Source organism: Ceratotherium simum, chromosome 34 (genome assembly GCF_057802395.1).
Source record: "Ceratotherium simum simum isolate JZ-2026a chromosome 34, ASM5780239v1, whole genome shotgun sequence".
Taxonomy (NCBI): domain Eukaryota; kingdom Metazoa; phylum Chordata; class Mammalia; order Perissodactyla; family Rhinocerotidae; genus Ceratotherium; species Ceratotherium simum.
The window spans coordinates 22444756-22587535 of NC_141933.1; the positions used below are offsets into that span (position 1 = coordinate 22444756).

The following is a 142780-nucleotide window of genomic DNA, read 5'->3' on the forward strand; positions in this document are numbered from 1 at the left end:
TGTTTTCTTTTGTTTGTTTGCTATTAGAGGAAATGCTGCTGTGAACATTGAATGTGCATGTCTGCTTGTGTACATGTGCAAGTTTCTCAGAGATATCTACCGAGGAGTGAGTAGAATTGCAAGATCACACAGTGCTGTGCGTGTGCCTGTGTGCGTGTGTGCACATGCCTTGATGGCCTTACTTGAGCACTGAGTCAAAGGGGCTTCATACAACTAGGGATGCAAGCATTGGGCAAGGCCTCTTGGGGCCTTGACATCATTCTTGAGAAGAAAAATGAGGTGTAAACTGGAGACTCTTCTTTCTCTAACATCCCCCCTAAAAATACTCCCACCACTGGAAGAGTCAGTGCAGCAGCCAGTGGTACCCCTGTGCTCCAGATGGTGGGCAGGGACAAGGTGACTTCTGGGGTCCTGTCACCTTAGGTCCTCCTGGTGGCCACTGCAGCCCTGGCCTCAGGAGGAAGAGGCCCTGGCATTAAGCCAGGGGCAGGGCCTGAATTTTAAAGTCAGTAGGAAATTAGCCAGGTCACGTGAAATTAAAAACAAAGGTTCTTAAAAAGGATAAATGATGCATAAAGAAAGCCATAAGATGTTTTCACTTTCCTAGTCTGTGCATATAATTCCTTATGTTATGTCATATGTCTATTATATTTTAATGACAGCCAGGATTTTTATTTTCATGACAAAATAGGAGAAGTGGGTCTTATCCACATAGCCAAATATTATGTAGACTGTTTCACAGATAACTAGGAAGAGGGTGCCCCAGAGCTCCAAACTGATCTTCGAGAGTGTGGATTTCTAGAACAGAGAAACGGGAGAGGGAGGAAGAGTTCATGAGTCACTTTATACTGGACTTTCCACTGATCGGCCTTAAATAACAAACTCTGCTCCTGCAGATCAACGTGACTCCAGTCCGGGCACTGCATGGGGGAGCGGAGAACCTGAAACCCAGCTGGGCAAGTCACCGGCCTCTGGGCCTCAGTTTCCACATCCATAAAATGAATTGGGACCAAATGATCACGGAGGCCCCCTTCTAACATTTTGTCATTCTGTGATCCAGACTGGCAACAATGTACTTTTCACACACATCTTTGACTTCCAATCTCACGTGTAAAAGAGACTAACGCCACAGAGGTGTACCTGCCCTCCCTGCCCCATGCCTGGCCATGCCCCCTGGCATCTTCTGACAGTCCCTCCTGACAGCCACCCACTCCTGCAGACAATCTGCATTGTCACCTGGGGCTCTGAGTCAGCCTCTTCTCATTTGCTTAATTGCTACCGGAGCCGGTGGTAATTTTCCATCCAAGGTTGCTCTTTTTTTAGAGCCGATTGGAAGCACCATCATTTCAGGAGCCTGGAACCCTAGCATCTGTTCTGTTTCCCTCCCCAGGGCAGACGCCTGGCAAGGAGACAGCCCTGGGATGTGGCTGCGGATGGATTTAGAGGGTTGGGCATTTTCTTGCTGCCAGTGTTGGAGAACTGCCCCGTGTTCTCCTCCTTCGTCCCCTGCAGGTGAGCCAGCACAGATGGTCCCTGGCGGGGACCTCAGCATCTTCCACACCAGAGATGGAGGCAAGCGCCTACCTGGGAGGAGGTGGGAGGAAGCCAGTCTTGGGGCTGACATAGCCGTGGTCACTGTGGCCACTGTGTGATCAGAGCCCTGTGGTGCCTCGTCCTTGCCCGGGTATGGCCTCTCTCAAACAGCCCAGGCTGGAGCATGGCTTCCCATCCGAATTTCCCAATGCTCTTTCTTAGTGATTCAGGGCAGCCTGTTGGCAAGTGGGTGATGGCAGAAACCCTGTTTCAGAAACCCAGGGATTCAAATGAGGGACAAGCAAAGAGAAACCTGTTTTTCCAGCCCCAAACAAACAAAACCTCTATGGAGTCCCTTTTCCCTCGAGAGCCAGGTGAGATGATCTGTTGAGGCAGAAGGTGCCTGAGGATCTCTGGGCTGAGAAGGAAAAGGGGCTCCCATCCAGGCAGAGGCGTCCATGCCACCTGTCAGTGTAGGCGTTGGTGACTCTGAAATAAAAGTCACAGACATCCCCTCACCCAGGGTAGCCCCAGGAATTCCAGGTGAAAGAAGGGAACCCCAGCACTTCCTAGCATCTGCTTTGTCCTGATCTAAGAGGTAACAATACAATAATGATGATGAGCAGTCAGCGTGTGGTAAACCATTCCTCTGCGTGAAGCACAGAAGACACGGACTCAGATAAGTGACTTGTCAAGATCTCACAGCCTGTAAGAGGTCGGGGGGGATTTGCATCTGGTACAGCTCTGACTCTGAGGTCCAGGCTCTAACATACAACCAGTGGCCAAGGGTCTTTATTGGAAAGGTAACAGATGTGTAGGCAGTGGCTTCAAAATGCTTCCTGGAACCATGGAACGGCCAAGCTGGAAGGAGCTGGAACATCTCTCTTCCCCGGGGGATTTAGGGGGCACCTGACTGCACGGAGTGGACATTATCCAAGTGACAAGAGCCAGTTGAAGTGGAGGAGAGCTCCAGCAAGCACCTCAGGGGCGACCTCCAGCTCTCCTGGGTCAAGGCCAGATGTAGCCAGAGGTCAGGTGCAGGGTCATCCTGATCAATGAGGAAACCGAGACAGAGACAGGAGAAGTGGAAGAATCTAGGCTTGCTGCCACCAATACAGCATTGCTGGGACTGCAATTTATCAGATGCCGCTTAAAGTCATTCATTCATTCATCCCTTCAATAAACACTGATTAAGTGCCTACTGTGTGATAGGAACTGCACTGTGGTAGTAAAAAGTCTCCACTTGTGGGCATTACAATCTAGAAGGGGAAGACCGGACACACAACAATCACACACAGACACACACGTACACGCATACACATACGATAACTATACAATTGCACACGGAGATAAGTGTCATGAAGGAAAAGATCAAGGGGAACAATGAACAGTGCCTGGAAGGTGGCTATTTAGAGAGGGTGGTTAGGAAAGACCTCCCTGAGAAGGTGGCATCTTAGCTGACACCTGAGAGGTGAGAAGAGCTCGGCCACCCTGGGAAAAACCATCCCAGACAGAGGGCACGGGGTGCTGGGAGGTCCCGAGGAGGAAAAGGGCTTGGTGAGCCTGAGGAACAGCGAGGAGGCAGTGTGGCTGGAGCACGGTGCAGAGGACACGAGAGGGGCCAGGAGGTGGGCTGCGGCTGGATGGCTCCCAGCTGACGGGTCATGATCAAGACTTTGGACTGAACCCTAAGGGCAGTGGGGAACCACTAGAGGGTTAAGCAGAGAGGATGCCATGACTGGATCAGTGTCTTCAAAAGATCATTCTAGAAATCATCACATAGCAGCCGTTCAGGCAGCTAGCCAGTCTCCTGAGTCTTCTCTCTGAGGTGAACTCAACTTGTCCTTTGAACCTTGGAGAGGGAAGCTAGGGAGCAGCTGGGGGGAAGAGAGGGGGATGGGAATGGACTAGACCTCCCCCCTTACCACATCCTCCCACCCCCACTTTGGGGAGACCAAACTCACGGCCCAGTGCAGACGGAGGATCTTTCTTTTCCTTGCTTCCTGGTGAAGCAATCATTAGCACGTTCCACATAGGGCTGCAAATGTGGGTCAAATCTGGGTGGCCAGCCGTGGGGCTGGGGCCGACCCTGGGGGCTGCTCAGCTATGCCCTTTGCTCCTTCCTCCCCCATTCCCCTGCCTCTGGGAAAAGAAGAGAGCCAGAACATTCCATGGGGACTTGGAGTGGCTTTCACAACAGGAAGCCTCTGCGTGGCCAACGGAGTGGGCCTCCCGGGGCTGAGAGGGACACAGGCTGGGAGAGAATCGGTGGGCACTCAGAAGGCAGAGGCCAAGAAAAGGTAAGAGGGGAGGCCCTGGAAGGAAGCTAGACTGGGAGGAGCTGGGAGTAAGAGGGCTTACCATCTTGGGAGGAAAAAGTAAAAACACTTACTTATGTCTTGTTACGCCCAGCTTCTTTCTAAAACAATTTGGGCAAGTTATCACTTATCACCCACCCCCATACCAGCCATACCAGCCCCATTAGCAAACTATCAGGGAAAGCCCCCTCCCCTGGGACAGGGCCTGGAAGTGGAGAATCCTGCAAGGCAGCTGGAGGGAAAATCAGAACTACCATTTATCTCCAATAGCTCTGTGCACTTCCTTGGAGACTCTTGTGGGATAAATGCACTTGGGGGCAGACAGCTTTATTTTAAATGGTTTCCGTTACACCTCCTTCCCGCCTGACGGGTGGTTGGGGCATGTAGATTACCTGCTGGAAGTGGACTTGATCGAATGCGGGAATACTGAGCACAGCAGGAAGGGACTTAGACGGCCTCTTCTAGATTCTTCCACTCTGGCAGCAGGCAGGCTCCTAACCTGACTCTGGAGCCCCTGTGAGGGGACCCATTCTGAGAGGCCCTGAGCCCAGGCCTGGGGGAGAGGCAAGGAGGTAGACATTCCACCTTGGTGAGTAAATTTAAATGCTTTTATTAACAATCTTCTTACATTACAAGGATAATATGACAAAAGGAAAGTTTCTGCGTACATATTATGATAAACCAACATAGCTCTATTTGTATCCAGTGTCCTAGGTCCCGTCACACAGGTACTATAAAGCGTAGTCTGCAAAATAATAACATCGAGTTTTTTCTTTTTAAGAAAGAAAGTATTAACATATTAATATGCGTGTGATAATAGACTCCTAGGTATTGCCCCCCACCCCCACTTTATTTTTCCTTTGTGATTGAAATGAAACGGTTCAGCAGCGTGGGGGTGGAGAGGAGAGAGACAGGGGCTGAAAAAACCCAATCAGACTGCTGGCTCTTCCCGAGAGACAAAAGTGGAGACTGAGGGGCGCCCGAGGGCAGCCCGGCCCTTGTCTTTTTGTGAGCAGTATTGTGACCGGCTGTTCTCCTCTGGACGGAGGGCCGGTGTCCTGGATGCCCCATGGCATATGCTCTCTCTCTGAGGTACAGTGCATTGTGGGATTGCTACCCGGGGATGCCCATCTCCTGGCCACCGCAGCGGGAGGAAGGCTCGGGCCGGGCCTGGTCTCCCTGGAGCCGGGCACTGGAGGGTGCTCCGAGACCCGGTTGGCAGCTAGCTGTGGCTCAAGGAGACCCAGGCGGACGTGGAGGAGAGAGGAGGTGGGCGTTGGCAGAACAGACCCGGCCCGGACCGTAGTATAGGGTGGGTCTTCTGGAGACTGAGGTACGTTGGTAGGATGGTGGGGGAGAGTAGGACCGGAGGTCAGAGGAGGCTCGGGGATGGGTGATAAGTGCCTTCAGAGAGCCAAAAGGCAGAGGCTGGTCTGGAGAGCAGAGGGTGCGGCTGCCCGCTGTCGCCCACCCTCTGCAGCCCCACCAGCCCCTCCTCCCCTGCCTCCGGGGGAAGGAAACTACAGAGAGAAACCTGGAAGCCGAACGGGCTTCTGATTCCGTCAGGGCTGCACAAGCCCTCCGTCATGCTGCCAGCTGCACCAGTGCCCCCTCGGGCCCCAGACATCCCGCCCGGCTGGCGGGGGGAGCAGGGACACGCCGAGGCAGGCACCCTCCCCAGCGGAAGTGGGTAAGCTTGGGCATCGGGCTCGGCCTCTGCCTCGAGTCACAGAATCAGAACAGTGTACGTGAACTAAACCTGCCTGTGAGGGTGGCGGTGGGGTGAGGGGTCACTGGGCCCCCGTGCGGGAGAGGGAGGAGCGTTGTCCTGAGTGCAGCCAGCAGCAGCAGCTGTGCAAAGTGGGCTGGGCCAGTGCCCTGCTTCTGAACTGGAGTTGCCACTGAATTTGAGTGTGCGGATATGTCCCTTCCACCCTTCCCTGTTAGCTGATGCCCCCCGCCCACTGCACTTCTGTGCCCTGGCAGGCAGTGGTGGAGCGGGCGAGGGAGGCCAGGACGGCTGTACTTCAGAGGTTTGGCCTTTAGGGGGCAGCAGACGCATCGAAGGGGGGAGGGGCGGCATCTTTCCTGGACCGCTCTCGGTCCAGTTTGCACCTTTCCTATTGCCACGGATGCTGCTCATTCCTGGCGGGGGAGGGTATTTGGAGAAATTGTGCAGTGGTCCCTCCACCAGGGGTCAGAGACTATGTCCCACTGCCAAGCAGCAGTGGCCACCTAAGGGTAGGCTTGCGGTGGGGGGCGGGGGGGACGTCGGGGGGGCCTTCAGCTGGAGCTCAGGGGGTGAGTATATCTCCTTCCACCCTCAGACCAAGCCTGCGGTAGAGGAGAGAAAGTGCACGGAGAGGGCCGGGACCCAGTTACTCTCCTCTCCATCACTCCGGGTGGGAGGCCCCGTTCCCAGCAAACCCCGCCTGCTTAGCCCCCATCTCCCCGTGAAAAGGCTCTGCCTCCTCCCTCTTCGCACGACACAGCGACAGGCTTTCCCGTTGCTCTCCCAGCTCTCTATAGACTCTATTTTTATATCTATTTAAAACATAGAAATGTATAAATATATAGGATATTATTTATAGATATATAGACGTGATTTCTCTCTTACTCTGTGTGTATACGTACTGTATATGTCCATATATACAATATATATGCTGTAGCGTTTGTGTTATACACTGCACATACCCCTGCTGCCATGCACTCTCCTAGGGAGATGGGATTGCATAGGTTAGTTCCAGGGCGATACCACTTGGAGGGATGGGGAGGGGGGAGCCAGATGGAAGAGGAGGGTCGTACCATTTTCCTCCCAAAAGGGCACTTTTTCTCCCTCTGGCTAACACACAAAGATCACCTCAAAGGCTCCTTAAAACATCACAGCTCCATCCACCCAGCTAAAGCACCCTGTCAACAGAGACCAAGTGAGTGAAAATTAGGAGAAAGACCCTGTGTGTCTTTTGACACAATCTTTCCTCCTCAAGGTGAGAGGAAACCAGACTAGAAGCCATGACCCAGCACCGGCTCCCCCAGGAGGCCAGTGTCTGGAATGGGACTGTCCCAAACTCACCCTCTTGACTATGGAGGACTGGCCCTGGTTTCGGCCATCCCAGGCTGGCCTGGCTGGGCCTGCCGCGTGAAGGGGCCAGGTCCAGTGGGACTGGAGCCTTCTGCCCAAACGGGCTGTAGGGACCAAGAAAAAGCAAAATTCTGCTTGGAAATCAACCCAGACCGTGAGCCCAAAGCTGCTCTAGATGAGGAAGTCCTGTTCCTCGAGGGGGTGGGAGGAAAAATGACAGGGGAGGAATCTAGAAGAGAACTTCTATTTCAACCCTAGGCCACCTTCTGGACCCCAGGAGGCTCCAGGTAAACAGCTAGAAGGATGCCAGCCTCACAGCCCAGGCCGGGCCCAGTCTGTAGCCCGTTTCAGGCTCTCCACGACCATGTTCGGCATTCAACACGCTTTCCCCTTTCTCTTCTTGGTATCACTTCCAAACAAATGGAAAATATTTCAACATTACCTTAAATAATGACAAGGTCCTTTCTCCGAATTAAAGGGTTGATATAAGCAAGTCAAGAACAGGGAGTTCAGCAAGACAACTCAACATGAAAACACACAGCAGGGGCTGGGGCCACGTCCCCCACCTGCCCCTGATTCAGGGCCCAGCACTGACCCCGGCCATGGAGGGATCCTGGAACCGCAGATTGCGCTCATTCTCAAGCGAGGATGAGGAAAGGAGGATCTGCCCAGCATGACAGGATGTTGCAGGCAGTCATCAAAAAAAGAAAGCTGGTGTTCCGGATGCCTGGACCCGGGCATTCAACCAGGCCAGCCAAACTGGGGGATTCTGACATGGTAAGAGTCGCAGACGGGGCTGGGCTGTCCTTGGGTTTCACAGATACTAGATGGCAATGGGTCTTTTTCTCCTCCATCGAGGAGAAGCAGACCATTTTAATCACAGGGGCTGCTGGCTCCCAGGGTCTGCGGTGTATCTGCTTGGCACAATTGGCCACTAATCTGATCTCACTTCCCACCTCCTCCAGGAACCGAAGAAAGTCACTAATCAGCCAGCCCGATTAGGATAACTCTCAACCCCAGAGATGCAAACATTTCATTCTAAGCCAGTGGTTGTCACTCCCAAGCCAGGGGCTGAGTCACGCCTGAAGCGACCACATTTAGGATGCAAGGACCGCCCACCCACAGCTTTCTATACCCATCAAAGGGAGGTTAGGCCAGCCAAGCATGTGGTTCCCTGGGCTGGACCCCCAGGGTCCCATCAACCCAAGAGTCCTTCTCAAGAGGGCAGAAGAGTGGAAACGCCTATGATAGAAACCACGGGTAATCACATGCAGCATTCACAGGATAGAAGCATGGAGCCTCCTGGGAGCATCCAGGCTGAGAAAAGACCCTGTGTAAATTGCAGTGGTGTGTCACCCAAATTGTCCCCTGGTTACTCCCTGTCCCAAGGCAAAGTGGCCTTCAGCGTGTGTGACACGGCCCAAGCCTGGCTGAATTCAGCAGAAGTCACGAGCACCCCGAGTTTCGGAGGCGCTTTGCCAAACTTCTAGACCCGCCAGAGAGCTCATCCTCCCGGAGGTCTGGAGCCTGGCTCAGCAGGTGACCACGTGCAGCAACACGCTGCCGGCAGCTGCTCGTGCTTCTAGCCCAGAGGCAGGTCACCAGCTCCCAGCTCTCTCAGGAGATACAGGGTACACGCTGGCATTGGCCCGAAAGATTATTTTCCTGCTCTGCATAAAAATTTGAGCTAATTTTGGCCATACCCTCTTGCGAGGAAACCATTGCAGCCCCGACTAGGTGCTCAGGCAGACATCAATGATTCTCCCTTCCTGGTTTTCAAACGAGTGGTCCAGGGGATGACTCCCAATGTAGTGGGTGGGGAGGAGCAGAGGGAGGAACGAGAAGGAGTAAGGCAACTGGTGGCTAGAAGAAAGGATCCCAACCCACTGTTTCTGGCCCCCACCAAGGCCCACCTTACCAGCCCTCTCTGCCCTCAGCCCATCTTAGTCTGTGTGATGTTCCAAGAAAGCGCCCACAGACAGTGGTCTGTGTGTGTGGTGGAGAGGAAGCTGGGGACGGAAAGGTGGAACCTCGTGCTGGCAACAGCCTCTCACTTGACCACAGTTACCGTCCCGGATGGGAGGAGCCGGAGGGAGAGGGACATCGCCTTAAAGTGGGGAAATGGAACGAGGCTGGGAATTTCAAAGCATCAGAAAGGGCTTCGGGTCTTTCCTTGCTAGTTCCGGCAAACTCTCTCCTTGTTCAGAGGAGGGCGGGGAGTATGTGCGACTGGGGAGGGGGGAGAGGGGTGAGTGTCACCAGGCAGGGGTGCATTGATTTGTTGAAGAAGGCAGCATATGAGGCCTGGCAGTGGGAAAGTCAGAGAAAACCAGTTTTTTTTTGTTTTGTAACATGCTACATCACTGTTGAAAACAAACAAAAAAGTTTCAAAAATAATATATAATATATATAATATATTTATATAATGAAAAGCTATTGACTAGCAGCAATGATTCTAAAGTTATCTTAGCACCAAGACCATGGGGGTGGGGGAAGGAATCTGTGGGGGGTGAAGGGACTGGCAGGACAGGAAGGGGGGGTGACATGTTCAGTGTTGATGACATTTCCACTACGGTTCTCAACGGTGGCGTGAGGCCTCAGAGACAAGATAAACCAAGAAGGAAGGAAGCCACCACAGTTTTATAATGTCTGAGCCAAGCAGGTTGGGGACACTGGGGCCTTGCCTGTGGCCAGATCACATCAACCATCCTTTGCCCACCCTCTGCCAACTGAGAGGGGTGGCTCCCAACAGCACGGACCACGGACAGTACAGATCTTCCTCCCCCCCCCCAAAATGACCTGCACCCACGATACAGGATCTCTGCATATCAAATATGCATAAGTCAGACGTGGAAATATGAACAGAAGTTTTTAACAGCGCACGCACATTTTTTTTTAAAACTCCCTTGCGAGGTATACTGGTAGTTAAATGAATGAAAGAGTATTGATCAGACTCCTCTAGCTTAAACCACTCCTTGCCCCAGGGAGTAGGCAAGTGGCTATTTCTAAAGCTTATATCGTGGTTCTGTGTGTGTGTGTGTGTGTGTGTGTGTGTGTGTGTGTAGGCTGATGCCTTGAGAGTCCTGTCTTACCTCTTGTTTCTGCCTTTTCTTTAGGACATCTCTACCCTGTTCAAAAAAGGAAGTGTTCACAGGCATAGGTGAATTACTCGGTCTCCCCCTGCCTTCCTGCCAGGCTGTGCTTCTTACCAGCCTGTTGCAAAAGAAAGACCCAATCTCTAGAGACTCTCATTGGAGTCACGCGTGACCCAGGGCATGACTTGCATTGACATCTCCTGCCACTGAACTATAGCAGGCATCTCTCGATTATTAAAGGAAAACAAAAATACCCCCAACACATTATATGATTATAAAGACAGAGTATAAATAATTCATGTAAATTGAATATAGACTTTTCATTTTACTTGTTTTTAGCCAAAAATCGCTGCCCTCTTGGGGTCTGGACTTCTTGGCTCTTCATTTCCCCCCCCAGCCCTGGATCTGAATGGAATTATACTATTTTATCCCACACCATGTGAAAACAGGAATGCAAAAAGCTTACCCCCTCTCCCATCTCTAGGATTTCAAGCTCAGTTATAAGGCAATTTTGCCTTCAGTATAACAGGTGAGATCTTTAGGATCCAGGGGCTGGAAGGAGGGAATCAATAACCCAGGGACGGGAGAGGTGACAGAGGAGGGGAGAGGTGGGCGTCACAGTTTGACTGACACTTTGTTTCTGAGACAGTGAAGGAACACTCGTCAGGAAATGAATAAAAATCTCTCAAGCTGAAGTCAGATGGGAGAGGAAGAAAGTCAAACACCCCAATCCAGATACACCACCCACCCTATCCAAAATCAGAGATCTGACTCAGCTGGACCAGCATGGCAACGAAGAGCCCAAGAAACCCCCATCAGAAAACCAAACAAGCAAAGAAAAGGCAAGAACATACACCTAAACCCGAACCCCTCAACCCCCAAATGAAAATATCAACAAAAACGAGCTACCTAGAGGTGATGACAGAGACCCGTCATTTTAGCTTATGCTGTTGGTTGACTGTTGGGTGGGAACACGTGTGGCCCCAGCACATGCTTCTGTGAGTGAAAATGAGTTGCCACATATGTTGCAGCTGCCAAATTTTGTAGACAAGAGTCAGTTTCCGACATTATTCCTTTCTGAAAGCTCCCAGTAGCTTCTGGTGGACGTGTCACCTTGGTTTTTAAAAATTTTCAGTGTGGGTTTATATATATATATATATAATATAATATATATATTTATATAATATATCAAAGCTTATGAGTATAGATTAAAAAAATATTCAACAGCTTGGTGAACTCTGTGACGCCGGCCCCCTAAATATCCGGGTAAAACTCCGCTCCGTGGTCCACCGTCTGCAGGACTGGCTTCTGTTCCAGCGCAGACACTCTGCTGAGGACCTCGGCGGAGAGTGTGTAACTGTTGCCAGACTTCTCCTCAAACCAGCTGTCCAGGGCTCGCTTGGCATCGAAGTTGGCAATGGGCGGGCCGTTGACAGCGATTGTCAACAGGTCGCTGAGCTGCTCCAGGGTCAGGCGGGAGCGGTGGTTTTTGCGGACTCGCTGTAGGGCATTTCGGCCTTTCTCGCAGCACGCGGTGGAAGTGGGGAGGACTTTGAGGACCTGGATGATCTTGTTCAAGAGCGGAAACCTCTGTTTGTACTTGCAAATGTGGCCGATGAGGTCTTTGAAGCCATTTTTGGTATAGTAATCAGCCTTGAGTTCCCGCCACTCCATCAACAGACTCCCCCGGGGGTCCAGCCCTTCCCTACAGACATCCCGGGAAAAGGTCGGGATGGCCTCCAGGTGATCAAATATCTGAACCATATCCTCCTTGCCGTAGCTCATGAGCTCCTCGCTGTTCCTGGGCCAGGAGGCCAGGTCGAACACCTGGCAGGCCTTCACGAAGATCCGGCTGCGGGAGTCGAACCTCTGAGCCAGGATCACTTGGGTCTTCTGGCAGATCTTCTCCCTGATGGACTGGAACTTGGCTTCAGCCACCCTGAGGTTCTTCATCGCGATCCCGTTGAAGCTCTCTCGGAAGTTCTCCTCGAACTCCTGCAGGTACTCCCCCGGGGAATCGGCCAGCCGGCTGATCTCCTGGATGGCCTCCTCGATCTTGTCGTCCACCTGGGACACCAGGAGGTACTCGCCCTGGAAGACGTAGGCCAGGCGTGAGAGCACGGCGGTCACGTCCAGAAGGAAGTAGATGAGCTTGATGGACTGGTAGTCCATGAGGAACTGCAGCAGGGCCAGCGCGATGGCCGAGGCGTCCGCCCGCTGGGTCTGGCTGCTGACGTCCTTGAGGTGGGCCACCACCTCCAGGTAGTCCTTGATGAGCGCATTGAGGACGTTCTGCTCTCCGATGATCCACCTCACGGCCCGGATGTCCCCCAGGAACTCCGTCTCCTCGCAGAGGGTGGAGGCCGTGGAGCGCAGCTCGCACATGAGGCGCGGCGAATAGCGGTAGAAACTCAGCAGCTGTTTCAGATTGTTCTCCAGCTCCTCCAGGCAGGGGAGCTCCTTCCCGCTGATGGCATCCAGGACCTCCAGGTGGGGCCGGTGCACCATGAAGGGCAGGCAGAGCAGCCAGGGCAGCGTCTTGCGGATCGTCATGAACATGCTGGCGCGCAGGCTGGCGGTGATGTTGGCCCCGTCTACGCCCAAGCCAACGGTCGGCTTCTCATCCTGCAACCGGATGCCCAAGGCAGAAAAGGCCCGGTCAAGGGCCTGGAGATAGCTCTCTGTGCTGGAGAAGCCCAGCTCCTGCAGGGACAGGAACTCCGTGGCCGGGGGCCCGTCGCTGCTGGTGTACTGGACGTAGACGGCTACCGTGTCGGCCAGCAGGTCGTCGCTCTGCCCATCGAGGATGATGCTGAGGCAGGGTGACTGGCGGATGCGCTCCACCAGGTCTTCCCGCAGGGCCCGGGCGATGTGATGGATGAGGATCTGGCAGTCTCCCTCGTTCATGTACTGGTCCACCACCTTGAGCTCGCACTTCCGCAGCAGCTCGGCCAGCGGCCGGAAGTGCAGGTAGGGCCTGCCCTCGAGGGCCAGGTGGTAGGCGGTGTTGAAGAGCAGGGTCATGTTGCGGCACATCTCCTCCGTCTTCTCGGGGTGCATGCGGAGCTTGTAGAGCTGCAGGCACTTCTTGTGAAGGTTGCTCTGGCTGTGGAGCTTGATGGTGTGGATCTTGAACTGCTTGGAGCCGATGATGAAGGCTGAGGTGCGGGAGGACTGCACCGTGTACTGGCGGCAGACGTGGCACCACATCTCGTTGAGGGTCGGGGAGTACCGCAGGAACCAGAACTTCTTCAGCCACTCCTGCTTAAAGCGCCGGATGCGGCGGCCCGTGGCGGACGACAGCTTGGAGGGCTCATCGGTGGCGGTCGTCATATCGTTGGAGACAGATTCGTCTGCCGAATCGACCTCCTGGTCATCATCCTCCATGATGGCGGGGCCAGAGACCATGCTCTCTGAGGCTGCAAGACAAATGGGAAAGAAACATTTACACCTGGTGGAAAAAAACAGACTTTTCCAAAAGGAACAGGAAATACTGCCCGAAAGGTAGGTCATGTGAAACAGAAGCCAATTCCTACAACACACTGAATCCCAGCCCAGAACTAGTCACACACTCAACAAGAGTGTGTGACTTTTCCTCTTTGTGGATGACCCATGGTGACCGCCATGCTCCAGGCTACCTGCCCCCACCCTCCACTAGTGGGTGCTCGAGGAACTTGTATGTTCCATGTCAACTGAACACAACCAGGAGAGCAGATCTGATGGAGGAACAAAGCACATCCAACATTGCAAAATCACAGAGCAAGGATGTGGGTGGGACGCGTTTGTCCCACCATGAATGCGGTCAGAGGAGGCGGGCTGCCCTGGAACGGATGCAGCTTCGACACGGCCCCAGGTTATTTCAGAATCAGAATGCAGATAGTTAAAATGCGTGCCTTGAACATCTGAAACACCTCCTTCTGAGCTCAGGGATGTGGTTAAAATAGGAAGTGCTATGTAAATACTCTAACTCATCTGCTGATGTGCACTGAAAAAGCTTCCTCGTTGTCAACCAACTCCAGAAGATCCAGGCAGCCACAGAAAAGGGCAAAGGAATGCAGCTAAAGGCCCCGTACCCCATCCTAAAACTCCAGGCAGGGGAGCTAGGACCACGTGTGGCAGAACAGCAATTTGGGGACAGAAGAATGAGGCTGTGTTCGCGGACTGAGTTCGGGAAGGCAGGGAGCTCTCCCCCACAGGACACCTACTGGAGACTGGGGGAAGAGAAAAGATTGGGTTTAGAAGTTGGGCTTTGGGGTAAGACACCATCAGGACCACCAGAGAAAGGCAACGGGTCAAGAACACAGCGCACACCCCTCCTGCAGCGGAATTTCCTTTATTGACGAGGAGGATACAAGAGCAAGTCGTAAGCACCCCACCGGAGCTGCAACCGCCTGTCAGAGGCGCCGGAGGGCGTGGGCTGTGGCCGGAGCCCACCTCCGCCTTACACGCCTCAGGTCTCCCCGCAGGAGGCTCCCACCGAGAGTGCTTGGCCACCCTCCATTCTGCCCACCGACAGCAATCTCGTGCTCGTCCCTCTGACAGCAATCCCATCCACACCAACTTACCTGCAGGGTCTGAGAACTCTGGGAGCTCCAATACCTGCGCTGGCAAAACGGGGGGCTCAGGCAGCTTCCCAGACTTAAGCATGTCTAGCTCTGCCTGGAGTTCTCGGACCTTCTTCTTTAGGCGAATACAGTTAGGGCAGAAGGAGGTGGTGGGAAGCTCATGAGGGTCGGAGGCAAGGGAGGCCTCGGCGGGACTGTCGGCCTTGAATGACGAAGGCTCCTCTTCTTCATCCTCCAGTGGGCCTGGCTCCTTGGAAGCCCCCTGGGGGGCCTTCCAGTCCCCCTCCCCCTGGGTCCGGCTGACATTCGGCACGCCATGCGACACGGTCATTGCACACCGACTGTAGGCGTCATCCGGGTACTTGGGGACTTTCCTGATGACCAGCGAGGTGCTCAGAGCCAGCTGGTGGGCTTCTACCTTCGCAGATTCCAGTGAGGCCTCCAGCACATCCTTGAAAATGAGGTCAATTTTCTTCTTCTTGGCCTGGGGGTGCACGTCCCCCTCGTCGAAGCCACGCTTATAGGGACTTTTGCCCTGTCTCAACACAGGGAGCTGAATGGGACCCCTCAGGTCTTCTGGGTTATCCAGAGCCTGCTCAGACTTCTCCCTCTGCAACCTCTTCTCTCCTAGGAAGGAAAACCAGGTGTGAGGAAGTGGGGAAAAGCCCCGAGGCGGAGAAACCAACAGAAAACAAGCCAGGCCTCCCGTTAGGAAGTCGCTTGACACATCCCTCTGGGGCTGGCTTTGTGGGGCAGGTGTGATGAAAAGGGAGAGACATCACTCAGTGGCTCATGGGGTCTAGAGTCAGAGGCCCCCAAAAAGTGGGAAGAACTCTTTTTAAAGAGACCATTTCAATGGAGCTTTATGTATACAAGCTCTACAATCATAAGTTGAGAGAATGCTACAGGGGAGGGGTGTTGGAAGTTCTTTCACAGGTACGTGCCATCTGATCATCCTAGAAGATGACACCCCACCAGATCAAACTGATCAAATCAGAGCTAAGTGATATGGATTCCCCAACCCTCCAGGCTTCTCCTCTAGTCCCAGCAATTACAAGGTGGCTGCTTCGACTTGGTAAAAGGTACACACAAACCACGAGTCCCACTCCTTCGTCTCCAGAGAGCCCGCATTACAGCAACCGTCCTTTCGAGTTCTCCCCATAATCAGAAGATGAGGACTACGTGGGAAAGCATGACCTGAATCTCTCTGGTTCTCACTGATGACCAAGGCAGGGGTACCTACAGTTGCTACGGGCATCAAGATGGCAGCCTCCAACAAGATACAGAACAGCATGACCACACTTACCCAAAGCATTCTCAAAATATAGCTGTGTTTCCTCACCTGAAAATGCAAAGGGCCTTCCCTTTTCTATTTCTTTCTATCTTGTGAATGACTTCAAAGACCTTGGTGAGCTCCCCAACAATAAATTATTTCAGCCTGATTCTTTAAAATGGCTGACACAGTTTCATAAATTGCTACGGAAGTGCAGATGCTGCCTAAGAGGACAGTGCTTAGGGGGACCCTCAGAAGGTCCTGACGGCAGCCTGAGGAGCTCAGAAATCTCAAAGGCTTCCCAGCTCAGGGGTAGGGTCCTGGGAGATGTGACTCTGAGCAACGAGTTGACCTGAGTGTATGTCGTAATTAGGCTCCTGATAGCTGCGTTTGCTAAAGGCCTCCGAGTGAAGGCCACGGGATCTCCATGTGCAATCCAGATGTTCCAGAGTGACCGAGCTTCGCTTCCCACAGCTGGCATGGGGTGCTGTGCCCTGGCCTGTGTGTGACTCCAGGTTTCCTCCAGGTGACAGCACAAAAGGGAGTAACCTATTCAGGATGCCCCTTTTCTGTGCTCACATGAATGCTTAAGAATCGACCTCATCTCCAAGGCTCCTGAAACTCAGGCAGCTCCTGGAGATGAAGAGAACTTCTAAAAAAATGCAATATGTTTGTATTATAGACCAGATATGACACTTGCCCATTTAGAATCTCCAAACATCAAGGGCCACCCTTTCACTTTCTGGACCAATCAGGCAGCAAACAGCTGAGGATGTTGGGAGTTCAAGGCTACAAAGCACCAGGGATTCCTCATGCCTCTCTGCTCAAAGACAAGGTCATTCAAATTTCCTAGGATGAGCGAGAGACCTCTTTGAACTCAAAGGCTTCCAGAAAAATCTATGGACCAAAAACAACATTTAAGCATTATGAAATTGATTCCAAAGCCTCCATAAACCACAAGGGAAAACACCACAAAGTAAATCAATGACTCAAAGGCGATCAAATAACATAAATTCTCTGAATACAGCATTAGAGGCAACCTATTCTTAAAAGATAACCACGAAGGAGTAATTTACACTCTCTTCAGGAAGCAGCTCTCAGCTCCAACTCATGTCTCTACTTAATGACTAATAATTCACACTCTGGCCTTTATCAAGGCTCCAGCCTTCAATTACAACAAACTCCTTCCACGTAAGACTTTCAGTGATTGAGGGATCCCCCTTCCAGAGCAGGATGGGCATGCCCATCTAGGATACCACTAACCCTATCCAGAGTCCGCCAAAGCTACAGGCTACAGAGACACACGTCTAAAGGCCACTGAGCTCCACGACTGCTCCCAAGGGCTTTACAACCAAGGCCACCCACTGCTCTGGCCTTGCGCCGCAGTGGTTTTCAGCTTCCTTTCTGTTTCCTACTGCTCAGCCTGGCTGGGAATAGACACGCCTTCCTCCTGCATCTTCACATGTCTCCATGTAGCCCGTTTCACGTCTCTCTGCCACGCCTCCTTCGAACCACTCCTGAAAGCTCACTCCCTTCTCTGAGCATTCCCCTTGGGTCTCAGGGCTCTCTGAGGATGACGCAGCTTGAGTGCTTTGGAGAAGACACTGGGAAAAAAGGACATTACAAATCCAGAAGAATTCAAGATCATGGCCAAGGGATGGAACCTGTATCCTCAGCCATGACTTCTCTTGGTTTCCTTTTCTTCTGGTGGTATGACTCTTTTGCAGACTTCTTGGCTGTCTTCATTTATTTCTTCTTTTATCCATTCAACAGAGATTTATTCAGCACCTGCTATGTATCAGACAATTTTACACGAGGCATCTCCAGAGGTCAAATGGAAACCATTGCAATCTCATCATGGAAACATGCCTTCCCAAGTGAAATCAGCATGGGCCCAAACCCCATCCGAAGAAGACAGGAGATGAGTTTGTCTATCGGGCCTCCTCTCACTGCCCATCCAATCTCCAGATACCTTTTACCAAGTCAGGCAGCAGCTGTGTACCCAGTGTCGACCACCTGCTTTGTTCTGTTTTGTTTTTACAGATACCTTGATTTCAATGGGTCACTCCCACCCCCTTTCATCTTCTCCACTCATATTCCAGATGAAGCTTTATTTCCAATAAGTAGGTCAGCCAGGAACATGATATGGTGGGGCTTGGGTATAGCCTGGGTTCTTGGGACCAGATGGACTCTGGGTCTTTGGATGCTGGTTTTAGTGCAGGAAGGTCCCACTGAAAGAAAGACCTGGACTCACCAGTTTGCCCTGGCCAGACTGAGGATGGAGTGAAGAGGCAAAGGGCTGGGGGTTGGGGAGTATTTTAAACCACTTGCAAATGTCTCATTTAAATGGAGCCTGGATGGACACCCACCCACCAGGCCACCACCCAAACCTAAGGTAACCTTCCCACCTCCCTCCAACCTTCTCCTAATACACATTGCTTTGTCACAACATGTCATTAGGACTGCCAGTAATGAGACCAGGAGGAAGCAGGGAAGAGACTAGTTTTGTCTGTCTGTCTGCGTAACACTGTAGGTTAGAGCTTAGACCCTGGACTCAAACAATGTGGGTCAGAAACCCAGCTCTGCCCTTCCCAGCCATGTGACCCTGAGTGGTTTATCTGATGCTCAGTTTCCACATTTGTAAGATGGGGGTAATAATCCACATGGGATCATTAGTATTAAAAGTTTACACTGAGGGCTCACAATGATCAAGGCAGACATTGTTCTAAATGTGGTACGTATGTCACCCCACCCAATTCTCACAGCACACTTATGGGGTAGGCTCTACCGTTGTGATGATCACATGGGACACTGTAGAAAACCTGCTTAGCACAAATTAAGTACTTAATGAGTGTTACCTATGATTGCCATTATTATTGAGGTGGAGACAGTTTATAACATCTTCCCATCAATTTGAGTTGGGGAATCAGGATCCATTTTGATTAAACTTACGTGCGTGGCTTTGGGGACTTGTCTTCCTCCCTCAGACTGTGAAATGTCCGTAACGGGGTTTCTGAGACCATTTCTGAGGGATGAGAACTTACTGGGTTGGCCATGGCCCATCCCAGAGCTGCTGCTCAGACCTAGAGCATCCTTCCCCGAGTCCCTCTGGGTCTCCCCCTTGCTGGCGTGCTGTATTTCCCATCGGTTGTCTTAGGAACTCTAGAGAAGCATTTCGAGTGTGGGCACTCACCTCTGGCCAGATTGCGGTGGATGGTTTCCTGGGACATGCTGTGCAGGCGCTTCATATAGTCCTCGCTGTACCAGACCCGCAGCCGCTCCCCGGGCCGGATGTCCCTGCAGGCCCGGAAGTAGATGCGCTCGCTGTGCTGGAACGCCAGCAGGTTCTGCTCCCTCTCCTCCCGGGAGATGACCACGTACCTGGGGGCGAGGGGGAAAGGTGAGAACGCGGGGGCCACTCCTGGGTGAGTGTCTGCCGGTGCCAGGCAGGTGCGGGTGGCTAGGAGTCCTTGGCGCGTGGACACGTGCAGAAGTCTACAGGGCAGCTACCTTGTCGAGGAAAGGGACACCAGCGAGAGCCAGTCTCTTGTCTCAATGTCACTGTTTTGTGTGACCTTGAGCAAACCTCTGAACCTCTGAGAATCTCTGTTTTCTGAGACTGGAAAGACACCTGCCCTGCATACCTTCCAGGTTCTGGTAAATATAAAATTCAACACCTGATATAAAGGCGATTGGAAAACTGAAGGATCATCTCGTCTCCTCTTGCCTAACTTTTAACTGCAGGGGTCCCCAGACACCTACAGGCCTCGGATGGTGGTAAGGGTGGGGTCTTTGAACTGTTTTCAGTATTTCACAAAGCCTAGCAGAAACAACCCATGTGAAAAGGGTGCCCAAGAAATCGATTAATAAATGCTAAAGATCAAAATCTTTAAAAATAGGGGGTCTAATAGTGACAGCAGAGGAAGGTAAATAAGAGGCCATGAAAGGTTGGCAACCGCTGGTTAATCTAAGTCATTTTAAGGTGAGGAAACTGAGGCTCAGAGAGGCTAAGTGACTTGCCCAAGGTCACACAGCTAATAAACAGGAGACGGAGCTTTGAGGTCTGTGCTTTTCCCAGTAGAACTCATGGCTCCTATGTGGGCATGTAAAGTACCAACGCAGCAAGGCACAGATAACTTTAAAGTTCTTTCAAACCCTCAGAATCACCCATTCTCCTTCTAACGACATTTCCAACATCCAACCTGGCCCCTCACTCACCTCCAAAAGGTGAGATGACCCATCATCTGCAGAGAAGTGGAGGGGTACAGATCAAAAGGGCAAGAGGAAATTATTGGGAGTTTTAGGGTTTGGTGCTACACGAGTGTCTAGGAAATGTATAGTCAAAAATAAACTTCTTTTCCTTATGCTATGATTTGTCTCAAAGGCCAGGGAAGAAATCAGTCTGTCCAACTGACGTAGCCCAGAAAATTGCATTTGGAGCAGTCTGGGGGAACAATAATTCACAGAAAATTCCAGATGAGGAATAAACAACTGAGAAGTATTCAGCATCACTAACAGGAAACGCAAAGTAGCACATTTTGTGTCTCATTGGCACAGATTTTTTTTTTAATGACAATATCTGTATTGGTAAAGGTAGTGAGAAAAAGGTGTCATGCTAATGATGGAAAATAAACTAGCACAAACTTTTGAAAAACAAACTGGCAATACACACTTGAACTAGTCTTTGCACACCCACGTTCATAGCAGTATTATTCACAATAGTCAAAGGTAGAAGCAACCCAAGTGTCCATGGATGGATGAATGGATAAACACACTGTGGTATATCCATCCAACGGAGTATTACTGAGCCTTAAAAAGGAAGGAAATTCTGACACATGCTACCACATGGATAAACCTTGAAAACATTATGCTAAGTGAAATAAGCCAGTCACAAAACGACAAATACTGTATGATTCCACTTGCATGAGGCCCTTCTATGAGTAGTCAGATTTATAGAGACAGAAGGTAGAATGGTCGTTGCCTGGGGCTGGGGGGAGGAGGAAATGGGGAGTTAGTGTTTAATGGATACAAAGTTTCAGTTGGGGAAGATGAAAAAGAGTTCTAGAGAAGAATGGTGGTGATGGTTGCACAACAATGTGAATGTACTTAATGCCACTGAAGTGTACACTTAAAAATGGTTAAAATGGTAAATTTTGTTGTGTATTTTGCCACAATTTTTTAAAAACTAAAAAAAAGAACAATAAGATGCGAACCAAGTATGCAAACTCTGCATACCACCATGCTGCCTGTAACACTGTTTATAATAGTGCACAAGGAAACACATCTACACGTCTAACACTAGAGAAATGATTTTGTAAACCGTAGAGTATTCGTACAATGGAATGTTACTCATCTATAGAAAAGTGTTTTCAGAGAATCTTTCATGACAGAAAATGGTCCTGAGATAGTGCAGAGTGAGGACAATAGGATTGAAAGCGCTTTATACTAGGGTTCCAATCATGCTTTCACAACAAGCCTCGGTAAACTGCTTGCAGGAAATATACTAATGTTTTCACAGTGATTACCATATTGGTGGAGCTACTTTGTAATTTTCTGTACTTTCCAAGTTTTCCTTAATAAGCAATTATTACTGCTATCCCCACTCTCACCCCCTAAAAAAAAAAAAAGACACACAAATGCCAATTCCAGTACGAAATGGCAGTGGTGGCAGTCACGGTGGCCAGCAGCATTGCAAATCTACATGCGTGGCGCCCCAGGCATAATACCTCGTGCATACATCCCGCCCCTCTGCACAGGCCCCTGTGCACTCTGTTCTACTCGGCCTTGGAGGAGGCGGGACCTTACAAGGGGGACCGCTCGAGTCCAGGAAATAATCCATTGTGGCCACAAGATGTAGCACAGACCCCAGTGGGGGTAAGAACAAGGAGGAGGGGAATGCAAACACTAGCTCTGGCTGCTTCCCGCAGTTCAGAGAAGCGAGTCAAAAGCTCCACCCTGAGGGTGTGGGACTTCCATGATTTAGGGCGCTCAGGTCCCAGAACTTTTGTCCAGGATCTTAGCCCCAACGCATCTGTGTACTTGGCAGCATCCAGCGTGAGTGCTGGTCTCCCTGAGCTGTGAGGACACTCTGTGATCTCCATGAGCCCAGCCATGATGTTACTAACAAACAACTCAGAGGAATGAAGAAGAGGACCCCAGCCCAGAGAAGTCTTTCCAAATTAACACTCCCCAGTCTCAACTCTCCAATTGTACAAGTCTGCCTTTTCTCCATAGCTGGGATTTCTTCTAAACGTGCGAAACATTTCCCAGTCCCCCATTTAGCGAGAGTCTGGGATTTGACATCCAAAATTAATCAACCTTGTGGTCAGCACAGAACAGAACTGAGGTCGATGCAAACCTTCCTACTTCCAGATACGGAAGGCAAACCATTCATTCATCTTTTTCCTCCCAAGAATCACCTCAATCACAGAACACAAGGAAAGAGTACAGTCTTCGCTTTCTTCAGTTTCTAAACAGCCGTCAAGCTCTAAAGGCTGGAATTATCTTCTCTGGCACTCAACTTCAAGAGAAAAAGAGATGAGGAAGATTTATTCAAAAGAGCAACTTCTAGAGTATGTTGGAGGTTTAGAAAGATTCAAGTCAATTTCCCTTCCCACCTCCTGGTGTTTTCCTACCCAACTAGAATCAACATTTAGGAAGAGAACCCCAAATCTTTGGATTGATCACAAAGTATCTTCAAAGACAGATCAAAATTTGTTCAGCATCTGGTTGCATTTGGTTGTTTGGAAACTTGGCATTTGAAATGTGATATATATGGCAACTCAGTGAATCATAACAACGCATTCCCCTGAGAAGATGTTCACGCTATGTGATTTTTGAGATGAAGCAAAGTGGAACCAGCTAAGTCCCAGCACCAATTACCTCGAGTCAGGTCTCCTCCTTTTAAGTACTTTGCAGTCCCACCCAATGGCTTGATCCACTCCCAGAATCCTTCTGTCCCCCACACAACCATCCCTTTATGAAGAACCATGGCGGTCCCATTACATGGCTATAGGTGAGCAAGAGCCCTCCCCAGAACAGAAGGCTTCCAGGGAGTGAAATCTTTTTATTGGTTGAGTTTCCAGTCGCTACCTCATTGGAGAGAAGGTACAGAGTATGTCAGTGTGGGGGTGGGGGTGGGGGTGGGGAATGCTAGTGTTCATTTGATAGCATTTGAAACCAAACCCACAGAGTTGGTGACCTTTGAAGCACTCGAGAGTGTGGGGAGTAGAGGTGGGGGTGTGTGTTCTGGACTGAACCTTTCATGATGATAATGGATGGACTCAGCTGACTTTGGGTCCTGGATAGATAAGCACTAAGACCACACTTCTCAGGCCTCACCCACTATGTCTATCAAGTGCAACATATTTTCTAGCTGGGTCAGGAAATGGCTATCAGTTCCAACTCAAGAGAGAAAGTAACCCACAGGGCATCTATTTTGTTGGAGGAAACAGACAAGGGCCAGGCTCAGATACTCCTACTTGGTGGGCATGTCTGCAATGGAAGGAAGCTGTCCCAGTCAGAAATGGGAAAAGACTGACCAAGAAGAGGCTGGGTTCTGAGTTTTTACATGCATTTAGGTCTCCAGGCTGGGAGGGTCTTTGGGTCAGGCACCCATCCACCAGGTGGTCATTCAGCCTCCAGTAGAACAATACCCAGCCAGCCCTTGGCATGGCTGGAGGCCTTGGACTCTTAGGAGGGGCTTCCCTATCTTAAGCTGAAATTGGCTACCCATTCATTTCCATCCACTGGCCCTAGTTTTGCCTTCCTGTGTTGACATGCTAGCCCTTGTACCCCCGCTGAAGCCAAGAAAAAGAAACAAATCTTTTCCATCCAAAGTTGATAAGTCTCTTCATCTCTCTGTCCCCTTTGCTTCCAATTTGACCCTCTCCCTCCCCAGGACCAGAGGGAGCGGCCAGCCAGTCCTCGCTTGGTATCTTGAACTTGGCGGGGAAGACTCAGGGCCTGATTTCACGGCATCTTTGCACCTCCTGGAAATCGGCTAATACTGATTTCCATGACCATGCTTCTTGGCCAACAACGGCAGAGGATGACTTGGACTCCAAGAGGTCAAAGGCAGTCTAGAACCCTGCAGAAAGGGGATGGATCCCTGGTCAGGCTTTGGGGATTTCCTGCCTGGGAGAACGTCTCCCCGTCACTGTCAATAAGCCAGGGCAATGCACAGGTTGGGAGGCCACTCCCTGCTGAGGAGACTCCCAGTGGGAGCCCAAGGAAGCCGCATCGGTAACTTTGAGAAGGCTCCGATTGAGGCGGGCAGGGCCTTGCCTGTGACAGATATCAGGATCACTGGGGAGGTGTCCAAGAAAAGTTCATGCCTCAGGGGTCCCTGAGGTACACTGGCCAATGGACAGCCCTTGACATTCTGGTGTCTCCTGCCAGTGATGTTTTTTCCAGGATCCCTAACTTCTTTCAGGGAACAAAAGGTAAAATTCATTTAGCAACATCTCACTTTTGACGTGTAGAGAATTTACGTATAGCTGAACGGTTTCATACAAGGATGCTTCGTCTCCCACAGCCCCTCAGTTCCTCTCGTCTCCTCTAAGGGCTGGCACGGGCTGAATACGGGGCATCTGAGAGCTTATGAGATCCGGGAAATGCCAGCCCTTGAGCCCCTGTCGCCAGCACACTTTCCCTCCATCATCTAACCCCTGCTCGGGGGGCCCTGAGGTTTTCACAGGAAGCGAAGAAAGAGAATACACACCAAAGAAAGATCCTGGAGACTGGGTGTGTTCCAAGTGAGAGATCAATTTCTTTTTATTGCCATCTTAACAAAAATACTTGGGAAGGCAATCTCTGATTCCAGCATCGGGGGGCAGGGCAATGCCAGGCAACAATCAAGCCGTCGGGCTGCTGGGCAGGGGAGTGTTCAGTCTGGGGTAGCAGGGACCCCCAAAGAACCACAGAATGGGGAGATGGAGCCAAGGACACAGGGACAATGCAGTTGCCCTCCATTCTCCCTACATGGGACAAAGCTTGGTCTGGGTTTAGAAGCAGCTCTCCAGGAATAACCACAGCAAGCACTGGGTATTGCGGTCGTCCCAGCCCCCACCAAGGCTCTAGGGGGCAGGCGTGGGAGGGTAGAGGGCTGGGGCATGTGAGTTTCTCCTAGGGTCAGCCTCGGGCCAGGGAGCAAAGAGGACACAGAGCTGAGCTGCGCCCAAGTCAGAGCGAAGCTTGCGTCGGCCACCCCCACCTCCCTCCCTCATTTGAAGAACCGGACTCTCCACACGCCAAAATGAAACGTGAAGCTAGAGATGTGTGTAGCTAATGCGCACGCAGCCCAAGCAAGCAGAGGCGAGGCATGCTGGAACTTGGGACGGGAGAGGAGCCCTCCTGGGCTCCGGGTTCTTTCAGAAGCCACAGAGGGGTCGCCTTCAGGACCCCAAGACACGGGCCCTGCCTCTCCCCAGCCACTGGCTGTCAGCCTTAGCACCAGGGCGGGGTGGGCAGACTCACCTCCTAAATGCTGCTGTTGCCGCCCGCTGGCACCAGGATTGCTGAGGCAGGGGCAGGCAAGGAGCAACACCCCTCCCAACTCCAGATCTGGCCCCTGACAGGGGAGCTGGAAAAATCCCCAGACCTGGCTTCCAGTCCTGGCCCCCCTACTAACTGCAGTGTCATTTGTCATCTGTGAAATGCAGATGATGATGGCAATAATGATGAGGATGATACCGGATTTGGCTGCCTCTCCAGCTGTCCTGAGAACCCCACTGAGGCCACACATCTGCAAAAGCAGGGAAGAGCATACAGTGCCCTCTAAGAACGCCAGATCGTCTTCTTCCTCCGATGCCATCCCATTCTTCTTCCCACTGCACAGAGGGCAAGCACAGCGGCTGAGCGCACGCACGCGCGGGGCAAGCGGAGGGCCAAGGCTGAGGCGCCACCCAGCGGGGCTCGGAGCCCTGGCGCGGGAGTGGACAGACCCTCCTGGAAGGGCTGAGCTCCACCTGCCCGTCCTGAGGCCTCGCCCCCTTCAGAAGCAGCAGAATCGGGGCCTGGGAGGCTGGTGCAGCAGCCCTGAGGTTGGCAAGCAGGATTCCATTCGGAGGCTCCCCCCTTCCCCATAAGGCCTGGTGCCATGGGGTGCAGACCAAGAGGAGGCTGACCCTCCAGGCCAAGCAAGCATCAAGCAGGTACCTTTTCCTGCATCTCGAACATCTGCCAAAAGTGAGGGAGTGGGGCTGAATACACGCTCTGTTAGCGCACAGAGCAGCCGCCCTGCACTTGGTGGGATGACAGCCCCCCAGTATCCCCCAAGTGTCCTGGACACGAGAGACTGGCCTGTCTCAGGGCCAGACACCCCTCCTGCATCTCTCTTCCTCCTCGTGCAGACTGGCTGTGTTAGAAATTGTGCTTTCTCTTCCGAGACCTGGTAGTCCGTGCGGGGGCTGGTGCCGGGGGAGCCTGCGGGGGCTCTGCCGGTGGGGACTCGGTTGGAGGAGTAGACCCCACGGGGGCCGCCCCATCTGGTCCCCGTCGAGATGCCTGGACCCCATCCCGGATCTCTGTCAGCGTCTGGCACATCTGACCGACGCGGCTGGCCAGCTCGGCCGTGGCCTGGCTGATGGCGTGCATGCTGTTGGCCATGTCGCGGTGCACGGTCACCAGCTCCTGGCAGAACTGCCGGAACACCTCAGTCTGCTGGGCATGGGCGTGGAGGAGCTGCCAGTCAAGGCCCGTGCTGGGCGGGCTGGGGTGCGGCCGAGGGGTCCTGCAGGCCGCCTGGGCCTGGGGCGAGGGCCGGGGCGGGGCCTCTGGCTTGGGGCCCACTGTTTCGGACTGGTCTGAGGAGGAGGATGAGCGGAGCAGGGTGGGCCTGGCCAGACAGGCCTCTTCCTCGGGTGACCGCTGCAGGGGCACCCGCAGAGGCTGCCGGGAGGGCCCAGGTGCCTCCTCGTCTTCATCATCTTGGGGGACAGAAACAAAGAAGGGCGAACAATTACAACAGGGAGTAAGGAGGCAGCCCAGGGCTTGGACCCACCCCCAGAATCACCCTAGCATTCCCCCACCCTGCCACCCCTCAGCCTAGTTCGGCACACGCCCGCTCCCCACCCACCCACGGAGAAACACCTGCTCCCCATACCCCTCAGATACAGGCCAGGCGCCCCTGGGGAGAAGGGTGAGCCTGAGCAGTGCCCAGGTCCCCTTCCTTTCACAGGGGCTGCGACATTCTAGTGAGAGAGCGCCCAGGTCGGGGGACCTGGGGACCCCAGTCCCCATGGTGCCATATCTCAGTGACGGCATGTCAATCCAGTCACTCACTTCATCTCTCTATGACTCAGTTTCTGCAAAGCCAAGCCAACGACTGCTCTATCTACTCACCAGCCACCTGCCCACTGAGCAGGGCTGTTAGGGAGACTACACAGGAGAACAAGAAGGCACTTTGCAAAGCTAGAAGAGCGACACCCACCAAAAGATGCTGCTCTGAGTTCCAGCCTCCAGGAGGCCATTCCCGAGTGGCTGGGGGCCACCTTGTGGCCTTGCTGGAACCTGCAACTTCAAGTCACTGCAGGGGGATGCCTACAGGCTGGAGGAGGGAGGCAAGGGATAGCACCAGAACGGAAAGGAACGGACAAGATGGTGCAAAGCAGGTGAGCCCCCTCTGACGCCTCCCTCGGTCCCCAAGGAGGTCAGCCCAGGCAGACATATTGCTCCCACCCAGGAGGGCCTGGCGGCATGCTGGGACCATCAGACAGACTGCTACTCGCAGCCGGACCCAGGGAGGGGCCCAGCCCCTGCACACACGGTCTCGGTTGTCTCGTGATCAAGGTTATGAGCTGATTCCCGTGGCAGGAATAAAAAACACACAGGCTGACTCTGCTCACAGGCACACCCTCCCTGCCTGTACCTGAGGGGCTGATTCAGAACCACCCCCAGGGAAGGTGACAGGGAGGACAGACAGATCTTCTTATCCCTAGCCGCATGCCTCCTGCAAGGGTCCTGGGGCCTCATCTGGGCCAGCACAGTAAGAGAGCCTAGTGCCTGGTGACCCCACTTCGTGGGACAGCAGCCACCCCTTGGGTCCGGACACTGGTTCTGGCATGGCAGGGTTGGAAGGAGCGGGGCGGGCTGAGGTGAAGCTGTTCCCTCCCTTCCAGGGCCTCACTCCACCGAGCCCCTGGCCAAGTGCTAGAACAGCTGGTCATCTGGCCGGGAGAGGGAGGGCTGGTCGAGCCTGCAGTGGAGGGGTCCCGGGCCCCCTGCCCAGCCCAGGTCACATTTGGTAACCTCATTACCTTCGGTCTCAGGGAGACAGAGGGTGAGCAGGGCAGGATTTAGGGAACAGACTTCACTGGGGACCACGCCCCTTCTTTTACTCATAATTGGGTAGAATCATCCTGAAAGTTAGCAAAACACTGATTCACAGGGAGCTGTCAGACCCGGGTTCAAGTCCTGGTTCTGAATTGAGCTCTGGGGCCATCTCTGTTTCTGGAGCTTACTGCTTGATCTGGGAAACGAGCAAGTCGGACTAGATGGTCTTCACGTCCCTGTCCCTCCCCGTCCTGAAAATCTGACTCTGAATGGCCACCTGTCAGGAGCCCCAGCCAAACAGGAAATTAGCAGGATCCCAACGGCAATGGGCCTGCAACGGGAAGGCCAGGTCTTTGTGAACCACCTTCCCCAGGGCTGGCCAGTGGCTGGCTTCCCTGGAGCCCTCCTGCCCTGCTCCATCTCTCCGAGGCCCCCCAGTTGGGACTGCGGGCTGAGGGTGGGGGGCGGGTGTGTGCAGAAGCAGAGCTGAAGAGGGTGCAACCCCAGCACTGAAGGGCCTCAATTGCTCCCCATTCTGGGGAGCCCCAGCTAAAACCACAGCCCCCACAGGATGCTTGTCTCAGCCAGCCAGGCCAGAAGATTCCACACCCCAGCCCCTGGCGTCAAAGTCTGTCCTGAGACACAGGACGCAGAGGGGAAAGACGGAGACAGTGCTGAGGGAGAAGAGGGGTGCAGGGGGACGTGGGGGCAGTAGGGACAGGGAGGGGCCCAAGTGAGCACAGAGAGAGGGATCTTGGAGCCTCAGGGCGGGCAGAAAGAGGCAGAGTGCGGAGAGAAGTGGGAGAAGGCAGCATGGCACAGAAATGCAGAAGATAACAGAAATACAGACATTAGGAATGGAGAGAGAGAGGACTGAGCATTCCACGGCCCAGGCCCTGAAGACTTGGCTGCCTTCCTCTCACGCCCCCTCCCCCTCGCCTCTGCACTGGGCTTCCCTGGCTCCTCTCCGTTCCTGGAACGTGCCAAGCGCCTTCCTGATGCGGGGCCTTGTACATGCTGTTCTCAGCCTGCGAGGCTCTCCTCTTCCCTCCCCTCTGCTGCGCCCCACGCCGCCACCGGCCGGGTTAACTCTTACTCACCCTCCCATCTCAGCTCCACTGTCCCTCCTGGGAGTCTTCCCCAGACCCCAGGGAGAGCCAGCTCCACCCCTCCTGGCTCTCAGAATGGCTGCTACTTAATTCGCAGGGCCAAAGGCAAAATGAAAATGCAGGGCGCCCTGTTCAAAAACTATTCTGAGTTTCAGGAAGGCAACAGCAGAGCATTAAAGCCAGCACGGAGCCCTTGTGACACGGGGCCCCAAATGACGGTACAGGTCACACGCCCACGAGGTCAGCCCTGCTCTCAGGACTTCCTGTATTCATCCTTCGTTACAAATTTCCTGGTGCGATTATTTAAAGTTGGTCTATTCCCACGAGTCTAAGAACTCCCCAAGAGCAGGGCCGGTGTAGGTTTTATATACAACTCTGTCTTTCCGGCTCCCAGCACAGCTCCTGGCACAGTGCTCAGGAAATATTCTAGAATAAATGAACGGAAAGGGGTGAAGAAGACAAAAGAGGAAGAAGGAGGGAAGAATGGAAAGACTGGACAAGACAGAGAGGGACAGAAGAGGGAAGAAGGCAGGTGCACGGGAAATTGCCGCCAAGGAGCAGCCTGGGGAGCAGGGGAGGGGACACAGATGGTACTCACTGCTGCTCGAAGGGCTGTCGGTACCATCCAGTTCTGCCCTCGGGAAGCTGTGCCCGGAGCGGGCCGTGAGCAGCGCTGACTCGATGGCCCTCTCGTGGGCAGTGAGCACGATGGCGGGGGCCCGGCCCCCAGCCCCGGGGCCCGACAGGGACTGCTGCATGAAGGCCAACTTGTCCTTGGTCCTCCGTTTCATGTCATCCCATCTGTGCTTAATGTCCTTGACGGAGCGGGGGACCTGGCTGACGGAGGTGATTTTCCGAGCTATGCCTTCCCAAATCTTGTCCCTGTCGGCATGGGACAGCCGCATGGTCTCCCTCCCAAAGAGAACCGCTTCGTGGTGGGTCACCTCTGTGACCAGAATGTCCAGCTCCTCCTTGGAGAACTTGGGCTTCCTCTTACGCTCGGCCAGGGGCGCCACATTCCTTGGGTTGAATATCCCACAAAGCACAATTGGGTAAATGACCGTCAACGCGCGTGGTCCTCCTCCTTCCTAATTGCCGGCCCCCAGCTGGGGAGACAGGAGGCACCTGGGCGCCCTCGCCCGCTCACCACCACCACACCCTCCCTGCCACTACTGCTCGGAGGACGGGAAGAGACGCGGCGCACGCGGGTGGGAGCGCTGGACTGAGTCGCACGCCTTCGGATTGAGGCCCTGCCTCACCTCTGACTAGCAGGGACAGCCAGGGCACTTCACCCAGCCTCTCCCAGCCCCGCTCTCCCCATCTGGACTGGCAATAACAACCACACCAATCTCGGAAAAGCATAGTGATGTAAAAGAGCTTTAAAGCCCTAAAGAGGAACAAAGGATCCTTATTGGGGTTAGGATCCTGCCACTGCCTCTACAAATGGCTTGGAGGAAGAATATTTAAACAGGGAGACTATTTACAGTGGGCTTCTGTGGTGTGTGGCCTCACTGGTGACGCCCATAATTAGAATGTATTCACAGAAAGCTTATTCTGTCCCGTGGCTCTCTTCTCCTTCCCCGTGCCCAAGTTCCCCACCAAGTCCCCACCTATGGGTGTGTGCAGGCTCCCCTCCACTGGAGCGCTGGCTGGCAGCAGCTCCTTCTGGGGGTGGGCTGCTGCGGATTTTTGGCAGCTCACGGGCAGAACGAGAGGAGCTCGCAAGCTCCCTCCGGGAGACAAGTTCCACTGGGATGGAGGCCAGGAGTGACCCTGGCTTCCATCTGCACGGAGCAGCCAGGGGCCCTGGGCAAGGGGACAGGGTGGCCCTTCCCGCATCTGACCTGGCACCTGCTCGGGCTTTGGAACTCAATTTCTCCACAGTGTGGTTCTGTCCACCCTTTAACTAGTGCCAGAATGTCCCCAAGACCCACACAAGAGAGGAACCCAGGTAGGGACGGAAACCTGGAGCCCGATTCACTCTTCTGGCTGCTGCCAAAACCACAAGGAGAGACCAGGGGCACAAGGATCCTTCAGCCCTCACCTCCCCACCCCACCCACCCGGAACACCATGGCCCAGGAGACGGGAGAGGAAGGCCAGGGCTTCGGTTCCCTGCCAGACAGTGCAGGGGCCCGGGCCTTGCACTCACAGACCTGGGACTAGAAGCTGAGTCTCCTGTGCAAATCCCACTTCCCCCTCTGTAAAACGAGGGTGGTAATTCTAGTGCCACCTCCCCGGGCTGCCAGGAGGAGTACACGGGGGATTCTCAATCTCGCCAATATTGGTGTCTAGGGCTGGAGAGAAGGTCATCCTGGGCAAAGTAGGATGTTGACCAGCATCCGTGGCTTCTGCCTGATAGAAACCAGTAGCATTCACTCACAGAGTTGCAACAGCCAAAAACGTCTTCAGGCATGGCCAAATGCCCCCAGCCAGCAAAACAGCCCCTGGTCTCCGACCGCCCATTTCATGAACGCAGAGCACCTAGCATGGGGACGCCACAAAGTCAACACTCATTATGTGGGGGCCCACTCTCTTCCTAGCCCATCACTTGATCTGGAAGAAACTGACTACCATTCGGTCATCCACAAGACACTAGGCTGGGACAGTACAGTTGAGGGGGTCTGCAAATTAGACTGAGCTGTACAAATGGAAGCTGTCTATTCAGGGAGAAGGAGCGTTCCCAGCATGAACTGGCTTTCCCCTCCAACTACCACCAGAGGGGCATCTCCATGGCAACAGACCACATACCCAACCCCAACCTACTCCTTGAGTCTTTAATGAGATGAGGGCCCATCAGCTGTGACTGTCCTGGCACCATCTTGGATCAGAATGGGGCTGGGAGCAGGACTAGGACAGATCCCATGCCAGCGAGGTAGTGGCAGCAGAACCCACCCCACACAAGCCCAGGAAGCCAGGCTCCGCCTGTTCCTTTGTGCACAGGCAGAAAGAACACTGGCCCAGAAGTCCAGAGATGGGTTCAGGTCCTGGTTCTACACTGACTGTGTGATCTTGAGTAAGACCTTGCCCTGCTCTAGGTCTCAGTTTTACCACCATCACATGAAGATGGGGACAGAGCAGTGGTTCTCAACACCAGCGGCACAGCAGGATCATTCTGGAGAGCTTTACGAAATACCAATGCCCTGGGCTCATCCCAGCCCCATTAAGTCAGAACCTTAGCTCAGATGATGAACGTCTTTCTTTGGGGTTGTGGTAAAGCCTTGTCCCCAAGCTGAGAGATCAGAGATGGGTAGAAGGGTAAAATAGAATCAGCTCCACCAGCCAAAGCTTCTGGAGCCTAGAAAGCAACAGCGCACCAGGCCGCACTCAGACACACCCTCGTCTGCTTGCCTAGAGCCAGATGGGAGCAACAGGGGTTGGGAGCACAGGCCGGTCCCCACTTCTGTGTCTTTGCTTACGGTGTCCTCAAATGTCATCCTGGCCCCTTTGAAGGCCCAGCTCAAAGGCCCCCTCCTCTTTCCGCTGGGCCCTTGTAGCACATTGTCGTGCCTTCATTCAACAACCGTATTAGAAAAAGCATCTTCCACGGTGGAAGGTGTGAGTCCTGGGAGGGCCAGGCCAGCCGATCCACCCGGGACAGGGGCTGCTCTGTGAACGGGTGGTGGATTGTATGTGCTGAGCTGACCTGCACCCAGCAGTCAGGAGAAGAGGAAGGCGGTGAGGAGTGTCGATTGCCTTCTTGAAGCCACTTTCAGGGCATGGCTGATCGGATTACTTGAAAGGGGGTTGGGGTGCCACGGGTGCCTCTGCTTCTGCACTTTTCAATGGCAATGAGAACAGCTGCCCGACACATAAAAGGATGCATCTTAAGGTGCTCTGGAGAGTGCCAACTGAGGCCCGCCCATCAGCAGATCTGAGCTGGGAACACAGGTGGACAGGGAGGCCACGGGGAAGGGGACAGGACACCTCGTCATGGACGCCCCACCTCAAACCAACTTCTCCTCCTTCACTTAGAAAGTCTCAGAGTTTAAATACAGCAAACTCGCTCTGAGAAAGTCCCTAACTGCCCTCCCTCAAGCAGCATCTCTCCTGCACCTCCAGCCCCCAGACCCCATGGGTCACGGAACTGCACAGACGCCGACAGAGGGCCCGATTCACGGTGTGGTTGTGCGCCTGGGTCCAGCCATCCATGGCCTCCTGTCCCTCCCAACCAGATCCAACCCCCACCACATCACTCCTGGGTCCCAGAGAGAGGCCACCAAGGAGGCAACAAGGCAAGTCCAACCTCCCACATGGCCCCCAGACTCCTCCGGGCAGGGCCCCGGCACACGGCACAGGCCAGCAGCACAGAACCAAAAGGAGAGCCCTGCACTGGGCCCTCAGTTCCAGGCTCAGCTCAGCTGCCTCTGGGCGACCCTGGGCCAGTCTACTGCTCCCTCTGGCTGGCCACGAAGGATCCTTCTAGTGCAAACTTCTGTCCCAAACACTGGACCACGGTAAAACCACTCTTGAAAGTACTCATGCCTGAGCAGCAAGCACCATCGAAAACTGAGCTACAGAATGTGCCAGAAGCCTCTTTTCCCATGGGTGCCATTTAAACGATGCTGGTGATGAGTCCTGCACCACTCCAGCAGGAGTCTGCCCTGAGGGGTGTCACATCCTGGGTGGAGGGACACCCCTCCTCACAGGGGTGCTGTCAGGAGCCAGGGGCCTAGGTACTTGAGACACTCTGACAAGTGCCCAGTCTCTAGGGGTCCCTGTAACCCACCAGCCAGGCCACAGGCCTCCTCCAGGGCCCCTGATGGAAGGCTGGGGGAGCAAGAGGGTCCTCCAGAGCTAGACATGTCCCAAACCCTGCAGACGGCAGTCCCAGGGCCTCTATGGGCCTCCACCACTGGAGACCCCACAGCCCAGCACTCTCCCTTGGCCTCCTCTCCAGAGTTCAGACAGGGCTCCCGGGAAATCGGCAGAGCAGGACTCACCTCATCCAGTTGGCCTTAGTCTCGTCTGACCCGTCTATGGACTTGTAGCGGTTGTTCTTATCCACAATCTGGAAGACAGAGACAGAGTCTAGAACGGGCCATCCTAGGAGGGCTCTCCTTGGGCTCCGCCCCAAACCAGGGCCCAGGGCCTGGCCCCATCTGCCACCACTCAGAACCTTCCCCTCGCCCTCCCGCTACAACGCCCCCACCGCAGCGGGACTGAGACCCGAGCTGGGGCCGGGAATCCCATCTCCCTCCTCTGTCGTGATGGAATACCAGCAACACAGCCAAGGAGCAGCATCCCCAACAGCCTCACGCTGCAACAGCAGTTAAATCCAGCCCTTCCTCTCTCTCCAGTTTCTGTGGGAGACAGAGGCCGGCCCTGGGTGATGAGGCATATGTGACGGAGGGGGGTCCTCCTCTCCCCATCTCTAAATGTTCAAGAGCCTCACGGTTTGGGCTGAGTCCTTTCATCTTCCGTAAAACGGCCTTTATTTCATCACCACTCTTGAATCAGAGTTCAGCTGGGTATGGAATTCTAGGCAGATGAAGTTTTATTTGCTTTCAGCATTTTGAAGATTGCCAAAAAGGCTGCCTAGGGTCTTAAGCAACCTCCTGTTAGCCTAATGTTCTTTTGTGGATAATCTGTCTACGGTAGATTTTAAGACTTTCCCTTTATTCCTGATTTTCTGCAATTTCTCTCTGTGGTTTAAAGTGGAGATTTACTTTTTAAGAATTCTCCTCATTACTTGATGAGCACATGACTTGATGAGGACTTCTATTTCTTTTTCAACTCTGGAAAATTCTCAGCTTTTATGCTTTTGCGTATGGCTTCTCAGTCGTCTTCTCCAGGCTCTTCTTGCAGAATTTCTATTAAACATATATGAGAGCAGCCCACTCTATTCTCCATGTCTTTTAACTACTCTTTCATATTTTTCTCTTTATCTCTGTGGGTGACACTCTGAGAAAATTTCTCAGGAGTCTCTTCCAAATCACTAATTCTCTCTGTGACTGTGTCCAGTCCAGAGTTTATCCATCTACTGAGATTCTTCCTTTCCTTTTTTAGTGAGTACTTTCAATGCAATGAATTATTTTCATTCCCAGAACTTTTAATTGGTTCTTTTTCATATCCATCTTTTTTTTTATCATTCTGTCTCTTTGTTTCATAATGACATGGTCTTTCTTTTTCCTTTTCTAACAGTTTTATTGAAGTACAATTGACATATAACGTACCATTTGATAAATTCTGACAAACGTGTACACCCATCATCACAATCAAGATAACAAATGTATCCATCACCCCCAAGAGCTTCTCCATGCCCCCTGTAATCTCTCCCTCCCTGCCTCCCATCTCTAGTCCCTGGAGGCACTGGACAGGCAACCAGTGAGCTACCTTCTGTCACTATAAATTACTTTCCATTTTCTAGAATTTTATATAAATGGAATCAAATGAAGCCATGTCTGGCTTCTTTCACTTAGCACAATATTCTGAGATTTGTCCATATCGATGTGTGTATCAGAGTTCATTCCTTGGTATTAGTGAGTAGTATTCCATTGTTTGGGTGTGCCACAATTTGTTTTTCTAGCTACTTATTGACGGACATTTGGATTGTGTCTAGTTTTTGGCTATTACAAATAAAGCTGCAAAGAAAATTCACTTACACATCTTTGTATAGACACACATGCTTTCATTTCCCTTGGGCAAACACCTAGTAGTGGAATGGCTGGGTCACATGTATATGGTAACTTTTAAGAAACAGCTAAACTGTTTGTCAGAAGAGCTGCAGCATTTCACATTCCCACCAGCAGTGAATGGACCCACCAGTTGGTCCACATCTTTGCCAATACTTGGCATAGACAGTCTTTTTTATTTTAGCCATTCTAATAGGTATGAAGCAGTATCTCACTATGGTTTTAATTTGTATTTCTCTGATGACTCATAAGGTTGAGCTTCTTTTTGTGGGCTTATTTGTCAGCTGCATATGTTCTTTGGTGAAGTGTCTCTTCATATCTTTTGCCCATTTTTAAAAATTATTTTATTGAGGTCACACGGGTTTATAACATTGTGTAAATTTCAGGCGTACATCATTATATTTTGGTTTCTGTACAGACTGCCTTGTGTTCATCACCAAAAGTCTAGTTTCCATCCATCACCGTACATATGTGCCCCTTTACCCCTTTTGGCCTCCCCCATCCCCACCCATTTTTTAAATTGGGTTTTTTAAAAATTATTGTTGAGTTTTGAGAGTTTTTAAAAAATATATTTTGGATACAAGTCCTTTATCAGACATGCGATTTGCAAATATTTTCTCCTAGTCTGTGGCTTGTTTATTCATTCTCTTAATGGCGTCTTTCTAAGAGCAGAGGTTTTAAATTCATACAAACAAACAAAAACCCACTGTCTTGTTCTTTTTAATGGATGTTATCCTTCCTTTATTTCTGTGAGGGTCCTAAGGCTTTGATCGCTAATTAGCCCTCATTATATATTATCCCCTTCATCCATAGCAACAGAACCCTTGGATTATAACTGGGCACCTTGCTACCCATAATAACAGAATACATTTCTTGGCTTCTCCAGCTAAGTTCTGGCCAATAGGATGTAGGTGGAAGTGTCATGTGTCAGCTTCCTGAAAAATTCTTCAAAAGACAGCTGATACAAGCCCTTCCACTATCTTGCTGTCTGGAATGGAGATGTGATGGCTGGAGCTCTAGCTACCAAATTGGACTATGAGGATAATCTAAGCATTGAGATAGTGAAGTGATGAGCTGGATCAAGCTTGGTTTCCTGGGGACTTAGTGGAGCAGAGCCACCTCACCAGGCCTAGAATGTATTCATAAAAGAAAACAAAACTCCTATGTTGCTTTAGCCACTGTTATTTCAAATCTCAATTACTCACAGTCAAACCTACTCCTGATACAGACCCTAAACAGTTATTTTAAATTCATTTTCAGAATATGCTACAATTTTTATTTTAATTAGAATGAATTCATTTGTCATAGATTTTTGGAAGCTGTCTTTTTAACATCAATTTTCTTCATTAGTTTTGGAGATTTGGTGTGGAGGCTCATCTTGAGTGGGAGTCTGTCTGTCTGTCTGTCTGACTGTCTCTTTCTCTCTCCTGCTTTTTCCCGTTTCAAGCAGTCAACCTGGCTCCACTCTCCACCTCACATGGGATACTTTTATTTCATATTGCCCTCAGCAGCTGAAACTGATGGTCACCTCTGCCTGCTCCGGATGGAGCCCCATGGGGCTTTGTTTTCAGCTCCACGACCACTTTCTCCTCCGTCCCTCCCTTCCTCCCTCCCTCCCTTCCTTCCTCCCTCCCTCCCTCCCTTCCTTCCTCCCTCCCTCCCTTCCTTCCTCCCTCCCTCTCCTCCTTCCTCCCTCCCTCCCTTCCTTCCTTCCTCCTCCCTCCCTTCCTTCTTTCTTCCTTTCCTTCCTTTCTTCCTTCTCTCTCTCTCCCCCTTCCTTTCCTTCCCTCACACACCTTCCTGACCTGTACTCCGTGGAGATTCACATCCATTGTCACACTCTCAATTTGTTCCTTCCTCACAAACTTTCATCTCCAGCCCCTGCGTGAATACCTAACTGCCACCTGACACCCCCCTTGCACGTCTCACGTCTCACGAGCATCTCAAACTTACCTCAGGCCCCACCCCTGAGCCCGTTCCTCCTCCACTTATCCCATCACGGTATCTGAAACCACCATCCACTCAGATTTCAAAAACAAGTCATCCCTACCAAAAGCCAGTGAATTGTGCACTAGAAATGAGTGAACTGTGTGGTATGTGAGTTATAGCTCCATAAAGCTGTTTTCAAAAGACAAAACAAAAAGAGAAAGTCATCCTTCATTCCTCCCTCTCTCAATCCCCCGTATCTAATCCCTCAGCAAGGCCTCCAAGTCAGATTTTGAAACCGCTCCTCTCTCCACTGCTCCCTGTTTCGCCCCAGTCTGAGCCACCTCAGCTCTCTTCTTGACAATCAGAGATGCTGACGAACCTCCCTGGGGCCGTTCCTAACTCTCCATCGATTCTCCCCGTGCAGCCGGAGGAGGCTTTCATCAACATAAATCAGATCATGTCCCTCTCCAGCTCAAAGCGGCATCCCCCACACTTACAATAACAACATTTGTACTTGTGGTCACAGCCCTCAAGGCCGTAGGACCTGGTCCCTGCCTGGTACCCATACGACCTGGTGCCTCCCAACTTCCTCGGGCCTCTATCTCCCCCTTCACGTTCCTGCAGCAGCGAGGATCTGAGATGAGCCTTTACACTGATCGGGTCTGCTGCCTACAACCTCTTTTCCCCATTCTTAAAAAAATAATAATCACAAAATATTTCAAGTATTCAGAAGCTACAAAGAATAACACAGCTGACAACCCTGTGCCTATCAATCAGAGCCAACAAAAATTACACCAGCCATATTGGTTCTAGACTTCTCTCTCCTCTTGCTTCGAGAAAAGACCTAGATGCAGTTGAAGACCATCTCTGCCTCTAACTCGTTCTCCATCCCTCCCTCCCTCCCAAGGTGCCCACTATGCTGAAGCTTAGGGGGGCTTCTCATTTCTACTGGAAAGGATTTCTCTCAAAACCATGCACAGAACTGTTTTGCATGTTTGTAAAGTTTACAGAAATGGCACCCAAGTGAACACGGCCTTTTGTACCTTTTTCCCACTAAGTTTTGCATGGCTGGTCCCTTCTTGTCTTTTGGGTCTTATTTCGGTCACCTCCTCAGAAGAAGCTTTCCCTGACCTGAACCTAAAGTGAGTTCCCTCCGCCACCCCCCGACCTCCACACGCCTGTCCCCCCACGGCGTTATCTCTACGACACCATCCCGTTACATATTTTAAAGACCTAGTGATGGGATGCATTTTTGTTGTTGACGGTGTTTATCTATTTGTCGATTTGGTAATTGACTGTCCCCCTCACTAGACCATAAGCTAATGAGGACAAGGGACACGGCTATCCTCGTCATGATGGCGGGCTGGCCCCCGTCCCTTCCCTAACACTGCACTCGGCACACGTGGTGGCCGAATGAATGAATTATTAAATGAAGAACCTTTTAAGTAAAAAGTGAGTTAATGAAAAAAATTTATATAGTGTTAATATTTTAGTAGAAAGGGAACGAGTGGTATGCTGGCTTGCACTGGCTAACGAGAGCTGACTGTTAAATTTTCTGGAATTTCGTGAACCAGTTCTTAAACACAATCATTATTAAAAGTTAAATTATATAAACTTACAATTCGAAAAGTTATAGTTTTTAAAAAGGTAATAAATATTCAAAGCTTTCCACTTCTTGATTATTTTACTATTATCTCTGTTCTTGAGGGTATGGGCATCTTCTGTATTTGTACAGTAGAAAAACTAAATAATGGTTGTTACTGCATGCCACGTGCCACCTCCTCGTGCTGCAGCATCATGGTGGTAGCTTGAAATCAGCCAGGGTGGGAGCATTTACACCATGGAAATCGACACATGCCCCCCCCCAACATCAGCAGCACGCCTCTATGCATATCTTTAGACGTGCACAGAGCCTGAGAGCTACATTTCAAACTCTCAACTCTGGTCACCTCTAGAGGGGAGGGGATGAGACTCTCGCTTCATTTGTGTATTTAGGAGACTAGACTGCCTTTGTGGTTTCAAACTCTCCGACAGACGAAAAGAGAAAACATATAGCTCAGGCTTCACCTCCCCCGACAGTCTCCCCAGACGATGCTCCATCTTTCTCTATGAGATTCCTCCCTTGGAATCTCATAGAACCCTGCACTTTATCATAGTACTAATCCCCCAACATTATCCTTTTCCGACTGCTCCTCTCCCTCCTGGGGGAAGAGAGAAGCATCTGTAGGCCCCGCGGCCTGTCGTGGGAGCAGCTAGTGGGTAGGAAGAGCAATGGGGCCAGAGGAATCAGCTAGCATCTCAGGTGCACCACTCACAAATGAGTGGCCTTGGGCAGGTGACGTTACTGGCCATGCCTCAGTTTCCTCATCTGTGAAATGGGGTAAAAACCAACCTTGAGCACTGCCGTAATGACTGATGAGGAAGGCACTCAATAAACGGTCGCTACTAGCACTGTGATCATGACTGTGGTTATTAACGCAGGGACCAAATGTTACTTATGATTAATTCTGGGTGGCGGGGGTCTGTGGGTCAACGTTGAGTTGTAATCAGCCCTTTTGTGGCTTCGACTGGGCAGAGAGGCCTGGGAGGGAGCTGTGAGGGACAGGGAGCTGCCTAAGACCTCTGCTGCTGGGTCCAGATCCGGAGATCAGCTGAGGGATGTTTCTTGGCTTATCTTTCCCACCAATCAGGATTTTCTCAAATCAAGCATTCATTCATTCAACAATGTCACCGAGGGAGCGGCTACAGTGACAGGCTCTGGGGATAAAATGGCGATCCAGTAGACAGCGTCTTTGCTCTCACAAAACTCACGGTCCAGGGGGAGACAGAAGAGAGGCCACTGGGACACCCCGCGGTCAGGACTATCGTGGGGAATTCTCTGCAATATGGGGACTCGGAGCTGGAGCCTGGTACCTGCAAGTCAGTCGAGGACGTTCTTGGGGATGTGGAATCTGAGCTGAGGTCTTGGAGAAGAGGAGGGCAAAGGAATTCTAGGTGGAGGGCGCACGACAGGCGGGACCACACAGGGCATGCAGATCACGTCACAGGTCACAGATGCGCCCAGGCTACCCTAAGCAGAGAGCGGGATATGGGCCTCCAGTCCTGGGACTGAGATGGTCCAGGAATGGCCAGATGCTCGGGACCAAGACCCCAGAAGGCTGGCCTCCCTCGCCTTATCCCTTGAGGTCAACTCCTTGGCCCCTCTGAACCCGGCATGTCTGGGACCAGCCCAGGTTCTGAGCACCGTGATGCGAGAAGGACTTTGATAACCTGGACCTGACCAGAGAAGGGCGACCAGCACAGTAAGGAGGTTCCTTAACCTGGAGAAGAAGAGGCAAAAGAAAGCAAAGCCGTCATCAAATGTGGGACGGACCACCATGCGGGGGAGGCAGGACCAGGACCAGCGTGCACTTAAAGGGCCACAGGGCTGAACTCAGCACAAGGACGAGCAGCCCTGTGAGGTGCTGAGCTTCTTGTCACTGGGAGTATGTAAGCAGTAGCCGGATGACCCGCTATCCGGGAGGCTGAAGAAAGGATTTCCCCACTGAGTGGCAATCTGTCCTAAATGACCTCTAAAATTCTGTCTAAAACTAAGATGTAAGATTCTATGTGGACAGATCCTCAGGAAATAATATGAAAGCATGAGTTTTGGCCCCGCCGGCTCAAGCATGGTCCATGTGGACCAGAATGCTATTTCTGACCATGGTAATAATTAATAAAGACATCGATAATAAAGCATCGACAGCTGTCATTCATGGAGCAATTTCACTGTGCCAAGGACCCCGATACACTGTCCCATGAATTCTGACAACTCCGTGGAGTAGCTACTACTATTAGCCCCATTTTATAGATTAGGAAACTGAGGTTCAGGGCTTAACCTACCTGAGGGCACAAAGGAAATGCGTGGGGAAGCCGGAGTTCAAACTCGGGTCTCTGCTGGCACAGCCCATTTTCTTAAGAACGCTCCAGAGTGACAGACGTTACCCCCAAGCTCCCTCTAACGACTTCGTCAGAATCAACCAGGAATGTCCTGGAACTTCCAGCTTTGCTCCTGGTTTGAGCACATTTGCTACGTGAAGACCAGCATGTTAATAGGGAGGAACATTCTGCTTTGCGGCAGAACATCTGCCACAATCGAGGATTCACCATTGGGCTCCTCTAAACGGTGCCATAACCAGAGGCTGCAGAAATTGGATTTTCAAAAATCTGATTTGCTTGCAACTTTCCAGGAACCCATCGAATCCATAAAGCATTCTGATTTTCAGCCCTGTACCTCCTCTCAGAGCAAAGCGGTTACAAAAATGATTTGTGAAGCCATTCATGGTTGACAAAGCGCCTTTGCACGTCTCAGATGCTCCTCCCAGAACCCCAGGAGGCAGACAGCATCTCTCCTGTTCTCCGGCCACTTCCCAGACCAGCAAACTGCACTGGCAGAAATAAACAGGGCGTCCCGACCTTGAACTTGAACTCTGACCTCTGCTACACTCAGAAACATGGAATGAAGAACGCTTAAGCTGGCAGGGGACCTCTAAGATTATTCAGGCCCTGGGTTCCTGACCTGGCCTCCATGGATGGACTTTAGCAAGGGGAAGGAGGGGTCCCTTAAAATATGACAGCATTTTGTGAATACTGGTATAAAAGTATAACTTCTTAGATGGCTCAAAAATGCCCAAGAAACATGATCTAACCCATCCCCAGCCCCCGAACCCCCACCGCCATTTAACTGATAATGGAATTAGTACTTCCTTTGATTGTTCTAGAATTATCTTTTATCAAATTTCAGAAAAGCCCTGGAGACCCGGAAAATGAAGCTTGTTTAGAGACAATCCCAAATTCCACATCCGGGTTTTACAGACTGTAATTTCACTCACCGCCCCCAGCCCGTCCTGAACCCCTTGTGAAGACAGTCAAGCCAGCTGCCAGCTGCCCATCACCTGCTGTGCGCCAGGCATAGAGGAGCATTAACACTCACAACAACTCGTAGGCGCATATTCCAATAGATTGTGCATCCGCATTTCACGGATGAGAAAACTAGAGCTCGGAGACAAGTGACTAGCTCAGATACTTCCCACAAGTGGTAGGGAGGTCTGAGCCCTGTAACCATCTCGGACAGCTCTTTCCTTCCCAGGGCCCTCTGCTCTGCCTGTAAAAGGCACTCGGCTTTGGAACCAGCCTCAGGACCAACCACCATCTACTCACTCTGAACACACTCCGCCTCACTCTTCTTAGTATTGAGTCTAAGTAATTAGACTTCTTAGTAATGAGGCTGCCCGTGAAGCGGGTGGAATGGGCCCTCGGCCAAGAACCTGAGGATCCTGTCTCTATGCCTGAAATGAAAGCTCTTGGGGCAAGAGTGGGAGAGACACCCAGGAGAATCCGCCCCTCAGAGAGGCAGCAAAAATGCAAACGCAAATAGACCTGTGGCTGGAGAGAGATTAGATAGAAACAAACTTTCAATGCCATGCTACAGATCTGAAGGGTCTTCCAGGTTAACATGGCAGAGGGAAGCAGCTGACAGAGATGGTGTGAAAAAGCACTCCACGGAGTTGTTCAGTACACAGCCTGCACATCCATCATGGGCAGCTCTCCCCCAATAACCAGTGAAAAGAACAAGAGATAGTCAGAAAAAAGCAGAGAGAAAACTCAAACCTCCACAGTGAGATACCACTGGGACGGCTACAATTGAAAAGTCAGATCACAACACGTGCGGACAAGGATGTGAAGAAATCAGAGCCCCGAAGTACTGCTGGTGAGAATGTAAAATCGTCTAGCTGCTCTGGAAAACAGTTCAGCTGTTCCTCAAACGATGGAACATAGAGTTACCTTGTGACCCAGCAATTCCCCTCCTAGGTACATAGCCAAGAGAAATGAAAACAGAGGTCCACACAGAAACTTGTACACAACGTTTATAGCAGCATCACTCATGACCGCCAAAAGGTGGAGACAACCCAACCGTCCATCAACAGACAAACAGATAAGCTAACTGTGGTCTATCCATACAATGGAATATTATTCAGCCATAAAAGGAACACCACCACAATTATTACACGCCACAACATGGAAGCACCTTGAAAACATTAAGTTAAGTGCAAGAAGCCAGTCACAGTCACTATACGATCTCATTCCTACTGAAGTCCAGAAGAGGAAATTCTATACAGATACAAGGTAGATTAGTAGCTGCCTAGGGCTGGGAGGAGGAGAGGAGAGGGGAAGAGGTGGGGTGACAGCTGAAGGATATAGTTTCTTCCTGAGGTGATGAAAAGGTTCTAAAGTTGACTCTGGTGATGCTCACATGTATCTGTGAATATGCTAAAGACCATTGAGAGGTCAGCCTGGTGGCATAGTGGTTAAGTTCGCACGATCTGCTTTGGCGGCCCGGGGTTCACGGGTTCAGATCCCCGGTGCAGACCTACACGTCACTCATCAAGCCATGCTGTGGTGGTGTCCCACATACAAAATAGAGGAAGACTGGCACAGATGTTAGCTCAGGGCCAACCTTCCTCACCAAAAAAAAAAAAAAAAAAAAAAGACCACTGAATTACACACTTTAAGTGGGTGAATTGTATGGTATGTGACTTACATCTCAAGAAAGCTGTTACAAAAATAAAATCTGCCAAACGTTCCTCAGCAGCAGTCAGACAAGGAAAAGGAAACAATCTTATACCATATGCTGGGAAGTGTTCCCCAAAGAAACAGGAGGTTGCCGTGTGAGTGGGGAAGACCAAGGGGACATCACATGGGCATCTAGATATTCACATCTGGGGCTTAGAGATTAGGAGCTCGAATTTTGGGTTGAAGTCCTGGCCCTGTGCTTAGCTGTGTAGCCTTGGACAAGTAACCTGGCCCTTTAAACCTCAGCTTCCTAATCTGTAAAAGGGAATGATAATACTTGCCCTATAGGGCAGTTGTGAGGATACAAAGAGTCCAGACACACAAATCCTTTAGTGCCCAATAAACAGCAGCTATTGTTGAGGCTATTATTATTATTGTTATTGTTGCCCACCAACCCTCACTAGCAATTGCTGAGGACCCACTGGGGTTTAGGGGTGCTGAATTAGGTGCCGGGGGTGTAAATCAGACAGGACCTCTCCTGAAGGAATCTTCAAACACCAGGAAACCCCAAATCCCTGATTAGTAAAGCCAGGAAGTTTATTAGAAATTAGTGTTTCTCAAACTAGGCTTTTTAGATATATTCTCAAGATCTGAAAGTTCTCTCTAAGAATTTTTAATTTTATTTTGCAGGGAAGGATTCGCCCTGAGCTAACATCTGTTGCCAATCTTCCTTTTTGTTTCTCCCCAAAGCCCCAGTGCATGGTTGTATAATCTAGTTGTAAGTCCTTCTAGTTGTTCTATGTGAGCCGCCGCCACAGCATGGCAACTGACAGACAGGTGGTGTGAGTCTGCGACCGGGAAGCGAACCCAGGCTGCCAAAGTGGTGCGAGTGCCAAACTTGAACCCCTAGGCCATCAGGGCTGGCTCTAAGAGTTTTTAATTCAATGTTTTCTTTTAAAAAATCAATATATGTGAATCAGCACCAGATTTCTGCCCCCACAAGAGGACTGTCTGTGACTCAGTTGGCACCTGTGGTGGACTGAATTCTTGGCCCCAGCTCTCGCCCCTCCCTATCACCCTGGGCCAGGTAACTCTGCACTAGACTCTGTGTTACAGGTGGCCTGTACTTCTTCCCTCCTTGACCTGGGGGTCAGCCACGTGACCCCCACGTGGGGGTCAGCCATTGTTTGGCCCAATGAGATGCTAATACACACAATGCAACAGAGGCTTGAAATGCGCTTGGGAGTGTGGGCTTGCCTCTGAGGCCTCTGCCTTCACTGTGAGAAGATTTCCCCAGGGGCCCCTGCTCCTTCAGTCTGGGCCCAGAACAAACCCACACGGAGCAGACCTGGCTCACAGTGAGGAGCAGTTCACCCTGTAGCTTGGGGCTGAGCAACTCAGCGGAGCCCAACTAAATCAGCCAGGCTGCAGCCAACCAGCAGATACACAAGCAAGAATAAATGACTGTTGCTCTACGCCAGGGGTCAGCAAACTAAGGCCTGCAGGCTAAATCCAGTTCACCACCTGCTTTTGTACGGCCCACCAGCTAAGAATGGTTAGTACATTTTTAAGTAATTCAAAATAAATCAAACGAAGAAGATTTCGTCATGTGAAAATTGCATGGAATTTGAATTTCAGTACCCATAAATAAAGTTTTACTGGAACACGCCACACGTAGGGCTGCTCTAGCACTTCAGAGGCAGAATTGAGTAGATGTGACAGACACAGTATGGTCCACAAAACCTAAAATATTTACCGTCTGGCTTTTTACCCAAGAAGTTCGTCGACCCCTGTTCTTTGCTGCTGAACTTGGAGGTAGCTTGCTACACAGTAACAGCTGATGATACAACACCCACTGTTACTATTTGCCGTGAACTAATGAAAAAGAACAGACGCAAACTTAATATGTAATGACGCATTCTGGCAAAGAAAGGACTAAGAAATATCATGGTAGTTGCACTAACCAAAGATTTCCCAGTGTTTCAAACACAGACAAACAAATAAAGACAATAAAGGACTCGCATGGCACACAAAAGCACAGCGGTGCCAAATGCCAACGAATCTGTCTTAGAAAAGTGACTACCACGTTCCCCCTATAAACAGCAATTTAGTTTCTGGAAAGCATCATCCAACACATTACATTGATTTCATTCATTTGAATTATGTTGGTTTGTGCAGTTCTGTTCATTTTATATTTGTAAGTCTGTCTTCGTTTTATGGTTGTTTAAAAGCTCTAAGAAATGTTGTGTTTATCTAGCTTTATAGCTTTTTAATTCACATCAGAATATAATTAATGTAACATTGGGACCCTGTGAACATTAAAAGTCACCTGACCAACGGCACATGAAAAGGTGCTCGGCATCACCAATCATCAGGGAAATGCAAATCAAAACCACAGTGAGACATCCTCCTACACCTGTTAGAATGGCCATCATCAAAAAGATGAAAGATAACACATGCTGGCCGGGATGTGCAGAAAAGGGAACCCTTGAGCACTGCTTTGGGAATGTAAATTGGTGCAGCCAGTATGGAAAACAGTATGGGGTTCCTCAAAAAATTAAAAATAGAACCACCATATGATCCAGCAATTCCACTTCTGGGTATTTATCAGAAGGAAACGAAAACACTTAACTCGAAAAGATATGTGCACCCCCATGTTCATTGCAGCATTATTTACAACAGCCAAGACATGGAAACAACCTAAGTGTCCACTGATGGATGAATGGATAAAGAAAATGTTGGTATATACATGCAATGGAATATTATTCAGCCATAAAAAAGAAAGAAATTCTGCCATTTGCAACAGCATGGATGGACTTCGAGGGCATTATGCTAAGTGAAATAAGTCAGACAAAGACAAATACTGTATGATCTCACTTATATGCGGAACCTAAAAAAAAAAAGAACAAACTCATAGATACAGAGAACAGATTGGTGATTGCCAGAGGTGGGTGAAATGGGTGAAGTGGCCAAAATAAAATAAATAAGTGCTGGGTATGTAATGTGCAGCACAGTGACTACAGTTATATATAAAAACAAAGCCACCTCACTATAACACAGTGAGCAACACACTGCAGCAGACGTGCTAGGACACAAGGAAGGCTGAAGGTCAAGTGAGGAGCTGGTTTACACTGGAAATCTTGGACCAGTTGAGAATGGTTTTTCATGCTCTCCTTCTGCTCCAATATAATAGATTTTGAGATTTACAGACTCAGTTCCAGCCAAAACTGGTTCACTAGCATCTTATATTTTTTGGGGGGAAATCTTTGGTTTGATTTGGTTTGTGACTCAATAACCAAACTACCAGCATTTATAAAACAGTGATACAGTTTTAATGCTTCTGATATTAAGAGGAATCTTCGGACCGGCCCCAGTGGCCTAGTGGTTAAGTTCGGCGTGCTCAGATTCAGTGGCCTGAGTTTGGGTCCTGGGCAGAACTACACCACTCGTCTGTCAGTGGCCATGCTGTGGTGGCGGCTCACATACAAAAGGGAGGGAGATGGGCACCGCTGTTAGCTCAGGGCAAATCTTCCTCAGCAAAAAGAGGAAGATTGGCAACAGATGTTAGCTCAAGGTGAATGTTCCTCAGCAAAAAAAAAAAAAAAAAAGAGGAATCTTAGGATTAAGGTATATATTTTTATTCCTGGAAAAGCTGATATTGAATCAATAGTGTTTTAAGATCCATAACATCTTAGAGCACAAGAAAAGTGACTTTCTTTTGGTGAGGAAGATTAGCCCTGAGCTAACATCTGTGCCCATCTTCCTCTGCTTTATATGTGGGACATTGCCACAGTGTGGCTTGATAAGCAGTGTGTAGGTCTGTGCCTGGGATCCAAACCAGTGAACCCTGGGCCTCCAAAGTACAGCGCACAAACTTAACTGCTACACCACGGGGCCAGCCTCGAAAAGTGACTTTCTTTAAGCACCTCTTCCCCTTTTCCTTCTAAGCACACTCTGTACTTCTGCTATACCATCCGCCACCTCAACATTACACGTGTGCCCCTGGGCCTTTGTACCTGCTGTGCCCACTGCTTATGACTCATGTTCCCTCAGTTCCTTACCCTGCAGACCACTCACTTCAACTCATCCCTCAAAAGCTAGTTCAGGTCTAGAAGCCAGGACACCCAGTAGTGATGTGCACACCTAGTGCCCGGAGATCTTGGTTTCTAAGCACCATTTTCCCCTAAAACGAATTAGAGCTCCTAGGAGAGATGGCTGGAACATCTTTTTGCACCAGAAAGTGAGGAAGTGCTAAAATAATGACAGGAGCCAGTCCGAACAGTCCCCCGCTGGCCACATCTAGGCCAGTTTAAACATCAAAATGAATAACGACACAAACAGACCAGAACACACTGAAGAAAAAAGAGGGTTCATGAGTCCATGCTGACACTAAAAGTCATTTTTAAACGGGGGATTGGGTGGGGAGAAGTTTGAGCATACTTTTTTTTTACAGAGGAACATCAAGTAATAAATGTAGTAGGAATGGTTAAAAATCATTTTAAACCATGAATAATAATTGACACGGGCAAGAGTCATCAATAGTGGCTAAAATCATAGGGTAAAAGACCAGGTGAACTGACACCATGTGCCTCCCACTATCTACAGTGAGAAGACACAACAGCCTCTGTGCCAAAAATCCACAATCCGAGTCTATCGTGAGGAAACAACCAGACACATCTAAGCTGTGGAACATTCTGGAAACAACTAGCCTGAACTCTCCCAAAGTGTCCATATTGTGAAAGAGAAAAAATAACGTGGGGGAACGTTCTAGAATAAAGGAGACTAATGAGACAGGACAACTAATGCAATGTGTGAGGCTCAAGTGGGTCTTGAACAGGGGGACAGTCTCTAACGGACATTACTCAGGGCAACTGGGAAAATCTGGATACGGATTATAGTTGAGACAGTATCGTATCCACGGTTAAATTTCCTGAGTGTAGTAATTATATTGTGGTTAACAGGGCAGGGGTCAGCAAACTACAGCCTGCAGGTCAAATGCAGCCCCCCATTTGTTTTTTGTTTTGTTTTGTTTTGTTTTGTGAGGAAGATCAGCCCTGAGCTAACATCCATGCTAATCCTCCTCTTTTTGCTGAGGAAGACCGGCTCTGAGCTAACATCCATTGCCAATCCTCCTCCTTTTTCTCCCCAAAGCCCCAGTAGTTACTTGTATGTCGTCGTTGTACATCCTTCTAGTTGCTGTATGTGGGACATGGCCTCAGCATGGCCGGACAAGTGGTGCATCGGTGCGCACCCGGGATCCGAACCTGGGCCGCCAGTAGCGGAGAGCGCGCACTTAACCGCTAAGCCACGGGGCCGGCCCTCCCCCCATCTGTTTTTATACAGCCTGTGAGCTAAGCATGGTTTCTGCATTTTTTTAATGATTGAAAAAACTTTTTTTCATATCATTTCCTTTATACGATTTTCAAATTTACATGAAATTCAAATTTCACTTGAAATTATATGAAATGCACATTTCAGTGTTTATAAACAAAGTTTTATTGGAACACGGCCACGCTCATCCGTTCATGTGCTGTCTATGGCTGCTTTCGCCCTACGAGAGTCGAGTAGGTGTGACAGAGACTGTAGGCCCATAAAGCCTGATGTCTGTAACTATATCTCACACAGTTCAGAAAAAACAAAAAGGAATGCGTTAAAAAAAAAAAAAAAAGAATATGTGTGCACACACGTGACTGTAGGTATATCTATATAGAGATATAAAGCAATTGTTATAAAATGTTGACAACGGGGGAATCTAGATTCAGGATGTGTGGGTGTTCATTACACTGTTCTTACAACTTTTCTAGAGTCTGAAATTCCCAAACCGCAGGGTTAATAGAAATTAACAAACAAACCAGCATGAAAAGTACTTGCCCGTGCGCACGCGCGCACACACACCCAACCTATCTCAAATACATGCCCTCTTTTCTTCCCGGACGAGCCTATTACTTTTCCCTTCTCTGAGCCCCCAAACTTGGTGAGACCCGCCTGTTCCCGCTGACACCTCCTGGCCTTGCCACTGAGGCTCACACCTCCCTCCATCCCGGTGACTCAGGGTTTCTCAGACCCCGTTCTAGAGGGTGTGCCAGGAGCTTTCGCACATCCACGTTCACATTTTAAAATAAATCCCCATTTTACGATGGAAGCTGAAATGGAAAACATTGAAATACCATTTCACGTCTGTTTCCCCCAGAACAGTAGGAGTCTGGCAGGCGGGGAGGCTGGCTGACAGCGGGGGAGCCATCCCATCTTACAGGGTCCTTTATAAGGACCCGGGGCAATCTCCCATCCAGTACGGTACCCAGAAAGACTGACCTCCTCGGGCGCTGCCCGGGACTTGCGCGTTATGGAGAGAACGCACCGGTAGCTGACCAGACGCCTCTTCCCAGTGGCTGCCAGGTTTGGACCCCATGTAGCTAAAGTGCACATACAGATCATCGTGGCATGCATTTTTAGCCTCATTCCTGGCTCCATTTAGGGTCTCCACCCTTATTTCTCTTTCTTCTCTCTCTCCCGGTTTTAATACGCTATCATATTATATTTTATGCATCCTGCCAGGCTGCCTTAAATCCCTTCTGGAACAAGACTGGGTCTGGGCGAAAAACTTAAATAGAAACCCTGGGCTGCCTCCCCCTTCTTCTGCCTCTTTCCCAAACCATATGGCTGCCTGGCACTCCCCAAGGGCCTCGTGCCTGCAGCATCGTCTCCAGCCCGCAGCGTCTGAGGGGAGCCGGGGCACCCTCGGCAACGATTTATGGAGTGGATAATTTCCAAGGAGATGAGACAGCAGAGGAAGGGGCATTTCTCTTCTCAACAGCCAGAAGTAAGTGCAAAACTCCTGCCCAGGAGGCCAGGCCATGAAGGAGAGATGCAAAGTGGACATGGCCATTTGGTCCATCTAAACCCAGGTCCCGTCCCTGCACCACACTGCACGCAGTGGGATCAGCCTTCCTCCGGGTTGGGGGCAAATGGAGAGGGGACTTGTGCTGGGCAGGAAGGATGAGTGGAACAGAGTCAACCAAGGCCAGGGGATAGGAACAGGGCAGATAAGTAATGGAAGCAGAGAGGACTAGGAGGCAGGGTGAGAGGGTGGGCGCCTGAGTCAGACTGCCCCAGCTCAGCTACTCCTTAGCTGCTTAGCTTGTGCAGAATGATGCATCCTCTCTGGGCCTCAGTTTTCTCAGCTGTGCAATGGGTAGAATGATCTCTACTTCACAGGGGCGTCGTTAGGATCAAATGAGATCAGGCTGTAAAGTGCTGATCACAGACCCAGCACACAGTAAGTGCTCAATAAACAGTCACGGCTTTCTTATCGTTAACATCACCATCATTTCTCCTGGCGTCGACTGTACATACTGAGCAGTTGTGGAAGGAAATATATTTTGTTGGATGGGGGCCAGGGCTTTTGAAGGCGGGCAGAAGGTCAAGAAAAGACAACATCAAATGTGGCTGTGGGACAGGATTTGACAAGTGAACGCAGTTTGTTTAGGATGTGGGGCTTCCGGATCCTGGTCCCAAATCAGCGCTGCAGTTCAGCCCACCCGTCCCCCTCTCCCATCATTCAGCCAGCCCACTGTCTGAGCAGGCAGAGCTGCTCCTGATCCCTGCTGTTCCCTAGCTGAGGCCCAAACACACACCCCAGCACAAACACACGCACGCACGCACGCACGCACGCACACATTCACGGACTCTGCTTTCTTGAGCCATTTTGTGCGTCTGGTCTCTCCAGGCCTTCAATGTCTCTCACTTCTCCAGATCACAAAGCTGGAAGCCCCACATGGTGCTGCGACCTCCAGCCACGCCCTCCCTGCTCCCTAGGAAGGAGCCTCCAAGGAGAAACACGGCCCCACCCCTGCACTGTGGGCCACACCCACTCGACCGGTAGAGCTGGTCTAGGACCAGGCTGCAAACTCCAGGACTTCCTGTTCTGCCTTTTCTCTGGACCCCAGGCCCACGCCAGGCCGAAAATCTGGGAGACTGCCTGCCTTAGAGACCCCACGCTTGCCCGGCTGGGTGGTCCCAAGGTGTAGGCTCTGGTGGGGGGAGGAGGGATCCTAATAGCCTTTCCCTGGCCATCGCCCTAGATTTTCTCCCCTGAGATTTTCCCACAGGCTGAGAAGCCAACAGCCTCCTCTGTTGAACTTCTACTCATCCTTCAAGACCCATCTCCAATTTGCCCAGTCGAAACCAATTCCCCTTCTCCCTGCCCCTAAAGCTTCTGCAAGCACTACAGTCACCAGCAACACCCAGCCTCGGGATCGTTTGGTTGGGAATAAGCCTCCTCCCCAAACATACACCGCGGCGCCTGCTCCCCGTCGCCGGACCATAGGCTCCACTAGGAACAGAGAGTAAACTTCATGTACGTCTGTTACCCCCAGAGCTCCCTGCTGGAGGCCTAGTGCTGGGGGGTCGCTCTGTGTCTGTGAGGTTGGGTTGAATCTGGACACATAACCACATCTGATCCGGGGCGGCTATCCACTCCTCCACCCCCTTAGTTGTGTCTCCCACGAAGGAACTCCTCAAAGCCCCCGGCACCGTGGAGGGGGGCTGTCTGTGAAGGAACCGCGGTCTACCACGTGCCAGCTACGGGACTGGGACTGCTCGTTTAACCTCTTCGGTCTTGCATTTCCTCATGCGAACTGCAGGGGCAGCAACCTCCACCTGCGGGACCGCCAAGAGGAAGAATGGGGTATGCACCCGGCGTATAATAATTGCTCCATGAGCAGCCAGACTTTTCAAACAAGCCAGCCACCCTTGCTGGCTCCCTCTCCTCACCTCCCACTCACACCCGCATCCACAGCAACGCGGCTTCTGCCCGTGACACTGCCCCTGCCAAGGACACCAAGACTGTGCGCTGCCCGAGCCAAGCGGGCTCCCTGTCCTCAAGCTTCTCACCCTCCGCCCCATCCCTTCTCACATCTTTATATGCGCCGTTTTCCCAGCTCCAGGCATCTCCCCTGGGCTGCAGATCCACACGCATCAATGATCCACACAGCTCCCCCTGGGCCTCTCATGAGCACCACAAAGTCTACTCGCCCCAACCTGAACTTGCCTTCTCCACCCTCCTCAATCTCATAGGCACCTCTCTCCACCTCTCCGCACATTTTAGCAGATGTCCCCCCAAACACAGAAGCCCCCTGGATTAGTTTCCTAAGGCTGCTGTAACAAACCACCACAAACAAACACAGTGGCTTAAAACAAAACAAATTTATTATCTTACAGTTCTGGGGTCAGAAGTCCTAAAATCAAGGTGTCAGCAGGGCTGAGTTCTTTCTGGAAGCTCTAAGGAATGATCGGTTTCCTTGCCTTTTCTAGTTTCTAGAGGCTGCCTGCATTCCTTGGCTTCTGGCTCCTTCCTCTATCTTCAAGGCCAGTAGGATAGCATCTTCCAATCTTTTCTCTCTGACTCTGACGCTCCTGCCTCCGTCTTATAAAGATGCTTGTAATTACATTGGGCCCACCCCGACATCCAAGATAATTTCTCCATCTCAAAATCCTTAACTTAATCACATCTGCAGAGTCCCTTTTGCCATATAAGATAACCTATTCACAGGTCCCAGGGATTAGGACACAGACATCTTTGAGGGGGCCATTATTCGGCCTCCTATACTTACCTCCCTTCATCTGCTCCAAACCTCTAGGATATCCCTCCAGTGACAGAAAAAATATTGACCCACCTCCTTTCCATCTCCAATGTCTCTGTCTGAACCTTCTCAGGTAATGTAAAAGCTTATCCATCAAGCCTTATCTCTACTCTATCTTCAACCATTTCTTCAGTAGGACTCCTTCTGTTGGGTTTTTTTAAGGATGTTAAAGTCTCTCTCATGTTAATGGGGGTCACACTCCCTTGACCCCATGTCTTCCTCCAGCCATCACCCTTCCCATCTCCTATCTCTTTTCTCCACTTTATCTTATGTCTATCTCATCTCTAATCAAACTTCTGAGAAGTGACTATACTGGTCACCTCCATTCTTTTTCTGTGTGTGTGAGGAAGACTGGCTCTGAGCTAACATCTGATGCCAATCCTCCTCTTGTTGCTGAGGAAGATTGGCCCTGAGCTAACATCTGTGCCAATCTTCTTCCATTTTGTACATGGAACGGTACCAAAGCATGGCTTGACGAGTGGTGCATAGGTCCGTGCCCGGGATCCAAACCCGCGAACGCCAGGCCGCCGAGGCGGAGCATGTGAACATAACCACTATGCCACCAGGCCGGCCCCCTGGTCACCTCCATTCTAACAATGTTTCCATCTCATCATCTTCTGCAGGATTTTTTAACCACAGTTCTGTTGACAATTAAGGCCAGATCATTCGTTGTTGTAGGAGGCTGTCCTGTGCATTATAAAAGGTTTAGCAGCATCCCTGGCCTCTACCTTCTAGACGCCAGCAGCATATCCCCATCCCGAGTTGTGACAGCAACTGTCCCACGGGGTGGGGAAGGGGGAGCAAACCGCCCCAGGGTGACAACCACTATCTATGGGAACAGCTCTTGCTAAAGTCGCCAACGACTTCCTGGCACTAAATCCAGCGGACAGTATGAGCCCTTCTCTTGCTTGGCTTCTCAGCAGAATTTGATACTCTTCGCCATGCTGGCCTGTCTACTTCTCAGGCTGCTCCTTCTCTGCCTCCCTGGCAGGATCAAGCTCCCCTTCTGGACCACGAAGTTCCTCAAAGCTTAGTCCTAGACCCTCTCCACCTCTCGCTCCGCCCGTTCACCCTGGGGGCTGCCCTCCGCACCCCCAGCCCCTCTGACCACCTATGCACAGGTGACTCGTGATGTGACATCTCCAAGCCTCCTTTCCTAGCTGGGAACCCATAAATCTAACGGCCTACTTGACATCTCTACTTGGATAACTTGATGTAACTTCAAACTCAACAAGTCCAAAACCCAAACCAGGAGCTTTCTGTCCACCCAGTCCCCATCCAGCTTTCCACTTCTCTCAGAGAAAGGCATCATCCCTGATCTGTTGGGAGGGGAGACTGCCGGAGTGTTCTTGACATTTCCCTCTCCCTTACTTAGGCCAATTAGTCGATTTCCAAATCAAATCTCTTTCATCTCTGAAATGGTTCACAAACCAGTTCACTTGTCTCCACGTCTCTGCCCCCACCCTAGCCCTAGCCTCCACCACCGGGGACTTAGAGAACAACCACTGCCCCCTAACTGGTGCACGGGGAGTGGCCATCCATTCTGGACCAACGCCCCCTCCCCCCACCAGTTCTCCAGCCTGCAGTCAAAGTCACCCTTTCAAAACATAAATGAAAGCTTCTCATTGTTCTTAAAATAAAGAACACAAGTCCCAGTTTAGCCCAGTGGGCCCTATATAGCCAAGCCTCCGTCTCCTCCAGGCCCCTGTTTGCTGCATTCCAGGCACACCGACCTTCCTCCAGCTGCTCAAACATGCTGTGCTCTCTCCTGTCACAGGGCCTTTGCACATGCTGTCCCATCCATCTGGATGCCCCTCCCGCACTTTCACCTGGTGGGCATTCTCTTCCTTCAATCACAGCTCGACCATCAGGACGCCTTCCCCGACCTCTGGCCACACCAGTCCCCCTGCTTGTTCACTTTGCTCCTGGCTTCACTCTCTCTCCATCACCTTCCAGTCATAATTTTAACTTATTTATCTTATTCTTTGATTCATTCCATGTCCCCCACAGTAAACTCTATGAGGGCAGAACTGATGTCTGATCTGGCCCACCATTGTATCCCCAGGGCCAGCCCAGCGCCTGGTACAAAGGAGACCCTCAAGAAGTGTTTATTCAATGAATAATGAATGATATTCCTACCCGCAGCCTGCCTTTCTCTATTGTCCCACGTCCCCTTCTCTGCTCAAACTTGACGCCTGAGAGTCGTCTTTGATAATCCTTCCTCTTCAGATCTTTGAAAACCCCTCTTCCTCACCTCCGCATCTCATCCATCAACAAACCTTGGAGATTCTCTCCCCTAAATCTCTCTCCAATAGGCCTCTAGCACCTCAGCTTAAGCCATCACCTTTCTCACCTGAACCCGCACCCCAGCCTCCTACCTGGAATCCCAGTTCTCCACTGTGCAACCTAACTGAGTCACACCTCTGCTCGAGGGCTTCACTGGCTTCCCCTGCCCGCTGGACGGGGCACGCACTCACCCTGGCTTATGAAACGCAGCACGATCCGGCCCCTGCCTCCCTCCTCTGCCAATTCCTCGCCACTCTGCCTCTCAGGCCCACTGCTGTTATCCACCGTACTTCTCCGAGTTCCTCTCTCAGCTGCTCTGTCTGCACGGAGCATTTTTCCATCCCCTTCCATGACCGCTACTCATTCTTCAGGTCTCAGGCTAAAGGAAATCTTGCCCACATCCCTCAAGTAGGCTGAGAACCATAATGACAGCTGATAGTCACTGCGCGCTTACCAAGGGCAATTATGATTCTAAGAACTTTACAGGACGGACTCATTTAATCTTCACCATCGGCTGTGATTGTCCTGTTACAGAACAGGCCCAGAGAGGGTAAATGACTCGTCCAAGGTCACATTAGAGAGTAAACAGCAAAGCTAGCTGACATAATGAACTTGGGTTCCAGGCCCCAAATTCCTGAGCACTACGCACACTGCTGTCTCCCGCTGTTCCCAGAGCATCCTCACCGCCCCCTTCAGTAGCAATTATCACACGTGTATGAATTGTTCAATATGTTTCCCCACCAGACTGCCCGCTCCCTGAGAGCAGGGACCATACCTGTCTGGTTGAAAGCTTTACCTCCAGCATCTAGCCCAGCACCTGGCATTACCGCTTTTTGAGCTGAAGGTCATGCTGTGCATCCCCCGGACCCCAGCCCCAAGTCACCCGCTCCAGAGGAGAGCTTGGGTAAACCCTCCGTAAATGCCACTGAATGGCCTGCCAAACACACAAGGATTCATGGGAAAACCGCCCTGAGTTCTGCGATTCTTCCTGGAGCCCCACCACTGATTCAGCCAACTACTGCCAGACGGCTCTTCAGCATGGCCCTCAGCCATCAAGGGTCGCAGCCACTCATCGGGGTAAGGGGATAGCAAGATCCACCACGCACGTGTGCCGGAGTGACGGCAGAAAAGCTCTTGGGCCAGGCTGGGCCGGCGTATGGCTCCCCCTGCTGGTTTCCTTCCAGGCTCCTCGGCACCCTCTCCCATGGAACAGCCCAGGGGACACTCACCAGCCACGAGAAGAAGCCAGCTGATTTGTCCTGGGTGGAGATCTGCCCCTCGTAGGGGCCGAAGATGTGGCCCTTGGGGAGGACCTCATTTATGCACCGCACATCGTTCTCCCCACTGGCTTCCTTCACCACCTCCATGCCCTGCGGGATGGTGAGGGCCGCCCGGTCTGGGATACCCACGGGCACCGGCGTGTCGGGCACAAACACCGGGGGGCCATGGTTCGGGCACTCATCCACAAAGTACTCCTGGCAGGACTCGCAGACTGGAGGGATGGAGAGAGGAGAGAGCCTCAGTTGTTGCGGGTGTTGCGGGGAGGCGGGACCTCCGTGGAGGAGGCTGAGGGGCCGACGAGAAGCCCACCCTGAGGACAGTGCAGGGCAGAGGAAAGCACACTGCACAGGACTCAGGAGTCCCCGCCCTGGCTCCACCCTATCCAGCCACAGGCACCTGAATCTTCAGTAGCAATCACCCGTTACCCTCCCTGGGGGCTCAAAGGACACGGCTGCCACTGCTCAGAAAACCAGTAGCTCCCTTTGTTTCAAGTGTGAAAAAGCAGAAGAAAGAGCACGGCTTTGGAGTCAGATGGGTCTGGGTTTGAATTGCAACTGTGCATCTGCGGGCTGGGTGACCTCACCAAGCCTCAGTGTCCTCATCTGGGAAATGGGATCAATAACAGCCACCTCAATGGCTAGTGGTGAGGCTTAACTGAGCCCCGGACCTGTGTAAGAACCTGACAGGCAGCGCCTGTCATCAGCATTATCGTTGCAGAGTCCCTCAGCAGCGACGGGGTGGGGGTGGGGCTGACCCCAGGCAGTGCCCCAAGCTGCACTTACACCAGAAGTCCACTTGCTGGAAGCTTTTGGGCATGATGAGGTCTCGCTTCCCCTTCAGTTTCTTGGGCTCCACTTCCATGGCTGAGGGGTCTGGTCTCCTAGAGCTGGCCAGGACAGGCGCCAGGAAAGAAAGCAAAGAAGCCATCAGAGAGTGAGAGGCTGGGGGGCAGAGGAGCTGAGGACCTGGCCAGGAGGCCTCGGGGACGTGGGGCAGGTGGAGGAGCCCCAGGCAGCCCGCCAGGTCATGGTGGACGGTAGGGGTCCTGAGACCCGAGCCCAGGCCTTCTCGGGCTACCCACTGCTTGGATTTCTCTAGAGCCTGTGCTCACCTCTGGTCCCAGGAGCTGCTCCGTGCAGGACGAGGAAGGTGGGCAGGAGTGGGAACTCTCCCCGGGGTCTCCACCCAACCCCGCCCAGCGAGTCCCCCTTCTCCCCGTCCTGTTCCCACATAGGGGCCTCACCAGGGCTGGCCATACTCCTGGTCACGGAGTGGTGAGCAGACCTCGGTCTTCACCACGGTCACCATCTCCCCCACGGCCGCCTTGGTCTGCGCCAGGCACTCCTTCATGTTCTCAGTCATTCTGTCCTGGGGACGTGAAGGCGGGACCAGCACACGAAGAGGATCAAAGAGACAGGGGAAGAGGGGTGAGTGGCGGAGAGGGCAAGCAGGGGTCCCGTGGAGTCTGGTTACCCTCCCTGCCATCCCCAGAGGAAGCGCTTGAGAACACAGACAACAAAAACAGCTGTAGCCCGGCCAAGAGGAAATGCCATTTCTATCCTGGGCTGGTCCTGGGGACGATTGGAGCCACCAGCCCCGTGGGGTCAGGGGTCGGGGGCAGCTCAGGCCAGCAGGCAGGGCTGGGTGGCACAGTCTGGACCCCAAGAGCAAAGGGCAAAGGGTATGGGGAACCCACGGGAGCCACGCACAAAACTCTGCAATGGGGCGCAGGGGAGGCATCGACTCAAGCCCAGCTGGGGCCAAGGGGGGCGGGCAGATGAAGTGAGCCCTCAGCGCCCGGCTGCGCAGCCCCTCACCCGGAGGCTGCCAGGGAATGCGGCCAGGCCCGCTTTGCCAGCTCAGAGCAGGTACAGGCGGGGCCTGGGGGTCCCGGCGTGGGCCGTTGGACCAGCCCTGACTCCAAGCCCCACCCCGCTCGCCAGGGGAGTCATCCCAGCCCTCCGCTTACCGCCCTCCTCCACCACCGCGCAGGGCTTCAGCCCCTCCCTCGGCACCCCAAGGTCCTCATGCCAAGCCCGGGGACACTCTTCGGGCCGGGCCAGCGCGCAGCTCGGGCTGGGATCGCGCTCGGCCCCTGGACTGGGCGAGCAGCGTGTGTGACTCACTACCCAGGGCCCCGCTGGCCACACCCCTGCTCCTCGGCTAATCAGCCCCCTGCTCCCCACCGGGGCCCCAAAGCCGGCGGCGGCTGGGAGGGGTGTGGGGAAACAGGACGGCCTGCCCCCTCCTCCGAGCCGGCGGGGACGGGGGCGCGCGGAAGGGGGCGCGGGCCGCTCGGGCGGGCCGAGTCGCCCCGCCCCAGCCCCCGGGGTGCCCCCAGCCCCCGAAGCCCGCGGGTCGTCCCGTCCGGTGTCCGGCGGGGAAAGTGTGAGATCCTGCGATCGGGCCAGGGCGGCGCACCGGCCGGGCGCAGGGGCGGCGCGGGGGCCGGGGAGGGCGCGGGCTCGCTCTTTCCCTCTCACCAACCTTCCCGGCGGGGAGCTCCCTGCCCTGCCCGGCCCGGCCCTGCCCAGCGCCCGCCCCCCGCCCGCCAGGCCCGGCATTCCTTGCGGGGGCATGTGGCTTCTTGCCGGCCCCGGGGGCACGCAGTTGGCTGGCGGCCGGGAGGGGGGCGCGCAGGGAGCGGGAGGAAGCGAGCGCCCGGGAGGGGGCCCCGCCGGGGAGGAATTCCAGCCCCTCCCGCGGGGCTCGGCCCTCACGCGGCCCGGGGGGCGCCGGGCGGGCGTGGGGCGGGGGGAGTGAGAGCTCCGGGGAGGCGGGGGTCGGAGCAGGTCTGCGAAACGCACGAGCGGCCCACCGTGCGCCCTCCCAGCCTCCGCAGCCCACTGGGCGCGGCCTGCGGCGCGACCGGAGCGGACACCCAACGCGCCAGCTCCACACCGCGCGCGCGCCCCCTTCCCCATCTGCACGGCCTGGGGTGGGCACCCCGCGTCTGCAGGTCGCCTGCCTCCTGGCAGCAGTATATGGGGGGGCTCCGCGCTTGGTGCCTGGCCGATCTCATGGCCCATGGGATGGCCCCCAGCCACCCGTGAGGGCGCAGGGCTTGGGGGTCACCGAGGCAGGAACCTGGAAGCTGTCGAGTGACTTGCCCAAGGTCACGCAGCCCATTCCTGGTGAAGTCTGGACTAGAGCCTGGGGCCCCCTCTGAGTCAACTGGAAACAGGAGAACCCCCAACTTCAAGCGTTATGTGTCAGGTCTGGTTTACCTCCATGCCCCACCCTCAGCCCAGTCCTCTTCCAGAAGGATGACCACTGGAATCACGCTGGGGTGAGTTCAGGCCTCAGCCCACATGTCCAGCTGCCAGGTGGGGGCAAGACCCGAGGGATTTGTAAAGGATCACTGAACACGGCTTGTCCTGAGAAGCAGGTCTCACTTGGCTGGGCAACATTCACGCACAACACATCCCGAGGCAGTTAAGTCTAGCTGTTGGGAGCCTGGGCTCTCCAGCTGCGTTAGAATCCCACTGGTTAGCTCTATGACCCTGGGCAAGTGTTAAGGACTGAATGTCTGTGTGCCCCCCACTCCCAATTCATATGTAGATACCCTCACCCCCAAGGTGCCTGCACTTGGAGAAGGGCCTGTGAGAAAGTGATGAAGGTTCAATGAGGTCATAGGGTGGGGCCCTCATCCAATAGGGCTGGTCCCTTTTTAAGAAAGGGAAGAGACACCACAGCTCTCTCTCCACCAGGTAAGGGCAGGGGGAAAGCAAGTCCGCAAGCCAGGAAGAGAGCCCTCACCAGGAACCGAATCAGCCAGCACCTTGATCTTGGACTTCCCAGCCTCCAGAACTGCGAGAAATCAATGTCTGTTGTTTAAGCTACCCTGTCTGTGGCATTTTGTGATGGCAGCCCCGAGCTGACTAAGACAGCAAGTTATATAACTTCTCTGTGCTCCATTTCTTCATCTGGAAAATGTGACAAATGTTAGCTTCTATCACAGACACTGCTGTATGCAACGGACAGAGATGAGTTTGGAGGGAGCTCGACACAGTCTCTGCACATCCCTCTGAAGATAGCTGATCAGGAAGGCGGCTGTGAGTGATCTCATTAAGGAGTGGCTTTGAATTCTCTCTGTTGCAATTTATTTTTTTAAAGTCAGTCATTTGCAAACTCAGGCACTGTGTTAGAAACAGTTTGGGACCATATTGCACTGGGCTCCCTTCTCTGGCCCCTCTGCCCCGCACCAGTCCCACCTGTATGCCATGCTCCACCCTGCCGTGGGGTCTGTGAACTTGCTGTGTCCTCCGCCGGCCGCACACCTGGAAAACTCCTACGCATCCTTCAGCCCTCACTGTCCCCCAGTCCAGAATACTCTCTCCAGCCCCATGTCACATGGGACTTGTCACACTTAAAACCGTCTTTTGTTAGCATAACGATTCGATTAGTATCTGTTTCCTATAATAGATTATAACTCCCAAAGGGCAGGGTGCAGGCTCTTTTGCTCACCATTAAATTGTCGGCACTTGAAACATGCCTGGCACCAGGGCAGAGCGTGCAAAAGACAAGCAAGGTGCTAGGGCATGAACCTTAAGGAGGCACCCGCTCTCAGGGGCATGTGTTTGAAGAAATGGCACCTAGGAGTGAGCGCCTCCTTAAATTTTGCACCCTCAGTGTCTTACTTGCCTTTCCCTGGCCTAAGTCTTGCCTACCACATAGCATGTTCTCAATAAACATTTGCCAAATGAATTAATGACCAAATGGCCCATGTCTTAATTCTCTGCCCCGCTCTGATATGTCCTGCTGGCCCCATTGAGAATCTCCACTCTAAAAGAGACCTCAGAAGGGGAGACAGGGTGGGCGGGTTATTGTTCTGAATCCTCTTCTCCTTGGGGGGCAGTGATCTCTGCCAGGGAAAGTGAGCAGCCAGGTGGGGAGGCTGGCACAAGAGGCAGTGAGATACCGTGGAGAGTGGGGTTGAATTAGACTCATGAGGCCTGGAGCCTGCATCTGATAATAAGCTGTAACATATAAGCTGTGTGACCATGGGCACATCGTTTAAACTCTCTAGGCCTCCGTGTCTTCCTGGGTGAAATGGAAATAATCACAATTGCCAGGTTATCCCCACAAGGAATAAATGAGATAAAGGGATATGAATGTTGAACTGGCTGTCCAGAGGCAAGGGGTTGAGCAGGAAGAGGAGAGAGGGAGGAGGGGATGGAGGGAAGAAAGACCAAAATGCGGGGAAGGAAAGGAGGGAAAAGCACGCAATAGTAACAGAATAAAGGATGGAGGGGAAGGAGAAGAGAAGAGAGGAAAGGGTGCAGAAAAAAACAGGTGGGAAGGAAGAGGGAGACAGAGAGAGAGAGACAGATGGAGGGAAAAGGCACACAGACATTTTTCTAAGTCTTAAATGGTCCCAGGAAAACCAGCCCCTTCTGGAAAAAGCATTCATTTCTATCTCAGAGTAGAGACGTCTATGGGCCACTTCCTTTCACGTCTTATTTTTCATTTACATCCCACCTTCATTACATAAAAGAATGGCGATGATTTATAACACAAACATGTACTCGACAGGACAGTTGAACAACCAGAGACCTCATGGGGAAAGAGTGATGCCAGTTATACCACGAATCTGCGGTAAGATAAGTTAGCAGTCTAGCTTTTCATTCGGTTCTGAGCCTCCTGGCAGCTAAAGCATAAAGGGAAACATGATGGGTTACAGAATTCTCATTATTTGATGCCTATTTATTGACTGCACGGTTAAGGTCTCTCCCTTCTTGGAGGAGTCCAGCTGCCTGGAGAACCAGGATCAAGCCTCACTTGCATGACTGATGGGCATTACAACTCCTTTCTGTGTCTGTAATGAAGGCCATGGGGGCAGGGAGGGAGAAGATGGGATACGGCAGGACCCGATGAACTTCCATTTGGGAAGAGAGAGAGAACACGGGCTTGTGTCCTTCCTGGGGTCCATCTCAGCGGGCATTGTGCGGCCTGAGCCAGGTGAATCTCCAGCAGCTGAGTCTGCAGATGGCTCTGGCCCTGCTTGCCCAGTAAGGGACTTGGGGGAGGGGTGGTCAGCAGGCCTCACAGAGGACTACAAGCTGCTGGCAACGTTCCCTCTCAGCTGGCTCCTCTGAGTCTGCACATGCAGAGATTAGGCATGTTGCAAACCCAGCAATGAGATGCAAACCCAAGAGGAGGGGGCAGAATGCAGCTCAGGAGCCTGCAGCTCTGTTTTCCCCCTTGGCAGGGTGCCAGAGGCCTGGAATGCCCAGCAGCCGGGGTGGCCAAAGGACTGGGACTCTGTACCCACTTGGTTTCCCTAGAGGCTGGCACCGTGAGAATCAGGAAGGTCTGCTCTGGTTCCACCACATCATCCTCTATTGTCCCCTCTGATAACAAAGGTATAAGAAATTAGGGGGCTGGCCCAAGTCACAGACTGACCCGGGCTGGGTATCCTCAGCCCTGGGTCTCAGTCCTGGCTGTGCCATAAACTTTTTAGGTGACTGAGCAAGTTCTTGCCTTGTCCTGAGCCTCAGTTTCCCCTTCCTGAAAAATGAAAGGTCCAGCCTGGTTCTTAACAGTAAACCATGAGGGTGATGAGGAGAGAGCATGGAATCATTACAGAGAGTTGTTGAATTCATACGCCCAGCAAGTGCTGCTTATACAGAGAAGGAATTACATGCCTTGAGATTTCCAAATGTATGTAGATACTTTTGTGATGAACGAAAGATACATTTATTAAAAAGTGTTACTGAATACATAGAATCCCTATGTCACCACGTGTTTTGTTATCAACTGACACCAGCACAGCCATTTACAGGCTATGTAACCTTGAGAAAATTAATTAATCACTGCTACCTCGGTTTCCCCATCTGTCCAATGGGCCTGATATCAGAACCTGTCTCATAGGGCTGTTTTACATAGCATAACGCCTGGCGTATTAGTTATTATCATTCATTTTATTTATTTTAAAAGTATAGGGCCGGCCCTGTAGCTTAGCAGTTAAGTGTGCGCGCTCCGCTACTGGCGGCCCGGGTTCGGATCCTGGGCGCGCACCGACGCACAGCTTCTCCAGCCATGCTGAGGCCGCGTCCCACATACAGCAACTAGAAGGATGTGCAACTATGACATACAACTATCTACTGGGCTTTGGGGAAAAAAAGGAGGAGGATTGGCAATAGATGGTAGCTCAGAGCCGGTCTTCCTCAGCAAAAAGAGGAGGATTAGCATGGATGTTAGCTCAGGGCTGATCTTTCTCACACACACACAAAAAAAGTATAACAGACATCAGGTGGGTAAATTGGTGAAAATTTGTTGACATTAAAAGAGGGCCTTTGCAAGCAGTTAACACCCTTAATAGAGAAACACTTTTAATAAACCTAGACTATAAAGATACTCATCTCAATAGAAAAAAAATGGAAAATAACATGAAAAAGCAATTTGCAAAAGAAGAAAGACAAATGGCCAATATGCTTTATGGAAAACTGCAAAACTTTAATACTCAAATAAATATAAATGAAAACAAATAAATATCATTTTTCCTCTATTAATTTGGCAAAGATTAAAAATTTCGACAATATTCAGAGTCAGCAAGGGTAGAGAGGAAATACCCTCATACCCTATGGTTGGAATATAAGTCGGTAACCTTTCTAGAGGGCAATTTGGAAACATATCAAAAGGCTTGAAATGAGCAAAATGTTTGTAGGAGCAATCCCCAATCTAGGAATTCATGCTAAGGACATCATTAAGTTGTGTGCAAAGATTTACCCAGAAGGCTATCCTCTGCAATGCTATTGAGTAGCAAAAAATAGGAAACAACTTAAACTTCGACAACAGGACAGAAGTTAATATAGAGCACACAATGAAATATTGGACGGCAATTAACAATGCTTTAGAAGAATATTTATTGACATGGAAACACACGTTCAACGTCTTGTTAAGGAAAAATGAAAGTTATTAGTTAGTGAAAGAAGCCAATTTGAAAAAGCTACATGCTAGATGATTCCAACTATATGAACCTTCTGGAAAAGGCTAAACTACAGAGGCAGTAAAAAGATCAGTGGTGCCAAGGGTTAAGGAGAGGGAGGGATGAATAGGCGGAGCACAGAGGATTTTTAGGGCAATGAAACTACTCTGTATGATACTATAACGATGGATACATGTCATCATACATTTGTCCAAACCTATAGAATGTACACCACCAAGAGGGAACCCTCATGGAAACCATGGGCTTCGGGTGATAATGTTGTGTCGATGTAGGTTCATCTATTGTAACAATGTCCCACTCTGGTGCAAGATGTCCATAGTGGGGGAGGTTGTGGGCGGGGGCGGGGCAGGGGGTATATGAGAACATTGTATTTTCGGCTCAATTTTCCTGTGAACCTAAAACTGCTCTAAAAAATAAAGTCTATTTTTTTTTAAAAATGAAAGTTGTGAAAAGATGGATACAAAATAATTCCATTCAAAAATATATACACATATAGCTAGCTATATGGATTTGTACACATAGTCTGGGAGGATACATTTTGGGGTATCACTAGTGGTTAGTTCGGGGGTTATGTTAAAGAGAGTTTCTGTTTTCTTCTTTTTGCTTATGAGAAAAAAAATGTTGCTTAAAAATTCTTTAAAGGAACTCTTCATACTAATTTAGTTTAGAAATTGCTCGAGAAGATAATATCTAAGATCCTTCCGTCTTTACCCACTTGTCATTAGATGCTGAGATCCAACCCATTAGTTGGGAGGAAGGAGGAGTCCAAATTAAAGACTGAAGGGCCGGCCCCGGGGCTTAGCGGTTAAGTGCGTGCGCTCCGCTGCTGGCAGCCCGGGTTTGGATCCCGGGCGCACACCAACGCACCGCTTCTCCGGCCATGCTGAGGCCGCGTCCCACATACAGCAGCTAGAAGGATGTGCAACTATGACACACAACTATCTACTGAGGCTTTGGGGGTGGGGGAAAGGAGGAGGATTGGCAATAGATGTTAGCTCAGAGCTGGTCTTCCTCAGCAAAAAAAGGAGGCTTAGCATGGATGTTAGCTCAGGGCTGATCTTCCTCACAAAAAAAAAAAAAAAAAGACTGAAGACCAGGCACAGAAGTGGCACTTTATGCACATTTGATGAATGAATCAATTACTCAATCAATAGATTGATCAATAAGGGCACCAATAATTCTACCGTGAAGCACCTCTGTGTTTATTTTTCTTTCTGATTCCCATTTGAAAGATTTTGTCTACTAAACATACTGCATGTATTGTGTAATAAGTCACTCATTTTCCTAGTTTCTCCTATGACACAGGTTATATGATAACCAGGGTTAACACATTGATTAGTTGTTATCATTCTGAGCAAAAGCAAAGCAATTTGGCACGCTGATTACAGGGAACTGTACGATATCCATTACACTTCTTTATGTTTAAACAATAGGAGGCCAGCCTGGTGGCGTAGTGGTTAAGTTCTCCCGCTCTGCTTTGGTGGCCCAGGGTTCGCGGGTTTGGATCCCGGGCGCGGACCTACGCACCGCTTATCAAGCCACGCTGGGGCAGGTGTCCCATACATAACGTAGAGGAAGATGAGCACGGATGTTAGCCCAGGGCCAATCTTCCTCAGCAAAAAGAGGAGGATTGGCCACAGATGTTAGCTGAGGGCTAATCTCCCCCACCAAAAAAAAAAAAAAAAAATAGCTCAGTGGATACGATAGTATGCAGAAATGAGAATGAGCAACAACTTCTCGCTGTAGTATGAATGAGTCATAACGCTGAGAAAAGAAACGAGACCCCAAAGAGTATCATTCAATTTACATAAAGTTAAAAAAAATAGGCAAAACTATGGTGTTAGAGGTGTTAGTGCTTATCCTTGGGAATAACTAGAAAGGGGCAGGAAACGGAGTTCTGGGGTGCTGGTCCCATGGGTGTGTTAAGTTTGTAAAAACATAGTGAATCAAGCTTTTATAATATGTGCATTTTTCTATATGTACTTATCTGTTAATAAAAACAAAGAAAAAATTCTACAGAGGCCCTGAAGCCAACGAACTCCCCTGTGGGGACCTCCGACCCCGTCCAGCCCCTGATGCTGCAGCTGGGGAAACTGGGGTCCAGCCAGTAGAGGCTCCTGCCCCGGTCATGGCCGATCGAGTTTCACATCTTCATCTGCACCGCACTTTCCACTAAGCATCAGCCGCGCAGCCAGCCTGGGCCCCGGGAGCACATTCAACCAAGGTGCTTCCTCCTGCAGAGCCTTTGAAAGGTTAACAGGTTGACTCCATTGCTAGGAAGACTTGGATGAGAAGTTGGAAGGAGCGGCGTAAAGGTTCGCGAGTCGAGTGGAGGAGGTGGTGAAGGATGGCACCCTTTGTACGTGTTTGCTTCGCACAGTGGACACTGCTGGTGGCTTGCTGGATCCCACTCCCCCCCCTCCACGAACAGAACCGGACTTTGTTCAGGTGCCATAGCTCCCTCACAGGACCTACTGAGATCCAGGAGGTGCTGAGCCCGCCCTCGGGAGAAAGCACGCAGCCGCTCTTGCCAACGGCAGCCACGTCCAGCAGAGGACCTCGGCAGCAAGCACCCTTAGGATGAAGCTAGGACAGCGGAGCAGAGGGAAGGTGTGGTATCGTGAGAGATATATTTGATCCGGGGCCGGCCCAGTGTTGTGGCAGTTAAGTTTGCACACTCTGCTTCGGTGGCCCGGGGTTCGCAGGTTTGGATCCCGGGTGTGGACCTATACACCACTCATCAAGCCATGCTGTGGCGGCACCCCACATACAAACTGGAGGAAGATTGGCACAGATGTTAGCTCAGGGCCAATCCTCCTCACCGAGAAAAAAAAAAAAGAAATATATTTGGTCTTTGTCCCCAGTTCCTGGCGCAGAGCTCCTAAAATCCTTGGAATTTCCCAAGAAATAGGAGAGTCTTTTATTGTTCATAAGCAGCCCCTGCTATCACAGCTGAATTTATGCTAATGAGCTGACTTAGAATGGGGACCCTAGACAGCGTCAGGATGGGGCTGGTCACCAGAAAGACTAAGAGATTAGAGGGTTGGAACTTGCATCCCCACCCACTGACCTCCGGGGAGGGGGGAGGCCTGGAGACTGAGCTCTGTACAGATTCTTAGCTTCCCAGTTGGTGCACACACAGAGGTGCTGGGAGGGTGGTGCCCTGGAGAGAGCCCGGAAGCTCTGCGCCCCTCTCCTCATACCTTGCCCTATGCACCTCTCCCATATGGCTGTTCCTGGGTTGTATCCTTTATGATAAACCAGTAATAGTAAGTAAAGCATTTCCCTGAGCTCCATGAGTCATTCTAGCGAATTCTAGAACCTGAGGAGGGGGTCATGGAAATTCCTGATTCGTGTTGGTCAGAAGTACGGTGGCCCAGGACTTGTGACTGGCATCTGAGGTGGGGACAGTCTTGTGGGCCTGAGTCCTCAACCTGTGGGATCCGCACTAATTCTGGATAGTTAGTGTCAGTTGGTGTCGGAGAATCAGAGAATGGTTTGGAATCGGAAAACATCCCAGAGACGGGGACATTACCCCAGCTCGCTGAGGACAGGGTTTCTGTTGTGTGCATCCACGGCCATCCTCACTGGTACCTTCCCTACCAAAGGTGCAGGCCCCAGCTACCCATGGGTCCACTCGGCTGGGTCCAGAGCTCTGGCTGTGCCTCTGTAAAGCGTCCACCTCGACAGTGCCTCGCCCTACAAAGGGGCAAATCGGGTGGGCCCACAGCATCTCACCCTCAGCCACCCGTCTCCCGTAAGCCCGAGACCTGACCCGAAACTACAAGCTGAGCACGCTCTCTCATGCATTGCCGGGGGAAGCAGGCACTGGTGCCCTATGGAGAGCAATTTGGCACCGGGAACCATTCACAACCGTTCAAAAATGCACATAACCTCCAAGCCTGCCGTTTCACTTCCAGGACTTTCTCCGAGACACATGTGCAAGAGTGTTCAACTGCAGCGCTGTCCAGAAGAGCAGAAGACTGGAAACAACTAACGTGTCCATCTGGAGGTTGGTTGAATCAGTGACAGCACAGCCACACAACAGGTGGCTGTTTCCAAGAAGGAGGCGAGGAAACAGACTCCACCCGCTCCTCCACGGCCACCACGCTGGACCCAGCCACCTCTCCCTCTGGCCTGAAGCCACAGCCACACGGCCTGCCTCACTCTGCCTGCAACGTGGCACGCTCCCGGCTAGAGCCTTTGCACTGGCTGTTCCTCTGCCTGGAATGCTGTTCCCCAGACACCCACAGGGCTCACTCCCTCACTCCCTGGGCCCTTTCCTCAAGGTCACGTTCTCTGGCGCCCTATATAAAATTGCAACCCCCTTCCACTTTCTGCCCGCCTTCCTTGCTTTATTTTTTCTCCTGAGCACTACTCACCATCAAATGTATGTAGTACTCATTTATATTATTGGCTGGCTGTCTCCCCAGCTAGAATGTAAGCTCCAGGAAGGCAGGGATGTTCATCTGTTTGGTTCATCGCTGGATCCTCTGCCACCAGAACAGTGCCTGGCGCAGAGTAAACACACAATCCACATTTGCTGAATGGATTACGTAATTAGTGGTGAAAACAAAATCAAGGTAAAGAGCAGTATGTTAATTTGAGAGGCGGCAGAAAATGTGGTTGAGAGCTGGATTCCGGTGCGGGGCTGCTTAGGTTCAACTTCCAACTGTATCACTTACCGCTGTGTGATGTTGGGGGAGTTCCCTAACCTCTCTGTGTCTGGGGGATGTTAACAGCACCTCCCTGGTAAGGCTGTTATGAGGATTAGATGAGTTAATATTTGTAATATACTTAGAATGGCGTCTGACACAAAGCAAGTAAGCTATATAAATGTGTTATAGAAAATAAACGTGTCCTTGGGGCTGGCTGGGTGGCGTAGTGGTTAAGTGCGCACACTCCGCTGCGGCGGCCCGGGGTTCATCGGTTCGGATCCCAGGCGCGCACCAACGCATCGCTTGTCAAACCATGCTGTGGTGGCGTCCCATATAAAGTAGAGGAAGATGGGAACGGATGTTAGCCCAGGGCCAGTCTTCCTCAGCAAAAAAGAGGAGGATTGGCAGATGTTAGCACTGGGGTGATCTCCTCACAAAAAAAGAAAATAAACATGTCCCATTTTAAGAAAATAAAAAGGACATACACATTTATCTGTGCTCATGTATGCACAGAACAGCTCTCGGCTGTGACAGCTGCTGCTCCTGGGACTGAGGGCTAAGGGAAGAGAGGGACTTACCTCTCACTGAATTTTACACCAGATGCATGCCTTTCTGATTTTAAAAATATATTAGTAATGCCTAGGATTTATTAATTGTTGAGGCTGGGCGCTAGCTCTGTGGAAGTTTATTATACTCTTCTCTCTACGTGTTTTGCATAATAAAACGTTAAAAAAATACATATTTGAATTAATAGTTGAAAAAATAAGTCCCAGGTTGCTGCCCTGACACCTCCTCCGCCCCCCAGCAAGCCAGGGAGTGGAGCAGGAGGCGAGGAGATGGCATCGGTCCACGGAGGGAGGGGCGGGGGGCTCATCTCAGGCACCTGCTGTCCCCGTGGAAGGGGCCCCTGAGGGCCAACCAAATTCCCCGAGGCCAAGCCGTCTCCAGGGTTCCAAGCACCAAGTGAGCACAGCCAAACAAGGCCTGGGGAGGGGGGCGTGTGCCCGTGGGGGGCAAGGCAGGCTGCCAGCAGTGTAGGCTCTCTGGGCTGAGGCTACCTCGGGCACAGGGCAGCCACACTTGCAGATGACACAGTGGGAGGGTAGGAAGGTCGTGCAGGAAAGAGGCCTGGATATGAAGACTCATTTCAGGATAATCGGCCATTCTGTACTGACTGCAGCCGGGTGCCGGGGGGGACCCGACACATCCTCTGCTCTCACATCTCACTGCCTCCCACAGGCTGTTAGAGCTGAGAGGATGCGCCCAGACTCCTGGTCCAAGGCCCTCCTTTCTAGACCAGGAAACTGAGGCCCAGAGGGGAAGCGACTTGCTCAAGGCCTCCCAGAGGGAGGCGGTGGGAGATACGAACCCACTGCAACCCAGTCGGTGCTCGGCAGCCCCTCACCCAGCCCTCTGGTCTCCCAGCCCCTCTCCAGGATGTTCTGAGCATTCTCACACCTATGATCCTCCTGACCACGGAGCTGGAGCCTCTGTTTAGCAAGGTAGGACCTGGTGAAACACCACATGGTGTTTTAGCTACAAGGAAATGGGTCTCACTGTCTATACCATGAGCGCAGAGGGAGGGGCTGCAGGGCCATAGGGACCCAGGGGGCCCGGGGCCAGCCCACAGCCCCAGCACCAGCCTTTCCTTCTGCAGTCTCCTTCTCGTCCCTCCCTCACTGCTCCATCCCACCCCTGCCATTCCCACTGGCTGTTTATTCACCCAGTCTTGCCCAGAATCTCAGAATTCAAAGAAATCTCAAAAGTCACCTAAATCCTTGCTTCTCAAGGTGTGGGCCATGGACCAGCTGTGTCAGCATCACACAGGGCTTATTAGAAACGCAGAGTCCCGAGCTGCATCCCAGACCTCCCGAACCAGAGCCTCCCTAAGAAAAGGAGATTTCCAGATGATTCGTATGCACAGCAGAGTTTGAGAAGCACTAGTCAAATTGCAAGATGCTCGAAGCCACAGTACGTATCATCACCAAGCCTGCATGAATACCTCTAATAGGGAACTCACTACCAGGCAGCCCGGCCACCATTCCATCTTTGCAGAAGGAAGGTGCGCACACACGCACGCACGCGTGTGCGTGTGTGTGTATGTGATGGGAGAGGCAGTCCACCATGGGTCCTGAGGGTCCCTGCTGAGTATGTCAAACTATAAGGCCTCCCCATCCTCTGCCCCTGAGCCATTTCGGTAGCTACTCACACAGGTAGGTAAGTAGGTCATGGCAACCACAGCGTGAACGTGCAACAAGGGGACTGGTCTACTGCTTGCTACAAAGGGTGCCGAGCCCTTGGCCCTGAGCTCTTCCAGTGCCGTGTAACCCGCCGTCTGCACAGTCACCATCTGGGTCCAGCACATCACCCCTGGGACTTGAGGGCGCAGTAACTGGCGCTCCCAGGCTGTTGGTCCTGCTGTTTGCTGTGCTGTGTGTAATAACTGTGTGAATGATCCATGGAGTCTCGGCCACATCTGACATCTACGCCACGAGACTGGGGCTCTTCCCTAACTGTATGTGTGTCGGTGTGTCTGCGTGTATCAATAGTGGCCATTTATTAAGAATTAATTAATTCTCTTCCCACGTACTCATGGAAAGGCTCCTACACGCGGGCTCGTACTGAGACCTTGATCTCAAGGGATCCCAAGAGAAGCTGGTTCTTGAGCCCTCACTTTGTGCCAGGTGTTCCACTGTGTTATTACTAATTTAATCCTCTCCACAACCCCGCAGGATGCACTATATCCCCTTCTCACATTTGACGGCATCAAACGTCTACCTGCAGCTCAGTCTCAAAAGAGTAACAGACATAAATTCTCGGGACCCAGGACATAACGAAGTCAACAAAGAACGAGATGATTGTGGAGAACAGTACCCGCGCAAGGCGGTGGGATCACTAGTTATTGTAATCTATAAGCCAGCTGGTTGTCAAGCTGCCCCAAACAAATGGGGCTCGGGGGCTTCTCCGGCCAAGCGGACAAGTCCACACTGAGGAGGCACTGCAGAACCGTGACACGCCGCCGGGGAGGTGAACCTGGCGAGGACAGAAGCCCTTCCTCCCGGTCCTCCAGGAAGGAGGCAGGAGGCCCCAGATGTGGCCGATGCCAGTCTCCGTGCCAGGTGCGCTTTGTGCACGTGGAGGATATCCATTCATTCACTCGTGGCGCGTCCGCGTGCTATGGAGGGCCAGGCACCGTCCTAGGTGCTGGGAACCCCAGGGTGAACAGGTCCCCGCCCTCACGAGCTTGCAGCCTGGGTAGAATGTCTGTAGGTTTTCCTGCTAGCATCCATTCCTCCTTCTGGCTCCAAGCCACCTGGTCCTTGGGGAGCCCCCTCCTCCAAATGCTCCACTCGGGGAGAGGAGTGGCACCAAGGACCGACCACGCAGCACACACATCTGCCCGTCGCAGTGAATGGTGCAGGGAAGGGTAAAGGGCCCAGCCAACCAGAAGCGGCAGTTTCGGGGCTCTGGAGAAGTCTGCTGGGAAGAGAGACTGCTGGAGAATAGAACATCAGTATGGATCTGCTGGCAGCCAGCCACTGTGCCACCATGGACGGCAGCCTGCCTATGAATGGAGCCAGTACAGCAGAAAGCAGAGCAAGATGGACAGACTGGTCCCGATCAGACAGTGTGAGCCCCTGGATCCAAGTGTGCCTGAAGCCATAGATGCCCCTGCACTTCTCACTTTGCTGAGCCCATAAATTCCATTTTTGCCCAATCCTGCTTGACTGGAGTTTCTATCTGACTGTACTTAGTCCTTTCAACAACCTAGTGAGTACAATTTTACTTTACTTGTTTTTCAGTTAGGAAATGGAGGCTCAGAGAGGTTAAGAGGCTTGAAAAGGATGCAGAGCAGCTGTCTGGAGTATATTGAAATAAAAGAACATGCCCCTTCCACCACTCCAAGGTGGCAGTCTAGTGTGGGAGGTGACGAACTGCCATCCGGGATGGGGTAGGGTCTTCCCTGGCGAGCAGTGAAGGGACTTTGTTGGAGAGGTGGCCCCTGAGGGATAATTAGAACAAGAACCTGCTCCAATCAGAGGCAGGCCCGTGGAGAGGTGGCAGAAGAAAGGACCCACAGGTTGCAAACTGGCAGCTGTTTTGTTTTTTTTCAATTTTTATTTTTGCTTTAGTTGCCGATTTTGAAGGAACAGAAGATTTTGTGGAAAAACGTGGATTTTTGCCTTTTCTGGAAAATCAGAAGCACTAGCAACACCAGGCAGGCTGTCCCATGTGGCAATAATTTGCCAGAGTTGGGTGGTGGTGGCCCTGCTAGGATGGGCGAGGCACTTACTCTCCAGACCTCCAGCTGGCCTGCGTCACTCAGGGACGTTCCCTGCCTGGGCTGGGCATCTGAGTTTGCAGCCTGCGTGGCAGAGACCAACGTGCTGTGTAGACACGGTCCTCTGAGAACCCAGCCTCAGGGGAGACGGGGGTGCTGGGTTGGGCCCTTCCCGGCCTCCCAGGCTCTGTCCACTCTGCCTGCTCCATGTCTCCAGGGCCCAGAATGTTCCTCAATACACACTTCATGAATGGAAGAAGAAACGAGACGGTGCGAGCTGGAGGCTTCCAGGACGGCCTCACAGCCACCCCGTAAACCCACTCCACGGGGCAGCCTGGTGTGGAAGCCGGGAATGTGGCTTCTGCAGTGAGACTGCGGGGATGCGAAGCGTGGCTCCACTGCTTACAACTGTGCCATCCGGGGAAGTCACCTCACCTTCTGTGCCTTCAGTTACCTCTCCGTAAAATGGGGATAACAATCGTCAAACGGTGTTGCCGTGAGCAAAGTGGCAAGCACTCAGTAAATGACTGTTAGCCGGACCTCTCCCCCTGATTCGCTGACTTTAGATAAATTCCTTCCCCTCTCTAGGCCTCAGTTTACCCAGGGCGGTGGGGTTTGCCTTTCTTTTAGGACCTGCCAGCTCTGGCATTCTGTGACTATGTAAATTCAGCGTTTGTGTAGACTCCCAGAGCTGGGTCACAAAGACGCCCCCCCACAGGTCACAGGGGTCTCCACTAAACAGCTCCACCACTGAGGTCAAAACAGACCCCAATGACCCTCATGGGAAAACCATTTGATTCCAGATTCCTTTAGATTTAGCCCAAGTTCCAGCCTCAGGACCTGCTGTGGCTCATTTACCCCAAATCACAATAACACAAAGGCACAGGGACACGGCTGCAAGGATCCAGCCCCTGGGGGCCTTTCTGGGTCCCTGGGTGCCCTGTTCCGGGGCGCAGCCCTTCTGAGGGCACGTGAGCAGGGCTCGCCATGGGTGTTTCACTGCGGCTGGCGCCCGGGCATCCAGCTGGCAGAGCCGTTTCCATTTCTCTCACACGCCCCCGGATGGGAAATGATTCATGAAAACCAAGGAGGTAAAATTAGCCCAAAGGCTGCCGAGTAATTTATGCAGCCAGCAGCCCTGGGAGGGAGGGAAGGCCCACACTGCCCGCTCAGTGTGGCCTCTCAGGGGCTAGCGGAGGCCAGCCTGGCCATCAGGAGCCTCATCTCTGGGGTCTTCTATTCCTGGCCTCAGCCTCCAGGGCTGTTGGCAAGGCTTCCAGAACTTTCTCTGACCCCCTCCCTACCACACTCAACAGACCCCTGCACGCCATGGGGTACCTGCTAAGTTTCAGTGGGTGGCTGGGGAGTCACACACGTCAACCCATTTCATCCTCACCTCTGCCTTAGGGAGAAGGTCTCACCTCCTCTATTTTACAGGTGAGGAAACAGAGGCTCAGAGAGGTCAGTGGGCAAGTGGCAAGGCCAGAAGTCAAACCCAGATCTCATGAACTCCCAAAGCCGTGCTCTCCCCCAACGCTGGGTGTTCTCTGCTACACCTCCAGCTCTCAGGGCGGGGCGAGGGGACTGGACCCAGCCAGCCCCACCACACCCTGCCACGTGCTTTCCACAGTCCCAGGACCATTCAATGCCAGAACCTGGTCCTCGACTCCAAGCCCAGTTGTCCCAACTGGCAGAGTGGAAGGTCCCCAATATCCTAGTATCTTAAAAAGGGGCTGAGATAAGGCCAGTCTGGGTCCTGTTGCACAAATCATACCCCTTATGCGAGGGACAGAACAGCAGGTGTCAGGTCATACACCAAGGCCCAGAGAGGGGAAGGGACTTACTCAAGGCCACACAGCACATCTGTGGCAGAGCCTAGGATGGAATTGTATCTCCTGAGTCCTGCTGCAGAGAGCCTGCTGTCAGAACTACTTACAAAGAGAGTAAATCTGAGGGGGCGCGGGCAGCTGAGGTAGGAGGCACCCCTGAGACCTCCAGGGGCCCTCCTGATCTGGTTCTGCCCCAGGCATCTGCCCCCACTTTTGGAACCCACAGGGGACATGGGAGCAACTGGAGGGGCCTCCTCAGGAGGCAGTAGATGAGGCAGACTGGAATCCTGCTCCACATCCGTGGGCCTTGGGCAAGTCACCCACCTCCCTAAACGTCGGTGAAAGACGGGCCGGGGAAATTGACGAGAAAATGCGTGTGTGGACCACGCAGCAGGCTGGGGGCGCCTGATAGGAACACGAGGGCCTGGCACACACGCAGTCATGGCACCCTCCCTCGGCCCCTCTCTCCTCTGGCTTTGCCCAGAAGAAGCCCAAAGCCAGCCATAGGTGACACCCGCCAGCCACCCATGCAGACAGGACTTGCCTTTGTCCCCCGGGGCAGGCAGCAGAGCGCCAGTGCGACAGCTCGGAGCAGCACCACCCGCTCCCAGGACATGGTTCAGAGAAGCTCAGTGGCACCGTCTCCCCAGAGTGACCACAGCGACCACGGCCCGAGCCCTGAGCTCGGGGCTTTCAAATATCACCGCGCTGGACCCTTCCATCGCCGCAGGAGGTAGGCAACGCGATCATCACTTTACAGTGAGACAAGTGACATTCGGAGAGGCTGAGCCCCTTGTCAAAGCCTCACATCCATTCATGCAATTATCCATTCAACAAACACATAAGGAGGGGCTGCCGTGCATCAGGCTCGGTGCCAGGAATAGGGCAGGTGTGTCGGGCCCCTGTGGTCCTCCTGGCTGGTTCCCACTTGACCTCTGGAGCCACTCTGCTGGGGTTCAAACCCCAGCTTCCCCCCTCAGGACCTTGGGAAGTCACTTAGCATCTCTGTGCCTCAGTTTCCTCGGCTGTAAGTGGAGAAGAGTCACGCTGTCTACCACACGAGGTTATTCTGAGGATTAAGTAAAATATTACAGGTCAAGACTTCACCGAGCCCCTGGCACACAGGAAGTGCTCAGTGAACATGAAGTTATGATTGAGCCAGGACTCAGGCCCACAACTCTCTGACACCAACCGCCACGCTCTTAACTCAGAGCTAGGCCAGGTCTTTGGCGTGACCCAGCGACATGACTGGTGAGGGGCTGCGTCTAGAATCAAGAGGTGGACTCCAGTTTCCCCTCTGCCGGCCGCAGCTCAGACCAGCCCCTGGGCCTTTCTGAGCCTTGCTTTCTCCAGTCTTAAAGTGGGCCCAACAATGCTGCTCTCTTGCCTCCCTGGGAGAAGCATCCAGAGTCCCCAGGTCACTGCAGCCCCTGCCCACCCCACAGGACCATCTCGGAGGGCCAGCTCTCTCCGCGGCAGGGCAGATGCCTCAGCTGGAGCAGCCATGCTCTGTCCCCTGCCACCTCTGGCTGCCAGGAGGGTTTGTGGCTGGTGCTGGGGAAAGGCTGGGCCCCGGGCCAGCCAAGGTTCTTCTCGCCTCTCAGGAAATAATCCCAACCCTCTGTGCTCACTGACCACACACGCCACTGACCAGAGGGCAAGGGGTCAAGCAGAGCTGCAAGGCTGGGCACCTTCTGCCAAGACTCTTACATTGGGTGGCCTCATGAAAAAGAACTGAACAAGGAGCCACACGGCCTGGGTGGCTTCCCAACCCTGCCAGACGCTCACTGTGTGGCTTTGGGAAAGTCACTTCACCTCTCTGAGCCTCTGCTTACACATCTGTGAAATGGCGTGGGCCAGGCTGCCTGCTTCACAGGGCAGCTGTGAGCTGGTTAGCTGGTGCTGTAAAGGTGATTTAAAACCTGAAACGGGGGGGTGGGGGGGGGGGAGAGGAAGAGAGCCAAAGTGCCATCCTTTCCAGCACTAAAGACACAATCACCTGCAGAGATTCGCCCCAGGGGCGGAAAGGCAAACCCAAGCCTGGACTAGCCAGTGTGGCCCAGAGAGGCCCGGGGCTCCCAGGGGAGGAGCGAGCCCCAAGCTGCCTTCCTCTCCTGCCCACCTTGCAGGCCGAGAGGGATCAAATCCGCGGCCACAACGGGCCCCATTGAGAGCCGGTAAACCTGCCCGAGGTGTGGGGTTACCTTACCAGGCTCCAGGCCACCCCCACCAAGCGAAGGGTCAGGCTGACCTTCCCTCCCCATAGGCCCTGGGCCAGACCCTGCAGGGCCGAGCCGGGCAGAAATCCGATCGCCCGCTGCATTCCCAGGCAGCAGCCTCCTCTGGGAGATCCACGGACAGTGGGATAAAGCCATTGCAGAGGCTGGAGCCATCCCAGGCTGCCCACAGGGAACACAGGCCCTCGGACCACAGAAGTGGGTCTGGAGCTACTAGAGAGGAAACCCCAGGATGACGACATTACTGGATATTAACCAGGTGCCTGGCACAGCGGTTTGCACTTTACACGTGTTGGCTTACTTGGTCCACACGGCAGCTCTGTGACATAGATGTTATTGTCATCTCTAGTTTACAGAGGATGAAACAGGCACAGAGAGGTTAAGCAGATTTCCCAAAACACCAGGATCCGAACCAAGGCATTCCCACTCCGGGGTCCACTCACCACAACGGCCGCCCAAGAGACTGGTCACTTGAATGTGCATTTTGAATAAGGGCAGAAAATCCCGAGTGTAAGGAGGAAGGCTCCAGGGGCCATGGCCACTGTTTCCGGCTCTCTGGGGACGGGCAGGGGAGCAGACCTTCTCTCTGACTCTAAAGAAGAGACCCAGGACTAGAGGGGACCCACAGGGAGACGTTTAGTTCTGCGCAAAATCTCAGTGGACAGATTTTAAATATTACACAATATTTTTGATTAAATGCAGCAGGCTCCCATAACCCAGCAGTAGCTCCTCTGGATAGGCCCAAGGAGGCACAAGAATAAAATCAGAATTAACCTAAATGTCCAGCAGTAGGAGAGAACAGGTAAATAAATGATAATCCTCTCCAAAAACTACTGTGTATCAGTAAACAAAAGAAAAAAGATTAATGGAAGCTCGCTCTGTAAATCATGACCAGATTTCCAAGATCCAATGTTAAATAAGAAAAGCAATTTGCAGAATGATGTACTACATGAAATAATTTGTTAAACACACACACGCACACTATAATGGTATATATTCCTATAGGTCGTGTGTGTCAATGAACAGAAAAAGATCTAGAAGGATACATACTAAAATAATAACAGTGATGATTAACTGCGGAGGAGGCTGGAATGTTATAGTTATCAAGGAAGACTTTAGCTTTTTTGATGATATTCGATTTTTTTACAGCAAAAATGTATTTGTACATTCTTTATATAATTAAAACTTAGTAAAACAACATAAGATAGACACGATGAGCTGCCTTTGGAACCAGTGACTTACTGATCCCTGGAGGTATGTAAGCATCTGAGTTGGGGTGGGGGCCTTAGGGAGAACCCGCACACTGCAAGGAGAGAGGCAGGTTAGCTGGCCCTTCTGAACCTCGGAGCCTCATCAGAGGGGCTGGAGCAAAGCCCTTACTCTCCCCACAGCCAGAGAGGCTTGAAGGAAGCACAGAGCACGCGACCCTGGAGGAGGGAGACCCCTCAATGTGACTTGGTCAGGGAGAGTCCGTCTCCTGCTGCCCAACCTCCCCCTCTCCTCTTCCCACCCCGACTCCTAGCCCCAGCCCCTCTGTCCCAGCAGCCCCCAGCACCCGGCCAGCATGCCTAGCGTCAGCCTCAGACCCCCAGGGGTGGGGGCCGTGTCTCTGGGAGGACCTCACATTGGGGGTGAGCATTCAGGAAGGAAGGAGGAGGGAAAGGTGGACATGAAAAGCTCAAAGCTCTGGCCATCCCTGACTGTGACACTGAGCCCAGGCAGCAGCCCTGGCCACACAAGGAGCCCTAATCGCCAGCAGGCTGAGCCCCAGCCAGACCCTACTCAGGCACTGGGCTCTGAAAATTTAACAAGCAAAGGTCAATGGAGCCCTTGCCTTCAAGACAGCTATGGGGTCAAGAGAAGAGCACAGAGATGTGGGTCTGAGTCCCAGCTCGGCCCCTGACTTCCTACAAGACTTGACAGAGTCACTGAACCCCGTGGAGCCTCAACTCCCTCATCTGTCAAATGGGCTCATGGTATCCACCCTGCCCCCCCCAAGCCTGCTGTGTAGCCTAGCCTCTTGGTGAATCACACGGACCCCTACAAAATGTAAGGCCGCGTCCACACCGCGGACACTGGGCACTGAGAAGAGGAGCGGCCCGACCGCTGCAAGTCTGGGAGCCCGGGGGCAGCTGGACAGGAGCCCGCTGCCACCGCGCAGGGACAGGGGGCCGCAGGCAGAGGGCTTCTCCAGGCGGAGACAGGAGTGAGTCCAAAAGGGCAGTGGAGCCTGTCTTGGCCACTGTCCTGGGCTGAGGGCCAGGTGCTCGGGGAGGGCAGGGAGTCACTGGCAGGTGCCAGGGAGGAATCTGGTTTCTACCTGAAACTGGGGGTGGGGGCCCCCGGGAGCCGGGCCAGCGAGTCCTCGCCTCACCAGTAGCCCCGGGAACTGGGGCAGGGGGGCGACAGAGCCACAGCAGGGCAGCGAGGAGGCAAGAGCAAAGTTCAGTCACTAGGGAAGCAGAGACAGGCGGCCAGGAGCCAGGGGCCGGACCGGGAGGATGCCACCCGGGAGGCCCAGGGCACGGCCACGCAGGGCAGGCACGGGGGTCCCGTGAGGAGAGGGGCCCCCTGGGACGCACGTGAGAAGTGCCAGCGCCGGGAGAGGGTGGGGCATCAGGACGAAGCCTGAGGCGGGTTCAGCTGCCCCAGGGCCACCCAGCCCCACCTCAGGGAGACCCTCGGGCCACGGCACGTCCTGAGTCCACCCAGCCCACGGCAGAGAGCCAGAGAGGTCCCCGGACTCAAGCTACGAGGCTCCCAGCACGACCAAGGCCACTGTCACAGCGGCGCCCCTCCGTGACTCCTGCAAAGGCCTGCACGGCCCCGGCCCGCAGGATCCCAGGCCACTGGAGTCCCCGGAGAGTGGCAGCCAGACAGCCGGCCTGCTGCGGGGCCCAGCTGACAGGGAGGGAGCGGGAGGCTGGGCCACCCCAACAGGGGCCCCAGAGGAGGAGGCTGTGGGTGGGGCCGTGGCAGCGGTGCTCCCCACAGCTGCCTCCCCCAGGCCGGCCCTCTCATGGACTTGTGGCCACACGCAGGCCCAGGGGCACCACGGTCCCTTCCCAGCAGCCCCAGGATGGGGCAGGTCGGCTCCTCCCGCGACAGGAGGCTGTGCCAGGGCCCAGGACCACAGCAGCAACTCCCCGACACTGAGCTGTCTGCTCCCCCGAGCTGGCCCAGGTTGCAACATTAACCATCCCTCGCCACCTCGACCAAGTGTTCTCTCCTCAGGCCACGCAGGCAGGCCTCAGCCCTGGCCCATCAGAGGGCAGGTGCAGGGCGCAACTTCAGGCCGTTGTCCACTGCTCACCTCCTCAACGGACCCCGCACCATCACACACCAGCTTCCTGGTGCCTGGCCAACCCCCCAACCTCAGCCTCAACCTCAGCCCGCCCTCCTCCTGCCCACACTCCCAGCACGGCTCTGGCCTCCTACGGGGTGGCCGGCCCACCCACTTCCACGGCTCACAACACTGGGAGCATCGGGCAGTGGGGACAAGAGGGTTCTGTCACGGCCTGTTGACCACACCAGATGCCAACCCACTGACCAGTCAGCCTGGGAAGGCCTGCCACTCACAGAGGAGGACCGTTTGCCCATCCAGCCACGACTCACCCCCAGGGACAGCCAGGCACCGGCAGAAGGGACGAGAGAGTCCTGCTCGCCAGCAGCTTAGCCCACTGGGCCCCAGAAACACCTTTCTGAAGGCTGAAGACCAAAAGCACACACCACCTACTCAGCCACGATCTTATCTCCCACCTCAGGACCCATGCCTCCGGAACAGTCTTTAAGTTACAACTCCTTAGCCTGGCATTCAAGGCCCTTCCAGTCTGGCCCTAACCCGCCCCTCCAGGGCTGTCTCTGCCACCTCTTCTCCAAACACCCAAGATCGCTCGCCATTCCCTGAACCACCAGATCCTCATGTCGCCTGCCTTTGCACATTCTGTTCCCAGCTCCTAAAATGTCCTTCCCTCCTCCTTCACCCGGCAAACTCCTGCTCCTCCTTCGAGGTCCAGCTCAACGTCACTCCTGGAAGCCGAACCCTGCTCTCCCTCCCCCGCCGCCCCTGGCAGAATGACTTGCTCCCCCCACACCCGGTCCCTGAGCAAGTAGGGCACTTCCTACCTTCGATCACAGTTAGGATCTGGGCCAGAGCTGCTCAAACTATTTGTGGTAAAGAGACTCTTTTTTTTGTAAGTTTTCCAATCTGTTGCCAACGGATGCTTGTGTAAATTACAATAAAAAATGACGCGGTGATGTCAACTTGCAACACGAGTTTCTCAACACTTACTCTGATGTCTGTACCCATCTCACTGCAGACCAGCCACACGCAGGTCACCTCTCCGTGGCACCAGCAGGGCCCGGTACCCGCTGTTCCCCTGTGCACAGGGCCCATCCAATTATGTGTTTATGCCTGGACCTCCAGAGCCCCAGGGGGCGCTCCATGAACATCTGCTGACCCACATACTGGATGGGAAGGTCCCAACCACCTGTAACAGGGGCAGTACCTGTGCTAGGTGTCCCCCTTTCTCAGGTGAGCACGGAGACACACAGAGACAGCCTGATGCCACGGCTGGCCCACACTGTACTTTCTCCGTACTACCTGGCATCACAGGGGTGGACACTTGGAACCTGCGAGTCCTCCAGTCCACTCTCCTTCCCAGCACAGGCTCCCGACAGCACACCCACTGCAGTACCAGTGCTATGCAGCGGTGAAGAGCTGGGACTCCAGAAACAGACAGACCTGGGTTCAAATCCTGGCTCAGTCTTTCAGAGCTGTGTGACCTTCAGTAAGTCACCTCCCTTTTCTGGGCCTCAATTTCTCCTCTGTGAACTGAGGCTAATAACACCCGCCTCAGGGGGCAGCATCCTGCCTCAGGCAGGGCCCATACACACCCAGAAGCCTGTTCAGGTTTGGCTGTTGTCATGTTTATAAAAGGCCCAGGATCACCCAGCCCGAAACTCTGCCCTGTATGCTGCCTTTCTGCTCATCCTCCCCCAAGACTCAAGTCTTCTTTTCAGGGTAAATTCTTCCCCGGCTAAGTTTGCTGATTTCCTATGAAGATGTCACTTCTCTGCCCTCCTTTACCCCAGGCTAAGGGGCTTCTCCTTTCTCACCCTCCCCTCTCTCTGGGACACCTTGAGCCTCTGATCTTCTTCGCCTTTTCTCCAAATACCAGCCCACACTGGCTGGTCTGGCTTTCCCTCTGGAACACAGCCGTCTGAGGAGGGGCCCTAACCGCCCAGGAAAAGGCCACCCTGTTTGGGCTGGGGCAGTGAAGGGCCAGGCTGTGAGGTCAGGCACGGGCCCCAGCCTGCAACCTCCTCCCCACCCACCCAGAGCCCACCCTCCCTGTACCTTGGACAATGCTGAGTCCAGCCCGGCTGGGTCCCAGTCGGCCGTCCCCACGAGAGGTTCCCTCCCTGCTGGGGCCGAGGGCCCGGTGGGCTGCTCCCCATGCCCCTCAGCCAGCCCAGAGCCTCCCAAGCCGGCCTTCTCCATCCCCCGGGCATCGGGCAGCAGGATGCCTTCCTGGCCCTCACCCCTTTCCCTTGGGGAAAGTGCGAGATAGTGGGAGAAGCCACTCTGGGAAAGCTGACATCGTGGGGGCGGTTCCATATTTACTTGCTCGGTGACGTCCATAGCAGCCCAGCCTGGTGCCCGAGTCAAACTCATCTTCCTGCCGGCTGGTCCCACTCTCGCCCCCAGCCCGGCCATGAGCCCGGGAGAAGGAGCCCACTGGTCACACCCTCGTCACCACAACTTCCTTCAGGCACCTTCCCTGGGGTCTGCTGCCTCTGTCCCCTCAGGACGGGTGAGCTCCGTGTCACCGCAGATCTTCAAGCAGTGGCCACACAGCCTCTCCTGTTTTACGAGACTGGGCTGAACTCTCAGAGGTCCTCACTCTGCTCTGATTCCAGGAGGAGGAGGTCTGGGCTGCAGAGGAAGGGGTACTAGATTTGGGGTTAGAATTTTAGCTCAGTCACTCCCTAAATTGTATGACCTCCAGCAAGTCACCTCCCCTCTCTGAACCTCAGCCTTCTCAGCTGTAAAACAGGGGTCATGACAGCTGGCCTGCCTGCCTCCGGGGCTAATGATAAGGGACTGGGGAGAAGGTGAAGTTGGGAAGACAGTCCTGGGGGGCTCGTATGGATCAGGGGGTGGGGCAGAGAGAGGGGTGGAAGGGAAACCTCTAGAAGGCATTTGAAGGCTCCAGAGGCCCAGGTGCGCCTCATTTTGCAAACAGAGCGCCCTCCCTTCAGGACCCACCCCCGATCTGAGGCTGATGCTGGGGAGCAGGACGGCGAGCAGCTGTCGCCTGTCTCCACTTCCCCCACCCAGTGTCATTTCATCGGAGGCTCTAGGTCTGTCCCAATGTGCCTGCGAGTTCTGATCCGTGAGGTTCCTGGGGTCAGGAGAGGGTCCTCGAACCGGCTGAGAAAACCAAAAGCTTATAAATCAAATTCTACTTTAGAGCAGGACTGGTATTGCTGTCTCCACTTACAGAAAGGGACGCTGAGGCCCAGACATGTCTGGCCTTGAACACAAGCCTGTGGTGGGTGAGTGTCTGAAGGTGTGGGCAGGTCACCTTTAAGCAGAGAGACCTCCCTGACGCACTCACTCTCACAGCCAGGCACTGCTGTCCCCAGCAAGATTATTTCTGTGCCCGCCCCCCCTGTGGTCATGACCTCACGCCCGAGGAGGTGGCCCCAGAGCTGGCCCTGTGCCATACACCGGTGCTCGGGGCTTCTTTCTCCGGGGCCTCCATGAGGCTGGCACTCTTGTCACGCCCACTCTGCAGATGAGGAGCCAGACAACCCCCCGGGGGCAGCCTCTTACCCAGGTCTCCCAGCAGCCAAGTGGCAGGGGCAGGACTGAACCCGAGGCCCACAGCCCTCTGCAGGGCCGGGCACTGTGCCCACCCGCCCGCTCCCTGGCCTCCTCTCAGTTCCCTCTCCCCACCAGGAGGCCAGTTTGCAGGCTCTTATCTGGGGGTGCCGTGACTGCTCAGGCACACTCTAGGAAGCCCGTGGCCCCCAGAACTGGGCCCCAACCCACCCACTCTGAGCCTCAGCGTGGAGGGCCACGTCCCTGCCACCCCCGTGCCCCCTGGAATGGCCACCACCAGGCCCTCGCCCTCCTCCTCACCCTCTCCTACCCTGATTCCTGCAACAGCCTCCCCAGCAGCCTGCCTGCCTCCGGCCTCACCCTCATCATCAGCTGCTGGTGATCTCCGGGAGCAAGACATGACCTCCACGTCACTTCCTCCTCATAAAGCCCTCTGCGGCTCCCTGGGGCCCCACAGACAGAGCGTCAACTCCGCAGCACGGCGCTCATGACCTTCTACAGCCTGGCTGGGGTAAAGCATCGGGGTCAGGAGGGAGGCCTCGGGAGCCAGGTGGCCTGGGTCTGAACCCCCGCCGTGCGGCTTCCCAGCTGGGAAACCTCGGGCAGGTCCCTCCACCTGTCTGAGCCCCCGCTTCCTCCTTCTCCTAGAGAGTGGGGAAATAATCGTACCCATGTCGGGCGCCGCTGGGAAGCGCTCATGAAAAAATGCAGTAAAGCACTTTACACACAGTGAGTGCTCAATTCAGTCACTCGTTCCACAAACATCTGAGGCCCTACTGCGTGCCACGCATCATCACAGGGAACGAGATCGACAAAAATCCCAGCTCTCTGAGAAGTGATGTTATAGTGAAGGGAGACAGCTCAAAACAAAAGAAATAAATAAAATATAGGGCATGTTCTATGTGCTACATACTAAGGAGAAAAGACGCAAGTGAGGAGGAGGGTGTAATTTTAAACAGGCAAGTGCCCACAAGAATATTTGATATTTGAGCAAATCCAGATGGAGGTGAGGAAGTCTGCCGTGGAGATAACAGTTACGAGTGTCCTAGAGAGAGGGAACAACCAGTGCAAAGGCCCTGAGGCAGGATCAGGACTGATGTGCTGGTCGTATTATTATTATTACTATTATTCTCTTTCCAGCCTCATCTCCCTCCACCTCCTCCCTCACCCACACTCTCCAGCCAGATGAACGACCCAAGGCTCTCCAAGCCCTTGTGTGTGCCCCGCCTTTGTACGAGCCATACCCCGTGCTGGAATGCCTTGCCCCTCTTTGCTCTCCAAATCCTACTGATCCTTCAAAACCCAGCTGAAAAGCCCCCTCCTCAGGGAGGCTCTCCTTGACTTAGAGTGGATGGCCATTTTGCACCCTTCTGCTATAACCTGTAACTGCCTGGTTAACTGCCCATCTCCCATGCTGGTGTGTGAGTTCTGTGGGGGCAAGGACTGGGTCCCCACTGCACCCCCAAGCCCAGCACCGTGCCTGACCCAGGGCCAGCAGTGTGCACCAGATGAATGAATGAAGGACAGAAGGATGCCCAGCCCACACACCCCGGGCCTCCCCTCTTCCAGAGCCCTAGCCTGGGCCACCACCCGAGTGTGGCTGCACTGTGTGAACGCTGGCCTTCCCAACGCAGATACGAATCTGCAATAGGAAACAGGCTTTTTAAAAATAACAGCACATTTTTCTTTTTTCTTCACTGTTTTTTTTCTTTCTGCATGGCTTATTTTTCCGGTGCAGCCTGTGGGCCAGCTGCGGGGTGGCCCCTCCCAGGCCCCACTCTGAGAACACGGGGCTCTGGGGCCTCCCAGGACTGCCAGGCCCCAGCAGGGGTGGAGATGCACCAGATGGTTCTAGACCAGCCCTGGCACCGAGGCCAGAAACACGCCCTCAAACCCCAATATTAGGTGAGTATTGCCTCCTGGAAACTTGTTCTCCAGCGAGGGCTTTATAACTTCATGTGACATTTCCAAAAGGACTTCTTGGTACCTCTGGTTCTCCACATCTCTATTAGAGGGCATCCCTGAGGAGGTGGCATCAGAGTGCCAGGGTTTCACTCCTGGCCGTGCCATTGTGTAACTCTGGATCCCTCACTTCACCCTTGGGCCCTCAGTTTCCCCATCTGTGAAATGGAAATAATAATACCTGCCTCGTGGAGCTGCTTTCTGCATAGGGTACGTGACATGCTTAGGACCATATCTGGCACACAGTCAGCCCTCAACAAGCATTAGTGGCTTTCATCATCCTCATTATCTTCATCTTCATCAACCCCGGATCTCCCACTCTGCGGCCCCATCACTGAATCAGATACTTTCCGGATCAGCAGAGACCTCAAGAGGCTGTCAGATCTCACACCCTTGCCCTCCTGGAATTTCCTCTCGTGCATCCCAGAACCACGGTGCTTCTGGGGTAGGGACACCTGTAAGGACAGGGAGCTTGCTATCTGTCACTTTGCCTGCCACACCTGACACCTCCTTCCAGCTGCACCCACCTGCCCATACCCCTGGGAAGCAGCGCTCATGAATCCTGTCCTCAGCCCCCAGCACACAGTGGGTCTGCAGTCGATGCTCAGGGTTTCATCAAACGCTATTTATCGAGCAGCTGTGGTGTGCAGACGCTGGAAATGCAGCGGCACATACAAGCCAACCCAGGCCCTGCCCTCGCAGAGCCTATGGTCTGATGGAAGAGGGAGACTGCAATCAATAATTACACCAACAAATGTCAAATTGCTCCTAAGCCGAGTGCTACACAGGAGAGGTACATGGGGCCGTGAGAGGGTGTCATGGGGGGTTCGAGCTAATCAGGGAGGGCTTCCCTGAAGAGGTGATGCTGAAACTGAAAGATGAAGGATGAGTAGGCCTAAGCAGGAAGAAAGGAATGCACGGTCAGAGCAGAGGGACCGCATGAGGAAAGCACCCTGTTAGGTGGAATGTGGCAAATGGAGGGATTCGAGATGGTCTCCACAGGGTCTGGAGGTCAGCTTGAGGATTTCTGTCTTCCTCCTAACAGCAGTGGGAGGCCCTGAAGGCTTTTCAGGCAGGGCTTGATAGACTCAGATTTGTGTATCAGAAAGGGCACCTGGCTGCTGAGGACGAGCCCTCCCGAGTCTGTGTGTGGGTACTTGTCTCTGCTGGGATGCTCCTCTAGTTCCTGTATCAGTCAGGACGGGCTAGGTCAGGTTGCAGTAACAAACGGCCCCACGATCTCAGTGCTTTACAACAACGGTTTAGTTATCACTCACGCGGCATGTCCGTCGTGGGGCATCAAGGGGCTGCACTCATGTCGTGACACAGGGACCCAGGCTAGCAGAAGCAGCCACCATCCTACCCACTGCCACTTGCCACGCCACAGGAACAGGGCACTCGGGAGGGTGGCACACCAGCAACTAAGTGCTTTGGCCCAGAAGTGACACGTATCACTATAGTTCACACCTCACTAGCCAGTCATGTGCCCGCCCCCAAGCACAAGGGGACCTAGATTCGATCCTACCCTGTGCCTGGATGAACTGGAAATACTTAGGGGGTAGCACGAAGGCCACCAGGCACTCTCCCACCCCATCTTGCCCTTCGCCACCATTAACTCATTCATTAGATCACAACCGTTTCAGTATTCCAGAAGGAGGGGCCAGCACGTGCAGTACAGAACAAGGCACGGAGTGCAGAGAGATCTAGGGGAGGGTGTGAGATGAGGCCAAGGAAAGGGCAGGCCCAGAGCACCCAGAGGCTTTTAGGTCACGGTAACAATCGGGTTCTTGATCCTAAAAGCGCTGAGAAGACTGTTGGGTGTTGTAAGCAGGAAATGGGAGGCCCCATGGTATCCTCTATGGAAGAGTCTGCGATGCTGAGACTGGTGTGGAGGGGAGGTCGCAGGTGCACAGTTAAGAGCCTCTTGCTGTTGTCCCGGAAGAAACAGCAGTGGCTTGACGAGGACGCTGGGGAGAAGGAGATGGAGGGAAGGGGATGGATTCAATTTAGAGGCTCAAGTCCTCTGGACCTGGAGATGGAGTGGGCTGGGGTGAGGGAACGCAGACACCGAGGTTTCTGCCTTAAGGACCAGCAGGGTGGTGGCAGCCCTAGCCCAGATCAGAGCCCTGGAGGAGGCTTAGGGAGGAAGATCATGGGCTGCCTTGGACCCCGTGTTGGTCGTGACTATGAGACAGCCAGCGGGCAGGCCAAGCGGGCAGCTAAACAAACAGGTGTGACTCCTGACTCCCAGTCCAGTGCTCCTTGCATCCTTCATACTTGCCAGTAACCTAGAAGGGAGGGAGAAGTAGGGAGACCCCGCCTCCCCATGTAAGTCCTGGAGAGGGAAGATTCAGAGGATAGAGGTCTTTACCAAACTCATCACTCCAGGGGTTCTGGAGGACAGAGCTGTAACTCAGGTCAAAATAGTATATAAGCGTGGAGGCGACAGCTGTGATGGCGGATCAAGGGCTCCTGGGACACGGTGGCGGGGAGCCCCTCATCTCTGAGAACGTCACCAGAAATGGGAACCAGCCTCTGCCCAGCTGCTCCTCGGGGGCCCTGTCAGTTTGGGACTGGATGGACCTGGGTGGGGCCTGTCGGGCAACTCTGATATTCCCAGGATAGTATACTCTGCAATAATTCCGAGAGAGAACAATACTTCCTAAACCATGCATCCCCCCTGGGCTAGGCGTTTTATCTCGGCTATCTCATTTGATCTCACAACCGCCTTGCCAGACAGGCTTGGTTGGCGTGGTTTTAGCGATGGAGAAACAAGGTTCAGAGAGGTCAAAGGTAACCGTGCCAAGTCCAAAGTCAGAGTTACTATGAGGCAGAGGAAGGACTCCAATGGAAAAGCCTCTTTTCGTTAGACTAAAGCAACCAGCCTGGGCTCTCTTCCCAGCAAAGGTTTTCAGATACGTGTCCACACAGAATTCTGCTTGCCCACCTCTCAGAGAGTTGGTGGGCAAAGACCACACTCCACTCACCGGGGAAAGAGACTGCAGCCTGTTACTTCCAGCCCATGGACCCCACACCTCCCACCCTCCTTCTCAAGGGGAAATGTGGCCGAGGCAAGCTTGGGGGCCACAGGCATCACGCTCCATGGAAAATTCTTCTGCCCCAGCACAGACAAAAAGCCCAAAGTTTACAGCATTTCCAGGCCTCCAGAGCAATCTGTCATTATTGCCTCCCGTCCCCGCGCACAAAGAACTGGGTGTGTTTCCTTTCAGCCACTCTAAATTATATACCACAGCCTTTCCCCACATGAAGCAAACGTCTAAGAAAGAAGAGAGGTTTAACAATTTTCTCCCCTGAGTCCCAGCCCATCCTGGGGGTGTAAGCCCCTACCGCCCAACCCGGTTCAAGACCCCAGCAACTTTTGAGTAACCAGCATCGCCCATCGCCCAAGACATTTGGATCCTCCTTCCGGCAACTTGCCTAGGGCGGGCTGGCCTTGACCGGAGAAAGGTCACCGGCAGCTAAGTTCCCGCAGTTCCTGCATCTGAGAGTACCTTGGGGATCGCAAGTGGGGGGTGGCGAGATTTCCCGAAGAGTCCACACCGCCACTAAGATTTAAAATGCATTCAAGAAGCGGCCTCCCGCTCGGCCACGTTGAGCGGGAAACCGTGCACCGTGTTGGAAGAGACCCCCTCCACCCCCGCAGCCCAGATGACCCGGGCCCCCCAGCCCAGCCCCCGGCGCCGAGCCCAAAGCGCCCCCGAAAACTAGGCCAGCGGCCGCGGCCAGCCCTGCAGCCGGCGGCGCCCCGCCCCGCGTGTCACCGCGTCCTCATTGGTCGGCGGCCACGTCCGTCAGCGGGCGGCCCCCGGGCGCCGAGGAAAGGCTACATTGTAACAAGGCGAGCGGGCGGGCGCGAGCGGGGGGAAGGAGGCGGAGGGGCGGCCCCCGATCCCGCGGCGGCGGCGGCTACCTGCCGAGGGTTAACCCACCTCGGGCCCGGGGCGGGCCGCCCCCCGGCCCGCGCCCCGCGCCCCCGATCCGCGCGCCCCGGGCCCCCGCGCGCCGCCCGGGCCCCCGCCGCCGCCCCCGCGCCCGCTGGCCCGCTGCCGAGCGCGCTCCGAAGCCATTTTCAATGGCCACAGTGGCTACCGGGCTGACTCACCTTCCCGGGGACGCTGCGGCGGCCGCGGGCCCGGGCGGCGCGGGCGGCCCGGCGGGCTGCTCGGCGGAGGCGGCGCGGCCCCGGCTGGCGGCCCCCGCGGCGGGAGCGGCGCGCGGCGGGCGCGCGGGTCCCCGAGTCTCAGCGCCAGCCCCGGCGCGGCGGCGGCGGCGACTCGCTGCTGCTCTCGAGCTCCCCGGCTTTGACCACCATCTTATTAGTACAGGAAATGACATGGAAAACGGAAGAAAGCGGCGTTTGGGGCAGACGCGGACCCCCCAATTCAGGGGCCGGAGCCGGGACTCGCCAGCCGCGTCCCCACCCGGCCCCGGAGCCGACGCCCGGGCCCCTCGGCCCCCGCCCGCGCCCTGCGCGCAGGGGCCCGGCTCCTCGAACCCGCACGGCCAGGGCGACCGTCCTCGTCCAGCCCGCCGAGAAATCGAGAGGAAAATAATAAATTAAAAAAGAGAAGGTTAAGGGAACTTTGGAACTGGGACACTTTTTTTGTGGTCGGAATTAAAAGTTCTACAGTTTTAAAAAGCCACCCGTGGGGGGGCTCCCTGGCTCCCCGGGTCCCCTGGCTGCCCATGTGGAACCAAACAGTGGCGGGGGGGGGATAAATGCGTTTATATTTTTAACCCTTTCGGGGCTCCCACGCCCGCAGCGGGCCCCCTCCGGGGCCGGGTTAACCCTTTGCATGCCCAGCAGTTTGAGAATGCAAACCGAAGTTATGAAACGTCGGCGTCCCGCCGAAAGCTGAGGGTAAGGGGTTTGGAGGTGCGTTTAAAATGTTAACTCTTTAGGTAGGACTGTGGGTTTCAAGTCGCGAGCCGCACGTGTTGTTCAAATCGAAATTTGTTCCCGGGATTGAGACTCTTGAGAACCGAACGGGCTGGGCTGGTCCCCGGCTGGCTTGGAAAAGATGTTGAAGCCACGCTCACTTGTTTCGTTCCTCAGTGTCTCCATCTGTGAAATGGATTCAACATCACAGAGAGACTGAAGGTAGCTAGGAAAAGACGGGGCGGAATTTTAATGAAGACAAAGTGCTTAAAAGTCTAAAAGGCTTCCTTCGGCGCCTAGAAAACCGACGGGTGGTGATGGGGCAGAGGACACGGCGGGATGGCGTAACCACGACAACCGTTCCCAAAATAGCCCCTTTCTCCTGGCCTTGTCTGCAAGGCCGTGGCCAAACTGCGAGGTCTCCCCTGCCGGGGAAGGCTGTGCTGCGCTGGCTCTAAAAAGGTGGCGCTAACCCCCAGTCAGAGGTTGCCGGGAGGGATTGGATCCCAGGATGGCGCCTGGGTGGGGCGCTGCCCGGTGAGGGGCCGCCCGCCCCCCAAACGTCCATCGAAGCCCTGCAAGGGTTGGCGCAGGCGGCCTCCAGCTGGTACCACCCTACGGAGGCCTCCTCCCGAGGAGATGGAGTTGCCTGTCAACCTCACTGCTGGCGGGGAGCCTGGCCCCCAGATGAGCGTCCAGGACATGCTGCCTGGCTCTGGGAGTCGGGATGTTGGGAGCGAAGCTCTGTATGTACCACATCATCTGTTTCCCTTGACTCTGACATCACAAACATAGACGTTTGGAATCCCATGTCTGTTACTTGCTGTGTGATCTTGAGTAAGTGACTTCCCCTCTCTGAGCCTTGGTTTCCTTATCTGCAACGCGGGGAACACTGCTAACCCACGTTACCGGCTGTGTGTGAGGAGCCGTGAGAGTGTATTTAAAGGGCCTAGCACCGGGCTGCTCACAGTAGATGCTCTAGTGACAGTAATTAACGCCATCATTATAGGACATTCAACACGAGTATAAAAGTTTTCTGAGTCTGTCTGCGCCATACAGGGCAGAGTATTGGATGCTGCGGAGTTCCCAGATGAGTTAGACGTGGCCCTTCCAGGACGTCTGGGTCTGGCCGGGAGATGGAGGCACTCACAGCTAACTCGAGTTAATTCAGTAACTAATGCACGCCCAGCTGCGCTAAGCGTTATATGGAGGCCAAGTCCTTGGGCTGGAGAAAAGACCCTGAGGAGCCATTTCTTCCTTCTGAGCAGTAGGGTTCAGGAGGAGATGATGTCAGAGGTGGGCCTGAGAGGGGGTCGGGATTTCCACCAGTGGTAGGATGGCATTCTGGGAAGGCAAACAGCACGGAGCAGAGACCTGGAGGTGTCAAAGAGCCCAGGGTGTTTGACAGGTGGTCCGCCGTGACTGGAGTAGAGAGTGGGCGGGGCAGAGGAACCCGAGCCCGAGTGGATGAAGAGACAGTGTGGTCACAGCCTCCAAAAGCGAAAGGTCTTTAAGAGAATGAGCTGGTGAGAGAGGCAAGGAGGGAATTTTCCCTCGTGGTGCTGGTTTTCTGTTTAAGTCTCCCATCCATTGGGCCCCGTCCGGCTTCTCCGCCAGGAGCAGCTGGTCCTGGGGCTGGGTCCTCGGGCACTGCAGGCTGGGGAGGTGGCGCTTCGGGCATCACGCTGGGGGAGCACAGAGTCGCGGCGAGGTGCAGAGACCCAGGTCTGAGCCTCGGTCCGCAGCCGCACGCTGCGTGAGCTGGGGCACACGCCTCTGCCTGTCTGGGCCCGTGTTTCTTCCTGCGTGACACAGAAATTTCAGACCAAGGGTCCTACGTGCTGCCCTCAAGAGGCTGCCCCGTAGCCATGTAATCAAGACCAAGGCACAGGATGAATCTGGAACAAGACTGGGAGAGTTGCTGGAACCATCTCAGGAGGTAGCACAAGGGTTGGCTCGGATGCTCTGGGTCAGGGTGGGCAGGAGGTGGCCCCGGGGCCCGACGGCAATCACCACAGTGGTCTGGACAAGGCAGGTCTTGTGAGGCTGTGCTCAGCTTTCCTCCGTGGGCTGAGTTAAGCCTGAAACACAGAAGGGAGTGGGGACGGAGCTCCACTCAAATTCCCTGGGAGCCAGCAGGGGAGAGGGAAGAGAAGGGGAGTGAGTGAATAGAGCACGCGGCACACACTTTTGGGCCGTGACCCTTTGGTTCTCTCAATAATCCAAGGCAGCAATCATCGTCATTATTTTCACAGGCAGAGAAACCATGCTCAGAGAGGTTAAGACACCTGCCTGAGGCCACACATTTGGTTAGAGGTAGGGTGAGATTCAAACCCAGGTCTGCCTGACTCCATTGCTCAACAGCATCCATTCTTGGGCATTTCTGGTCCATTGTGCTTTCCCATAATGCAGCTTTTCAGCCTAATGGTTGGTAAAATATTTCCCTAATTTCTCCCTTGGGCATATCACACAAAGGAGCTGACCAGAACTTTATGATGCGAGCTCAAGTACTTGGTGACCGCTCCCTGCAGAAAATGTACTAACAATCCCAGTCACCTCCAGGTCCCCATGAAGACATTGAGATCTTCTAAGTGAATGAAGCTCAGCTCTTTGGAAGGAAAGGCCAACCTGAGACCTTTCTCACCTGCTAATAATAGTGATATCCAAGCAAAACATACATCCAATGAGCTGCAAGTTAAATGCCCCCTGGATCACTGGACATGCATGTCCCCATTGGCTATAAAAACGAGGACGTTGTTTATTGCATCAATCAATGACCCCTCCTAAAGCCTCGAGGGAGAAATTTCATTCAGGATTTGTGCCTGGAAAAAACTAAAACTGAAAACCAACTGCACTTCCTCTGAGGAACTGGCCACTATCTCCCTTGCTAATAAGAAGAGCTCCGTAACTGATCAGGTTTCCCTTTTTGCACAGGCTGCCAGGAAGCTCAGAGCCAAATTCCACCCTCACTCCCAACAACTTTGGCAGTTGCTTTCTCCTCATTCCTGCTTTCCCACTTCTAATCCTACTGACTCAGCCTTATTTTCTCTGCCTGTTATTAAAGATATCCCCCTTTTTAATGGCAAGAAATAAATTTAAAATAAATCCACATTTGGAAGAGTTGCTGATGGGTCCTGGATTCCATGCGCCTTGTGTTAAGCCAGGCACGGTTCTCTTCTGGTCTTGTCCACTCGCCCAACAGCTGAGGGATCCCTCTCTTGGAAGGAAGGAGGGGCTGGCTTAAGACCAAGGGATTCCTCGCCCAGCTGTTGACAATGGCTAAGTTCACATGCCCTGGGTCAGGTCCTCATTGCTATTTTTTGCTCTACTGACAAGCAGCTTGCTTCTCTCCTGCCAGCTCCCCAGGAAGCACAAACCATTATCCCCTAGCCATCCTCCCAAAATTATCCCCCATTAGTCCCTCCTGGTGACGCATGGCAGGGAGGGGACTCCTCTTTTCGACAGAAGCCAGTGCCACATACAGAGTGGTTACCATGTGCCTGACAAAGTGAGGTGACTGGGGTGGGGGGGGTAGTGGGGTGGGGGAGAAGGAGCAAGTTCAGATCACGAGGACAGGGGAGGCCACTCTGAGGAGGTGGCATTTCAGCGGGAGTCATGACGGATGAGGGAGCCAACCCCACCAAGCGCTGAGTGAAGAGGTCCTTGGCAGGGGACACAGCCCTTGCAAAGGCCCTGAGGCAGGACCTAGCCGGGCTTGTTCTAAGAGGTGGCAGAAGGCCAGTGTGCCCAGAGTGTAGTGTGGAAGGGACGACAGGGGAGGAGACGTGGATGGACCCGGGCGCTGCTTTTCCTCGGTTTGGTTGATTCGAAGTGCGATGGAAGCCACTGGCAACGTCACGGCTGGGGAGACGCAGGACCTGGCTTACATTTTCACGTCATCTCTTTGGCTGCCGTGTGACTACTTTCACCGAGTACCAGGTGGGTAGGTAGGCATCTTCCTGCTGCATAAACCAGGTACCGACATAAACCATCTCATTTCATTGTCCCCACATGAGAGAGGAGGTTGATGTGGACATGTCTCTTTTTGCTTGCTGCCTGGCATCTGATGTCCCTTCCAGGGACTGGGGAGCTTCTCGCCTCCTGAGCCTTGGGGAGAAGCAGAGTGTGCCCTCCCCCGTGCCCACTAGACAAGCTGAAAACACCACAAACGCCCTTTCCCAGTGCTACAGTCTGAACATTTGTGTCCCCCCAAAATTCATATGTCGAAACCTAACCCCCATCGTGATGGCATTAGGAGGCGGGGCCTATGGGAGGTGCTTAGGTCGTGAGGGTGGGGCCCTTGGGAATGGGATTAGCGCCCTTACAAAAGAGACCCCAGAGAGCTCCTTCCCCCCTTCCACTGCGTGAGGACACAGAGAGAAGACGCCGTCTATGAACCAGGAAGTGGGTTCTCACCAGACACCAAATCTGCCGGCGTCTTGATCTTGGACTTCCAGCCTCCAGAACTGTGAGCAATAATTTTCTGCGGTTTATAAGCCGCCCAGTCTGTGGTATTTTGTTATAGCAGCTCAAACAGACTAAGACACCCAGCCTCCCTGCAGGTAAGCCAGATGCATGATCAAGGCTCAGCCAATCAGATGCATTCCCCCGACCTGGGATTGGGAGCTAGTGGCACACAGAGGCATGGACCATGGACACTCCTTTCTGGTGAGAGTGGGGTGCGGTACAGTCAGTTCTCAGGGGCAGGGTGCCAGGGGCTTTATCCAGCAGAGCTGGGGGGCTGGGGTGGAAGCTACGGTAGCTGTTGGTCAGCGTCGGGCAGTGTCCTCACCACACTGGTTCTGTGGCATGATCCGGCCCTGTGCACCTGGTTCTCCAGCCTTCCAGGGGGTCCTGAGCCCCCTGAACTCCTTTCAATGCATTTGTTTTCTGCTTAAATCAATGTACTAGTTATTTAGTGCTGCATCACAAATAACCCCCAAACTTAGCAGCTGAAGACAGTACACATCTATTATCTCACAGTTTCTGAGAGTCAGCAATTCTGGGAGCAGCTTAGCTGGGTGGTCCTGGCTCAGAATCTCTCGTGAGGTTACAGTCAGGCTGTCAGCCGGGGCTGTGGTCATCTGAAGGCCTGACTGGGGCTGGAGGATCCACTTCTTCACTCCCTCTCATGTGGGGTAACCAGCCTTCCAAGTCTGCCCAGGATGGAGGGGGGATCCTAGGACAGAGGGGGATCCCAGGACATGGGACTTTCAGCTTTAAAACCAGGTTGTCCTGGGCAAACCACCGTGAGCTGGTTGCCCTATTCATGTGGCTGTTGGCAAGAGGCCTCAGATCCTTGATGTGGGCATCCCGATAGGGCTGCTCGTGACAGGGAAGCTGGTGTCCCCCGAAGTGAATGATCGGAGAGAGAGAGACCAAAAGGAAGCTGCTGTCTTTTATGACCTAATGTCACAGTGACATACCAGCCCTTCTGCTATATTCTATTGGTCACACAGGGCCACCCTGGTACAGTGTGGGGGGACCACACAAGACTGTGAATACCAAGAGGAGGGATCATTGGGGGTCATCTTGGAGGCTGGGGACCAAAATCAGCCAGAGCAATTTCTGTTGCTTGCAACAGTATGACCTAAGAAATTATGTAACTGGCAGACAATCCCACAGCTCTTCTCCAGAATTCTTAGCAGTAGATGGAGCCAGGAGAGCAGGCAAACCCCCAGCTCTCAGGTGAGTGCCGGCTGCAGTGCTGGCCTTGCAAACTGCCCAGGTCATAGTCAGGGCATTGGCAGACTGGTCAAGTCAGAGAAGTCGGACATGCTGACTTCAGTGCTAGTTGTGGAGCTGTGCTCCCAAACCTGAGAGTCTTGTCCACATTGAGATTGAGGCACCGGGCAGGCTGGTTTCCAGTACCAGGAAACTCCAGGATCGGACTCCTGAATGCCAGACATTCCTAAACCCGCAGGACCCCATGCAGTTGGGGGCATGGATTCAGGGCTGCTGGCTGGAACCTCATGGAGACAGATTTCAGCTCCAGGCAAAAAACAACTGCCTAAGAAAGGGAGCGCCTCTCACCCCTGCCGACCAAAGGGGCTGCTACTGCAAATGGTGAGTTCCCTGTTACTGGAGGTATGTAAGCCAGGGCGGGGGGGTCTTCCGGAGATGACCTGACCGGAGATCAGGTCAGATGTTAGGTTTGATGAGCTCCAAAGTCCCCACCATAGGGGAATGCTCTTGATTCTAGGAAGAGTGCAGCCACATTGCTAGGTCGCAGGCCCTGTCACGAAGACAGACTCTGGGCCAGGAGTCAGGAGATGCAGGTTCTGGTCCTCCCCCTGCTATTTGGATGCAGGGGGACTACAGTCAGGTCCCACATCTGCTCAGAGCCTCAATCTCAGTCTGTAAAATGAGGGACCAGTTTCTACCTGCCAATCATGGAGCCACCTCTACAGGAAAACTTTCCCCTGGTCCTCGAGAAGATGAAAACCATAAAGCAATGCAGATCGTTTCATAAAGCTAAATCTATTCAACTTAAAGGATTATGTTTTATTCTGAGATTATGTGTTCCCTATTATTTGGGTGTTTAAATGTTCTTTCTTTTATGAACCGGTGTAATAGCATATGTAAAAGATGGAGGTAGTTTGGGGGTGTTTTTCCCCAGTGACCTTACTTGGCAAAATAAAAAGTTGGCAAATATATGGCAGTTTCCTTAATTATTTTGGAATGTGTATTAGTACATGAAATTAAGAAATATGGGAATCACTAGACTAGATGAACCCAAATAACCTCCAACGTTGTTTCCCCCTTTCCCTCCCTTCTTTCGTCAACTCACTCATCCATCCGTCCATCCCTAACACGTTTATTGAAGACTCCCACACACTATATGCCGGGGCCACTTCCCACGTGAAGCTCACAGGGTCCCAGGGAGGACCAACATGAAGACACGTAAACAAATGGATATTATTTACGTTAGTTTATATAGACGGCCTTAGATGTATTGTGTGCTTCTCTTATTATTCCCTTAGAATAATTTCCAGAAGTGGAATTTCAGGGTCAAATCGTATGCCCAGCTTCACGTCCTGAAACATTTTGTCAGGTCGCCTCCAAAAAGATGGGACCCGTGTCAATTCTCATTGACTTTGTATGAGCATCATATGAACATCATCCATCTCCTTAATCTTCAGTAATTTGATGTGCAAGTGATGTATCTCGTTGTTTTAAGTTACATGATACTGTTAGCAAGATGAGCATATTTTCATATGTTTATTAATCTTTCGTGCTTCTTTTGCAAATTGCTTAATCATAACCTTTGTCCATTTTAAATTTCGGACCTTGTGTCTTTTTTATTGATTTATAAATGTAGTTTACACATTAAGGATAACAAAAGCCTTTGTTTGAAATAGACGACACAATTTATTTTCTCAATTCAGAAATTTTTTGTAAATTTATTTATGATGTGTTTTGCTATACGGAAACTTAGATGTTTTCTGTTTTTCCTTAATGGTTTTGTGGGCATAGTTAGAAAGACTTTCTCCTTCAGAAAAATTAGAAAAGCATTCTCCCAGAGAATTTTCTTCTAATTTACTTTTTATTGTTTAAATATTTGATCCAGTTGGAAATTTATTTTGGTGCAGAGTGTAACGTAGGGATCTGATTTATTTTTCTCCTTAATGGATAGCTAGTTGTCCCAACACCAGTTGCAGGATAATTCACCCATTTCTCATTGTTTTGCCATCTGTGTCCTGTGCTAAGTTTCCACACCATACAGATGTTTCTTTCTTGTCTCTCCGTTATGTACCGTTGATCATTTGTCTGTTTGTACAGTACCAAACTGTTTAAATTAGTGTAGCTTTATAGCACATTTTAATATTAGGAAGGACATAGCCCCTGCTTTGCCTTATCTTTTTATTTTAATTAACTTGGTCTACTCCAATTTTAACTCTGGTGATATTTGCCTCCATATTCCTAAACTTTATGCTTCTATTGCCAGCTTTTGATTAATCAATTTCAGACAGTATCAGATTTTCTGACACAGTAGATGAGTCTTTAATTCATTTACACTCTTCTCTGATGTCACCTCTCCCCACTGCCATGGGCTCAGTCTGGTCAGGTCTCAATGTTGGGTTGTGTCCCTACTCAGGGTTTCTGTTAGAATGACCATGTGAATATTGTGAACTGCTGAGCCAAAGACACATGGTAATTAAATTTCCTTTATTTCACAGCTTTATGTTTTTCCTAGAGTTCATAATGGCCTCATCTTTTTTAATTGCCTTTTTTTTCTTTTTTTTTTGTGAGGAAGATCAGCCCTGAGCTAACATCTGTGCTAATGCTCCTCTTTTTTTGCTGAGGGAGACCGGCTCTGAGCCAACATCTATGGCCAATCCTCCTCCTTTTTTTTCCCCCAAAGCCCCAGTAGATAGTTGTATGTCATAGTTGCACATCCTTCTAGTTGCTGTTTGTGGGACGTGGCCTCAGCATGGCCGGAGAAGCGGTGCATCAGTGTGCGCCTGGGATCCAAACCCAGGCTGCCGGTAGCAGAGTGCGTGCACTTAACTGCTAAGCCACGGGGCCGGCCCCCTTTAGTTTTTTTAACGTCTAAGATTTTTACACACCCTCAACACTGTAGAATGCCTTTCACTGCAATTTTCAACATCCTCAAAGCTGTTAGATTATATATCAGAACATTTTGTTTTTTGATAGAGACTTTTTTCCCATATCAGGGATCAGCAGACTTCTGAAAAGAGTCAGATGGTGAGTGCTACAGGCTGTGTGGGCTACCTATGGTCTGTCACATATTCTTGGTTTTTGGTTTTTGGTTTTTTCTACAACCCTTTGCTCGGGGTGTTGTTACTTGAACTAGCAGCTTGTCCATTTTTAGTGCTGTGTAGCTTTCCATTCCATTGACATTCCACAATTGCTGCCTTTTTATTGTACTTTCTGAGATATTTCTCTGACCTTCTCTTTCAACATTTAAACTCTTTTTTAAAAATTTTCATCTCACGTATTTTAAACTTCCATCAAGAAGCAATATTTCTTTTCCTCTGTTTCGTATGGCTTCCTTTATTTTAATGGATGCAATGTTTTCTCTTCTCTAGGAATATCTTTTTCCCTCATTCTCTCTCTTTTTTTTTTTTGTGAGGAAGATCAGCCCTGAGCTAACATCCATGCTAATCCTCCTCTTTTTGCTGAGGAAGACTGGCCTTGAGCTAACATCTATTGCCAATCCTCCTCCTTTTTTCCCCAAAGCCCCAGTAGATAGTTGTATGTCATAGCTGCACATCCTTCTAGTTGCTGTATGTGGGACGCGGCCTCAGCATGGCCGGAGAAGCGGTGCGTCTGTGCGCACCTGGGATCCGAACCCGGGCTGCCAGTAGCGGAGCGCGCACACTTAACCACTAAGCCACGGGGCCGGCCCCCTCATTCTCTGTTTTATCTGCTTCCTTCAAGCTTTTTCTTGTTGTGTTCTCTTTCGTGTTGGGGTTTTCTTCAAAAGTCCAGTGATCCTTGGCTGCCTTTTCTTTTTTTCTTTTCTTCTTCTTTTTTTTTTTTTGGTGAGGAAGATTAGCCCTGAGCTAACATCTGTGGCCAATCCTCCTCTTTTTGCTGAGGAAGACTGGCCCTGGGCTAACATCCGTGCCAGTCTTCCTCCACTTTATATGGGACGCCACCACCGCATGGCTTGACCAGCGGTGCGTCGGTGTGCGCACGGGATCCGAACCCACGAACCCCGCGCCGCCAAAGTGGAGCACGTGCTCTTAGCTACACCACCGGGCCGACCCCTGCCTTTTGATTTTTGAGAGTGAGACACGAATAGGCTGTGTGTGCCTGGGTGGGTGGGATTTGTAGACAGGGCTTTCTGGAGGCTGAAGCAAAGGCCTTCCCTTCTTTTACAAAGAATGACCCTCCACTCTCCTACCAGTGGGTGTGTGTGCGGGGGACAGGGGTGGGAGTTGGGGTAATAAGTCTAGTCTTGGGCTGACATCAAAGTGCTGTCAGATCAGAGGGACCTCTAATTTTGGACCTGAGTAGGGAGCTGGAGGTCTCAGACTTCTCCTTCCTCATCTCTTTTCAGTCCGGCTCTTTCCCACGCCCCTCAGTGCCTGGTGAAACCAAGTTAGAAGACTCTCTGTGTCCAATTCTCTAGAAAAGGACTCTGGTGGTCTTCAGGGACAGGAAAGGGATAGCCCCTTGACTGCCATGGGTGGGGTTGGGATGGACAATCTGGGGGTCTCACTGCTTCTTGTATAAGGTTTTGAAAAAGCTCCCTGTATTTTCAGCCACAGGCTTCACCTCAGCCTTCTAAGGGACCTGGTCCCTGCTATTCCTAAGAAACTGGCTTCTTTCCCCGTGGCCCCCACTGGGCACTCATATTTGACTCCTTATTCTCTGCTAAGGCGTCCCTCCCTCCAGATGCTTTTCATTTGCTTACATTGTGATCTGAGGTTTCCAATGCCCCTTCCTTCCATCCAAGGTGGATTTTGTGTTGTGTTTTCTTCTTCTTCTTCTTGTTTGAGGCTGATTTTCAAGAGGAGAGGTGATGGAAATCTCTTCGCTTCATGAACTTAACTTGGTAGGCACCCATTAATCTTGAAAGGAAAATTTTGTCCTGCTATCATCTGGTTACCATTCCAGGTAAAATTTAGAATAAACTCAAAAGTTTCCCCTTCTTTCCACATTCCTCAAAAATATCCCTTTGGGACTTTTTAAAAAATAGATTTTATTTTTTAAAAACGGTTTTAGGTTTACAGAAATATTGTAAAGATAATCCAGAGTTCCCATATACTCCTCACCCAGTTTGCCCCATTGTTAACATCTTACATTAGTACAGTAGATTGGTTACAATTAATGAACCAATACTGGTATATCATTATTAATTAAAGTCTGTAGATTATTCAGAATTTCTTATTTTTTTTTTTTTGCAGGGGAAGATTCGCCTTAAGCTAACACCTGTTGCCAATCTTCCTCTTTTTGTTTTTTCCTTCCTCCCCGCCCCCGCAAAGCCCCAGTACATAGTTGTATCTTCTAGTTGTAGGTCCTTCTAGTTCTTCTATGTGAGCTGCCACCGCAGCATGGCAACTGACAGATGAGTGGTGTGGTTCCATGACCGGGAACCGAACCCGGGCCACCAAAGCAGAGCGCACAGAACTTTAACCACTAGGCCATCGGGGCTGGCTCCAGATTTTCTTAGTTTTTACCTAAAGTCGTTTTTCTGTTCCAGGACTCCATACAGGAGACCACATTACGTTTACTTCTCATGTCCCCTTGGGCTCGTCTTGGCTATGACAGTTTCTCAGACTTTCCTGCTTTTTGATGACCTCAATTTTGAGGAGTATCAGCCAGGCATTTTGTCGATTGCCTCTCTGTTGTAGTTTCTCTGATGTTTTTCTCCTGGTTAGACGGGGGTGATGGGCTTGGGGGCGGAAACCATTGGGATTTTGATGAAATGCTGTTAAATTTATAGGATAATTTGGGGAGAATTGACATTTGCACAATATTGAGTTTTCCTTCAGGGAAGTGGTACGTTTCTCTGTTGTGTTCAAGTCTTCTTTTACGATCTTCACTGAAGTTTTATAGTTTGCTCCTTATGAACCTAACATATTTCTTGTTAGGTTTATTTCTAGGTTTTTTGTAGCTTTTGTTGCTATTGTGAGTAGGATCTTTTTTGATTACGTTTGTTTTCTAAATCATCCTGCTGTTAGATTGGAAAGCTATTGATTTTTATAAATTTATATCATGACTAGCCATCTTACTAAATTCACATGTTATTTATAATAGTTCTGAGATGATTCTCTTGAACATTTTTGATAGACAAGAATATCTCATGCAAATAATTAGTTTGCCTCTTCCTTTTAAATATTTATGAATCTTAGTTAATTTTCCTCTATTATTGCATTAGTTAGAAGCTCCAAAACAATGGTGATTAGGAGTGGAGACAGAAGGCAAGCAGACAGAAGACTGAGAGAGTCAAGTGTTCAGAAAGAGGGGTTAAACGCAACGGGCATGTCGAATGAGATAAGATCTTAAGGATGTCCTCAGATCTGGTGACAGGAAGTCACTGGTGTCCTTCGCAAGAGAAATTTCAGTGGAATACCGGGGAGGATAGCAGATTGCAGTGAGTTGAGGAGAAAATAGGAGGTGAGGAATTAGAAAAAGGAAGTGTAGATTTTTTTTTTCCTGGGCTATTTAGATGAAAAGCAGTGGAGAGAGAAGGCAGGGTTAAAGGGTTTTGTTTTTTAAAGGATGAGAGAAAATTGGGCATGTTTTCAGCCCATGGGAATGGAGCCAGTGGAGAAGGCAGGGTCAAAGGTACAGCAGAGAGGTGACACTAGAAAGAGAACTTCCGCTTTACTTTGGGGGTGGGGTGGGAGTGAGTGACACATTCCCGGACAGGCTTCGCTCCTCTCTCCCTGGCAAGATGGCTGAGCCCTTAGGGCCCACCTGGCTTCCGCCTAACCTTTGCTGCCCGGGGATGACTTCAGGAACTGGAGAACTGTATTCATCGGGATTTAAGGCACCCATTACTGTCTTTGTGTGCTTCTTTTCAGTTAGCTGATGACATTGGGTAAGTTGGTCTCTCTCTGGGTTTCCTGTAAGAGGTTGACCTCAGTGTTCTTAGAGGCCCGTTCCTTTCCAGCTTCACTTTGAAGTCAGACTGAGTAGCTCAGGGGCCCATGGTGGGAGGATCGCGGAGGAGAACAGAAATAGAGGGCCGGCCCCGTGGCTTAGCGGTTAAGTGCGTGCGCTCCGCTACTGGCGGCCCGGGTTCGGATCCCGGGCGCGCACCGACGCACCGCTTCTCTGGCCCTGCTGAGGCCGCGTCCCACATACAGCAACTAAAAGGATGTGCAGCTATGACATGCAACTATCTACTGGGGCTTTGGGGGGAAAAAGGGGAAAAAAAAAAAAGGAGGAGGATTGGCAATAGATGTTAGCTCAGGGCCAGTCTTCCTCACAGGGAAAAAAAAAAAAAGAAAGAAAAAAGAAAAGAGAACAGAAATAGAAATAGAAAGGAAATGACGGCAGCTTCACAGACAATCACTCTACCTTTAGGAACATGTCTTTCCAATCTGCAAAGTTCTAGGGATGTACTTAACGATTCTCAATGTCACTTTCATTTGTTAATTATTGTTTTAAAAATAACTTTAGGACTTTCTTTTTTAATTACAAAAATAATACATATTCAATGAAGAAAACCAAGAGCAAAACACTAAAATAAAATGACCACAGTCTTACCACCCAGAAGTAAGGTTCATGCCCAAGTTCAGAGTTTGGTTTATGCCATTTGGCACGGAGGCGGTGGGAGGGATGCTGTGGGTGGGTTGCCTCTCCCCTCACTGCCACTCACTCCTTCTCCTTGGCCGGTGAAGCCCTGGTTTTACTGGTGTTCAACCTCCCTGGGGCCACAGGCTCGGGGAAAGCTCCCCCTCCACCGCACACCTACAGGGAATCCAATCATGATTGGTCAAAGATAATGACTGAGGACTCATGTCCCTCTCCTGTGATTGGCTTACGCATGGGCACGTGGTACAATTTTGGCCAATGAGATGCACCGGGACAACTTGGAGGAAATGTTTCTCTTGTTCTAGGAGAGCTACAGGAGGTGATGGTCCTCTTTCTGCCCCTCGACCCGGCTCTATGAAAGGTTGATTCTGGAAGCTGCTGCAACCGTCTAGCAAGCAAAGAGGGACTAGGCTGAGAATAAAAACCAACACGGAGGAAGAAACCCAGGTCCTGGATAACATTATTGAGCAATTTACTTAGCCAACCCTGGAACTGCCTTGTCTTTGGACTCCTGTAATGTAACTGTTATTTGCAGCTGAAAGCATTCTAACTGTTGTAAATAGGATCATATTACATGTATTATTTTAAACATGCTCTTTTCATCTAGCAATATACCATGAACATTTTCACAAGTCAATAACTCTTAGTCTGTAATAGAATTTTTAATAACTGCATTGTATTCAACATGTGGTGAGACATTTAGCGTTGTCAATTTTTTTGCCATTGTAAGTAACGGTGTGATGAGATCCTGGTGCACACATCTTTGCATATTTGCCTGGCACTAGGGATAATTTTCTAGAAATGAAATTACTGGGTAGATAGTATGTATATTATTAACGCTTTCCCTTAATTTTCCCTCTAAAACTTTGCATTGATTTATAATTATACCAGCAAGGTCTGAGTATGCCCATTTTCCCTCCCTTCATCATCAACTTTCCCTGTTAGCATTCTATTTTTTCACTTTTCACTGAAGTATAACATACAGAAAATTGCACAAATCATGTTTAATGCTCACAAATTGTACACTCCCATATAACCAACACCCAAATCAAGAAATAGAACAATTCCAGATGAACAAGGCCCCTTTATGCATCCACCCAGCCAATACCCCCCAGAGGCAATCACTACCCAGATTCTGTCACCCAAGTTAGTTTTGCCAATTTTTGAACTGCGTGAAAATGGAAAAATGGATTTTTATGTCGACTCCTTTTTTTTTTTTTTTTTTTTTTTAAAGATTTTATTTATTTTATTTTTCCCCCCAAAGCCCCAGTAGATAGTTGTATGTCATAGCTGCACATCTTTCTAGTTGCTGTATGTGGGACTCGGCCTCAGGATGGACGGAGAAGTGGTGCCTCGATGCGCACCCGGGATCCGAACCCGGGCCACCAGCATCGCAGCGCGCGCACTTAACCACCAAGCCACAGGGCCGGCCATGTCGACTCCTTTTGATCATCATTATATCTGTGAGATTCACCCACATTGTTAAGCATAGGAAAAGTTTGCCACTTTCATTGCTGCATAGTATTCCATTGTGTGAATATACCAGTGAACCATTTTGCTGTTGACGGACTCGTAAGTTTTGTCCAATTCTTGGCTATTTTGAACAAGGCTGCAGTAAGCAATTTTGTATATTTTCTGATGGACACGTGTATACTAGTATCTCTTGGGTAGTTACCTAGGGTTCCAATTGCTTGGTGATGGGGTAGGTGTATGTTTAACTTCATACAAAATTTCAAACAGTTCTCCAAAGTAATCGTATCAATTTACACTCCCCAAAACAATAGGAGAGAGTTTCAGGACTTCCACGTAATTGACAAGACTTATTATTGTCTGTCTTTTTATTTTCGCTCACTTTAAAGGGTATGGACTAAGTCTCTCTGTGGTTTTAATTAGCTTTTTCCTGGTGAATAATAATGTTGAGCACCTTCTCAAGTGTTTATTGGCCATTTAACATCCTCTCTTGTGAAGTGCTTAAGTTTTTTGCCCAATGTTTAACTGGGTTGTTTGTCTTTGTTTTATCGATTTTTTGGCATATGTGTTGGGAATATCTTCTCCCAGTATGTGGCTTGCCTTTTTACCCTCCTGATGTCTTTTAACAAATAGAAGTTCTTAATTTTAATGAAGTTTACTTTATGGTTTGTGGTTTTGGTGTCCTGTTTAAGATTTTTTTTGTCTTTCTCAAGTTCATAAAGATGTTCCATGTTTTTATCTAAAAGATTTATTGTTTTGTCTTTCACATTTAGATCTATGATCCAATTAAGTTAATTTTGCGTATGCTGTGAGGTAGGGATCTAGGTCCATTTTTACCCGTATGGATGGCCAGTTGATGTAAGAACTTTAGAACATTTATTTAGAAAGCGTCCTTTACCCCCTGAATTGTTGTGGCCCATTGTCAGAAATCAACTGCCATGTAAGTGTGGGTCTGTTGCTGGACTCTATCCTATTTCATGCTTCTATTTGTTTATCCTTGCACCGAAATTGTATAGTCTTCTTAATCATTGTAGCTTTATAATTTAAGTATTAATATCTGGTGGGGTGAGTCCCTAGCTTTGTTCTTCTGCAAGATCATTTTGGCTATTCTGGTTTCTCTGTATTTCTGTGTATGTTTTAGAATCAGCTTTTTAACTTCCTGCTGGGATTTTAATTGAGATGGCACTGAATCTATAAATCAGCTAGGAGAAATATTGATATTTGGAGAGAAACAGTATTGAGTTTTCCAATCAATAAATATGGAATGTCTAGCCATTTCTAGAAGTCTTATTTAATGTCTCTCAACAATGTTTTATAGTCTTCAGTGTGGATATCTTGCAATTATTAAATTATTTTTATTCTTAGGCATTTGATTTTTAAAATCCACTTGTAAATGGTGGTTTTTAAAGTTCTATTTCCAATTTGTTTTAATATTATATAGAAATACAATTGGTTTATGAAAATCCGCTTTGTTTAAAGAATCTTTCGAAATTTGCTTGTTAATTCTAATTGTTCATAGATCCTTTTGAATTATTGACATACACCATCTCATGCCATATGTGAATAAATGGTAGTTTTACTTTTTCCTTTGTAATATTATACCTTTTAATTCTTTTTATTGCCTTATTTCACTGGCTAGGATCTTCAGTACAATGCTTAATAGTGACAGCAGCCTTACTTATTCCCAATCTCAGGGCGAAAGCATTCACTATTTCACCATTAAAAGATGTTAGCCAAGGGGGCTGGCCAGTGGCATAGTGGTTAAGTTTGCGCACTCTGCTTTGGTGGTCCGGGGTTTGCAGGTTTGGATCCCGGGTGCGGACCTACAGACTGCTCATCAAGCCATGCTGTGGCGGCGTCCCACACACAAAACAGAGGAAGATTGGCACAGATATTAGCTCAGATATTAGCTTCTTCATAAAAAAAAAAAAGATGTTGGCCAAGGGTTTTTGTAGCTATTATTTATGAGATTGCGGACGTTCCTTTCTATTTTTAGTTTTCTGGTATTTTATTATGAACAAGTGTTGAATATTATCAAATAATATTTCTGCATCTATGGAGATGATTATGTCATTTTTCTCCTTTATTCTGTTAATGTGGTGAATTGCATTAAAAGAATATTAAAGTAACCTTGCATTCTTAGAATAAAATACCACTTGTTCATGATACCTTACCTTTTTTTATATGCCACCAGATTTGATTTGCTAATATTTAACTTAGGACTTTTACATTTATATTTATGAGAGATATTGGCCTGTAATTTTCCTTTCCTTTCTTGTAATACATAATAATAAAAATGTCAGATTTTGTTATCAGAGAGTTGTGTTGGCCTTATGAAACAAGTTTGGAAGTATTTTCTCTTTCTCTATTTTCTGAAAGAATTTGTATAAGATTGGCATTGTTTCTTCCTTAAATATTTGGAAGAATTCACCAGGGAAGATACCTGGCTCTGGAGGTTTCTTTGTAAGAAGATTTTAGATTACAGATTCAGTTTTTAAAAATGAATATCAGACTACAATATTTTTTAATTCTTCTTGTATGGTAAGTTATGTTTTCAAGGAATTTGTTCATCTGATCTAAGCTGTCAAATTGATTGGCATAAATTTGTTCTTAATATCACTGTATCTTTTTAACATCTGTGGGATCTGTAGTAATCACCTCTTTTCTCAGCTGATATAATTTGTGTTTTCTCTCTTTTTTTTCTTTTTCTCTCTTTTTAGTAACCTTGCATCTGTCTGTCTAGGCGGTTATACATTTTATTTATTTCTTTAAAGGCCTAACTTTTATCTTTGTTTATTTTCTCTATTGTGTTTTTTTCCCCTATATATTTGATTTCTGCCTTCATCTTTGTTATTTCTCTCTTTTTACTTTCTTTGGTTTAATTTGCTGTTGTTTTTCTAGCTTACTGAGATAGAAGCTTAGAATCATTGATTTTTCATGTGCCTTTTTCTCTAATAATTTCATTTAAGGCTATAAATATTTCTGTAACCAATACTTTTAGACATATCTCAAAAGCTTTCATTAACCTTTAGTTAAAAATATTTTCTAATTGCTATTGTGATGTCTTCTCTGACCTATGAACTATTTAGCAGTGTGCTGCTTAATTTCCAAACACTTGGAGATTTTCTAGTTACCTTTTTGTATAGATTTCTAATTTAGTTCCAATCCAGTTAGAGAATATATTCTGTATAATTTCAGTCCTTTAAATATTTTTGTTAATTGCTTTATGGCCCATAATATAGTCTGTTTTGATAAATGTCCCACAAGCACTTAAAAAGAATATTCATTCTGCAGTTAATGAACATGATGTTCTATATGTGTTGACTAGGTCACGTTGGTTAATCATGTTGTTTAAATATTCAATATTTAACTGGTTTTGTTTACTTGCTTGTTCTATAATTTACCAAGTGTGAAAATATATGACTCTGGTTTTGGATTTTTCTATTTCTCTTTAAAAATTCTGTTACTTTTGCTTTGCATATTTGAAGCTTCAAAGCTGGGAACATAGAAATTTTGGAAAGTTACTTCTGCCGTTTTTCATTTAATAATACTTCTTACCTTTAAATCTACTTTATCTGGTAGTAATATAACCACACCAGCTTTTGGTTAATAGTTTCATGCAATATCTCTTTTCATCATTTTACTTTCAGCAGGTGTCTTCATATGTCACGTATGCCTCTCAAAAACAACTGATAGTTGGGTATTGTATTTTTAGTCCAATTTGATAATTTTTATTTTTTAATTGGACTATTTATCCATTTATAATTAATGCAATTGCTGATATAGTTAAGTTTAATACTACCATCTTGCAATTTGATTTTTATTTAGACTGTCTATTCTTTGTTCCTTGATTCCTTCATTCCTGCCTTTTTTTTTTTTTTTTGCTAAGGAAGATTCGCCCTGAGCTAGCCTCTGTTGCCAATCTTTTTCTTCCTTTTTGCTTGAGAAAGATTAGCCCTGAGCCAACATCTGTGCCAATCTGCCTCTATTTTGTATGTGGGACACTTCCACAGCGTGGCTGATGAGTAGATTAGGTCTGTGCCTGGGATCTGAACCACGAACCCAGGCTGCCAAAGTGGAGCATGCAGAACTTCAAGCACTTGGCCATGGGATCAGCCCCCATTCCTCCCTTTCTTGATTTATCAACTATTTTTATATCTTTTCTCTCTAGTTAGTTTCTTAGTTATATATATATATATATTTCTTTTTAGTGCATCTAAACTGCATCCCTGAGTTATCACAGTCTACCTTAAGGTCATACCTTTACTTTTGGAACATAGCAAGAACCTGCAATGCGTGAACCTTACAACAGTTTCTCTCAATTTTATCCCCTCACGTCCTTTGTGCTATTATTGTCATATGTTTGTACTCATGTATGTTATGAGCTGAAGATATATCATCATCATTGCTGGTTTAAGTGATCAATATTCTTTTATACTTACTTACATATTTATCCTTTTTGGTACTATTCATTCCTTCTTCCAGTTCTGTCCATCCCTCTGGGGTATTTCTTTCACCCTAAAGGTCTTTCTTTCTCCTTCTTGTGCTGCTGGTCTGCTGGTGACGATTCTCTGTTTTCATTTGTATGAAAATTTATTTCACCTTTAATTTTATAGGACATTTGGTGGGTATAGAATTCTAAGTTGGCAATTTTCTTTTTCTTTTAGCACTTAAATATGTTATTCCATTGTCTCCTAGCTTCTATAGACTCTGGTGAATGTCAGTTGTCGGCCTTAACTGTTATTTCTTTTAAGGTAATGGCTCCTTTTTTGCTTTTATGGTTTCTCTTTGTCATTGATTTTCAGCAGCTTAATTATTATGAGCCTTCGTGTGGCTTACTTTGTTTTTATCGTGCTTGGGTTTTGCTGCTTTATCTAACTGAATCTGTAGTGTTTGGAAAATTCTCAAGCCTTATTCATTCAAATATTGCTTATGCCCCATTCCTCTCTCCTCTCTTTCTGGCCCTCCGATTACATGAATGTTAGAACTTTTGAATATGCCTCACATGCTTTCATGCTCTGTTCATTTTTTTCCCCTATATTTTTTCTCTGTGTGTTTCATTTTGGATATTTTCCATTTAATCCATTTGCATTTAACATAATTATTGATATAGTTGAATGCAGGTCTATCAACTTTGCTATTTATTTTCCATTTGTCCCATGCATCTTTCGCTCCTGTTTCTCCTGTCCTGTCTTCTTTTGAGTTAATTAAACATTTAAAAAAAATAATCTTTTTAATTTCTCTTTTGACCTTTTAGCTAAACCTCTTTGCCTTATTTTGTAGTGTGTGCTCTTAAGGATTTCAATATGCATCCTGAGCACGTCAGAGATATTGTATCGCTTCACATCACGGGTAAGAACTTTGTAACGATCTCCTGCTTCTTTTTGTTACTTTTACCATTTATATTACAACTATATACAGTATAAACTCCCTAGTATGGTGTTATGATTTTTGCTTCAATTGTATGTCTTAAATAAATTAAGAGAATAAAATACGTTTTTTTCTTCAATAACAACTTAACCATTGTTTACCATTTGGGGAGTTCATTGCTTCCTGTAAATCTGAGTTTGCTTCAGGTGTAATTTCCCTTCAGCCTGACCTTGTTTTAGTATTTCTTATAGAGCAGGTCTGTTGGCAAAGAATTCTCTCAGTTTTCATTTATTTGAAATGTCTTTTTCCCATGTTTGAAGGATATTTTTTTCTAGATATACAATTCTGGATTCATTTTTTTCACTCTTTAGTGCCTTAAAATAGTTTTTAAAATATTTTGTTCAGAGTATGTAATTGTTATCTGATGGAGTGTTTCATTCAATGAAAGCCATTTCACCCTTACTGGACGTGGGACCAAGTCACGCTATTTTAATAGCTGCATTTTTGTAGTGCACTTTAATAACTGCCACACAGATTCCCCTACTTTTCAATATTTTATTGACTATTGATGATTCATTCCTCCAGATAAACTTTAGAGTTATTTTGTTGTGCTTCAAAAAAAAATCCCTGAGGGATATTGAGTGGAATTTCATTACATTTGCAGATTTATTGGGCGATTATGGATATCTGTATAACATTGGTACTTTCTTCCTATAATGGTGTGTGTCTCCATTGGCTCAGGTTACATTTTATGTTCCTCATTAACATTTTGTAGTTTTCTTCATCTAGATCTTACTTACTTCTTGTAAAATTTATTACAAAGTATTTGGTAATTTAAAAATTTTTTATAAGAAGTTGAGCATAATCTTTTCTCTTCTTTTTTTTTTTTTTCAAGTACTAAAAATCGAATTAACCATATTAACCCACTCATGGCTGTATCAGTTGGGATCCAGTCATGAAAATAGAAACCACACTAGTTTGCCACAGAAAGGAAATACAGAGAGAATTGGTTAATCAGGTACTGGGGGACTGAAAGGAGAGAAACTCTGTGGAAACACAGAGATGGTAACTTTGGGAAACATCTACCCTCTCGGGGCTACGGGAGGAGGGGAAGAGATTTTTTGGAGCCCCCAGGGCTGGGATTCAGACCTCTTTGGAGAGGATGTTGCCTGGCCAGTCCTGGCATCTCCAGAGCTCAAAGGAGGGGCTCTCCACAGCTGTCCCTGTGAGAGGAGAGGATGAGGAGAGAGAGGATGCTGAGAAGCGGATGCTGGTTGGCTGCTAATGGCACCTCAGGAGCTCAGAGGAGATTCTCATACAGCTGGGACTCTGACCCCTAAGGAAGGGGCACTGCTCAGCTGGTCTCAACCTCCAAGGGGATGCCACGAGGCTGGTTCTGGGACTGCTGAAACAAGCTGGGACCCGGAGCCAACATCCACCGGAACCAACTGCCACTGCCAAGGGCCAGAGCCATCCAGAAATGGATGTGAACAAGAAGCATCATGTCCCTTCTTCCCTCCTCAGGCCTTCTGCTCTCTTGCTCGTCACCCTCAGATGGCAGAGAGCCAGCTGGCAAATGAGAAATGAAATTTTCAGATTGAGCCCAGCATCACAGAGCAGAGCATAGGAGAGTGGGTGTGGAACTGTCGAGACACGAAGTCCTGGCGTTCATTGTTTCCAGCTCTGGGGCAACAGCCACAGCGTTCATCTGTGGGTGAGGTTAACTACTCCTCAAGGTGAATCACAGTCTCCCTGGCTATTCTGTGACATAAAGACTAAATTGTCAAATTAACCATCATCAGCAATCCTTTAATAATATAATAAGGGGAAAGGAGGAGATAGTGAAAAAGAAATTAGTAATACAGACAAATATAAAGATACACACACACAAAATAAATAAAAAGAAAATATGCATATTTTCAACAGCTCTGGCTTCTGTGACTGCCATAGCTGATTTTTATAATTCCCTTCTTCTGCTACCCAGGCCATATTCCATTTTCCATCAGCCAAAACCTTAGTTGGTTGTGGTGAGCCAAATTTTCCATTCCCCGAGAGTCTGATTTTTCAATGGTCCTGTCTTTTTTTCTGGTTGTAGCTTTACATTCACTTCTATTATTGGACATGGAAGAATTAGGTGCCCCTAGAAAGTCCTCTGGGTTTTAGACATAGTCCATCCGTTAGAGAGTAGCACCTAATTTGATCATCAGGATCCCTCACACCACTCAGTAGAGTAACCTCCTCTTGATGCTGTTGGTTCAAAGGCAGAAGGAACCCAGAGTTTCCAGTCTCATGAGCTAACTGAATGGGCCCGTTGCTGTGTGCATGGCAGAAGCGTTTCTCCCTGGGGAACAGAGACTTCCAAACCACAGAGTTCAAAGCTGTGGGGACAAGAGGCAGACATTCTGTAAGTGCTTATTAGGTAAAAGAGTGAGAGAAGCCACTCCCACTCTGCGTTTTCTGGCCCCGTTATTGTGGGGATGGGAGGGGAAATGCCTTATGTTGGTTGCTGAATGGAAGCATATCTGCATCTTGTAAGACAGAACCTCAACCTCTCAGGGTGTTGTCTCTCAAGTAGTGTCTAACTGAGTCATCTGAAGGCCATTCCACTTTCGAATTAGGCCCCCTGCTTCCGGATGACGGGATATGTGGGAAGACGGTGAGTCCCACGGGCTCAAGTCCATTGTGGCTCTTTTGCTATGAAATGAGAATCTTGGTCAGAAGCAATGTTGGATGGAAAATCACGATGGCGAATAAGGCATTCCATCCGTCCAGAGACGGCAGATACATTGTAGGTAAGAAGGCAAGTAAATATCTAGAATATTGACTTAATCAAAAATAGTGAGATGATGCTGGGAGAGAGAGGCAAGAGAAAGTGTGCCTGTGTGTTTGGGGGAGGGAGGAAATGGGATAAATTATAGAAAAGATAAATCTTCATCTTCCATCACAGTAAGTCAAAGATGATGTCTAAAATGAAGAAATCAAAACTAGTGCTACAAGCAGATTGTTTAGAAACATGGAGATTAAACAACAGAAGAAACACCTACAGCGTTTGCAAGTGGCTGCACGTGGGGAGCGGATGAGAAGAGCAGAAAGGAGACTGCGGGGTTTGGTCATAAGTCTCAGAGCCCATTGGACGTTTTTTAAAAAGTGATGTATTACTCTGATAAAAATTAAAGTTATGTAAATAGAAAAAAGAATCTTACTGTTAGGTTTGCGTCTGGAGAGCAGTCGTTTCCTAGATTCCTGCTGCCTGAGGAGCAGAATGGTTCCTGTGGATTCAGAAAAAGGCACCTCTTCCTCGGAGCACCTGACTGCCCTCTGCTGGAAAGATGAAGTAATACCTCTACCAACCTGCGAGCCACTGGCCGGGAGGGGCGCCCAGCTGGGTCATGCATGCAGTGTCCTGGGTTCTGAAGCCGCTGCCACTGGTCTGGGGCACTCTGACGGGCCCCTTGTCTTCAGGCTGTCTGGTGGGGGTCTTTGTGCCGGGGCGGCCAGGACACTGTGGCCTCTCCTCACTATCTGCCGAAGCAGGCACTGGTGTCTCTGGAAGGATCTGACTCAGAAAGAACTTCCTTCTCGCATCCTTAATCTGCCTCATTCCATCTCCTACAGCTGGGTCTTGATTCTGCCCCATGCTCCCTCCTCCCAATGATGGTTTCAAGTATTTGAGGAGCAGCAGCAGGTCCCCCCGAGGGGTCTTCTCTCTAGGGAAGGTTGATTAATTAGGACTCTTCTAGCTGCAAGGGGTAAAACTCAACTCTTACTGGCTTAGGGAAAACAAGAGGGAGTTAGGGGTGCCCCCCTGGGATAGCCAAGGGGCTGCTACAGTTTGAGAGGGATTGAAATTGGAGGTGGCTCAAGGATGGTGTCTGTGCACAGGTCAGAGGTGAAAGGTCAGAGAGATCCAGGGGTGGGGGCCAACGTTTTCAAATTTCCAGCCTTGAGTGCCCAGAAGTCCATGGCTGTGAGCCGGGGTCTACGAGACCACAGGGTGAGCCTGTCGTCTTCCTGGAGAGTGGAGTTTCTTTTGTGGAAGTAATTTAAGGCATATTTTTAGATTTAAGCAAAAACAGAAACATCATGGAGCAGAATGTAGAATCTATGTGTAATTTTGAGACAAAACCCAAGACTTCAGAGAAATGTCCCACTGTGTCAGCTGCTGTGGGCTGGCTGCCTGGCCTGCCAGAGGGGCTCGTTCCTTCTCACGTCAGCAGGCCTTTTAGGGAGGGTTGAGAAAGCGCTGAGGAGAGGCCTGGGACCCCCAGTGTGAGGGGTGCCGGGCCTGGGTCTCCCAGTCGCTGCAGGGCAGGCCTGCGAGGAGACCGGTCCAGGGCCTTCCAAGACAGCTGCCCCCATGGCCCTGGCTGTGCACGGCCCCGCGCTCCCACCCCGCGTCCCCATCCTCGTGCCCATCTCCTGGGTGCGTGACCCACCAGGGGGACATGACTGCCTCCAGAACGGGCCCCACGGGCAGGAGCCAGAGCCCAGGCTGAGCGAGGGATCCGTGGCCCCAACAGGACACGCCGGCTGAGAAGTGCAGGAGGCAGGTGCCGGCTTCGCCTCTCACTTTGCCCGGAGCAGCGGGCACGTGGGCAGGGGGACCCCTGAAATATTTACCCCCAGAAGCTTATGGGACCAACTAATCAGAACAGACTCCAGCCTAGTTCTTGAGCAGGGTCCAGGGGCCCTACTGGCCCAGGGTCACCCCTCAAGATGCTGGACCATGGGGATCCCAGGCAAAAGGCCAGGGCGGCTGGGGCATGGGGTGCATTCAGGGGGGATTGGGACAGCAGCTCTTTACAACTGCTATGGACGTGTTTTGATGTCTTAACAACTGGGACAGTGTCCTGGCTGAAAACTAGCCTCGTACGTGGATCTGATCAAGCACGATTGACTTTCAAGTCCAGCCCACGTTCATTGAGCATCTCCAATGTGCCAGGAACCGTGCTGGGAATCTTCACGTAGATTATCCAGTTTAATGTTCTCAGGGGCACTAACAAGGATGACGATTATAAAGGATTCACATGAAAACAGGAGAGGGAGAAGCCAGTCAGCAAACCGGACAGGTAGGATCCCACCCGCATCCTCCTGTTCCCCTCGGCTCGGGGCTGGATATTTTCCTAAAGGCAGATGGTGTGAAGCCCACCAACCACTCCTGGTTCCCCTTTGCCCCCCTCTGTTCTAGCTCCTCAGTTCTCCAAATTGAGTCTTTGTAGACTCACTCCTGACGGTTGTCTGCACAAACCATGTGTGTGCATATGGGGGGATCAATTAAGGGGCTTTCAAAGGTGGTTTTGTGTGTATTCAATTTTTGCCTTACCGATTTCAAACTTGCCCTAAAATAGGCCGTGGCTCCATGAACTATAATTATCCCCATTTTGCAGGTGAGAAAATGGAACTCGGAGATGTCATCTGTCCAAGGTCACACGGGGGGTGGAGACTCGCATCAAGCCAGGGGAGTCTGACCCCATGACCTCAGCAGTGCCTGGTCTCTGAGTTCCATCACTGGCTGAGATGTTCATCTGTGTCCTGATGACCTGGGCCTGGCGACCCCGGTGCTGACCTGAGGGAGCACCACAATCGTGATTTGGTGCTTACGTTTATATGTCACACGCTCAGCTAAGGTTCCTGGGCCCCCAAATCCCAGGTGGGTGCCCACTACCTTCAGCCGGCCGGCGCTTACCTAGCTGACCAGCCCGGGGATGGCCAGCCAGCCCCACTCGGCGACTCCGCTTTCCTGCTCTGGGACAGAAACAGCTCTGTCTTTCGGCTTTAACAGGCCTGCTCCATTTCTGCTCCTGGAACCCCATTCCCAGAGCCTGACCCTGTCTGCAGGCTTCCCCGCTCCAGTAAAGCTTTCCCACTCTGGGCTCCATCCTCCGTCTCTCACCGCGGCATCTCCCCTCCGCAGGATCAGTGGTAGCCCAGCTCCGAGCTGCCATGCTTCTGGGAGCTTCGGGTTGCGCGCTGGAGAGCAAATCGGCTTGTTGTTCTCTGAAAGTGCCAGCTCTGGGCGAGGTGGCGTGGCAGGTGGGCTTTCCGAAGCCGGCCACCATGATATCTCCCGTCCACATGTTCTTCTTCCGGTGTGACCCTGACATGCCTGTGTCCCCTCCCTTTGACCTGGGCAGACCTTTGTGACTGCCTCACCCAGTAGAGTATGTGAAAGATGCTGTGTGACTTCCTAGGTCTGAAAGATGCCACACACTTCTGCCTCGCTCTCTGGGGACATTCGCTCTCGGAATCCAGCTGCCACGCTGTGGGGAAGCCCAGACTAACCCACGCAGACAGACCTCAGCGAGAGGACGTCCCGCTGTCCTAGGCAGCAGCCAGTGCCCAAGCAGTGTCCTGGGCGCCCAGGATCAGAGTCCTGTCGGCCACCACATCCGTGAGTGAAGACGCCTCCGATGATTCCCACCTCTGCCGTCAGGTCGCCGCCAGCCTTCAGGCCTTCCAGCCGAGGCCCCAGGCTTTATGGAGCAGAGATAAAGGGTCCCCTGTGCCCCGTCCATGTTTCTAACCCACAGAACCATGATCATAATTAAGTGGCTGTCTTACACACTCAGTTTGGGGTTGGTTAGCAATACTAACTGGAACAGGCGGATAGTGACAAAGTGACAAAGGAAAGAGAAACTTGCCCCAGGCTGCTAAGGGGTGAGGGGCAGCAGGGCCAGAGAGCAGTTGGAGGACAATCCCTGCGTCCCGGGGCACCCCAAGTGATGCCAGGGCCTCCCAGGGGGATGACTGCACGGCATACCCGGGGGGCTGGACCCCAGGCTGGGGCCGCCAACCTGGGCAGAAACTCCTGAGCCCGGACACGCACAGGAGCGTGAGAACTCCTGCTTCCACGGACCAGGCGCCTCGGGCCTGTGACGACCCCCAGGCCCTTCCCCCATCTTTGGGGCTGCGGAAACCTTCTCTGTCCTGTGTGCTCCTAGGTGCGAAACATCCAATCACGGCTAAGCCCAGGAGGAGGAGGAACGCAGAAGAAAATTTGGAAGAAAACTTGGCACGGGTGATTTCTTGCACAGCTGAGTTTGTGGAGTAAGAGCGTGCCCAGTGCCAGGGCTCTGTGTCGTGCAAAGGAGATTATGTTTGAAGTTCTGTCTCGAAATGCAAATCAAAACTACAATGAGATATCACCTCACGCCCGTCAGAATGGCTATAATTAACAAGACAGGAAACAACATGTGTTGGAGAGGATGTGGAGAGAAGGGAACTCTCATACACTGCTGGTGGGAGTGCAAACTGGTGCAGCCACTACAGAAAACAGTATGGAGATTCCTCAAAAAATCAAGGATAGAACTACCATATGATCCAGCTATTCCACTGCTGGGTATTTATCCAAAGAACTTGAAAACACCAATGCATCAAGATACATGCACCCCTGTGTTCATTGCAGCCTTATTCACAATAGCCAAGACTTGGAAGCAACCTAAGTGCCCATCAGGGGACGAATGGATAAAGAAGCTGTGGTATATATACACAATGGAATACTACTCAGCCATAAGAAACAATGAAATCCAGCCCTTTGTGACAACATGGATGGACATTGAGGGCATTATGCAAAGTGAAATAAGTCAGAGGGAGAAGGTCAAATACCGTATGATCTCACTCATAAGTAGAAGATAAAAACAACAACAAACAATCACATAGAGACAGAGATTGGATTGGTGGTTACCAGAGGGGAAGGGGGGAGGGAGGAGGGCCAAAGGGATGATTCGGCACATGTGTGTGGTGATGGATTGTAATGAGTCTTTGGGTGGTGAACATAATGTAATCTATGCAGAAATAGAAATATAATGATGTACACTGAAATTGATATAATGTTATAAACCAAATTTACCACAATAAAGATAAAAAAAAAAAAAAGAATGTTCTGCTCAGAGCCAACCTGACCTCATAGTCTCAGAGATGCCTGACGCTGACCCCAGGAGAGACCTCACTCCTGCTCACGCTGTATCCCTGGCTTAGCGACAGGCACCTTGTAGGGGGCTCAGGGATGCTGCCCACCAGAGGGGCCGCTTCTGGGGAGAGAGGCTGGCACAGCCCTGAGGGAGAGGAAGGCAAGATTTGAGACTGGCGGCTCGTCCTGGCGATTCTTCCTGTGGCCACTAGATGGCGGGCCAGGACCACACTGGGCTGCCAGGACAGGCCATCCTAGAGGTGACCTGGTCCTGGTAAGCCTGGCGTCCTCCAAGGGCTCTGGTGTCACCAGGTCTCAGAGGAGGGGCCTCGGGGTCAGCTGCAGCTGTGGAGGCCAAGGCTCTGTGCCCTGATCTGAATAACCAAAGGGCTGTCAGGTGGTCCAGAGGGCCTCGCCCACCCATCCCTTTGGCCCATACATCACCCCATTTCATCGGCAGCACCGAGGTTTCTGGTCGACCTTAGGACCCCGCACTCCCAGACCTTCGCTCCTCTTTCTTTCCTGCCTGGGCTGTGTTTATGCCACGGCTCGTCTTGGGGCTGAGGTCTAAGATGGGAGCTGGGTAGGAGCTGCAGCTTGTGAGCCTCAGTTTCTTCATCTGTAAGATGGAGACGCTCTTGGCTGCCCTGCAAAGTCAGTGAGAGGACCCCACGTCTTCACCCCACAGTGTCGCTCAGCTCTCAAGACGACCCTGAGCAGCAGGAAGGGTGCATGTCTTCATCCCCGTTTGGCAGACAAGGAAACTGATGCCCAGGGATGAGAAGCAACTTGTCCCCGGTCACCCAGCAGTGCCTGGATTCAGACCCAGATGTGCCCTGATTCTGTCCCCTGTCCCACACTCCTGGCTGCCCTCCTGTGCCTCCCTTCAGGGTCGGCGTGGTCCTTTCTCACCCCCTCTGCTTGAGGGGGACCCCTCTGGTGCCTCGGGACCCCGAACATTCAGGTCTCCCAGGACCCAGGACCAACACCTCGACCGGGCACTTTGCTGCGCACAGTGGCCCCTGGGCTTGCCCAGATGGCTCCGATGACCGGGGCCTGCTCATGCCAGCCTGAGGGTAAGGCCCAGGAGAAAAGTCTAGGATATGGGATCAGACAATCGGGAGCACTTTCTCGCCCAGCTTTGATTCCTCAGCTAGAAAACGTAGGTCAACGTGCAGGATGGTAAAACCGAGAGCAGAGCTGTGCTTGAAAGTGCTCGGTGACGACAGTGGAGACGGTCACCCTCCCTGCATCCTTCCTGTGTGCCAGGCTCTGCGCTAAGCCATTCCCTACGTGATCTCCCCTAGTTCTCACAAAAACCCTGTAAGGTCGGTATCACTATTGTTTCCTGCACAAGCCTTGAGTGTACAGCTCAGGGACTTTACAACTGTGTGTCCCCACCAGGATAGAGATCATTTCCAGCACCCTTGAAGGCCCCCTCAACTGATACCTCACCAAGGGTAAGAGCGTGTTTATTTATACCCATTTTACAGACGAATAAACTGAGGTTCTGGGAGGGCCTGGGCATAGCTGCTAAGGGGGAGGACCAAGATTAGTCTGTCTCTTAGCAAAGCGCATGGTGATCCATAGAGGCTATAAAACAGCTATTTCTTCTTCCTCTTCTCACCTCCTCTCACTTTCCTCCTCTTCCTCCTCCTCCCACTTCTTCATCACTTCCCCCACAGCATCTTCTTAAGGGCCACCTGTTGTCATTTCACAGATTTACCACCAGATGGAGCCAAAGGACCAGCTGCAGAACGGAGGCGGGGCTCTAAGGAGCGGGAGGCGGTGGACCCCGCCAGCGGGCAGCGTTTCTGGGCTTTAGGAGGGGAGGCAGGGGACGTCGCGGGCGGTCGTCCTGCGTCCTGCCCAGCAGATGTGGCAGAGGCGACTCCATCCCAAGCCCTGGTCCATTGACCCCTGGACAGACAAAAGGATAGAAGTGCAGGCTGGGGCTCAGACTGAGACGAATGCTGGGCTGGGAACAAAGAAACCTGGTTCTAGTGTCACCCTGTCCCACGTTCTCTGAGTCACCGACCCTCCCGCCCTCAGTGGGTGGTCTTCTCCATCTACGAGGTAAACTCAGTCCCACCTCTGTCTCTTTCCATTCATTACTGCCTTCACCTGGCATGCTCTCCCCTCCACAGTCTGCCCCTTCAATCAGCCAGCCTAAGAGGCCCCGCTCAATTGCCACCACCTCCAGGAAGCCTTCCCTGACTGCGTAGTCAGAGAATGGATTATCTCACTGTCCCCGTGTGATGGCTCAGAGAGAGGGAGACTCACCCTAAGGCTGTTCGTGGTCTTCTATCCCTCTTCCTGGCAGTGTCTGGATTGTGGAGGGTCGTGGGTGTGCCTGGGCCCCAGCTGGGGTGCGTCACCTTGTGCCAGGCAAGGGGAAGTGCTGAGAGGCTGACTTGTGTCTTCCCTCATCTGTGTCCGGCTGGTGTCTGCCATCTCCAGCCCCTGGAGAGTCAGCCTCACAGAAGGCAGGTCAGGAAGAGCCCTCGGGGCTCATTAGTCACACAGCAGCCCAGGTCACACAGCAGCTTGGCAACAAGGCCTTGGCTCAGCCCTGCCTGGGGCCGCCAGCTCAGGGCTCCCCAGAAGGCCCCAAGGACCTGGCCGCGCCCCCTCCCTGGCTGGAAGTCCATCACCAGTCCCTTCCTCTGATGGAGCAGACACACCCAAGACTCCTCTCAGCCAGCGAGTGTGTGCGGGCAGTGGGGAAGGGGTCTGGAGAAGCTGCCTTCCCAGGCGACAGTCCCGGGGGCCCCCACCCAATGGGGATGCAAATGTCCACTTGGACCCTTGCTGGAAGACACTAGAGCTGTGAAAAGCCCAGCATTTGGAGTCAGGCACTCTTGGGTTTGAATTCCTTCTCTACCACTTATCGTCTGCATGACCTTGGCCAAATCCTTAAACTTCAGAAGTTTCTTAATCTGAGAAATGGGCATAAAAACCATTCCTATCTCAGCCAGTTGTGCACATTCAATGAGAGAACTCGTGCCAAACTCACACTGCAGGCCCGGCCACAGTAAGTGTTCAGTAAAGGCAGCCGTGTCACGGTTGTCAGGAACTCAGGCCGGGGAGAGGGCTTGGCCCACAAAGAGAGTGACTGTGGCTGGAGGGCTGGGTGTTGATTGGCTGATGGGTATGCAGATGAGCTCTGTGATGTCGCCGCACATGGATCCATGGAGGAGAGCGCTGCTGCTCAGGGTGACGTCACCAGCCAGTCAGCAGCAGGTGTGGAGCACCTGTGGGTGGGTGGGGCCTGTCCCGGAAGGGGAGGGAGGAAAGGGGAGGCAGGAGGCGGGGGCAGAGAGCTCTGAGCTGCCAGTCAGGAGACCTGGGCTAAGCCTTACTCGAAGGCCAAGAGCTGTTTGGGCAGGTTGTAAAGAGACAGGCATGAGTTTCTCCCTCTGTGACTTGGGGGTGGCCTTCCTGCCTATTTCCCCGTAGGGTGGGTGTGAGGATAGGGGAGCTGATGGACACCACAGGGTTCTGAAAATGCAGGGCACGACAAGATGTCCGTCCCCTGAATCCCAGGGGCAGTTAGCCAGTTTGTATAGCCGAGGGTTTGCCCTTTCGACTACTCAAACGTTCAAATTTCATTTAGCCTTTGGATGGAAATATTTTTAAACATATGACCTGTTTCCCAACTTTATTAAATAGAGCATCCTTAAACGTAAGTTGCATTGATGCTTTTGAAATCTACCAAATGATGCCACATTATTGTGCTTTTAAAATAAGTTTTAGTCTCTTCAGGTCAGCTGTCATTCCTCCGTGACCTGTCTCTTAACAGTTCTTCTCCCAACCTGTGACACTTTCCGCTTCTAATCGGCTGTGGATTCGGGAATCAGGCCCTCCGCTCTGTCAGAACTGCGTGTAAGTAACAGTAGCAGGGTTCTGAGCAAGAGGGCTCGTGAGTAAAGTCGACGGCAGCTGCTTCCTCACTCCTGGTCTTGGCCGTGAACCCAGGAGATGTGCGGCCGCAGCCGTGGTCTTAACCACAAGGTCGTGCCTTCTGCAAGGGCTCTTGTCCCCCCAGCCTCCCCTTGCTCTCCCGCACCTGGCATTCTGCAGCAGCCCCCTGGCTGGACATGCCACTCACCGATGGTCCCCGGCCAGTCCAGCCCCCAATGCACTGTTAGCCATTTTCCAGAAGACAAATCTGATCACCTTCCTTCAATGCTTGAAACTCTTTGCTGTCTTTGCAGAGCTTCAGCATAAAGCCCAGCCCCCTAGCTTAGTACAACACTCCCCAAGGTCCCACCCTGGGGACCCCTCTAAGCCCTCCTTCCACCATCCCTCTGCGCCCACACCTTTTGCTGTGGCTGCAAGGAGCCAGTGCAGGATGCTACACTCCCTGGCTTCACACGAGTCGTCCTCTCTGCCCTTTCCCCACTCCCTCACCTGGGAAGGTTCAGCCCAGGTGTCACCTCCATTCTCCACTAAGAATGTGAATTCTCCATTGCCCCCTTCTAGGCTTATTCAAATGCTTCCCCCACCACTACCTCATAGGCTGTGGTAGAGTTTAAATCACAGATCCTGGAGCCTAACCACCCGGGGTGCAAAGCCCAGCTCTGCCTCTTCGTCGCCATGTGACCTCGGGCAAGTCACTCTGCCTGGTTTCCTCATCTGTAAAATGGAGCAAAAGAAGGTAGCTAGCTCATTACATCACGTGTCAAGCTCCTAGTGCCATGCCTGGCACATGGTAAGCGCCCAATTAGTGCGAGCTGTTTTGCTTATCTGTCTTGTAATTATTGGTTTCCTGTTTCCCCACTAACCCCAAGCTTTTCAAGGGCATGCACGGTCTTCATTCATCTGTATTCTTCCTCCCTGGTGTCTGGTGCAGAACCAGGCACACAGCTGCTGCAGAGTAACAGCCAAATGCACGAATGCAAGTCAAGTGCAACGTTGGCTGGGAGGGTCCTTCCGCGGCGGGAGCGAACACCCGGCACTGTGTGAGCGAGTTTTCCTTGCACGCCAGTCTTCTCCCTTGAACCAGATGGTAAGTTCCCGGGGATGAGGGGAGCAAGGCTGTCCCTCCCCTTGGCCCTGCTGCGGGACGCTGCCTGGCACCCCGAAGCCGGGGCGAGTACCCGGATGGCGCACCCGGGTGCTGTCCGTGGTGCTGAAGAGGACGGCCAAGCGACCGATTCCTCGGATTGAGGCTGGGAGGTGGGGGGATTTGCTCCAGGGAAGCAGGAATGTGTTCTCCATCTCCAGATCTCAGCCAGCACGTTTTGTTCTGACATCTCCCTGGCACCTTTGCCAATGACGTGATATTGCCTGTGCAGCTCCCTCTCTGCTTTCAGAGTCCCTTGGAGAACTGTCACATCCCCCCGTCCCCTCCCACCACGGCAGGCACCCCCAGACTTGGATGTGAGACCTGGATTAGGGACTGGAACATGAGCTGTGGCCCCACTTGCCAGCCAGCCAGCTCCACACTTTCCGCAACCTGCTTGTCCCATCGACAGGTGGTCCCCAGCCCAGGCAACCTCTTGAGAGCCCTGTCCTCAAAGGCAAGCAAAGCGGGATATACTGGTCACAAAATGGGGGTGAAGATAAATTCAGATGCTGTGCACATAGTGGAGCTAAATGGTCCAAGCTTTCGGACAGACACCCGAGTTCGAATCCCACCACCCTGTGTGACCTTGGGTGGTTTCTTTCATCCCTGAACCTCAGTCTCCTCATCTGTTAAATGGGAATAATATTGTCCTCTAGTGTTATGGTGAGGACAAAATTAGACAATATATGTAAAAGTGCTGACAATTGTGCTTGGCACATAATAAATGATCATTAAATAGTAGCTATTATGCCTCAAATGTTCCTTGATAAAGAAACCTTAGAATTTCAGAGTGGAAGAGAATCTAGTCCAACTCCTTCAGTTTACACACGAGGAAACTGAGGCTCAGCCAGATGAAGGGACTTGTTTAACGTCACATGGCCGGGAAGGGAGAGGACTCAGGATAAAGGGGATCTTCAAATTGGTTGTGACACCAGGACGTCATAGTCAGGGTATGGGGGTCACCCACAGGATAGGGGTCAAGGTGTTTTCTTTTTTTTTTTTTGGTGAGGAAGATTGGCCCTGAGCTAACATCTGCCAATCCTCCTCTTTTTTTGCTGAGGAAGACTGGCCCTGGGCTAACATCCGTGCCCATCTTCCTCCACTTTATAGGGGGCGCCGCCACAGCATGGCTTGCCAAGCAGTGTGTGGGTGCGCGCCCGGGATCCGAACCGACGAACCCTGGGCCACTGCAGCGGAGCGCGCGCACTCAACCGCTTGCACCACCGGGCCTGCCCCAAGGTGTTTTCTATTTAACTGCAGCAAATGTCCCTGTTTTAAACCTTAAAACCAAATCCCTCACCCCACCTTCACCCCATTTGCCTCTCAACCACACTGCCAGGCCGGTATCGTCATTATCCCCATTTTCCAGATGAGAAAAATGAGCCTCAGAGGGCGGAGAGACCAGCCACATAGCTGCCTCCCTGATGGGGTTGGCGTGAAGATCGTGTGAGGTCAGCAGACAGGAGCTCCTGGCAGAGGACGTGCTTAGAAATGACAGCGCCCTCTTTTCCCTCCTGAAGGAGCCGGTCCTCACATTTCTGAAACATCTCCGTTCACGCCCCTCAGTGCCTCTGTGATTCCGCAGGCTTTGGGCACAATCTCCTTAGCAGCCTTCGAGCACAACCTCCTCAGAAGATGATGGGAAAGACACTGAAAATCAAAGCCAGCAGAGCGGCTGCCTGGGAGGCGATGAGGAGCTACTTAGCAGGCGGATGAGAGGACGGCTGGACCAGAGGCATTAGAGACATCTGAGGATGCTTTTTATCTCCCAGAGCACGTGGCCGGGCCTGGCCAGAACAATGAAAATCCGCTGGGTTTGATCCAGGGCACCTGGGCTCGAATCCCAGCCCTGGGCTTAGTGCTCTGGGATCTGAGAGTGAGTTGCCTGTGATCTCAGAACCTCCGTTCCCAGATTTAAAAAATGGGAATCACAACTCCTACCTAAGAGCGTGAGGAGGGTGAGGGAGACGATGCACATACAGCATCCGGCACGGTGCCTGCACATCGTAGGGCTCGGAACACGTCAGTGCCCTCCCTGTGCTTCTGTCCTTACCTGTATGTATCCATCAAGCATTTGTTGAGCACTTCCTACGTGCCAGGTGCTATCCAAGTCCTGGTGAGCCGGCAGTTAACATGGCAGGTGCCTGCTCTCGTGGGGTTTACATTTTATAGGTGAAAGTCAGAAAAAAAGAAGCAAGTAATAAACAAGAAAATATCAGCTATCAGCGAGTGCTTTAAAGAATGTTTATTTTGGGGCCGGCCCAGTGGCGCAAGCTGTTAAGTGCACGCGCTCCGCTGCGGCGGCCTGGGGTTCGCCGGTTCAGATCCCGGGCGCGCACCGACGCACCGCTTGGCAAGCCATGCTGTGGCAGCGTCCCATATAAAGTAGATGAAGATGGGCACGGATGTTAGCCCAGGGCCAGTCTTCCTCAGCAAAAAAAGAGGAGGATTGGCAGATGTTAGCTCAGGGGCGATCTTCCTCCCACACACAAAAAAGAATGTTTATTTTAGGTATTGTGATCAGGAGTGGAGGATGGCAGTGGTAGATAGGAGAGTGGAGTGGGCCTTTCTGAGGAGATGTCAATGAGCAGGGGTCTGTATAAAGATCTGGAGGGAAAAGCATTCCGGGCAGAGGGAACAGCAAGTGCAAAGGTCCTGAGGTAAGCACAAGCTTGGTGCCCGGGAAAGGAGGCCAGCGTGGCTGGAGTGTGGGCAGTAAAGGGTGAGGGGGTCATAGGAGATGAGGTGGGAGACATGGGCAGGGCCCTGATCAGGTAGGGCCTTGTGGACCCTGGTGAGACACTAATTTGTATTACCTTCTCCAGCTCTTGGTGACTTCTCCATTTTCCAGTGCCTCTTGTTAGTCTGTAAAGTCGGTTCACTAGGCGGGGCCTTTAACCCCAGCAATGAACCTCTGCCCTGGGTTCTGACCTTAAAATGTCAGAACAGGAAGGGTCCTTGGAGATGCTCTGCGAGTCCAAGACTCTCATCATTCAAATGGATCAACCAAAGGCCCAGCGACTTGCCCAAGAAAGTGACTTGCCCAAGGTCGTACTACGAGTTAGAGGCTCCACCAATTAAGGTTATATACCTCTGCAAGCGACAGAAAACCCCCAAATCAGTGGATTAAACAGGTTCGTTTCTCTCTCCAGTAAACAAAGAGAGGTAAGCTTCTCAGGCTGGTACAGCAGCTCCATGATCTTCAGGGACCCAGGCTGCTCCTAATTTACTCTGCCATCCTCAACATGTGACTTTCACCTCATGACCCAAGGTGGCTGCCCCAGTTGCAGCCATCATGTCTGCATTCTAGAGCAGAAAAGCAGAAGGGTTGGAAAAGAACATGTCCTTCTCAGAAAGGACACACCCCAGGTGTTGCAGTTATATTGCGTTGGCTAGAACTTAGTCATGTGACCCCATCTAATTGCAAAGGAGGCTGGGAAATGTAGTCTTTACTCAGGACAGGCATGTGCCCAGCCCAAAATTAGGGGTGCCATTCATCAGGAAGAAGGGGAGAACAGATAATGAGGGACAGCTGGCCATCTCTGCCACAATGACAAGGTCAAGACTGAAAGCCACATGTCCTGACTCCCCAGTGCTCTCTGTGCTGCCCTTTCCCCCGGCCTGCCCCCCACGATGATGAGCAAAGAGCAGCCAAATGCAGGGTCCCCCCCGGGAGAGTGGCCTGGAGGATGTAGTGGGAGGAGGAGGGGCACCAAGGGGGAGGAGCCCTGACAGAGGGAGACCCAGCTGCGGGGCCCTCCCCCATTGCTTTCACTGGGCTGGCAGCTGGCCCTGAGGCCCAGGGCAGGGAGACATTGCTGTCACCTCCTTTCGGGGAGACAGCTGGTGACACAGCTCCCGACAGCTCCCCATTGTCCCCAGTGGACAGAGGGCAGGTTGGTGGGATCCCACTGTGGCGGCAGTGGTGGGGGGCAGTTGTTAAGCAGCCAGCAGGTCCAGCCTGCCCAGTCACCACCCCAGTCCGCCTCCCCTCCCCCATGGCTATGTTGGTGGCGGGCATGGCTGCCCTGTGGTCCTTGCTGAAGGGGGGGGACTCTCTCTCCTTCTGTCTGACTCCGAGCCCCAAGTGCCTCCTGCTCGCTTTCCTTCCTCCCTCCTCCCTCCCTCTACGCCCTCCTCTCTCCCTGCCGCCTCTTCTCTCTCTGACATTTACTCCTTCCTGCCCCCCCACCTGTATCTTTCCTCTCCTCCTCCCTCCCCTTCACTCCTCTTTCCCTCTCTTCTACCCGCATTTTCTTTCTTCCTGCCTTTTTTCCTTCTTCCGCGGTCAGAACTCCTCCCCTCTCCTGCCCTCTTAGCACCCCCAGCCCTTTACTGCCCATGGCCCGCTCTCTGGGGGCTCTCCTTGTAGCTGGGGACAGGGCCAGGCCAGAGGACGTGCAGGAGCAGCCTAGGTGGAAGGTCACATCTGCCCTGGACCTTACCAGAAGCCTCCTGCTCCCTGTCCAGCATCAGGGGTCAGGAGAGGGTGTGGCTGCCTGCTGACTTGTGGCTCCAGCCCTCCGCCAGGTGGGAACAAAGGACTCATGTTCATTGAGCTCCAGCTACATGCTACCCACTCGCACAGCTCTTGATCCTCGCCACAGTCCATTGAGGCTGGTTACTATTGTTCCCATTTTATAGGTGAGGAAACTGAGGCTCACAGAGGCAGAGTTGTTAGAAGCCACACCTTAAACTGCTGGTAGCCAGGATAAGGTGAGTCAGAGCCTCACCGTCGAGCCCCTGCCAGTCCCAGCCCTGGTTTGACGCTCAGTCCCCATGCTCGTTTGGCAGCCCGGGCCCTCAGCCTTCATAGAGAGAGGGACCAGGGGAGGAGGACAGTAAGTGCTTAATGAGGAGGGCTCTGATCTTTGCAGCCAATGTCTTGGCTCCTCAGGGCTGCTCAGCCTCAAATTTCAAATAGCCTCCCCCCCACCCCGAACAGTCACGTGCCATACACATAGATACACACCCACACACATGAAACGTCCACGTGTGACCTCCCACTCAGGCTGCCTGTGTAGGAGGCACAGGGAGGGTGTATACATAATGGTAAAGATGGTGGTCTGATGGTGATGGTGATGGTGGTGGAATTATTAGAGTGGAGGTGGTGATGGTGGTGGTGATGGAGGTGGAGGTGGTGGTGGTGGTGGTGATGGTGGTGGGGTTATTAGAGTGGAAGTGATGATGGTGGAGGTGGTGATGGTGGAGGTGAGGATGGAGGTAGTGGTGGTGGTGGTGATGGTGGTGGTGGGGTTATTAGAGTGGAAGTGATGATGATGGAGGTGGTGATGGTGGAGGTGAGGATGGAGGTGATGATGGAGGTAGTGATGGTGGTGGTGATGGTGGTGGTGGGGTTATTAGAGTGGAGGTGGTGATGATGGAGGTGGTGATGGTGGTGGTGGTGATGGTGGTGGTGATGGAGGTGGAGGTGGTGATGGAGGTGGTGATAATGGACGTGGTGATGGCGGTGGTGATGATGGTTGTGGTGATGGTGGTGATGGAGGTGGTGGTGATGGTGGTGATGGAGGTGGTGGTGATGGTGGTGATGGAGGTGGTGATGGTGATGGAGGTGATGGTGGTGGTGATGGAGGTGGAGTTGGTGATGGAGGTGGTGATAATGGAGGTGATGATGGTGGTGGTGATGGTGGTGGTGGGGTTATTAGAGTGGAGGTGGTGATGGTGGTGATGGAGGTGGTGATGATGGTGGTGGTGATGGTGGTGATGGAGGTGGTGATGGTGATGGTGGTGAGGATAGCGGTGATGATGGTGGTGATGGTGATGGTGGTGGTGATAGTGGTGATGGCGGTGGTGATGGTGGTGATGGTGGTGGTGGTGGTGGTGGTGGTGATGGTGGTGATGGTGATGGTGATGGTGGTGGTGATAGTGGTGATGGTGATGGTGGTGGTGATAAACGACCTCTTGTTCAGTCATACATGAATACGTAATATACCTACTATCCATGCTATAAGAAAAAGCTAGAGCATGATTAACACTGAGTAATGGGAGTCTGTTGCTGACAAATAGACGTTTCCAAAAAACCACGAACTGCATCCAGAATACGACATAGACCCCCACAAATGACATGGCTCCCCTCCTCTACGCTGCCTTTCTGAGTGAGTGCGGCTCCCTGACCAGCGACAACTCCAGCCCTACCTTCACCCTCTGGCCTCCTGGATCAAGATGTGTGTGCCCAGTCCAGACTGGACTGCTTCCCTAGTCCTCCTTGGCATCGCCCAGCACAAGCCCAGACCCAAGGCGCTTTTTCAGGTCCCCCTCACCAAGACACACCCGAGGTTTCCCGGGGCTGCGCTCTCCCTCGCAGCCACAGGCTTAAGAAACCTAACATTTTCTTACTACGAGTGTGTTCCCGGGTCTTTGGTGGGTGGGCTTCCCCAGCACAACCTTCAGCCGGTGGTTAACCTGGGTGGGGGGGGTGTGCACGGGGCAGGGCACACAGGGGCTCAGAAGGCACTGGCAATGTGGTTTCTTGAGCTGGTGGTGAGGATCAGGACTTAATTTGTTTGTTCATTTTTTTTTATAAATAAACATATTAGGCTTTAAAACGTGCTTATGTTATATACATTCTTATACGTATATAACATGTTTCACAATAAAAAGTACAAATGGAAAAGTTAATATAAGAAAGAAAACAGAAGCTAAGTCCCCGAAGGCCCAGGGAATGACTCGGAACTTATTCTTGGCACCAACTGGCCCGAGACGAGCGGAAGAGCCCCCGGGCCCTGAGCAGACACAAGGCTGGTTCTCAGGGCTGGGGGCAAGACCTCCTGGAGGCCAGGGGTCTGGACAAGCAAACTGCCCTCCCTCCCATTCAGGGGCCTCCCCTTCCCCCGGAATCCCTGACCCTGGCCCGGCAGGCGCTACCTCCCTTGGGGAGGAGAGGAGAGCCTTTGAGTGTTTATTCTGAGACGTGATGTCCTTATATGGCTGGGCTTTCAAAAAATGTCTGTGCCCACAGCTAACTTCATCTCCCCAACAGAGATGAAGGGCATCAGCAGCCAAGGGCAGGCTGCAGAGGAGGTGGCGGAGGACCCGTGGGCCAAAGAACCAGGAAGCAGGTCCTGAACAGCCTTGGGACCCCTCTCCCTCACTTCAGGAACGAACAGACAAGGCACAGACAGGGGACACGGGGAGCACGTGAGGAGTACGTGGGGAGCAGGCGTTCCCCCAGCATGTCAGTGACATCGTGGGAATTCCAGCCTGCTTGTCTGCTTTATCTCCACTAAGTCTTTTCCTGCCCCCGGGCCTTGGCACCTGCCCTTCCTCCTCCTGGACCACACTTTCGTTGGCTCTTTTAATGACGAGCACCTCATTCTTCAGGTCTGAAAATGACCTGAGACAAAAGCTTTCCCTACCCATGGCCGCCTACAGGAGGCACCCACGTGTCCCATGCACATGGTTATTTACCACACTCTCCTGCTGACCGCAGGATAGATGGGTGTAGGTTTCCTTCTGCCGGGCACCTGCTATATCTTTAAACAGCTATTTCTTTTCTGTTTGCTGTTTACTTTTGCAACCACATCAGAAAATCAAATGGTGCTTTAAAAATTGTATTTACCTAAGCTATTCGAAGCAATCACTTATTATGTGAACTATGCTCCCTTTGATAGGTTAATCACAGCTATTGTGAACACTTGAGAACAATTTCTGAAATGTATCCAAGCTAGAAAATGTATTATTTCACCAAAAGAATAAGCTTTGGCATTCTGGTTATTTTATTTTTCTTCAATAAAGCTTAGCATTCATTTAACAGGCAAAACTTTGATTTCTGAACTTTTAACCTTTTGGGCTAGAAATATAAAATGAAATCATTTTTAGATAAAATTAAAATAGAACAGTTTCAGCTCGGTCAATGAGACACTTGAAATTTGGGGGTAGGGAGTTAATTCTGCTTTCATTTTCTTAGTTTTTCCTCGCCAAGAAAAGCAAGACAAGATTTCCTGCTTTTTAATTTCCCAGATGATTTGTAGATTTAGCACAATGTTATTTGGGGGAAAACATCAGAAGAAAATAATCTTTCTGCACTAACAGAAGGAATTTCGAAAGACATTATTTGATTATAGTCTTCCAGCGTCCGTGGTCAGGTCTCTGCCTGCTTGGAAGGTTTCAAGGGATGCCTCGCCCTTAGGACAGAGCCTGAACTGCTGAGGAGCCCACAGGCCCTAAAGATCCAGCTCCTGTCTTCCGTCTTTGCTCATCTGCTGCCCCCAGCACTCTATGCTGCAGTCTGATTGACCTTCCCTAGTTCCCCAAACAAAATGTGCCCTGTGCTCTCTCCCTCCTTGCCCTTTGCACACATTATTTCCTCTGCGAGGCTCGCTCACCCTCCCTAGCCCCTGCTCATCAGTCTCCTTAACAGCTTAGATGTTGCTTCTTCCAGGAAGCCTTCCCTGACACTCCTGAATGAGTGAGTGATGTACACAGCTTGTCTTTGCTCAGACAGCTTTCCACATGTTCTCTATCATAACGCTTACCTTGCTATATTATTTTGGCAATCCCTCCATTTCTTGTCTGTCTCCTTCACCAGACTATAAGCTCCGTGAGGGCTGCACCATGTTTGTTTGCTCACTGCTGGATCCCTAGGGTCTACCATGATGTTTGACACATGGTAGGCGCTCAGTTAGTGCAGGTGAGTGAATGAATACACAGCCAGAGTTTGATTGTTAGCTACCACATGCTGGCATCACATTACTTACAGTTTATCATTAATAGTTCTTAGGTGGTTTCCTCTTAGTCAATAATTTGATCATTCACTCCATCCATCCACTCAATTATCTATCCAACCTCCATCCCTCCATCCATCCCTCCATCCCTCCATCCATCCCTCCATCCCTCCATCCATCCATCCATTTATCCCTCCATCCATCCATCAATCCCTCCATCCATCCATCCATCATTCTATCCATCCATCCATCCATCCATCCATCCATCCATCCATCCCTCCATGCATCCATCCATCCATCCATCCATTCATATATTTCTGTGGCTAGGCAGAAACAATGAGGTTAAAGTTGTAGTAAGTCAGGGAAAGAAGAAAATCAGGATCTCTGATGTTAGTGTCAGAATGTAGATCAGACTCAGCAGATCAGAACCACATTGTGGGCACACCGAGCAGGGAGTGATAGAGATAGCAGAGAAATGGATCATCCAGCAGAAGCTAAAGCAATATGAGCCTCACACACATACGGTGAGCCCATAAATATCAACTCTCCCCCCTACCTCCCTCCTTCCTTCATCAAGCCTTCACAGAGACCTCTCTCTGCGCCACGCACCATCCTGAATCAGCCCCAGATTTCAGCCCTGAAGATGCTCTGAGTTATAGGGGCTACTAGGTTAGGCGCAAAGAACAATACAGAAGGTACGAAGTGGCCTGTGCCATAGGAGAGGCCCAGACCATGTTTCCTGAGCACTTGGAGGGAGGAGAAGGAGGGAAGGCTGCATCGAGGAGGGGACATTTGAACTGGATCTTAACGGATGGGTAGGATTTGGATATGTGAGAATGAGGGGAGAGCATTCTAGAAGGCAGCAATCAAATGAGCAAAGGCACAGAAGTGGGATAAATCTGAGCAGGTCCAGGAATCGAGCAGGCTTGGGGGAAGGCGGTGGGGAGAGGGGGAGGAGGACGAGTGGTGGAGAGAAGGTTTGGGAGGGGCGTGGGCCAGGTCACGACCCCAGCCTGCGAGGCTGGCTGAGGAACGACAGATTGAGTAACTCATTCATTGAGCAGCTATTTTTTTTAGCACTTACATTGCCACTAATTTAGGGCCTGTCGCCTCTTCCCTGATGGTCTGCAGTAGCACCTGGCCTGCTCCACCCGCCTCCAGCCTTGTCTGTCCTCCTGTAGGCAGCAGAATCTCCATAAAGGAGCATGCCATGGGGTCCCTCCTCTGCCTATAGGCCGTCATGGCTCCCTAGTGCCCTGAGCATAAATTCCAAGCTCCTTGTCCTGGACTACCAGCACCCCCAAAACACAAACCCTTACTCCCCCGACTCCTCCTAGACCTCATGGGGTTTCTTTCATGTCGTTGAGTGGTCCCTGCATTTTCCTCGGCTTGAGACAGTCCCCAGCCCCCACTGCCCCACTCTGTGGGGGCAGATATTGATTCCGTGGGGACCCTGTCTGACTTCCCAGGCTGACTTAAGGGCCGCTCTTACTCGACCTCACATGTTGTTGCCTGTCTATGTGTCTGGCTGCCCCGCTGGGCTGTGAGCTCCTAGGCAGGGAGACTTGGCAGCGCTGACCGTTCTGAGGCCCTTGCATCCCAGCCCAGGAGCGCCTGGTGTGGAGCCCATCCTGGACTCCTGGGGCTGGAAGAGAGGAGGAGAGGCCTTAGACCGGCTGGGATGGGGTGCCTCCCCAGACCCCTCCCAGCTCCCAGCCTGTGAGGAACGATCTGGCGGCGGTAGAGACCAAGGCGGGGACACCCGCCAAGGGGCAGCAGAGCCCCGAGCCGGCCCCTTGTGGTCTGGCCGCGAAGCACCGTGGCTTTGGACTCTGCACTCCGTTTGCCCTTTCCCCTCTCCCTCTATTTATCTTCCCAGCTAGACCGGCCTAGGGCTATTTTTGCTTCCTCCTTGTTCGGCTGCCTGAGCAGCCTTGAGGCTTTAATTGGCCCATTTTCCGCCTGCTGAAAAGATATTTCCCTCCCGTCCTGCTGCCCACCCCCCACCCAGGGGGCCTGGGAATGGAAAGCTAGAAGTGAGGCTAATTATGGAGAGAAAGGCGGACAGAGACAGCTCAGGAGAAAGAGAAAGGGAGGGGAAACGGTGACTGAGAGAGACAGACAGACACAGAGAGAGAGAGAGAGAGAGAAAGGCAGCCGTCAGTAACACAGAAGAAGGTGGGAGCCTGGAGGAATAAAGACAGAAATAAATAATTGAGGAAAGAGAGAGAAACACAGAAAGACAAAGAGGGGCACAGAGAAGCAGGCAGATGGACTTCGATTCATATTGAGCGACAAGAGAAAGACAGAGACGGCAGCCGCCCGAGAGGAGGGAGGCAGCCCGCAGCCAGACGGGCGAGGTCGGGGGCTCGTGTCGACGTCTCCAGCAACCGTCCTGCTTCTCGGGACCTACTTGCAACACGGGCACGATAGATCACAGATCCCCACTATCTGCAGGAGGCTGTTGGCAAGGGTGTCAGAGTGCTTTCTAGATGTGAAGTCTTTGCAAATGGGGGCAGGGAGGGAATCGTTACTCTGAGGTGTGGGGCCTCTCGCGTTTTAAATGAATTAAGGTGGGAGAGGGCAATGCTTTCCACACTTATTTGTCGTTTATTCCTACACAAATATTTACCGGCCACCGACTAACCGAGTCCAGCCTCCTTTCTGGGCTCTGAAGAGACAGGTGACTGAGGCCTATATTAGGTGATGAGTAAGTGTTTAATGTTTATTGAATACATTGTGAGGAGGAGGGGCCAACACACCATCTCCACTGTAGCCCGGCATTTGCTGTCGCCGAGGGGTGTCCAGAGGAAGGAGTTCCTACCTCCCCTGGGGGCAGTCAGGGACGGATTCCCAGAGGAGGCAACATGGGAGAAGGCCTTGAAGGCTGCCCGAGTGGAGAAGGCGGGGATGGAGCTCCAGGGGGAAGATCAGAAATACAGGGAGGAGGGCCCTCAGGGAAGGGAGAGTGAGGGTGGGAGGAAACAGGGGCATGAGGCTGGGAAGGCAGGCAGGGGCCAGACTGTGAGGGGCCTTGAATGCCAGACACAGAGTTGGGGCAAATCAGTGGTGACGTCCAACAAAAAAATAACATGATCAAGTCTGAGTTTTTTAAGAGAAATCCCACTGACACAAGGCCAGCGAGGAGCAGGAAGGGGACTGGGGCTGGGACAGTGTGGAGAGGCTGTGGCAGAGGCCCAGGGGAGCAGAGGAGTCTGGATGGGGGAAGGAAGGCCCATGGCTGAGCTGGCTGGGGGCATTGGGCCTCTTGCGCCAGCCCCGCTGTCTCTCCCTGGCCTGCCCCATATCCCACAGCCACAGAAACGCAGAGGAGCTTCAGGGAAACTCGGGGACGAGCTAGTCCAGGGGTCTCAAACTCAGGTGCCTTCAGGGGCCGTGGGAGGTAGCTGGGGTGAGACAGTAGGAAATGGTGGGGACTGGGCCAAACTGGGGTGCGCCTTTGAATTACAATTTTTTGGAAACAAGATGTTGGTCCGAAGAAATGGCTGACCACGTCTGTCCCTCAGGCATCACTAAATTTGACCTCTGACTTCACCCCTCCCCTACATTTCACAAGGGGTGAAACTGAGGCCCGGAGTGGACAAGAGGCTTGTCCAAGTGTCAGGCCTCTGTACTCATAATCCAGCTGGATTAACACCCCATTTACAGACGGGGAAACTGAGTCTCAGAGAGGCGAATGACTTGCCTGAGATCACACAGCTGCGGAGGGATGGGAGGAGGGGGGCGGGCCAATTCCTCAGGCAATGTTCCTTTCAGGAAAATGACTCAGTCCCTTCCACCACTGAAGAGGGAGGGAGAAACTGGGAGGAGCAGGGAACTGCTAATTGCCTGATGAGAAGTAATTGGTGGTGGGAGCGAGAGACCGGCTTAACGGGATGGCGGCTGGGGGTGGACGCATCATGTAAGAACCCACAGGGGAGCAGGAGGCAGCCCCAAAGGGAGGTGCTCGGCTCCTGGACGCAGCTGACTGAGGCCCACAGCCTCTGGCCAGCTGCTGGGCAGGGGGCCCTGGGCGAGGACTGGGGCAGGGGGCCCCGGGCGAGGACTGGGGCGGCTCAGCCTGGGAAGCCCCCATCACCCCAGCCTGGGGCCTGCTGAGTTGCTGATTATCTGCCAAGCTGGACTTTAGAGAAGAATTATCACAACCAATAATAAGGCCTCCCGCCTGCTCTGAGCTTTTAACTCATTCGCCACTAGCCACTGGTCTCATTTGCAGAGAATGGGCTGTGGGGTTTGCTGCTGCTCCTGTGAGCAGGAAAGAGGCCAAGAGAGGTCAAAGACAGCCACTGTTCCCTCCCCGAGCCTCAGTTTCCTCAACTGTAAGATGGAGACGTTGTTCTCTGCCAGTTTATCTTTTCAGCCTCATCTACCCCAGACCTCCCCCATCCCCTCACCTCATCCCCAAACACACGCACTCGTCATTATAATCCAAAGCCACAGAACTGCGGGTGACCCCTCTGCGGTCTCTACCTTTACTCTGCATCAAATGCCAACCTGCTCCAGGCTCAAGTCTTCACAGTGAACTCCTCTTCATCCTACAAAGCCCAATGCCACCTTCTCTGTGAAGCCCTCCCTGATTCTCTCCCAAAAGAGTTAATCACTCCCTTCTCAAGCTGCCACTGTTTTGTGTACTTTATAGCAAGATATTATATTTTTGTGCATCTCTTTCCCCTCCAGTCTGGAACTTCCTTGAGGCCACGGAAACTAGACCTTACTTACCCCTGTATTCCCAAAGCCCAGCACGAGTCTAGTGCACAGTAAGACTCAAGAAATAGTTCTCGAATTGAATGATCACACCAGCTTTCGTCTGTTACTTGCTGTGTGTTTCCTCCACTAGACTGGGAGCCTCCCAGGGGCAGGTCTGAGCCCTATTCATCTTTATTGTATTGCCTGGCACTGAGGGAGGTCGTCAACAAGGGTGGGCGGGTGGGTGGTCACAGGAAAGCTCTTTGTTCATTGTAAAGCAAGATTTACGGGAAGAGAAAGACAAAGAAACAAATCCCTAGATAGAGCAGAAGTAAGATGAACACATCATTCAGGGTGCGTGCCCTTAAGGTGCGGGTCTGTCTGTCTGCACACGTATATACGGGTGGCATTTATGGGGTTGCGTGTGCAGGTGTGTGAGGATGTGGGTGTTGTTTGCTTTGTGGGTGCGTGTGTCTGACTGCGTGTAGTGTACGAGTATTGTCGTATTACTGTGTGTAAGCATTATTTGGAGGCTATGGCTAAGTCTGCGTGTGTAACTATCTGTGTCTGTGGTTTGTGTGGAGGTGTGCGCCTGCGTGTGTGAACGTGTGGGTGTAGTGTTGCATCAGGGGTTGGAAGACGAAGTAGGAGGCAGAAGACAAGACAGAACCTGTGAATGTCAAATACCAAGTGCAAAGAGAAGAACGCACAGGTGTTCCCAGCAGATCCCATCCCGGGTGGCTCCATTCATCCCTTCCTGCACTCACTGATGCCCCGAGCCTGCCTCTCCTGGGCCCTCTGCTGGTTGCTCAGGAGCTCACATGTCTCCTCCCTCCAGGAGTGCCCGATACACAGTCAGGAAACTGCAATCAGCACTACGACAGAGAGACACAGGGGATGTGGGACCACAAAGGAGGGGCCCCTAATGCAACTGGGGGGTCAGAGCAGGCTTCCCAGAGGCGGTGCCATCCTGGCCGAACCCCAGGACAATGGTCTCGCCTGGGGTGACTTTCCCGGGCAGCCAGACATGCTGAGGCTGCCGTGGGCCTCTGCGGGGGCTCCCTGGTTGGAGGGCCCTCCTCTCTCCAGCGGCCAGCTCTGCCTGGTTTGCTGAAATCCCTACCTGTGCCGTCTCCCTGCCCACTCCTCTGTCCACCCTCCCTGCAAGGCCCTGCAGAGAAGAGGACCATTCTACCTAAGGAGAAGCGAGAGGAAAGCCAGCGATGAGAAAACGGAGAAGGCTCCTGGCGGTTTGGCAAGGTCCGCCCCAGGCACTTCCTCCCTGCAGGGCCCCTCCGCCATGGAGCGTTGGTGGGCACGCAGGTGTGGACCTCTCTGTGCGTGCCTAGCCCGTCTGTTAGCCTGGCGGGTCCCGGGGGGCAGAGGAACATTATTCATAGTCTCTCCCTCGCCCCACCCACAGGATTGAGGTGGCAGGAGGTGACGACCTGTGTGGCTGGACTGACCTGCCAATTCTACAGCCAAGTGTGGACAAACAGACCCAACTTGCTTGACACAGGTAACTGGTCAGCAGACCAGACCCCAGGAGAGGCAAGACAGGGCTCTTACGACTAATGCAATTTTAAATCCTTATTCACAAGCAGGCCTCAAATTCATTTTTTTTTTTCTTTTTCATTTAAGAAAAAAGCTTGATAGAATGAGATGGCGAATGAGCCAGAATTCTGAAGGCTTTCGCTTCCATTCAGTGCCTCTGTCCGTTATTAAGCATCTATTATGCACGAGCACTTGTGCTGCGTATGCAGAACCAGGAAGTCGTGACCCATGGAAAGATGTGGGTGCTGGGACGTGATTCAGGCCCCAGCCTGGGGCTGCAGAGGATGGACGGGTTCTGTTTGGTTGGAGGAGAACCCGGGAGAGCTTCCTGGAGGAGGTGATATTTGAGACACACTCTGAAGAAGGAAAGATGTTTTTGAGGAAGAGATCAGCCTGTGCAAAGGCCGCAGGTGGAATGGATGCAAGAAACAGTAAGCAGTGCCCTTTGGCTTTGGACCCAAATGCTGGTCAGTCTGGGGAGACATGAAACGGTGCAGGGAACTCAGATTTGAGGACCTGGTGGCAGCCCTGGCCTCCAGTCCTCGGTGACACGTTGTGTGGTCTTGCTCTGTCCACTTCTCCTCCGTGCGGGCTTCTTTGTGGGGGATAGAACCACAGTCTGGAAATGTGGCAGCAAAGACCGACGAGCCGAGTGCGCACATTCACGGAGTTGTGATGCTCCCCGGGCAGATGCCGCTCATTAACAGTCACGATGAGCTCTTGTGTTGTCATTTTTGAGGAAGCACGACGCGGTGGGTGAGGGCAGAGGCTCTAGAGCCAGACTCCACAGGTTCAAATCCCAGCTCTGCCACACACTCACGATGCCTGGGGCGCGGTCCCTAACCTTTCTGTGCCTCAGTGTCCTGATCTGTAAAGTGGAGACAATACGACTACCTACTTCACAGTATAATTGTCGGGACTGAGTGAGCCAACAGATGTAAAATGCTCAGATGGTACACACTGCGAGTCTGTGAGGGTTCCCTAAGCCCCGCCACCCACCCCCAGCTCTGCCGGCTGTGGCCATCCCCCACAGGGCCGGCCCAGGGGAATCAGCACTGGGATGGCGTTCGGCCAGTCCCCCTCCTCCCCGGTGAGGTGTCCCCCTCCTGGGGGCACAGGGCATCCCGGATCTCTGCTGCGGGGCTCCGCCCCATGCTCCCCTGGCCCCTTTCTTTCTCCTGTCCCTTCTCAGGAGCTCTCCCTCCGGCCTGGGGCCTGGGGCCTCTCAGGGAAGAACGCGTGGCCCCTCAGCTGGCCCTTGAGGAGAGGGGCCCGGGCCCAGCTCAGGCCCTGGTGGGCCCACTCTGGCGGCCTGCACCAGCCTCCAGAGACACCCTGGAACCAGATGAGCTGGGTGAGGGGCCTCGGCAAGAGGATGGGGCCTCCAGCTTCCACCCTTGGGGAAAAAAACCCCAAGAAGGGCTTCCAAGGTGTGGTTCAAAGACCACCTCCACCAGAATCACCTGCGTGGGGCGGGGGGGGGCCCATTAAAAACGCAAATTCCTGGGCCTTCCACAGTTCCTACTGGATCGGACTCGGGGGGCTGGTGGCCTAGGAACCCGCGTGTCAGCAAGCTCCCAGGTGAATCCTGCACACTCCAGTCGAAGAGCCTCGGGATCAAGGGACAACAGAGGTGGGGAAGCCCTTGGTACCATCTGTGCCCTGTCCCCACGATCCCGGGGGGCGGCAGGGAGTCGTTGGTCCTAGTGAGCCAGCCCGAGCCTCCTCTTTTTTCTTTTTCTCTGGCTGCCTACACTGCTCACACATTCCCCGCAGTTTCTAAATTCAAAACGGGGCAGTTTTAGCTGTGTATCATCTCCCTTCCCCCGGACACCGTGCCTCAGGAGGCTGCCCGCTGGGGAAGGGTCCAGGCTCCCATTCTCCTGGGACTCGCAGGCACGAGATGGGCGGGGACCTGAGGGCCCTGCTGCTGCAGGCTGGGGTGGGGTGCAGGGGGCGGTTTCCTGGCCTGGAGCAGGCCTCTGACTTTCTGGACACAGCTTGGGCTTGGCCTCCCGGCCCCTTCCTTCCTGAATCCCGGTCTTTTCCATCCATCCCCAGTGGCAGCTCGGTTGCCATCAGGCTCACCCGCAGAGGGCCACCCATGCTGGGCCCCGGATCCGGCGCTGGGGAGGGGGCCAGGAGAGTCTGACACCCACTCCGACCCCTGCAGATGGTGGATGCCTCATTCGCTCGGTGAGCTTTCATTGAACACCTGCTGAGTGTGGCTTGCTGTGCTGGGTGCTGGAGTGGGGAAGGTGGGGGATGGGGGCCCGTTTGGGGGCGTAGAAAGAAATAGAAGACTGGGGGAGTGGAGAAGCCCACACATGGTTTAGAACAATCACTAAGCAGCACGCCAGGCAAAGCGGAACACACTCCTCTCCTCCAGTCCGCACGTACTTGCTCAGCGGGCCCCGGGCGGGGTGTCTCAGGATGTGGGGTGTGCGCTAGGGTGGAGCGGGGCAGGAAAGGGGCAGGCACATAGGACTCGGGTTCTAGGACTGAGGCCACCACAGATTGCTGTGTGGCCTTGGGTA

The 142780-nt window shown here is 51.8% G+C and overlaps 1 protein-coding gene across 6 annotated transcripts; it reads right to left on the minus strand.

Annotated features, from left to right (window-relative positions):
• Window positions 1–4444: 4444 nt before the first annotated feature.
• PRDM11 (PR/SET domain 11) lies at window positions 4445–91777 on the minus strand. Of its 6 annotated transcripts, XM_087423081.1 has the most exons (9): window positions 83894–85387; window positions 78559–78571; window positions 58814–58938; window positions 58353–58456; window positions 57519–57781; window positions 34190–34257; window positions 19060–19247; window positions 14594–15220; window positions 4445–13447 (listed from the first exon to the last, which is right to left on the minus strand). In XM_087423081.1, the coding sequence occupies exons 1-9, from the start codon at window positions 84244–84246 to the stop codon at window positions 11283–11285; spliced, it is 3906 nt and encodes a 1301-aa protein (XP_087279207.1). In that variant the 5' UTR covers window positions 84247–85387; the 3' UTR covers window positions 4445–11282. The 6 variants fall into 6 exon arrangements, with proteins under 6 accessions (XP_087279207.1, XP_087279205.1, XP_004436950.1 ...); XM_087423079.1 differs by lacking the exons at window positions 78559–78571; window positions 83894–85387 and adding an exon at window positions 91463–91777; XM_004436893.3 differs by lacking the exons at window positions 78559–78571; window positions 83894–85387 and adding an exon at window positions 59540–60015.
• Window positions 91778–142780: the final 51003 nt, after the last annotated feature.

What these genes read in the sequence shown, in the direction of transcription:
- PRDM11 (XM_087423078.1), bottom strand. Translation starts at nt 59,310, where the DNA reads ATGCCTCCCCTGCGCCCCATTGCAGAGTTTTGTGCGTGGCTCCCGTGG. An exon ending in CTGGCTTCTTCTCGTGGCTG is followed by an intron (nt 34,258 to 57,518) that starts GTGAGTGTCCCC and finishes TCTGTCTTCCAG; the next exon opens with ATTGTGGATAAGAACAACCG. An exon ending in CCACCGCAATCTGGCCAGAG is followed by an intron (nt 15,221 to 19,059) that starts GTGAGTGCCCAC and finishes TTTCCTTCCTAG; the next exon opens with GAGAGAAGAGGTTGCAGAGG.